Here is a 142,489-nt window from a genome sequence, read left to right as displayed (position 1 = left end):
TTACCATGGTTATGGTAAGTACACCACCGATATGATAATATCAAACAATCAAACATTAAATATCTCTAATATGCCTGTGATGGATTTTGTGTACTGCGAAGTTTTGGTCTCTCAGGCCAGTGGGGAGGAGTGGTTGGATTTTGGTGTGAGGACAGACATCCCTGGCAACTTCATGCAAATGAATATGTTTAGTATTCACTATTTTGACCACTAGCTATGTCTCCCCTCTGTGGTGAAACAGGCAGCTCCATCCTAATACATTTAATGACCACATGAAAGTCTTAAGAGGATGTTTTCTAGCTCCTCCACAAGGCACTATGGCAGGCAACAATTCAACACTGACATCATTTTTCAACCACGAGGCATGTCAGGAGTGCGACGGAAACGCCAAAACAACAAAGGAGATAGATTGCTGCAAATGAGGCAGGTGCATCACAGTTGATGCACATGTCGAAAGAGCCAGAGAGAAGACTAGCTTTACGTTTTAAGGTGACGGAACAGAGGTTGCTTAATGTCAGGAAAGATCAACGCGGCGTGCGAGAGAAGAGTTAAAGAAAAGAAAAGAAAAGGAAAAGCGAGAGAAAATCACAGAGGATGCAAAGAGATGAAAACAAAGGGGGGAAAGCATAATGAGGTATATAAACTTCATTTGGAATATCTCGTTTTCCCTCTGTTTACGACCACATAACAGAACATCAGACACGTTTCACCCTCAGTGGGTAAAAATAGCAAATCATGTCTTTAACATAGCTGCTCTAAGTGTTAAACTCATTATTCAACCTTCTCTACATTCGCTGCATTATGCAATTATCTTCTTTCTTGGACATTTACCAACAATTGTAATATAGATGCTTGCTTGATTATGTGAGAAAAAAAAAAGATTTGTTATCATCACAGCTCGTTCTAAGCTTCACCAGTCACAAGTCGTAAACATTTATGCGCAGCAATGCAGATGTTAAGCTGTGAATAAATATTACCATGTCGATGTCGCTGATCGTCAGACAGGTCCAGATCTAGCATGAGATCATCTTCATCCAGCTCAGAGGAACCCAGATTATTCAGAACATCCTACAGAGAAAACACAAAACCACAAAAACTTATAAAAGTATTTAAAAGCATGCCTTTAAAAGCACATATGAGGAATTGTTTATTCATTTATACTTTAAAATATCTTAAACTGATGCAGATTTTTCACTATATTTTTATTGGAATAGTTTTAATACAATTTTGTCTGCACATTCATTATTTTCAATAGACCCCCAGGGTGGAAACAGTGGTGCAGTGGTCAGCACTGTCACCTCACAGCAAGAAGGTTCTGGGTTTGAGCCCTGGCTTGGGCACAGGATCTTTCTGTGTGGAGTCTGCATGTTCTCCCTGTTCCTGTATGGGTTCTCTCTGGTACTCCAGCTTCCTCCCACAGTCCAAAGACATCAAGAGGGGACGAGGCTGATTGATACTCTAAATTGACCGTAGGCGTGACTGTGAGTGTGAATGGTTGTCTGTCTCTATGTGTTGGCCCTGTGATGGAGTGGTGACCTGTCCAGGGTGAACCTCAGCTAACGCCCGAAGCCAGCTGGGATAGGCTCCAGCCCCCCACAACCTTTAACAGGATAAGTGGTAGAAAATGGACGGATGGATGGATTTTCATCCGAGTATTCCAAATGGCTCAAAACAGAAGGAAAGATTTCATCATTTTAACAAGCAATAACGCAATACTAACAATTTTATCTTTATTAGGTGATGGAATATCTTGCCCACACATTCATAAGCAGTAAAACAGTTTCACAATTAAAAAAGAGAAGCAGCCAATTACTGAGTTATGCGGTTAAGAAGAAAATCATTGTACAAAATAAATGCTCCAACGTATTTGTCTAAATTCCATCCATTTTCTATATAGCTTATGTGTCGCAGGGAGGGATGGGGGGGCTGGAGCCTATCCCAGCTGACATTGGGCAAGAGGCGAGGTTCACCCTGGACGGGTCGCCAGTCCATCACAGGGCCATTAGGAGCAATTAGGGGTTCAGTGTCTTGCTCAAGCACACTTGGACATGGTGAAGGGAGGAAGTGAGGATTGAACCAGCGACCCTGCGGTTGCTAGACGGCCACTCTACCTCTGAGCCATGCCATCCAAACAAAAGTTCCATTACAGTGAAGAGACCGCATATTGAACATGGTGAATAAAACTCTCCAAAAAAAGCATTTCCTTACAAATGTTAACCAATCAAGATAACTAATCAATTCTAATCAAGGCGAACTGGAAACAATCATAAAACAGTAATTAAGTAACAGTAATTGTCCTGTCAGTGTCCCCTAAATTTACTTAGTGCCCATATTTCAAACTCTCTGAAATGTGATATTTAACAATAAGTGAAGATTTTCTCAAGTATAAACATCTCTAAATGAGTCTTAAATTTTAAAAAATACCATCATGTCCAGAATATCATCAGGAGACTACCAGGGTACAGTAAGATGAGGTGCCGTTTGGTTCAGTTAAATTCTAAAAGTCAATACTGCCATCTGATGGTCATCAAAGGGGAGTCCATTGCCCCCCCCAAAAAAAGATGTTTTATTATAAGGTGTGGCAAATAATTCAGTGGACCACTGTATAAATAGCCTTGACTTGGTAAAAAGTGAGATAAAAAGCAGTTTTACACCAATCACTTTCATTTCCAACCTGGGAGAAAGGTGTGAAATGAGTGTGACTGAAATCAGAAAACTAGAAATTCTGTTTCAGTGTGATGCTTTCATATCAGAAGGGGCCCAAAAGGATTTATCAGTGTTGTCATGTGTCATGTTTTTTGAAAATATTTGCAATGGGTTGAAAGCTTTTGCCTGAATTTTTGTGCACTAAAAATAAAACAAAAACCTCATCCCAAAGTGAAACATAAAGAGCCCAATGGTACTATGCACCAGTCTGATTGAGTATCTGCAGAAGCCAGTGGACCCAAAAATCCAATAATCAACTGCGTTCAGCTTTCATCATTGCTGTTTGGACTAAAACATCATGGCCACACTCTGTATCGATCTCTCATCTTGGAACACGACCCTCAATATGTACAACACATGAGAGACAAAGAGGGACTGCTATACAGCTAAATAAACGAATAGATAAAGAAACATATCTGTTAGAGGCACTTGCTGTGTGGTGGGTGGGACTGTGGAGAATCATAGAACTGTTTTTCAGGAGATGTTCACTGCAGTAAACATCAGAAAAATACCAGACTGTATTTCAGGGTAAAGCAATTGAACAAAAAAGCCTCATTTCAGGCATTAAAGCTAATAGCTTGCAATGTACTGGAAAAGGAATGAAGACCAATACCGTGTGATACTACTGCACACAGACTTCATTTGAAGCTAAATTACCCATTTTAATGTGCCCCTCTAACCACAGAAATGCGTTAATATGATTTTACAACCCAGAGATGTCACCTTTTTACCTCGGTTATGTGATCTGAGTGAGTATAATCCTTGAGTTAATAGAGATAATATCAGATTCGGGTCTCATTAAAAGATGGCTCCATTTCTTAAGTGCGGAGCAGAATGACATCCACAACAGGGGTAAGGGAGGAAAAAAAAAAAGAGAGAGATTCTTTCTGTCTTTATAGAACCAAAGGTTTCTGTTCACACAGTGGAAATCACATATGCTGTCGATGAACATTACATTTATCCGGGGCTTTAGGGTAGTAAATGCACTTTAGGACAAGGGAGAGAGATTTTTGGCTTTGCAGGCAGGTATTTTGGCTTCTGGCAATGTGAAGTATACGGACTGACAAATTACTTTCATTCTGTCTGAGCAGACTCTTCACAGCCAGTTGTGTTTACAATGTGCCTGAGGGGATAAAGGATTGAATGTCTTGTCAAATCCCAAATCCAATTCTTGAATGAAAGATACATGAAGGGGAAACTTTTTTTTTGTACCCATACATTCATAACCGGGCATTTGTTATCTACTTCTATCAATACAGTATAATCACTCATCCAAAACCAAAGCAGACATCCTTTTCAAATTCAATAAACAATGCCATTTTAAATCTGAGAGACAAATAAATCTGAATGCTTTCTACTGCTGACTGTCAGTGCATATTTCAATGCAGGATTCCTATCACATATCGTAATGAGTACAATTTTATTAGGGTGTGATGTGACTCAGACTACCGAGGCAGAAAATATAACTGCAGTCATAACTTAGAGCCAGATACCTACATTTCCTACATCCGCAATATGTAGTCTTGACGTGAAAACGATTTCTAAAAGATTAAGTGCTTAACAAGGACATATTGGAAGGCATCTGCATGTCTATAAACCTTTTTCAAATAAGACATTTTGATTACGGTTGTACGACCACTTGCCTTGCTCCCTCAATTTATGCTCACAACCCATCCAATGTCATTTCCTGTCTTGTCTGCTTCTGCCCTACAAAATCCAGTATCAGTACTTTTTCAGGTTTTTCCACAATTAATAAAGAATATCTACCCTTAAAAGAAGTCTAGTGTTGTCTTCAAATGAAAAGAATTATCAGTTATTATTTGGGAAGCTTTCTGAGAGGAAAGGTAGAAAAAAAAACGTGACAGTGTAATGTAGAACTGTATATTTCAGCCATGGAGACATCCAATCAGCAAATACTACATGAGTGTGGTGTCTTGTATCTTTGCCTGGATTAGCGGTGAGATCATATTAATCAGTTCACACTGACATTCAAACACTGTCTAAAAGGACACAGGAGAGGCATTGTGAGCTCCAGAGTATGCCGTCATGTGGTTTATATCGTATTTTCAAAGAGGATTGAAACTTGGAAAACTATTAATTTTCTGTGAAATGGGAGATCCTCCCAGGCTATTTGTAATTTTGGAGTTTCTAAATGTACAATTACCACTATAATTGTAAACTAGAAGTCGAGAGTGAAATTTAAAAAAAGAAATCTGAATCCAAATTGAATAAAGAAAATAAATAAAATCAAAAACCCCTAGAAAAGGTTCCATCATGTTTCAGACCAGAAGAAGTCAATTCAATTCCCTCTTTGTCCTTCAGCTCATTCTATTCTGGTTTATTTACCAATGTAATAGTTTCTTCTACACTGTCAGCGTGCTTTAAAAAAAATAGTACATGTAGAATTTTAAAAACACATTTTCTTCATATAGTAAACACAACCAGCTAGATAATAAGGACACTGAATGATTGCATTCTTCTGGAGGCTGTTTAAATGCATGTGAACATGCTCCTATTCCCATAAAAGACAGAAGGTTTTCTGATCATCTGCAATATCAGACTATGCTTCTTATTTACAGGATACTCTTTGGGATATTTGACTCAATCCAACATGTTTTAGTATGGATGATATCCTACAAAAATTACGTTTTATCAGCAATGAATGGAAGACTCAACTGCTGTTGAGACTGAGTCTGTAAAGTGGTTCACCGTCCAGGAAGGTTTTTGACAACTAGCATTCAGCCGAGATATTGAGGTTTTATTGTAGAGAACCTGCTGAAATGACACGTCCTGGTAACACGCACATTTTAACACAGATATTTTGGCAGAGATCGAACATCTGTCACCAGAATCAAATATCTTATTTGGGGAAAACTATGTTGGGAAGGTTGCGGAGACATACTGAACCAAAAGAAGGAGATTTATGAACAGTTGATCAAAAAAGCGAGAGTCACACTTCGGGATTTCTGTGAAAACATGAAGGATTCTAAACGTGAGAATCGATAGTGAGAGAAGTCTGAACCGTAAGGGGACACCTAATCTCAGAAAAAAGCATGGAGCTGAGGACACTGAATGTGATTCTTTTTGCACTGGCTTCTATATCCCCTATCTGGGCTAAATGAGCATTCAGTGTAGGCCTCCATTAGCACACATTTTTATTGTTTTTCATTTTAGAATCCAACGACTGTCTGATCGTGGCATATATAAACAATGTCTGGGAGAGGAAGTGAGAATCATTATCTGTTGTATAATTAATACAAGTGTCACGTATGGTTATCCAGGCTTTACAAGGAACCCATCAGCCTGGATGATATGAGAACATGAGACACTCTGCAGTGTATCGATGTCTAACAAGCAAGCTGACAGTAATTTTTTGATATGCACAAGAAACAAATCAAAGTAAAAATGATTTGCAGTTGAACATTTTTCCATATAATGCATGTTAATGAACCTGGTGCATGAAGAAACTTGAGTGCATGTTCAAAAGTTGTTCAGCTTGTATTTTAGATAAAAGACAATCTCTGGAGTGTCTTGCATTATTATTTTGTCAACTGGAAGTGAATGCAATCACTGTCAGCCTGCCACCTTATTATCCTGAGAAAGCTGTGAAAAAAACAAATGTGCTGCTAAAATAAATATCTCGCTGCTTCCCCAAGGGTTATCAAAATAACAATAAGAAATTGAATAAGCGCCCCAAAGACTCAGGTAAACACGACCTGCCTTTTCCAAACATGGATATTTTACAGTTTATATCCGTGATTTCAACAAATAAGTGATGTTTGTCATTGCAAACCAATTCTTTACTTATTACCTCCACTAGGGAGGTAATGACACATTGGGCTGTTTTGGGGATGCAGGATTTTGCTGATTTGACCAAAATATTTACAAATGTATTATTTGTATGGAAATAAGTTACTACAAAGTATATTCACATACTTAAAAACACATGGAAAGAGGTTTTTAGGCAGAGTTATATGACACTGAGGATGACCTGCTCATAACCCTGCTGGAGGATAAAGGTGGAGGCTCCTTGGTCAAAAGGCACCAGTTGTGGTTAAGATTACCCAGAGAGGCGGAAGACTCTGGATTTTGTAGCCATGCCTCTTCAATATTTCATTGAGGTTGGGGACAGTGCCTGTGGACTGGCAGACTAGGGTAGTGATACCCATTTTTAGAAAAGGGGGGCCTGAGGTTATGCTCCAATTACAGGGGGAATCACAATGCTCAGCCTCCTTGGGGAAGCTTATGCCAGGATGGGAAGGAGTAAATTAGTTTCCTCCGCCTGGTGGCTGTGCTTAGCCTTGGAGAGAGGTTGAGGAGTTTAGACAACTGGAGGGAAGTTAGAGTAGAGCAGGGGCTTCTTCATTTCGAGATGATTCCATAGAGGTGGTTTGGGCATCTGATTGGGATGCATCCTCATCCTGTGGTGCAGTGAGCAGCCTGTGAGCTCCACATCATAATTGGGAATACACATCCCTTTGTGCCTTGTTACAATGCTACTCTGTCTCTTAGCTTGCTAATCTTACTGGAAAGACATCACACGTTTGTGAGCAGGATGGTCTGAGCAGGAGTTTGAGCAGAAAAGCCTCCAGCTGAGATGGTGATTTGACTATCTCCATCACATTGTGTTGATTCTCCATCTCAAGGTTTCATACAGCCAGAGGCATATTTGCAAGTCACTCTGAAACACCTGGTTATAAAGGTTAGTTTTGCTGTCAGCAAAAGTGGTCAAAAATTGCAACATAATGGTCACACTCTGAAATTCTGTTCAAAAATGAATATATGTAGCTCCAGCATGCACAAGCAAAGATGGGCACAATGTCTCAAACAGCTTCAGCTAACGAACAAAATGTCATTCACAAAAGAATATGAAGCTTTTACCAACAAGGAAACTCGGTGGGGGAGAAGACACAAGTATGACGACACACACAGAGTACATACGGACACAGACTTGCTCAAGGTTACTAACCACTGGTACCCTCTTGTTCATTGTGTTTAAGACGTATTGTCTCCAATGAGTTTTTATTTCATTTATTAAATGCTGGGCAATTTATTACTGCCCTAAAACAGCACAGCACATTAATTGGAGGAAGTGACACACAATAAACTACGAAGTCGCAGAATGAACACGAGTATATCTGTGTGTGTGTGTGTGTGTGTGTGTGTGTGTGTGTGTGTGTGTGTGTGTGTGTGTGTGTCTCTCTCTCTAGGATCAGGGCAGTTAAGCATTGTTCCGTTATATGTTTCCGCTAATCTTGAATGTTTTAACACCTTAATTACAATGGAAACACTCTAACCCAGAGCAATCACAGAGGAGAAACAAGCTCCGCATTTCTTACACGCACCATTAACACCACCTAAAGTATGATTATTGATGACTGAGCATGACCTACACGCTACTGTCATTAATTTTAAAGGAAAAGATGGAGAATCCTGATATTATCTCGAGCCTTAGCACTAACGGACAACTTCGCGCACACATAAATACACATTCAGCCACAGGCTTACCAGACTTCCTAGTTTGGATGATGAGGAGTTGTTCCTGTGTTTCAGCAGACCACATCCCTCCACACCCGGGGCATCTCTGTGGTTTCCATGGATACGAGGACCACCAGCCCCCTCAGATGAGGAGCGCAGACGCCTTTCCAACCGCATCACCTCATGGTAGGGGCTAACACTGCTACACAGAGATGCTGGAGGAAAGAAAAATATATAAAGAAAGAATTAATTTGAGTGAAACGGGTCTTTTTTATTTATTATTAGTAAGCCCTAATAGTGTGTTTTAAACTTAATCCCAAAGCAGCTTTTCATATTCTAGTATTTAAATGAATTCCCTTTATGAAGCCCTTCAGTCATGATTAGTCAAGTTTTGGTCCCAAACTCAATCAAGAATGAATAAATGGTAATGCTCTTCAGTCATACAGGCATACACTGAATGGACAAAGAGAGCGACAAGTTAAAGATGAATTTGAAAACAGACAAACATTTTGTCCTGTTATTGAGTGGACTGAAAGATCCAGGGTACAGTCAAGGTGGACACCACAGGCCACAAGCCAGCCAGTCCAGCAAGGCTGCTGTCACGCACAGACACAAGAAGATAGTGTTGCCCAGGTGGTGCATTAATGATGGGTTATTTCACCACCTGCCACCCATCTGCTATTAATCAGAATGTTAATTTTTTTTTTTTTACGCAAACTTCTGATAAACTGCAGGGCAGATGTAAGTGCATTCCACACACACACACACACACACACACACACACACACACACACACACACACACACATGTGGTCTTAAACAAATACTTCCTAACCATAACATTGATGTCAACCCTTTTCTCCTTGTCTCACCCAATTTAACTGAAAATGTTCTATAAAGAATACAGGCTGATTGGTGAAATAAAAATCACCATAAAACGATATAAAACACAAGCAAATAATAAGGACACATTACTGCATTGTAAGAATACTGTTGCTGCCATCATCACAAAAATATGCCAAAACTAGTATGAGAGGGAAGTGTGTGTCTTCCTGTTTTCCCCAGTTAACCTCCAAAATCAACCTGGGCCAGTGACTCACACTGTACACTGCAGCTGTTATTGTGTGTGGGAGACTTTCATACCTGCATGTGGTTTCCTCAAGTGAGAGGATCTGGGTTCATGGCAGCCACAGAAGCTTCCCCTTTCTTGAAAAGAGAGTGTGTGTCTCGTTCTCCTCTCCGACTGCTCAGGGTTAGAGTGACAACCCTCGCTGCGTACCACACACGCCTCGCTCTCACTTGTGGTCTCTGTGTAGTAACCTGTCTTCCTCTCCTCCACCGCTTCCTTCCTTTCCTTCGCTGATACCCCTCCCCTCGCTGCCTTCCTCTCCTCCTTCCTCTCTTTCCTCTCCTCCAGCGATTGTTCCTGCGGAGGTAGGCAGGGCACAGCTGTCTCTGGCTCTGAGAGGGAAATGGCAGTCTCGTAATCCGTGTTGTTGGCTGTGCTGGTATCAGGGAGTAAAGGTTTTTCAGCATTGGACTGGGCAGGGGTGAAGAAAACCTAAAAAGAATATATTTGATTTAGTGAAAGAACAATTTGTTGTCCTGTCATTTCAAAATATATTAATGAAATAACGAGAAACAGTAAAAGTTTACAGAGACAGTAGATGACTGACAACCTCAGGCAGTAAAACATGCATATTTAGCTGGAATATTTACTCTTAATAGCTGTAGAACATCTTTGTACTTCATAGGTTTCCTTTTCAAGTTCCCTCTTCTATCAGGAAAATAAAAAAGAATAAACTGCTTGAAGAAAGTAAAGTTGTAAGCACAAGGGTGTGAAATGTGAAGGGCAGTTTGCAGACATGCATTGGTTTTTTTATGCCTCAGCTCTTTCAATAAAAGTACTTTTCATGCCCGGTGCTCAATTTTTACGACATATTTCACACATTCCACTCTGTGTTCATAAATATTGCTCCACTGTAGTTTTTGTTCTTGACATCCAAGGGCACCTGCAGTTATACTGCATTGTTGACTTCTGAAGCACCAAAAGCACCAAAGCATCCTGATCCCTTTTTTCTCAATAGATGTATTTACAAGCCAAAAGGTCTACTGTTCAGACCATTCTGCATACTCGTCAAAATGTTCCAACTTCTTTCGAGACAAAGATTATATTTCTATTCAGGGCATTTTATTCCTGCAGTTAAAAAGATTTTGACAGACAATGAGAGGCACTACCTGTGAGGTAGAGACGGCCACACTGAAGCTCTCTGGAGCAGGTGGGAGTTCAGGGGGAGCTAGGTCAGGAGTTAGCCCAGATGCTAAGGCAGGTCCTGGGGCTAAACCAGATCCAGGGCTGGGAGCGGGAAGGGCATCAACCTCAGATACAGAATCTTCTGTGATGGGGATAAATTCTGAAGGGGTGATGGCTGTGGTACGGTCTTCAGATATCATGGGGGACTGGAGTGAGCTCTCACCACCAGTGCAAAGCAGCTCCCCTGTCCATGACCCTGGGGTCAGCCCCCCTGAACCTGGGGTGAGCCCCCCTGACCCTGGGGTGAGCCCTCCTGAACCTGGAGTGAGCCCCCCTGATCCTGGAACTACAGTGCTGGAGCTTGGAGGGTCCAAATTCACTTCTGGAGGTCTGTGGTGGTCGGAGGTCCGAGAGAAGCGGTGGTGAGCTGAGATAGATTTGGGCAGCAGCTGCTTCTTCTGACGTGATGAGCGTTTGTTGTTACTGCTGCCTCCACTGTAATCTTCAAGGATGCCAGAGTCGTCACCTTCATTGGCTCCTGAGCCACTGATGCAGTTGATGAACACATTTCGATTGGTTGTGGAAGAGGAGGATGAAGCTTTGACAAAATCCTCCGTCTGAGACCGTGTGATCTTCTTTTGCTTGTGGCTTCCAAAACCAAATGAGTGCCTTGACTTGGAACGTTCACCACCTTCGCTAAACCCTGCGGACACTGATGTTGTTATTGTCTGCTGACTGTTACCATTTGCATCTGAACTTTGTGTCAGCGGAGGAGTGAGGTTTAAGTTAATAGGCTGGACACGAGGATGACTGTTTCGTTTCCCTGTGAAACTGAGGGATGGAGTGCGAAAAAGGCTTCGACGTTTCCCAGTACTCCCGGAACTGGAGTTGGTGCTGGAGGGTGATGATGTGTGAACACCATTTCCACCTGAAGATGGAGAGGAAGGGAGAGACTCCTGCCTCTTACTGCTGCTGCGCCTAAATATTGGCAGGCGGGAAACAAGTGTGGAACGGCGTGAGCCCGATTCACCCATCTAGAAGCTGCGGCAGTGGGGCAGTCTGAAAAGTAAAGACAAAAAAAAAAAATTAGCCAGAGAAGAAAGAAATTCACATTTCACACACGGGAAGATTTAGATGAAGAACAAGAACATGACCTCACTTCCCCTATCATGATCAACTTCCTCACCTGCCTGCTCATTTCATCTTGACCTCCTTTTTACATCATTTTGCTACACCAGCAAAAGCTTGCATTCCGAAGGGGTAACCTCACAGGAGGAGATGTGAATGAGTCAAAACAAGCTACTGCTACATTGTTACCCATCATATTCCTCTGTGGGTGCGATCTGTGTTTGCTATGCAGGTACTGGAATACCCTGTTACTAACTAGTTTGCATGATGAAAACTGTCTAAAACAGTCCAAAAGGAAAGAAGTATTTTTAAATTGCTACCACACATAATATAACAATTCTCAGCACACTAAAGGGACCTTATTGAGATGCATCTTTTCAGTACATGAAGAACTGAGAACTGTCACATTCATCATTGGGTCATTTTACCCCCTTTAAATCTCCTTTTATCTTGGACACTGCACTAAAAAAGACATCAAAGTTATCTTAAATCACCAAATGGATTTAGTCAGACACAAAACTGATGTTCCAATAATAAGAAGTGCTCAGTAGAGATGCAGAGATAGCTACTTTCTTAGCAAAATCTAATTCCCTTTTTTTCCCCTCCAATCTGTCAATTTCAGTTTTGGTCAATTTGTGTCTTTCTCTCCGAGACAAACAACAGTATTTACAGCATAAACAAACAGCTTATCTCTCACCAACACAGATAAAGTGTGAGGGAAAGGTTGGAGTTTAAAGAAATAAAACAAAAATGGTATAAAAAACAAAAAACAAAACAACAACAAAAAAAAACAAATTGCAGTAAATAAAAATCTTGCAATGAAAACTGCATCAGGTCTGACTACAAATGAGGTGCAATATTTCTACTTTTCTAACACCAACTGGCTGGTAGCTTTAGCTCGTCTACCTTTTCCAGCTTCTCCAAATTAATCATGTTCAGCAGGGAGATGGTACTTTTAGTGTCCGAATAAGTGCTCTAGCTCCAAAGATTGTCATGGTTGTTGCTCTGACACTCATTGTGGACTTACAAAGCTTGCAATTTATAATACACGTGTCTTCATTAGCATGCCGGTGACAATCTCATTAGCATGTGTTGGGGCTGTGGCGCTACTGTAGGTGTTGATGAGTCACTAAGCTGATAGGCCCGTCTTGACAAGTTGTTGCAGGGTAAACACGGGTGTAACTGATCACACTAATTATGGCCCAGTTCTATTATGTGTATCACGGCCATTCCAGTGAGCCAACGTACTTGATGCCGAGCCATAATCAATATTATTAATTACACCTGCTGCTGTGACAATGTCCTCCATCAATCGGTGCATCTCTTGATCTAGCAAATCTGGAAGTCTGTGCATGTGACGACTGCAGGTGAAACTGTCCAGGAAGTTATCAACAAGCCACAGATTACCATTAACATTTATCTGAATTCTTAAGAGATCAGTACGACTCAACGGTCTAATATGAATAATTTGTAATTAGCCAGCCTCATAGTAAAGGTACAAAAAGTAGTGTTTACAATTCACTGTAAGCAAGAGGCTGGCTTAAAAATATTGTGTTGAGACACAGAGTAAATAGTTTGGTTAATACTCACAATTCCAAAATTTTCCACAATTACTAAGCCAAACACTTCCTATGTCGTCCTCATAATGACGAAGTTACTTCTGCGAGAGCTACTGAAGTGTTTGTTTTTGATCTCTGTGTAATAAGATTACATTAACACCCTTTACTGAAGTGGCTTATGAGTGGGTCACCTCCCTCAAAGTAAATTTAATCAAGTTATAAACATAAAGCAATTTCTATGCCCGTACCGGCGCAATGAAATATGTCCATGAATAATGTAAAGGACAGTGTATATAAATAATGTTTACACATTTTAAGTTATCAACATGACAAACACACAAAAACGCTTTTGCTTTTTTGAACTTCGTCCAGGTCAATACACGTAACACACCAGCAACTCTGTCAAAAACAGAACTGTGAGTGTTTCACATCATCTCCCAACCATCTGACCTAGCCATCGCACTTTGACCTTGCACCTTAAGACAAGGTAAACATCTTAATTGATTGAGATTAAAGCAGATTGAGAACACAGGTAAGGTACCTGTCCAGCGAACAGTATCAAAGCCATGGCCTCTTGACGTCAGAGCAGGGAGGTTTTGGGCTTACTTTAAAATGACTCGCTAGTATTGGATGTAATAAGTGAGTACATGCGGACCACATCACATCAAGGGTTCTCAGGCTAATGCATGCTGGAAAGGGGGAAAAAAAGAGTAGTACTGGTCTGAAGGTGCTTACCTCCCTACACTAAAAATGAAACTACCTGTGTAACAGAAGCAAATAACAGAAGCAAAAGTCCATCTCGGTTCCTCTTCCTATTGCCCAGCACTTCAGTAAAAGCTAGCACGAGTGTTCCAAAAGTACAAGCACTATTGATATGTTCAGCCCCAGTGAAAGTCCGTTGAATCATGTGGTAACTACAGCCTACCAGATCCGTCAACACAGCTGCTGCCAGTCTAGTACCAAAAACAGGAACCAGATTTTGTAAAATACTACTACCATATATTTACACCTATATTTCAAATATTCCATAAGTATCCTGTCAAAATGACCTGGTGCCACTCTACAACTGCTGAGGATTTGAAGTCACACCACCCTGTTGAATAATAAAGTGCAGCACAAACACAACGCGATTTACTGTGTTTGTCTGACTTCTACTATTCCAGTGTGGACTTAGGCATAAAAACTGAAAATGTAAGCCTGTTCCAAATGCAAAATATTAATAGCATTCTAAGCCTCACTCTTTTCTGAAAGCCTCAGCAGTTTCATTTCAAGCCACAATCCACTTTCACACATAGAGAATAAAAAGATAAAAGGGATGCAGTTATACTGGTATAAAACACTACACTTATGTGTAATGTATCTGAAATTAATGTACAACAGAATTAGTGTTGCATGATTAATAAAATAGCTATTTATTTAATCTAGTAATATTTGTTATTTTGAAAAAAACCAGCACTGCACAAAGGTTGGTTTTTTTATGCAAGGATGCTGTTGGCCATTTGTGTGAATTTTTTTTTCTTACGATAACCAAAGCAAGAACACTTATGATAAGATTTGTTTAATACATCATAATACTGTATACAATCACAATATTACTTTTTCAGGTTGGCAGCGTTTTTAGGAGTTACAGCTACTGTTGCCTCTGATTGCTTGTTGAGAATGTTTTGCGTTCTTGTCACTTTCTTGCACAGTTTATCTTATCTCGTAATGGAAATTTACCATCATACTTTACTGGAGCACTACTCCATTTTAACAACAGGACGTTGATATATTTTGTTTGCTTACAAAGCATGAGGAATAGTGCTAATGTGTAGTTTTAAGTCAATAGCTCCAGGAATTCAGGGGAGCCCCCTGCTATGCCCGTAATGATAACACCATATGCAAACAGATGAGCTTGAGGTCTTTCTTTCCTAATGTTTTGTTGTTTACTACACACACACACACACACACACACACACACACACACACACACACACACACACACACACAATGCAGCTCAACACAACAGCAGTTCATAAATCTAAACGCTCATGTGTGGATCCAAACTCCCATCCCACTTCAGTTCTGCACTGACTTATTTGTCAGTTTGAAAGAACTAAAGGTGTGTATGGGGTGTGAAGAACTGGGTGTTTCCTATAAAACAGGTTTTAGATGGGATCTTTTTCACAACAGTCGAAGATAATGGTTTGTGGTGTATGGTTTGCATGCTATGTATGAGACCACATTCTGTACTGCCTCATACTGGAAATAACATCAATCACACAAGATTTCTAAGTTCTTCTTAGTAACTCAGGGAACATTGAAGCGGCTCTACTGAGCAAATCCCCTGCCTATGATCTGAAAGGTGTGTATTTATTTCTTTGATAAAATGGACTAAAATGACTCCTGAGTAGCGAATGCAATCCAACATAATCACAAAATTCTCACATAAAACAATGCTCAATGTATATCCTTAAATGTATTCAATGATCTTTACACTTAATTTAATCAAGCAACTCTAACTTGTAATGTCACACACACACATATAGACATTAAATATTCATCAATCTTCCATGTAATCAGTCAGTAAGATCAAAAAACAAATATGAACTGGTGATAAAATCCTCAGCTAATTCACTGTAAGTAGTATTATATTACTACGTATGTGACCAGGCTAAGTTCCTGTCAGCTGTGTAACATTGGGTTGATCGAAAAACACAGACACAACAAACACAAACTACACATACCTCGTCCATTCAGGACAGGGCTTGTGGTCGGGAAAAAAATAATAATTTTGAGTTACAGGAGCCTTTTTTCAACCTCCAGTGAAAGGTAATCCATCACCTCTGGCTCTACAGAAAGCTTTATGCTCAGAATACACGATCACAACATTTTTTTTTTTATTTTGGACGATTCCAAGAAATTTCAGCTGTAACAATTTGAAAATAATTGGGTATCAATTTGGTATTTTGTTTGTTCACATCGAGAGCGAAGTACACCGGAGAACAGCACATGCAAAACACATACAAACACATGCTTGCATACACTTGAAAAATACTCTGCACTACAACACACACAAGGAAGCTCAGAAAAACATTCTACATGCTGCAAATACAACACAAGCAGACACAGAAACGCTATGAATGGCCACAGATTAACAAAAAGAAAGCAAATATTAACACGGCACTTCTGCAGCAGTCTAGCAATGTAACATTGTACTGCCAGTTCCACGCTGTGCCTCTGTGTTTCTATTGGTCGACTGAGCACATCTGCACAATCAGTGTTAGACAAAGCTGAACTCTGATGCTCGAGTCCAAATTTCATGGAGACAGAGCAAATGTTCTCAAAATGTATTTTGCTGAATATCAGTAGGGCCTCATTTTTTTGTTTTTTGGGGTACATTTGCAATCCTAACACCCAAGATGAAGTACATGTGATGATGTCATCATAATTATATCCTCATATATCTTCAGGACATAATCTCAGGAGCTCAGACAGCTCCTTCCACAGCAACAGAAACACATTTATTAACTATTTTCTCCTTGACTGAAAAACTGTCATTTTACTGCTGATAATGTAATACCTGCCAATAATGTAGTAATATCTGATCAGAGTCATGATTAACAACCAGACTGGGAACAACTGGCAACATTTCAAAATGTCTTGAAAACATTCAAAAATCTTTTGACGCTGCATGTGAATCCTGCTGGCAACTACCAGTTCCCACTGCTGCAGTTTGGTCCACAATATCCTCAAACTATTCACTAAAAAAAAACTCCTCAACTATTAGCAAAATAAGTTATTACAGTAAGTAAGTGTAAGTACTATTGCTGATTATTACATTGTTTGCAGTTTATAACATTTTGCAGGTAAAATTGCAGCTCTTAGCAATGTAATAATTTGCCAATAGAGTAATAACATTTCTGAACTGACAATGTAATGTTGTATATCTTTTTTTACATAATGTAAGAATGTGTAACACAATGGCAGGTTATTACCTAAGGGGGTATAAATATAGAGAATACAAAATTTAATAAGTGTAATAATGAAAGAGAATGTATTGGATATATGATATAACTAAATAATAGTAAAATACTATGTTATTCCTCTATTGGCTCATTAATTATTAGCTTACTTACAAAATATTTAAATGCAACAACTGCATTCAATAATATAATGCAATAGTGAACTAATAATTGTATAAGTTTATATATTACGTATTTAGAGTCACATTTCCACCATACCAGGACAAACGAGCCTGAGGAGTGAATATTTGACGTCTACGGCACCAAAACAATAACAATGAATGGGCCTTAGCTGGTACCAGTGACACCACCGCTCTTACAACCGTTTATTAACAGGCCTGGTAGCGGCTTCTCTGTCTCCACTGACCCGTTTTAGTCTGCTGACAGTACCGATACACAGAAGAAATGCACGAAAGCAGCAGGAGCAGAAGCGGGGCACCAACAACTGTCAACCTGAAACGTCAACACGCTTGACAAGCCAGACGACCTTAAACCCAGCTAGCTAACCTCGCCATGTCTAACCACTGCGGGAGAGTAGCCACGCTAATCATGCTACATTGCTAGTGTTATCAATGAAAACGAGCTAACGTTATCGCTCCCTTCAAGCGGCATAGGTCACCGGTGTTGAGGGGGTGATAGGGGGAGGTACTGACCGGCGGCGGTTGAGGAGCCGGGGTGCTAACATCCAGGCGGCGCTAACGTACCTTCAGCGGGTTCCCGGCGTGTCTACCGATGCTGCTCCGCGCAGAAACGGTTGTTTCACCTTCGCTTTGCGCCCACACGCATTATTACAATCGCAATGGGGATCTCGGGGATGATACTGTACTGAGGTAGCACCTTGTGTTACACTGACGCCAGTGTTACACCTCTGTGACGTAGAATCCTCTTTCCTCCTTCCTCTCTTCCGCGTTGCAGCAGGCCGCGAGCGTGCTCAGTGTGACGTCCCTCCTCCTCCACATCATCATCATCATCATCATCATCATCATCCTCATCTCTCCTCCTGCCAGGTGGATGGATGACAGCTCCAGATCATCATTAAACTCATTCGGAGGTGTGCCATCAAAATCTAATCTGTCTGGAGGGTAAAATGGGCTCAGGAGTAGGAGGACTAAAATATTTACTCTGAAGGAGGTCCAGAACATGCTGCAAATACGCATGCAGCCAATACGAGGCAGGCCTTCATTGATGTTTCTGGAGCAATGAAGATATTTATAGTGATTAAACAACTCAACAATTTAGAACTTAAAAACCAACACCTGGAGCAGCTATTTATGTGTAGGTTTTTTCTTTCTATATATACGGTATTGCATGCTTCATTTCCTATTTATTCCTTTCTTTGTTGTAAAGCACTTTGTAACCTGTTTTAAAACGATTATATATTCATGTATACTTTTCATGTTATTTTGATGGTTGCTCTTGTATTATGTAGATTATGTTTAAACATAACTAATGATGTAATCTTGCTTTTGACCAGCCAACATGTAGCATACTTGAGATTTTGACTTCTAACAGAATATTTTCACGTCGTTTTATGGCCCTTTAGAATACTTCTTCCATCAGCTTCAAGAAGAATTCACAAAAATGTGTGTAAACTGTTATGAGATAATGATCTGTCTTTGTTCTTTGTGTCATTTAGTTTTTAAGTTCGAGCATCCCTAATCCTTTAAACCTGACGCTATAACTGACAACTAAAACTGGTCAACGGCAGCTGCTCACACCCTGACACCCTTGCAGTGCTTTATTATCTGTAGCCTGTAATAAAATACATGATGTAATGGGAGCTAATGTCCAAGTGAACTTGAAGAAAGGTTACATATAAAACTCCAGTATATTTGATGTATTTGTAAAATAAAGCTCAAAACTATGTATTATCTTTTGGTTTTTTTTGACAAAGACACTGAAAAGCTCCCAAAACATCAATGCTACATCAGACAGATCCCTTGAAGGAAATAAGACATTAAAAACCACATATCAATTACCCTCAAAGATGACCTCATTACTGCCAAAGTGATGAGCAAACACAAACATTAATACAGAGACCAACTCGTTTTAGAAACACTAGTTTTATTCGATTAGATCCCCACACAGCAAATTAAAATCTTGTGTTTCCAAGAAAAAGAAAAAACCCAACATCTTCACATCTCTACATACAGAAACCCTCTAGCATCACACCACAACCAAACTGTCTGGCAACACGCAGGGACAAATGCACAATCACGAATTTAGAGTTTAGAAACTGAGGAGCGGTTAGAAAATCAAGCAGTGGTTTCAACTGTATCAAGGAGACTTTATTTAAACCACAAACTATCAGCTATAAGCAGTGCAAATAGGCTTAATGTCGGTCTAAACCATTTCCTTCGTTTAGCTTCTTTTTTTTTAACAATATTGCACACAAGCACACACACACACACACACACTTATAATACGCCTGCAGAGCCAAGCATTTGCTGACATGCAGATTTTTAAAGTGCTAGCCTTGATTTAGATTGACAGCCAGCCTGACAAGTATTTGGTTCTAAAGTCATTACTAGACAGCAGGTAAGGGTGATTTTTGTTGTTTTTTCCTTTAATGTAGCTGTAATGTCGAGATGATGTTTCCATATAACCACGTGAAGGTGCTTTGACCTAAAAAACAACCAACCAAAACAAGAGGAATAATCAGCTGTTTGTTTTGTAGTTAAAAAGGAATAGTTTTCAGAATGGAAGTTTAACTGTTAACCTGCCCGTCCAGTTCTTAAATGCATAGATGCGTTTTAAATTTAAACAGTCAATTATGTCGCACAGGAAACAGGATTCAGGTTTGTATCCTCTCAGGTTTGGAGGGGAAATGGCAACATCAGTTAAACTATAAACAATAATTCTTTGAAAGACTGCGGAAACTTCGTCCAGCTATACGCACCTCGATTTTATTATACGTTAGGAACAAAAATACACAATGTGCCCCACATTTGACAGTCTAACACCATTTAAAATGAGTTTTTAAAAAAAAGCAGAGAAATAAGGAGGAAAAGGTTGCCAGTACCATTTTAAAAACACTCTTAACAAAAGGAATCTCACCAAAAGTGATACACACCTCTCTTTCAGGTCCAACACCAAATAATAATATTTAAAAGGTACATTATTCCACAGAAAATAATGTAATCCAGATTAATATGTACATGGGAGTTCAAACTAAACAATTCGAGTGATCAGCTTATTACCTGAAGTGAAAAAAAAGGCAGACATGTTTTCTTTTTACAAATGAAGCTGTAAATCAAACCGCGTATGTTTCTGTGAGGAAAGGTACAGTAGTTAAGGTTTTCCAGGCTGGACAGATAGAGGTAGGTAGCTTTGGAACCTGAGAAAACACACAGATTACCATAACCCTCCAGAAATCTCAACATACATGAATGTATGGACAAACCCATGTGCAGGCACATAAGCAGTAAATCTATACAAAACACTCAATGTGATTTCCCAGTGAACCTTCTGGTGTGCTCTCTTGGACTGAAAACCAGTGAAACTCTTAAATGTGCATCTCCAGTGGACAAACTCAGTCACATACTGGCCTGCTACACTTGCTGCACTGATTGAACTGTAGTTTTGAAATGAAAAATGCAAGGTGTTATAGCACTTTTTGAAAGACCCTGAAAAACTGTGTTTTTTTTGTTGTTGTTGTTGTGTGGTAAAAGGCTGCTTGAGTATTGTGTTGCACTTATGTCAGCACCAGAACCAACAGGCTTTGGCTGTTAGTGATGTAGGATAACAGCAGCAGCTAACTACAAGCATTAGTCTGGAAAGGTTTGTATGAAGTCACATTCAGTGCTGCGTAACAGACGAGCGAGTACACAGTGAGACCTACGCCAGGGTGAAGATTAGTGTAACACTGATCGCTGTTTATATCTACATTTAGTGAAGAAGTAAACTAGACAGTGATCAAATTGTGATAGTGTAAACTTAACATGTGAGGCTTGATTCATCATACTGTGCTAAACAGCTTAAAAGAAGTGTGACAAGAAAGAAAAGTGTTTTCTGTGATTAAGTAAAAAGTGAATAGGTAAATAACGCGCACATTGAATCAGAACAACTGTTTCCCAACACATACAAGTGACTAAAATATGCTCATACAGTATTTATGCTCAGTTTTTCCCACAATGCATGTGCAATGACGCACCAGTATCTGCTTGCCAGAGCAAAATAAGTGAACCATGTCCTTGGAGGGGGAAAAAAAAAGAAAGACAAAAGGCACAAGAGGCGCTAGCTTTAAAAGTAGCTACAAGGCTCTCAGGTCCACCACAACTACAACTAAAACTATTGTGCTACATAGAGTCAAACAAAAAAATCACCCAATTAAGTGAGTTATAACTACTCATATCTATAAACATAATCCAAGCGAAACAGGAAGAATTAAGCTCAGAAGGTGTTTCATATAAAAACAAAGATTTAAAATGGTTAACGTTGTAGCTAAATCAACTACATTAACAGCTGATCGAGGCTGGCCATTAAATCCAAGTCAAATATAATAAAGAGACTTTGGTATGGAGAGAAGACCTTTGAACTCTAGGTGGGTGCTAATATTCATGTGTCATTTTCATCGTACATACCAGCTCTAGCTACACCAGTTGCTAGCAGAGATCACATTTTCACATTTCTGGACTAAAGGCTGTGATCTCGTCTGCCTCATCTGGCTGGTTTGGATTGTTATCACCCTGTCAATAAAACCTGCTCTTCCAAGAACAATGCAGGAGATTCCTTCTCTCCTCAGAATGTCAGCCTCTTGGCGGTGATGAACTCCTCCAGTTGAACCTTGCCGCTGCCCATGAGGCCAAAAGCTGGATACATCGTTCCCGAACAATCCACCTGCCTCTCGTAAAGGCACCTCATGGTGTCGGCATCAAAGAAATATACCCGGCATGCCTCATAATCTAGGCAGATACCCAAGCGTTGCGGCATAGGAAGCACACGGTTTCCAGCGTCACCAGACTGTGCGCTTGCAGAGGAAACGGAAGAGGATGACGAAGCCTTGGGGATGAACAGTTTGCCCATGCCCAGAGTGAGGAGGGTGAAAGGCTGCGAGAGCTCATAGCAGGTGTCCTCACTGCCGCTGTCATGTCCGCTGTCGTGGTCGTACCTGGTCAACAGCACAAAGCAGAGATCTCTAGAATTAATGGACAAAATTGTTAAGTGCTTTGGACTTGGCTTATTAAATTGACTTTTTTTAGTGTGATCCAACAATTAAAAGCCCAAGGCAAATTTATTTTTATAGCCCTGTTCAGAAACAGGCCAATTCAGAATGCTTCACAGGGGCACAGAAATACAACAGAACATTAAGAAGACATTCAATATAAATTAGTGTAATCAATAAAAATCTGGCCTGAAGAAAGATGTCGCTAGTTGAACTAAAACATGCCCACAATTTCCTTCTCAGTAGAAAAAAATAAAGCACAGACATTTAAATGATTGATTAATGCAGTCAGGTGTTAGTTGTGCATACATTATGTAATTCCTTTAGAATTAAAGTGCATTTGACTAAAAATGTGCTTCTTTACATACTTTTACTTGAGCTGATCCAAGCAGAGAGAAAAGTAGGCCTTGTCTGGGAATAAGCTCTTTACCAGTTAAGAAGACAGAGTCTCTTACATCACAGGATTAGGTGTGACTCAACACACTTATCACTCTCCTGAGACTGTGTGAGTCTGTTGCAGTCAGGTATGACAAGGTTAAGATACACACAGTCCCTACAGCTGAGACTCAGCTGCACCACATGCCCTTTGATTATGGACAACGTGTTAAGGGTGGCCCGCTGTTGTAAATGCCGACACGTGCCGTTACCCACCGTGGGCTACTGGTATCTCTTGGATTGTGAAACCATTCAAGCAGCTTCGAGTCTGAGGCCACTCCCACTTTGACCACGTAGGAGTAGGGTTCCACCTTGAAGGCCCAGTAGTGTCTGGAAAACAAACAAAACAAGTCCACTTTTTAAGACACTACTCTAGTTTAAATGACATTATGGAAGCAAAGTTTTATGACTTTACACTGTGAAATGCAGCATAATCTGAGAACCACACCCACCAAGGGAGGGGAATGTGCACGCAACCAAAAGTGAAAATGCAGAAGACTACAATTAATGGCTCCGTCAATCTTAAAACATTTAACCAGATTGTAATGATTATTAGCTGTTAGAATGCTAAGCATTGCTAGGCGACTCTACTGTCGTAGCTTGACTTATTGAATTGTATGACATCTGCATACAGGGTGTCAGACTGACGCACAGTTTTCACATCAACAATAGTCAAGTGGATGTGTCACATCTACGCCTCCAGCACAGGGTTTTCTCTCCTGAAAGGCCGAGTGTCCTTGGGTGTTTTGAAAGGTGCAAACATAAATAAAAATTCTATTATCAGCATTTCTGTTGGGCAGCTTATAAAAACTGTCCTGAGTTCTTTAACTATGTTGGTAGTTCATCCCACCACATAGCAGCTTTGAGGGATTTTCTGGTTCTTCAAGGCTTCTCATTATGAGTTTCATCAGCTAGCTAAGTAATACAATGCTGTTTACTCACCACAATGTGAATGGGACATAAATGCACTCTGTCAGATTCCATTTATTCCATTAATCATCGTGAAAATTCATTTAATAGAGACAAAGAAGCAGAAGATGCATCTGAATGAATAACATTTGATTATTGGAGCAATCAGATAAGATAAGTTCCATCTTTGCTTGCTCTAGACTGGGAGATCTTAATTTCAACTGCCTGCCATCATAAGCATAACTTGTTTGTGGCCTACCTTCCCTGAGAGATGCCCGTGTCCCCTATGATGTAATCCAGTCCGATGTAGCTGCCCGTCTGCACACGATCTGCAGCAAGGAGGAAGGCCATGCCTGCTACACTCTCCACGGTGTCCCGGCGTTTGTTCAGAATGAGGCGCTCTGTGCTGAAGCCACATTTGTCGCTAAACAGGAAGTTAAAAGCTGTGTGTGAAGAGAGAGGAGCAAAGTGAGCCAGAAGTTAGATGATGAAACTAATTTAAATAGTTAAGAGGGAGAAGAAAAACAAGTGTAAGAAAAGAAGGATTGTATGTGTAAGCACATAAATCATGACAGTCAAAGTGGCTCGGTAAAATGGGTTTTGAACTGTAAGTGATGAAAACGTACACATGAGGGCGCTATTATACAGCGCCTTCAAATACTCAACATTTACCCTATGGGGCACTACAGCTTATGTGCATTTGTATTCCTCATCTGGAGACAATTAAATGTTTTTTTCTATAAATAGTTTATGGGTCATTATTGCCATATTCTGGGACACATAAATCGACATGATTATGCTGGTTCATTCAACCATCTCATGCAATCTGGGGAAGACCACTTAATATGCATGTTTAAGAGGAGACCCAACAACTAGGGCATGATAATGTTATGAGTTTAAGTCTGCCTGCAGGGACAACAGGGCTGTAACAGTGCGCTGTCATGTTGCAGTTGAATGCACTGAAGCTGATGGTCATTAGCCAAAATACAAATCCAAACTGATCCAAAAGTAGCATATAAAGTGTTACAAAGAAGGACTTAATGGCTTGATAATTCTGCATTACTGGGTAAACACAAGCTAGTATTTCTCCAATACTAGAATTTGAATTTACACATATGTATTCACTGGTTTCAGACTGATTCAATAAATCATCTCAGTAGCAGTAGTTGTAGTTGGCTGAAAGTTATGACTGGTCTTAACAGAAAATACTAGTTTCATCAATACTGCTAATGACATGCTTTGATATTGTGTATTACCTCTACATTCCATAAAAGAAGCATAACATGAATCATTGACGTGGCATGCAACTGACTAATGAAAACCATCTTCAATATCACATTTTATCAAGTAGTCAACTTCATAAAAACAGCAGCGTTTTACGCGAATGCTGATTTTACAACAATGTCTCAACTACCTAACTTTCTTGACAATGGGTTCATTAGCCAGGAAAACAGGACTCATTATGTATGCGTGTTCAACAGGCTGTGAGGGACCTAATGCCGTTCTCCCGACAAACAATGAAGGCTGGCAAAAGTCCAAGTCCTCACATGTTGTAACGTCTTTATTGTCAGTAAGAGAGTCTGGCTGCAAAATGACTAGCAGTGTGTGTATGTGTGTGTTTGTCCTCTGCGTTTGACCCTGGCATGAAATTCCACCTCATTACTGATGGACAGTGAATCCGCTCCCTTCGACCTACACGAACCACAGAGCACAGGAATGTGGATGTTCCAATCACAACACGAATGATGAGCTTTGCACACAAATCAAAGCTCAGTCACAACAGAATGATGTGTCATGTTCGCATGTGCAACGGACTAGTTTGATGCTTGCCATGGTGGTGAAAAGTGCTCTGGAAATTAGGGAATTGCTCCAGAAAAATCTCCTTGTAATCCTCAGTAAAGCAGTCTGGAGCACTGAGAATATGAAACTGTCAAGCAGAATATGAATCAAAGTGAGGTCCCTGACTGGGCGGATAAGACATGAATCCAAGTTTAGCAGATGGTGGAGATGATGATGGTTTCTAATGAATTCCACCTTGCGTCTGTCAGGCCGGTTTACAATGCCAGCAGCAGATGTCAATAGAGCTTTCTTTTCCAAGAATTCACGACATACAACATCCCTATACCCCCCCCCCCCCACACACACACACACACACACCTTCAGTCATCTGAAACACAAAGACCATCACTACATCAAACTAAAACACCACTCTGCTTCACTAACTATTGTACACACTGAATCAGAAAGTAGAATATAAACACTGGTGCAGCTGTCATCTGGTGATCTTCCTGAAATCCAACAATTCAAAATACTTCCATTCACCATGGTGAGAAGTAAAGGGGATAGAACAGCTTAGCCACTGCTCTGGTTGAAATCTGCCAAAATAACAGAGGTTGGGAGGTTAAGCTTGTACATAATGACATTTTGTGGATTAATTAATGCACTTAGCGTCAACTGCAATAACACAGCTCAGATCTTTTAAGTGGCTGAAGGAAAAAATGCAGTCATGAGCAATTCCACTTTTTTATAATCAACAGTTGGAATCAAGAACTTGGTAAGCACCCCTTTCCTTTCACATTTACCAAGGCCACCCACCCACACACCCACACAAAACAAGGTCTCTCAGATTTACCGGGTGCAGGTGGTGTATGGAAGGTGACCTCAGGGCTGTAGGGGCTGAACATGGAATTCCGGCAGCTTCTGACCCTGAAGGCATACAAGCTGTCAGGGTCCAGATCACACACCACAGTGCTAGGACCAAACACCCTGTCTGTGGCCCTCCACACCCCGCTGTCCTCTCCGTCTTCCTGGGATGCGGATTGGCTTGGTTGACCGAGTCTATAGAGACAGAGCATCTTGTCAGTTAATCTAAACAAGCATTAGTCTTGCATTGTCAGGTTGGGTTGTTGTTTTTTTTGCACCTTTACCTGCGGTACTCAAGAATGTGGTGGTCAGTGGGAAGGTGGTCATCAGACAGCCTCCAGCAGATTGTGGCCTCATTATAGACTCTGCTTTGGGAGAGGTCAATCATAGGAGGATCTGGGACTAGGGAGGAAGATAATCAAGGGCAGTTACGACCAGTTAGAATTAACTTTTTTATCAATTCAGTCAGACAGTGAGGAAGTAAGCCAACAACATGGGCCAGAGAGTCCGAACAAGACAAGAAAATACATGTGGTGATACGCAAGATGTCACAGATCTGATGGTTAATCTACCACCAGCAAAGCTCCAGTAAAATCTTTTTGTGTCTTAATCATGCGAAGTGCTGTACTTCAGCTCAATAACAGAAGAAGCCATGTAAGAGTGGCCAGGAACAGGACTATCCAGGAACAGGACTATCCACCTTGGACAGTGGACTGTCTTGCATAATGAAGATGGTTAAGAGGCTTTCACATCCAGACTAACTGCCAGGAAATGAACTCTGTAAAAGCACCCACCACCACCACTCTCCCACTTAACTCCTTCAATTTCTGTTTAACATGGCTACTTCTGATCCCTTCAGTCCACTTGCCCCTCCTTCATTTCACTTTTGCACCCTTTTCTCTCTTCCCATTGGGGAAGCATCGACACGCCACACTTTAGTTTCATCTGTACACGGCCCACTTCCATCCCTCCTTTAATCCACAGCAACCACTTTGCGATGATTCTTCCTAACATTTACATTTCTCACAAACTAAAGCTCTTTTTTCTCCTCAAGAAGCAGAATCACATTACTCCAAACCATGTAGGTCACCATCTTGCTCTGAAAACATCAAAGTGTGTTCTTCCCCCCAGCCTCTCATTTAGAAAGTGTCTGTTCCTCACTCCTCTTTATACTCTCTCTATCCTTCGACCTTCCCAATCCCTCTCCTAAATCAGTTTCCCCCTTTATACAGATTCCCCTCATCGCTCAGTGTCACTGCTGCCACGGAGCTTTCTGATCCTCCAAAGTCACTTGGTTAATCCTATACTGCTCTTCGAAGTCTCCCAGACAAGCTCACATTCATGAGCTTTCGTCCCCTTTTGACCATTTAATGAACCATGAATTTTCATGTGTTAATTGGTAGCATCCATCCATCCATCTACTAGTCATAACTGGAGAGGAACAACAGATATTGCATTGCAGTTTTATCCCTTCAAAAAGACACATCTTAATGTGATGCATGGACTCAAATTTGTGTTTTACCTAATTAAATGTAGCCTAATTAATACTGTTTTCCATTTTTTGTTTGTACCAAATTTAAAGAGATTCCCTCAAGTTGTTTTTGAGATATTACGTTAAGGAGAATGGAACAAGTCTGGGACAAAGTCAGAGATGGTGGGCTTCCCTTTAAAGTTTTGAATGAGAGGCCCCACCTTAAATTAGTGTTGTTTCTGAATGCATATATAGGCTCTTTATTATGTTTTGCACAACTTCAGAGTACACCAACTCCATGAAAATTGTCTGTCTTGAGTCAATGGTTAGTTTCAGACTCTTGGAAAGTGGAAGAAAGTAATGGTCTGTATAATCCTGCCAAAACGACTTCTATCTTTAACCAAATTACATTCATTTCAGCTGTATGATGGCATTCTTATAGCTTAAATTATATTCTTTCACCTCTATTCTTCGAGCCCCCCTGTGGAGGCCCACCTCACACTTTGAAAAACTCTGATCTAGACGTTACTCATTCCTTCCCTCTAAATGCCTCCAACACCTTGCCTTGTCTCATTTAAGATTGTAACCCAGAAAAATGCAGTATTCAAGGCAACTGAGATCACAAACAGGCATACCAACAGCTACATAAACAAAACAGACTTCATATTTTCACCTGTTTGCAACAGATGGACCAACAGGCAAAGATGAAATGGGGCAGGCAGCCATCCAACACAGCAGGCAGCACGTCCCCAGCGTTCAGAGTCTCAGAGAAAAACAACACTATTGATCACATACGGCCGAGGCCGCTGCCAGACTGACAGGACTACGGCCAAGTCGCACTGCAGGGAGCAGCTTTGTCTCGCTTCAGTCCTCATTCCTCTACTGCCTCGACAAGTGTTACGAGACTCAACCCGTCATTTCTTTTACTCGTCAGTATTTAGGAGAGGAAATGTATTGAATTGAACTTGACTTTAAGTGAAAACAATAAAGAGACACACTGTTCTCATTCCAAGATTCTGTGGAAACTCTGATTTGAAATGGACCACAAATCGACATTTGCACTGGACAAAAAGGTCTTTCACTGTCCTGAGAGGCAAAGCATGGGCTCAAAACCCTGTAAGGCCAGAACCAGGTTAGTAGGCACAAATATGCCATTACTCAAGAGATGACTCCCAAACTTCAAAACCCAATATTATTTGTCAATATGCAACAATAAAATGGCTAGGATTAATATTCAGGAGTTGACATTTGAGATTATGAATAATAGGGTTAAAATACTTCATGAAACAACGAACTTGTAAGATGGCTTAGGGGCCCTATCCAGGGATACTGCAGTCACTCTTCACTGCTGCATCAAATTACCACAGTATATTATGGCCCCAGCAGCTTCTTTTCTCCCTTTGAGCTCAGCCTAAAAGCACCATTAAATCTCTGTGACAACATGGATAAAAGATGCTCTTCATTTTATCCGCCACCCAAATGCTGCACTTTCTCCAAAGGATCCAGCAGTGATATGTTTGATAACTGTTGTTGTCCTCTTCAAAAGCTATAGTATCCGAAAATGTTTTTCCTTTTTGTTTAGATGGCCAGCCAGTTTGTTACCTTTACTCACATTTCAGTATTACATTTCCTCATATTTCAGAGTGTTTGCTAAGTCTTCTAAATGTTTTGTACAATATGCTGTAGCGGGGTTTTGGTTGCATTTCATGAGTAATCCCATGTGTTACTTTTTTTTTTTTTTTTTAATGTATTTTCTGCCCTAATAAACTCATGTGCCCAGCTTGGTAATTGGAGACAAGTGTTTACCATCTGTAAATAGAACAGTTGTTCCCAATTTGTAGTCCTGTTCCCCACTGAATCATTCAAACTCCTGCTATGTAGCTCCTTTACCACTATACCACCACCAGCGGCTAAGCTAACAACACAAACATTAATGGCAGCTCTGTCAGACACTGTAGGAGAAGCCCTTGTGTAACGCATCCTCGGACAGCGTCTGCTGCTCTAATAAGCACGAGGAGAGATTGTTTCAACCATTTCTCCATATTTAAGCAGGATTGGCAACATAATACCATTTTCTTAGTATGTGTTTTTGTTTTACCTCCAGCCACCAAGTCAGTAATTCGATGTTTTACAATCAAAAATCAAGATTAAAAGATCATCCAAATTGAGATAGAAAAATAAAATCAATGAAAAATGAAAATCAGAGCCATATCTAAAAGCACAACAGTGCCTCTAAAAATAATATGGATGTCTTGGTCAAAATTTAAAAATCAACAATACTGTCCCTTTAATAGTTTGTCTTAGTAGGTCTCTGACCAGCTCTTGACTGTATATGCAAGTGTTAAAAAGTGTGTAAAATAATGATTAAAGATGTAAAAGTTTTAAATAATTGTGATACTGTTTTGAAGACAAACTGCCAAGTTCTACCTTTAAATATTGTTTTTTTTCTTGAACAAAGTATTCTGATAAAGGAACGGGGCTGAAATCAGTCAGAGAGAACATGTTCTAGTTCTGGTGGCTGGCAGCATCCAAGCTAAATCTCACATTACTGATTTGAAACATGCTAACAGAATAGCTTAGCAGTGTAGAAACAAAAGCCCACAGCTTCTAACTTATGTCCCCCTCAGCTTTGTCTGTCACTAACGGCCTGTCAGGCAGCTGTCAGCTGTTCAGTTGCATCCACTTGAGCGATAACGGCTCTGAGCCAGAGACCTCAGCTGTGTTCGCCATGTCAGCAATGTTCAATTTTTTTTTTGAAATGCAAACATCTGGAAGCACAGCTGATACTCAAGACTACAGTTTTTACTTGAAACTGACCAGTGTGCCATTCTTAAGAGGTTGCTCTTACTTTTTAATATACCCTTCAACACCAGTCAGCTGACATAAGCCATGACTACACCTGACCTGTCACCATCTGCAACAATCACACACGTTGTAAATGCCTTTGTCTGCCTTGTGTCCAAACTGACAACAAGGCCTTGGCCAAATGTCTGAAACTGTCACTCAATGGAAAAAGGTCTGTGTAGAGCTCTCATATCCATGTCAGGGCTCTAACAGTCCTGTAATTATGTAACTAGGGCAGGAATGCAAGTGTGGAGGAGGCAGTGTAAATATACTCTGCAAATATTAATCTAAATATGCCAAACTGGACTAAATCAGAATATTTCGTGGGTCATGATTTGTCAAATTTGGAAGTTCCTCATGTTTAGCAAGTTTGAGGAGACAAAATTCCCTCAAAAGAATGGAATGGAAACCACAGACCTTTGGAGTCCCTCGGAGATGTGCATTTGGGCTTCATATCTTTGTTGCCTAAATAATTGTTTTTAAGAATGACACAATCTGATGAATCTCTTTGCAGACAATGAAAACCTTTTTGAATTTTCCTGAGGACACTGACATCTTCGAAATTATCTCCATAGCTTTGGCAACTTGTGAGTTTTATGGTTGCTAAAATTAAATCCAGACACAAAAAAAAAATTACACACTGGGATGTTAAAATAAATCAATGATGTGCACACAAATTTGGCAGGTAGAAAAGTTGACATTCAACTGGTTAAACATAGGATAGTTTGTGCATTTAAAAATCTGATATGCAGTTATCAGCAAAACTACTGATTCTAAACAAGTACTTTGTATTGTGGTATTGTACTGCTTGGGGTTGGAGTCTCTTGAGTTGGACTTCAAACATTTTAATACATTTAAATGAATAATTTGCTCGTAAGAATATAAAAATACATCTTAAATAAACAGGTATTACATATTTTAGCATGATAACATACATAGACAACCACGTGACAACGACCAAGCAGAGTTTTGACAAAATTTTGCAAAGGTTGCTGCAATCCTATTGCTTTAAGATCCTTGTTCAAACATGCTGACACGTAAAGCACCGATGACACCTCTCATCACTTCCTTATCTAGACATGTTTGGAACCTGACAATTGTCAGCAGTTTTGATCTTTGCTCCACTGATCATTGTCTTCTTACTGATTTGTTTCGTACTGTATTTTAGACACGCCATCTACTTTTATCAAGGAATGAAATAGATTCTGCTCTGAGATTCTGGAAATAAATGCAAGGCTGAGATTGAAATTTTAAGATAGAGCTAATTTGGTGAAATGCAGATTAAATGTTACAACACCGAGCACAGACATTCCCTGTTGGTGGACCGTCAGTATGCTATAACTATGCTACCCCCCCCCCCCGAGAACAATGCTTCTTACTCATCAAATTTGAATAAGCAAACAAAGCTAAAATGTGCATCTTTTCTAAAGCAGAGAAACCACTGATCTGTCCGTCAAAGACCAAGCCTTTATAGCAGGCCAGAAAAAAAATCCTCAGCTAAACTGGATGAACGAGCGCAGAACCAGATATGCTCGCAAGGGCTCTCTGAGGACAGATGACCTTTGACCTCTTAGAACAGCCCAGTTCACGGGGCTGTGCATGTGATGGTTGGATGATGACAAACAGCTTATTCTGACAATCCTGTCAAACAGACTTGACTTCTTTTTCTTCACTTGCTTTCTGAGAGTTGTCACACAAGTGTTGACGCAGTATACAATGTAGACTGTGTCAAAACTTTTCATGAGATGAAGTTCACGTATACACAATATACATGAACTTCAATGTCAGAGGCAGAGAACTTATTTCATGCCATGACTGAGTGGCCGCTTTATTCAGTCAGATTTTCATTGCAGCCTGTTTGTTCACACATGTATCTTCAACAAACAGTTCTGTTCATCGGCCAGCATCTACACGACATAAATTCCACGTACCTCCACCAAAGCACATCTCTTTGAGTAGAGCCTCTTCTCTGGATGTGTCCAGTACGAACTCATCAAAGCAGGGGTCAGCAGAAGGGTGGAAAGTCCTGAGGGACTCCGTCGCCTTCTGGATTCTAAAATTACACATGCATGAAAAAGACATAATTTAAGAATGCCACACTGAAAATGTGTTTCCTCAATTATGCGTTTCTTTAATTATAGTCAATCATATTTCTGGTCTGTCGATATAGGGTTAACGAATTTGTGTCTGTAGTTAATGTTTCTTTCTTTTTCTTGAAAAAGGGGCTTAAATATCCAGACTGAGTCAACAGATGAAACTCTCCCGGCTACAGTATCATGCTCAAGAGTGAAAAGGTTCCCCAATTAACCAAAGTTGTTAATGGAGATCAATTAGCCTGCTTAGAGCAGGAGATCCTTCCACACACTACTGCTCAAGCAATTCCTTAAATGCCCTTCACTACCCTCTGTACATGGATGGAGCTTTGCCTGTTTTCCCAGCTGACACACTCCAGTCACCCAAACACTATCAGACTGAGGCTCTCAACACTGGAATAAACAAACCAAATTGTGACATCCATTCAGAACCAGGAAGCTACGTAAATGTCACAACTTAAATGAATCATGACCGACTTCCATAAGGAGCTTGTGAAATAATTACATGCAACTTGTTGTGAACTTTCATCAGGTGATCTATGAATCAGCTGCTTCATTATGCACAGTGGGCTGTAAATAACCATAACAGTCACGCCCCAGCTTCTTGTTTTTGGGTTCAAAACAACATGTCGTTCTGATGCTGAACATTTGCCATTATTAAATCAATGACGTTACTGATCTCTCCTTACTAATTTTAGACCTCAAATGACAATGACTTCACCTCCGCAGATCAGATGAATAAATCTGAATTTTGTAGTAATTTTTGCATTGGCCAAGAGCCGCTAAGAATAGGTTTCTAGTGTGACAAACACTTTTTTAATCTTCAAAAGGAAATTAATGATTCCATCAATAATAAACTGATGTACCTGACATGCAGCTGCTTCGCGGTCTGAACAAAGCAGGACTGATCGGTCTCTTTCAGCACCTCCTGAGCGTAGCCCACCAGACCACTGTTCTCCAGCATGCCCTGGTACTCCTCAACCTGCAAATATTATAAAAAAGAATTTAAATTGAGCATTTTTGTTATTTACATAATTAAAACAGAAGGTAAACTGAACAGAATTTTCAAAAACAACAAAGCAGAATGGGAAAGGAAATACAAATGATGTTCAGTTCCTTCAATGCACAAATATACCTGGGTTTTAAGTTGGTCAAGGCGTCGGTTGCGAGACTGCTCAATTGATCGTAACATCTCTGATTTCCTCTCCTGCAGGGTCTCAAACAAGCGCTCAAAATGCTCGTTAGCTTGACGCTCTGCTAGCTGGCCATTTTCCTACAACAATAAAAGACTCGTTAATTTTTGGCAAAAGAAATTTATACATTCTTCCCTGGAGTCAGAGGTGTCATCTACAGAGAGGTCAGAGTCCTGAGTCAACAACATCATCAGAGATGTGTTCATTGGCATTGTTTCCCAACCTAACAGAAAAAAAACAATGAGAGCGCAGGAGCAGTTTTTCTTGTACAAACACAATTAAGCAACATTATGACATTCATCTCATTAAAAAGTTTGCTTGCCAAAGGCAGTTGTCCTCCTTGAAACCCCACCTAGTCAGGTTTTGCATCAAGATAAAAGAGGAGCAACCTCAGAGGCTGACAACCAAACACGTGGGATGGAAACCAGTTGGCAAATACTTAGTTTCATTGTTTGTGTGTTTAAAATACTGTTTGTTTCTACGTATAAGGAAGCTCATTAAGCAAATGGCTCTTCCACCTTAACAGACTGGCAAGTTATATAAAGATGCCTTTACCTCAAGAAACGTCAAGCTGAGGCATTAATAGACTGCCTCACATCATTAAATAGTTTAAGATATGCTGATTCATTTGATGATGTTCTTCTTGGGGTGATTTTTGTGGATGGCACAGCAGCTTGGTATCAGGATGGAAGAAGCAATCCTAATTGAAACTGAAGAGGTCAAAAAGATCTCCCAGACGGTTGCTGGTTGTCAAAGCTCTTACCTCAGTCTGACTGATGAGTTCTTCAAGTTCAGTAATCTGAGTCCTGACCTGGTCCTCTTTGCTGATGAGGTAATGGATACTTTTGGCCAGCTTCTCCTGAGAGGAGAGACGATGATCAGCCACAAAGACATCGTAAAGTCTACAACAATACAGCTGCTCTTGACTGCTCAATGTACAACTACTGCTGCTTTCAGCTGTCTCCATCAACACAGCAACAAAAGACATAAATCGATGATGCCGTGTAGTAGCGCAAGATCATGTTAGTTGTGCTGACTGTTAAACAACCTTTGTCAATGCATCTGAAGCGTTTCACGAATCATGTTATTTAATTCATGTTTATTCATAGAATTTCCATCAAATGAAATGAAAAAAAAACAATTAACTTATGACACATCGCAATAACTAATCAAGAACAGACACACTTACAAAGTCCCAACTAAAACCTGCCTCACTGACTCCAACGTCTCCTTATGTGAAAAGATGTGCGGTCACAGAACCTGCTTCAGATGTGCAGGACATCAAGATACGTTGGTATATTGGTGCAGCGTTTAGCACACAATGAAGACAATTCATCGCCCGTCACAGCAACTGAAACCTAAACTACTTCCTGGCTAACAAAAGGACCATATGATACGCCCTTCAATTTCAGAATACAATGCACACAAAATCAAGGGTAGCAAATGGTTTCATTAAATATTGAAAATAGAACAGACGATTGAATTTCACACAGATTCAGCTTCAACTTGCCAAGCAACCCGTCTTCAGCCGTGTTCAACCCCAAACGATCCAATTACTGTTTGAGGATAATAAGAGTTAACTGAAATATATCAAAGGTTTGTGTTGTCAAGTGAAGCCCGAGCAACCAACACCATCTCCTGATATTTGTTTCTACACAAGCTAAAATAAACATTCAAACTGGTTGGAATTAATTCCACTAATCAACCAAACGAATGCATAATCACAAGGCCAATTAGTTTTCACTCAGTTTGGCAGCCGAGAATCAGGCTACCAAATAAAGAGGTTGGTATTCATTGCTGGGTGCATGTCAGTACAGATGCAGGTCAGACATTAATAATACATGAGAGAAATTCAGGCTGCAGTCAGAGGAGGATCCAACAACAGACCAGCTCTGATCCCTCTGAAGAGAAAGATACTACTCCTCCCCAGTCTTTTACTTCTCATTTCAGGCCATCAAAAGACGTTATATGAACCGGACGTCTGAGAAAATATTTCTCTCTGTGTTGGTTTGTTTTTTTGTTTTTAAAACAGAAAGATCTACAGAACCCAAAGTTGTAATGTTTGTATAAATCAAATATTTTGTCATAATGATGCCATTTTAATCAGCAGTCTGTGCACTCAGGTGCTTCAATACTCGAGTGATTTAAAGCTCCAGGTCGTTGACTTCATTTTGAGCCTTTGTTAGCAGGGTCACTGTGCGCAAGCTCATTTTAATCCTCATTCTCATAAGTCAGTGTTGTATAATATTCCCAATACTCCCACCACACACACACACAAAAGCAAAGCAAAAAAATAAATACAAGTTTTTCATTGACAATTCCCAATCCTCCCAGCAAGGCAAAAAGCACAGTTAAAAATGTCTAAACGTGGTACCTTGAGGATCTTGTAGGCACTGCTCATGGAGGTGACCTTGTGGTTGGCATGGGAACCTCCCAGTTTGCAGAGGTGGCACACGGGTCGTTTGCAGACTTCACAGTACATGTTCACCTTTTCCATCTCGTGCTCAGGACACATGAGGACCTGCCATATTTTCCAGATCAAGCCAGAGTTACAATAATACCAAAATACTCAAACATGCCCCATGTTTTTTTGTTTTGGTGATGACCTTCATGACGTAATTCACTGCTTTAATATTTATTCTCACAGAGGCAAAGACAGACGAAACAGAGAATTTAGTGGAAAACCCACATGATCAAAAAAATAGCTGAAGCGAAACAGGAAGATGACCTACAATTAAAAAAAAAAAAAAAAAAAAAAAAGCATCTCTCAGATTCTCAGACAGTTTCTCTCAAGTGTATTTAAGGTCAAACTTAATTCAGCCTATTTTTTTTTTTTTTTTTACTGTAAAGACCTGAGACGGCTTGTAAAGAGCAGCTCAGCACACTGACATGGACTGAAAAAAACGATTTCAATTTCGAAAAGTTCAAATGGAAATATAACCACTGATAATACAGTAATTACCATTCTGACAAAGAATTAAGTAAGTTTCTGAACAATTCAAAGCCACGTGTCCAATATGACACTTTAGAAGAATCATAGTGGAACCTTCAATTATAAAATAATATAATTAGTTCACAACAGCTGAGACATTCCTAGCAGAGATGCTTAAGTTTAAGTCATCTGATTTCACATCAAACCTTTACAACAAACTGACTGACCCACCAGTGACTAATCTGGACACACTCTGGCTCCTTCAGGCTTATACCCAAAGAGATGTTTACAGTCCAACAGAAAAAGCTTCTTTTATTTCCAAAAACAAAAGTAGTAAAGAAGAGCACAAACAGGACTTGCCTTTGGCCTGAAGTTGGTGGTGGGGCCAACATACTCGTGCTGGGCTTTTGGAGTGCCCCAGGGGTGGTGCAGCTTGAAGCACTCGTTACAGTAGCTGGCCTTGCAGTCCATGCAGCTCTTTGTAGCCTCCTGCTGCTGCGGAGGTTTACAGATGTTGCACATGATGGCAACAGCAGCACGTGCCGCCTGGCGGTACCGCTCCACGATGCTCTCAAGTGTAAAGTTACGGAAGAGCATGCTGATACCACGCTCGCCGAGGTCAATGTCGTGCTGGCAGCCTGGGCAGGGGATGGTGGTGACCCGGGGAGTCACCGATCCTCTGCGCCATCCTGGGGAGGAGATGGAGCCTGGAGGCGGTTGAGGGAGACATTATGAAGTTAGAAAAGGTCGTGTGTCGGACAGATTCACAGCCTTGGGTCACCCAGTTTCAAACTGCATCTGAGGCCCTACTTGTGAAGGAAAGGGTGACTTAACACCAAATTACACTGCAGGAATAGTTTCCAAGTGAATCAAAGAGGGGTAACTGTGTAGCCCCACTTGTGTTCGACAGATTCTGGGCTGAGCAGCATTACATCATTTTGACTGACTTGCCAAGTATGGTCATCAGACAACAATGTCTTTATGGATCCGTCACAAATAGGGTCTCAGCATGTCTCCTCCCTTAATGCTTTACTTCCACAATGACCACTTCTCCTTAAATACATGGATGTATGCAGCAAAATCACAGTTCAGGCAATTATTTTATTTATATTATATTATATATATATATACATATATATATATAAAAATAAATAAAAATCAAACAGTCTAGGGGGAGTTAACATCCAAGAGGACTGTGGCTGATTGTGGGAGAGACGCATGGATAAGATAGGATTCCCTCGACCTTGTGACGAATGCTCATTCTTTACCAGAAATGCATTTTCTAATGCAAGTCATTCGACATTAATTACACGACTGAGCAGCATCGCAGTAAGTGCTGACACTGATCTGGACCGAGGCAATAATCTAATTTTCACATAACGATAAAAAAACAACATGACAAAACAGAAGCACATCACTTTAACATCAAACACTGTAACTGAATTACACAGCTATACAAAAACACTTAAATCTATCACTTGTCCAGTTCAGCGCATCAACACTTAAGTTCAAACATGATTCCTCTTAAAGCAACGCTGCTTTCAAGAGCTTTGACAGGATTCTGCTTGTTACTGATGCAGAAGCATCATAACAAGTCAGGGACGAGGTGGGAACACAGGAAATTTACACAAGGTCACGACAAAGATGCAAGCAGCGGGAACTGCAGCACACAGATCAGCACACACGCATTCACGCAACTAAAGCCAGCAGACTGAAGCCACAACACGGCACAATCATTGACAGAAATATTGCTTCACGTTTTTGGGGGACAGGTGAAGTGAGGAGTGCTGGATTTATCTCATTTTGCAAGCCAGTATTTCCACTTCGTTTCCGAGGACCTGAAAATTAAATCAAACACTCCTCAGGTAAGCAAAATATGGGAAAACAACTTCCAAACAATACTTCATTTTTTTTTTTTTTTTTAAAGTGCAGCAAAGGGAGAAGCAGCGACAGAACAGCAGACATATAATCTGGGTGATGTGTGTTGACTTGTGCATGCCCTGTCACTGAGTGATATGAACACAACTGAAGACGGTGGTGACAGTACAGGACAGTCGACTAGCGAAAAGGCCAGATCTGACTGATCTGACTATAAACTGAACGAGTGGGACTTTTATCGACTCAACAGCAATCTCTCCTACACTCATACGACAAATGTGAAATTAACACCGTGGTGTGGTATTGTGAGGAACTGAGTATGACGATGGCGATGAAGATGGCGTGGTCTTGTTGGGAAAATTGGATGGAAAGACAAGATGCTGACTCTGCAGAGGTAGTGCGAGTAAGCACATACGTTTGAGGTCCTGTCTCAAAAATCACACTTGAAGACTTGCGTCCCTCTTTTTTGTAGCTCCTCAGTGAGGTGGGCAAACACGACAGGTGTCCCAATCCTCCCTACGCACCCTTGAAGCACCTTTCTTGCATGTTTGCATTTAAAAAAAAAAAAAAAAACACATGGCTGAGGGAAACCACTAAAATCCATGTATTGTACCATGTCTTACAACTAACCAATCAGAAGACTGACTGGTCGCAAATCAACAATGGAATCTGCAGTCGATATGAAATGATCCCTTTGTGAGGTTTCAGAAAAACCTTTGTAGGTTTGCTAAATCAATGTTGGACCGAATCCTGACAAAACATGCAATTTACACCTGAAACCCTTTCCCCAGCGTAACTGATGATAGTCTGGACACTGACGCATTTCAGCAGACCAACACTGCCTATACTGACAGCTCATGGCTCGTCTTGCGTGTGCGGAAGTGATGTACTAGGCAGTTCTGCTCATTATTTTACTACCTTGAGCACTTTCATCTCGAAAGTCCACATATCTTCCACGTCACACAATTACGCACTTAGGTGAGAACCTCGGGGCTAAGTGTGAATTTTGGAACAGGACTTGTTATCGTGTGTGTATGTATGTGTGTGTCATGTTGGGACACATTGACCAGCATTTGGTCTGGACAGGCAGGTGGAGACGCCTGCAGCAAAGTGTGTGAGAGTGAGTGTGTTTGTGCGTGTAGGGCAAATCTGCTGAGGGAGGCGAAGGCAGAAACTGACGAGTCATTGCAGAGGTGCAATGCAACAAAAGGGGCTTGGATCTCTAAATAAGTCTGTTGACACACAGTTTGATTTAAGACCCGATAGAACATTTAATCTTTCAGTCAATCTTTAAAATGTTTATGGAATCTTGCCTGGACATGTCAATCACTAAATCTCGATTATCCATTTTCCCTTTTATTTGGTGCTCAAACAAGAATTGTCATTTTGATGAAGATCCAGGACGTGAGATGTGTATCAAATTTAAAAAGGTTTCATATCACTTATCTTTTGCTGCTTATTTTTAACCAAAGGGGTTTTCAATATTCCCTATTTAGCGATTTGACATATGTATAAAGTAGCTATTTTAGATGAAATTGTCAAACAGAATCACGTTTTATAGCTTAAAAATATCCACTGAGCTTTCAAATACCTGCCTCATCTGACAAACAAAGGTAGTTTTCAGTCTTGTTTTGGTTGGCCCGCAATATAACAATCAATAATTCCAAAAATGATTAGCTCTTGGCTGGTTATTAGTGTGCTAATGTGTTTCTCAAATCCCGGTGATTATCAAGTCAAGCATGAATATTAGCCTTAAGTCACAGAGATATCCATCAGAGAAGTACTAGCTAAGAATCTCAGCAAGCCTGAACACAGCATAGGTTTCCACTCAGAGTGTGCTTGACTCAGAACAGAGCGCTACAGTTCCTCATCTGCTTTATTTTCCACCATGTTTTAATCTACCAAAATGAATGCCAGTGACACTGCCGCTTCAGGGACATGTGAACATTCCAGTTGCCGACGGCTCCTAGGAAACATCCTCACTCCTTTCATAGCCATTATTGCCTCGGCTCTCTGAAGTTCCTCGTCGACCTTGCCGTGGTCATCTCTGCGTCTTCACTTGCTGCTGCTACTCTTGTCTGCTGACTCAGCCACTTGTAGCTTTTCTCTGTTCCTCTTCCCTTTTAACGCTGCTTGTTAATACTTTTCTGACCACCTTCACTCATTCAAACTTTCAACATGTTGTTTTGCCTGCAAGTCTTGCGGTAATGTTTGCATGCTTTTCTTTTCAAGACCTTACACAACATTAGTGTAAGTGTTTATCGATCATTATTTTTCTAAATTCTTAATGAACAGCAGGACAAAAGGCAAGTCAATACATAAGAAGCTAACAGTCTTAGCTTTTTTGCTTTCATCTCATGTTTCTTCTACAACAGCTGAGAAATAAAACCATTTTTGCAATTCTATTAGTTTCCATTTATAAGTTTTAAGAGTTAATCTTTAACAGCTGGATTCATTTTAGGCTCAGTGGACATTTTTAAGTGGCCTTTTGAGCTCCGTGGCTGTAACCTAGCAACTAAAGACTGTTGCATTTTCTACATAAATGCCAAGTGACTGCTGTTACCGTCTCCTAAGTAAATCTTATTTATAATCGGTGGTGTGTTTGTATGATGGTGTTGACAAGGCTAAAAAGTAGAGCCAAAATGGGGTTTGAGGAGGGGTTCTAGTAATACCGTACTCACTACTACAGCTACTCAAAACACGGAGGCCACGTCTACCTCGACTTCCAAACGACCTTCGCAGTGTGGCTGCAAGCAATGAACAAAGAAGTGAGGTGAGACCAACAAGTAAAATGAAACAATACATAATGTGAAGTGCTGTAAACATCATGACACTGGAGAAAGAAAAACCCAATGCACAAGTGAACTGAAGAAAAACTTGTTAAAAAAGGAAAAAAACAAAAAACAAAACCTTGTAATGCAGATCCAAGTGTAATACAGAACTGAATGATTAAAATATGCATGGCATGAACACAACGTCTCAATCCCAGGACAAATTCATGCATCTTTAAACAGAATGTGAATAGAAAATATCCCATCAGTACAAACAGTGCATCAGGATCCTTTTATGCTGTCCTGACAGAGTTGAATGAGGACATAGATGTCACTAACCCCTAGATCCTAAACATGAAGCGAAGCCAGCAGCTGTTTAGCTTAGTTTGGTGAAAGCTTGGATGTTGGGCCAACCTCCACTTTATCCATTTGCGAAAAAATAAAATCCAGCTGACATGCAACTTTTTAGCACTGGAAAAAATAAGCATGGCTCAAAAACTATGACTTGTGGTCTATGAGGGCAGTTTAACACAGTGCCACTTGTTGCCTGGCACCTTTAATATTTGTCGCTCATAGATCCAACATAATACTTAAATAGTCTGGATGTCTTTAGCTATGATCATATAAAAAGTAAAGATACTGAGGTGTTTCAGGGACTGTGGCATGAAAAACAAAGTCTTTTAAAAAAAAATCATTCCACAAAATTTGCTGCGAGCTCTTCTTTAGGTGAACCTGATGCTTCACTTTTTTTTTTTTTTTTTTACAGAACCATGTGAGAGGTTGCGCATACAAACTGTCTGGAAAAGAACCACCTGTCTATCACCATCACCATCTATCATGTGGTCGAAACCACCGTGGGTTAGACAAGTAATTTGATGCCTCAAAAGATGGCTTCTAGCGTCATCTTTTGATGTCAGGATCTCATAAAACCAGCAGCCTTGTAACATAAGTCTCAAATAATGACAGATGTACAGTTGGTTTTCACTACTGTTGATAAAATGTGCCATTATAAGTCACTTTGGACAAAAGAATGTCTCCTAAATTACATTTTGAGCCCATGATCACATCTCCAGTTGGAGTGAATAGACCTAAGACCCCCTGTTAGTGTCCAACACGTTCTTCCCGACAGCATTTTTTCAGCTAAGCTAAGCTAATCAGGAGCTGCTCATCATCAAAACTTGTCAAGCGGTATCTGTTGACCATACCATGAATGCATCAGCAACTGAAAAGATGGAGTTTAAAAAAAACACAATGAAGTTTTCTCCACCTTCATCCCTCCCAACGTAGTGGAAGAGTCCCAGCTGCACACTGATAAATATAGCCGTCTTTTCTTTTCCTCCCTCCCACTAATCCCTCATTCATTCCTTACAGGCAGGTTGCGTCACCATGACGACCAATGATCTGATCTCCCAGTGTGGAAGGCAGACTGTAGGATTGGTCTGTTTGGTCTATTGCAGAGGTAATGAGCTCATAATAGTTGAGGTAAATATTCCTTACATGGGGAGATTTGCTGTTTTGTAATCAGCTGATTAAATGTAAGTAACACACCAAGAACTTTACTCAATAATCCACTGGAGAATTCCAGTTGTATATGACCTGTAAATACTTCATAGCAACTGAGTGAAGTGAACCTGCAGATTCTTAGTGTGAGATGACGGTCTAATACACACACACACACACACACACACACACACACACACACACACACACAAAAACACCTTTATTACATGTCAGTCAGTTCATGACGAGTCTGTATGAGAATATACAGCAAAAGAGGAGTTTTCCTGGAGCATAAAATGGCTTTCAGTGGGCAGGGAGATTTGGTTATTCAAAGGTAGGATTTGGTTATTCCCTGCATAAACAGATGCAGCCCAGCCAGTGAAGAATAAACTCATTCAGGGAGTCTGAATGAGGGAGTCTGTGTTCCTCAAAAGTTTTCACCTCACGGTGCCCCTGGGCTCTTTTGGATCTGGTACTCTGTGCTGCTCTGGAGTCATTTGTCATTCCTTGTCCCCTTGGAAACTAGCAGTGTAGGACCTTATCTAAAATACATTTGCAGTCTATTTTTACTCCATTGTCTGACCTGCAAGGAAATATGTCCAAAATCCAAATTGACATATACTAGACTAAACTGTCTTCAGTTACTCAACAATTACGTCCTGGTAGGTAGGAGTTCTGTTACATGTTGCCGAGGGCACCTTCACACCTACATCATTTGGTCTGGACTTTATAGTTCGATATTCATTAAAAAAAAATGTTACAACTGTGAATCTCCCCTGGACTCAGCTCTCCTATGTTGAGTCTTTCACATTAAACAGGTTTCCATTATAAGCAGACGTCCAGGTGGGCATCTGTCCTCCGACTTTTGTTATCTTCACTCTTTACAGTGTCATCGTCGTCGTCTTCGGTCTCCATTTGGTTTGTTCAGTCCCTAAATTAACTCATGTGGTCAGCGGTCCCCTCTCCAAACCTCTGCCTGCTGCAGTGTTTATATTTCATGGTTTTCACTGGCCTGTTAGCAAGTTTTACAGTAACATTTCAGTCCATGTAGTCAGCTCAATTCACCTAACGGTTTTTGCAGAAACTCACAGATCCTTGCCCTGTTCAAATGACATTTCACTGGTAAATCAGAAGAGTAAAGATTTTACAGCTTTCAATTAGTGAAAATAAATAAATAAATAAATTACCAGTTGTCATCAGTACGGACAGTTTGCGTCTTTTAAAGCAAAGTGGACAATTGTTCAAATGAGGCGACATCTTTGAGCGAGTGGCATGAAGCCCAGAGCTTTGAGAGGGCAGAAAGGCAGCCTTGTGTCCCTCTCCGCTGTTTTTGAGGCTTAGACATTGGCCTGACCAAGCTGAGCCATGTGTTGGACTGAGAACTTAAAATTTGTTGTGACAAGTTAATCATGCAACCTGCAGATTTCCCTCATGCTCCGACAAAAAGCAGCTGCGCTGCTATGTGCACATACGACTACACACGCACTACTGGTTTGGTTTTTTTGTGTGTGTTGATAATGGTATTTTCTATCATTTCCAAATGAATACATGATCCCTGGCATAATTGCAGGGGATGTTTGATGCCCCTGGGACATCAGAAGAAGACAGTCAGGAGAATCTGGGCTTGAGGGAGCTTGTCGACACAAAGACAAACACTATAGCTCATCAAGATTCTGCTGACATTAATGCAGCCTTAGAAAAAAGCAGACCAGATTAGAGGAAGATGCGATGACTGACAATGTCGGCTGAATGGGGAAATTATTCAATCATTTTTTGAAGTTTGTTCTTGTTTATCTAGGACCCGGGGGGGGGGGGGGGGTCTGCACCCAGAAATCCAACAATAATGCCCTGCCCTTTTTTTAATTCTTATTTGCCCTCTACTCAGTTTGTATCGGTGCATGAAATCGTCTCTCCAGTGGTAAAATACCCTTTTAGTGAGCACAGCGTATGGCCTTTTGTTTGCATACAAAGACGTCCTTTCTTTTTAAGTCATTTTCTATAGAGGGGAATTGCAGCCACTGAAACCCGTTGAATGCAGCAGAAGTAAACCTCAGTATAATGTAGCAGGTAGCTGACTGGACTAACAGGAACTCCACATAACTCCAGCTGTACTTGAATTTCCTGCACTATGACCAGATGATCCTCGGCTTCCATCAGCTCGCATAACAGTTCACATAATCAGGCTGACCTGCCCACCGGCGCCACAACAACAGCACTGTTCTTATTAATGCCTCGACACGCTGGACAACATGCACCTATGATCAAAGTCTTCCCCCAAAGAACACAGATAAATAAGTTTAGCTCCTTACCCCGAGACCCACCTGATCGCACAAGCCGGTCCAGCCTCTCCATGGAGGGCGAGGGCACCCTGGACCGGGGGCTGCCCGGCAGCGAACACTCAGAGCCAGCATCGAAGGAGTCCTCGGGGTACTGCACCAACAGCTCTCTGACACACTTGTGGCAGACACTGTGCTGGCAGGGCAGGATCAGCGGGTGGGTGAAGAGCTCCTTACAGATGGGGCAGATCAGCTCCCTCTCAATGTTTTTGATCGGAACCTGCGGACGGAGAGACCATCGCTGAGATCTGATGGAGGAGCTCATGATTTCAATAGCAAAATCAGAGGCGTGTCACTGAGGAGGTCCAAAGAGATGCAGTCACTCCTTACTTTAACCATGTGGTCCTTCTTGTAGCCATGGTAACAAAGGCTGTGCCACCTTAAGGAAATCATTATCCTTGACAAAAATCTTTTGTGGTATGTCTCAGCAACACAGTTTTTTCCAATTCTGATACTTAGCAAATTCTGATTCTTGATCACAAATGTCTCTGATACTCCATCTTGTTCTATTATTCCAGTACGCACACATAATTTATAAATTACGTTCCAGGAATTTCCCAGTTAGCTCATTTATCTGACAGCCATGGAAGGAAATGATTTATTATTCTTTGCGTCTCTTAAACAGTTAAGTCCACACAGGAAGTTGTGTTGTTCTTCCACTCGCAACTTCTGTTTTCGAGCGGCGGGGGAGAACTGATTGATATCTAACTTTAGTCGGACAGACACATCTCGAGGCTGTCGTTTGACTGTCAAAGCAGACGACGCAGTAAAGTTCATTTTCCTCTGTATGTATTTGGTCATGTTTTACAACCTGATCCAGGTCATATAACCGCGATGACATCATAAGGGATGCAAAAACGGACTATAAAAAAAATATATTATGTACAAGCAAAACACTGTCAAATTTACAAACAAATTTACATACGTGAACCACATTTTCATTTACAAGAGAAAAAAAAAGTAGGTAGATTGTGTATCAGATTGTTTGTTGGCTCCACCCTCACTGAAAATGTGCAGAGAAAAGCACAGGCACGAGTTAAACGCAGTTGTTTATATGCTTCATTAATTTCTTCACGGCAGCTCAGAGTGAGTTTCGATGCGTTTTGCCACTTTAAAAAGTCATAAAACAAACTGAAATGAAACTACGGCCAAAAATGACTCAGTATTGGCCGATACTAAAGTTCAGGTATCAGAATCATCACCTGGAAGGAGCAGTGTGTATCAGAACAAACAAATTGTGCTTATTTTGCTTGCATGAACCACTTTTGTTTTTTGTGAACCATTACCAAAGGTTGGCATGACTCAGGACAAAAGGATTAGACCAAGAATAGAGAAATAGTGACCAATCTGAAATGTTTCAGTGCTTGGAGGAACAGGAAACAGGAGTTATTGGGTGCAACTAAAAAGATGCAATGCTGCACTTGAAGCTGTGGGGGAAAAAAACAACACATTTTGCTGTGTCACTGAGGTGGGATGTGTAGCTCAGTCCATTCAGACTGAAAGGCCATTTAACCTGTGCATCAAATGTTGGAATTAAAAGATATTGGCAGTCCACTGTGACAGCCACTGTCCAGTCTCTTTACCATTTCTGATACATTACATAAGACGGGATTAAAAGGCGGCTAAATATAGACAAACACAGTCCAACAGCTCACGTTTTTACGTTTAAAGACAGATTAAGCTGCTGACCGACAACTGTTTCACTACTGACATCAGATGAGTCCGCACTCCTCCGCTTTAACCCTCTAATTAAGGTTCAAACCCCGCACACGTGTGAAAGGACAATACCCAGAAGGAAGTAAAAGAGGAGCGCAAACACCTCCAGGCTTCTTCATTGTTCCATAAAACACTGAAGTAGTCATGAATGAACTGCAGTTTACAGTCTTCGCGAAGTTCTCAGCACCGAGGAGACGCCGCCGGCCGGCCGGCTGTTAAACAATGACGAGTCAAACAAAGTTTAATCATCCTCCAAACACCATCATCTCTCCCCTCACGCACTTACCGCAACCGCGCCGCTGCTGCGCCGCATCTCCACAGACATGACGAAGGAAGGAGTGCAGTCGAAAATACTTAGCCGGCGTTTTTTTTTTTGCGTATCGTTGGTGCTAAAAACAAGCAGTCGGACGCCAGCGGGAGATGCCGACAACGCCGGCGGAGTGAATTTAAATAGAGTGACGCCGCGAAGGAGAAGCAGCCAATTCAGGGAGGGCTGCGGAAGGCAGGGGGAGGAGAGAGATAGAGCGAGAGAGAGAGAGAGAGAGAGAGAGAGAAGGAGGGGGGTTCCCATAGGAACTACTAGCGCTCCTTGTAAACTTTAATTAACTCTTCAATCCGTTCTACCCTCCACAGGGGGTCTATATATTACTACGATCAACCAGTCACAGTGACAGTGAAAGATATCAGAGGTAGACCAATGAGGGTGCAGCAGGGATGGCATGTTTTTGTAGGCCAACCAGGAAGTTAGCATCACCATGAGGAAAAGCCACAGAGATTTTTAAATATTGGATTTTTGGAAATACACACTGCGTCAATCTGAAGTCTATGACGTTTATATTTTAATTTGCAAGATAACCTTAACAAATGAGCACCCCTTCCATGTTAGCCTTACATAGCTAAAACTGCGCTAGCCAAACCACATCAAGGTCAGCGTCGCCTTTAACATCTTTTTACTGATGTTTTAGCTTGACATAACCACTTGTTAGCAACCAAGGCTTTTTTTTCAAAAAACATTTGAACATTTATTATAAACTGGTGTTAATTAAACCGATGGTCCCACAAACCAGTGTTTCTCAATTAAGTGTATGTGCAGCAGTAGACCCACACTAGGATATTTCTTCAAGAAGTAAAATTACAGAAGCTTCAAGTTACATTTGAGCCCAGAATACATTGATAAAATAAACATTTAGACTTAATGTCTGTCGATAAACATCTTCTTACTGAAACTAAAAAGAAATTAAGTCATGATAACACATCCATTCAATCACATATTTCATCATCTTAACAACCTTTCCACACATTCCATGTTAATTCAGTACAAACCATTTAAAAGATAATAATGGCTCACAACAAGCAATCGCTGCTTTGAGCGGTATATACTGTGTATACTTAAAAAGTGTGGTTTTTAAAGACATAAAAGTATGTTATGTCATTGAATAAAACAATTAACATCTCAACCAAGAGTTTGGTAAATTAGCATTCCAAATGCTAACTTATTTATCGTTTTTCAAACTCATCATAAACTGCCGCCATTATATTGTCAGTTCCATTTCGGGCTATATGAATCGGAGGATAGAATTCAGAAAATAGTAAAATCTTACTCAAACAGATGCAATAAGAGTTGAATATTACAATGCCCATGGATGGAGGATGTATGTACCTCTTGTGCTTTACTGCACCAAAGTGCAACTTTTTAGGGAGAAGCCTGTAGATACCCTTGTCTCCTCTGCATTAGGGACTGAGACCCATAGAAACCACCTGCCTGGTAGTTAGCTTAGCGCAATGACTGATGGTAAATGAGAAGTGTCAGCGTGCCTCTGTTAGAATTCATCAAATTTCCTCCAAAATGTCTCCTGCAAAACCGTTTTCATCTGTATTTATATAACAAGAGCTGTGATGAATCGCGTGCTCTCTAGAACCTCTGCCAGGGTTTGTTTTCTTTTACTTCATCCCCAGTCTACATCTGGAAGTCCTTGTCTTCCTGATGACTACATTTTGCATCCTACGAGGGATAATGATTGCACTTTATTTGTGTTTTTTTGCTTACTGCACTTTATTTCACAGCTCCCGTGGAGATGCTCCACCTGTATCTCCTTGTTGTTTGCAACGATGGTTCTAAATGGTGACAACAATAAGTGAACTATGAACTATGAAGAGCTGTGTATAACAAGCGAAATGAAATAAGACATCTTAATTTTAGAATCAGATAAATAACTGGAACCGCTTTCCTGACAAAAAAAAAAATGCTGGCTGCAGTGATTTCATGCAGCGACTCAAAAGTTCCATTGTAACTTCAACCAAAAAACAAAGCATTTGTTGAGGACAAGAGGAGGGACTGCTACAACCGATCATCGCCAACTTTGTAAGACAGCGTGGAGATTACAACCTCAGGACAAACAAAAATCTTAATCGTTATCTTGTTGATGACTTTTCACAAAGGAATGCTAACACTTACATTTCACTAACAATGTTTGTGCTAAGCTAATAAGTGGTCAGCCAATCTGTGGTGGTATCTAATTATTTTTATCCTGCTCAAGCTCCCAAGAGGGACTAGTGAAGGTCAGTGTAGGGTTTGTGACGACTAATGTTTTGTGCAGTGCTTTATGCACTGATTAATTGACTCAAAAAGGAAATCATAAAAGATGAAAATGAGAAAGTTGTCTCTTTTTTAATTGAAATATTTCTATACGATTCCTTCTAGCTCACACACATCTTCAAGCCCATGCAAGGGCGGTACCATGTTGGCTACGTACATCAGTGCACAGTCTATCATTATCACTCATCACAGTACAGCTGAGGCTGATGGGAAGGTGAGTAGTTTAGTACGCTAATGTTTGACCTCATGGTACAGGGGATCAGCAAACAGTTTCAAATTCAAACAAATGCCAGTGAAAACAATTCTTTCTCAGCTGGTAATGTGATCATCTCCTCAGCGGAGGTGATAAAACTAATCATATGAAACAGTTAGTGATCTGTAACGTCATGTAAGCTACAACTTGTGGTCTCATTACAGGCCACAGTAATGTGCAGAGGATTTACGATGCACTAATTGCTGCTGTGGCTACTGGGGGAAAGACTTAAATTTCATTTGATAGTTAATTGCAAGCAGGTCAGCGTAACATCTAATAACTTTCGAGTGTTTTGCAGCAGGTTGCAACAGACATTTCTTTAAGCAATTAAGTGGAGCTGAAACATCGGAATTCATCCAATGAACAAAGTGCACAGTCACTGAAGCCGTTCCTGCAGGCCACGTCAGCACTCTGCTGACTTAGTCACTTCTGCAGATCCATAAATCGAACACTTCCTCCAGCGTTTTATTGGCAGCCGACGCTACAGATGGCTGAGTTCAAAAGGGACCTCGCAACACAAGGAGCTAGTCTTACTGGACTCATCCATGTCTACATTTCACTTATCTACTTCCTGCCATATTTTGGTGAAATGCTTTTAACAGAAGTGGGTGCAAGCTGTATAAGACCCGAGGGACCTATGAGAACCAGCAGGAACACCCTGATGGATGACTGCAATCCATCCCGCTTTGGAGACTTTAGATCCTTTTTTTTTATTATTTTGTTTTAGGAAAAAGGGCACCTTAAAAATCATCAATATATTCTGTATTTTCTGTAGAAAACCCAGTAAGAATACAAAAAATATTCCAAAAAGGAGATTAAATAGCATTTTACATGACCACTGAATGGTTCAGAGCTGTGGCCATGAATTATTATCAGTGCATTTCACACTGCGCTCACTGTGTGCCAAAAATAGGATGTTTTATATATAACATGCATCACAAAGGGAACCAGCAAAGTCTCACAAAGGACCATTTACATTGTTGGCATTATAATTTTGCTGTCAAACCTGAAGATTCTGAGATTTTTCTGACATGTACTTTTGTCAGACAGGCTGGTTTAATGTGAAAAGCCCTCAGACGTCTGTAGCTACAGGGAGTTCATTCTTTGTCTCTTTATTCATCATAAAATACACACACACACACACACACGAGCTGAGAGTCTGTGAGGAGGGAGGAGGATAGTGGTTTCACCACCCCTCCCTAACCAGACACATGGACACCTCAGTAACCCGGTGCCCTGGCAGCTGCTGCCAAGTGTCCCATATTGACAAGAGTCTGAGCGCTCCCAGCAGCTCTAACTAGCTACCAACACACAGCTACTGAACACGAATAAAACCCTTTATCTTCACCATTTTCTATGAATTAAAGAGAAGCACTGAAGCAACAAAGACGGGGCATTATTGGATAGAAAACAATGGTATTCAATTTGTAGGAGAAGCTACAGTATTATCACCTAAAATCAAAAAAATTCCATAAATACATCCGAGTAATGACAGTTAATCAGTGTTCGATAGCTGAAAGGCCTGAAATGATGTTACAGGAATAGAATTGAATAGAGGGTGTGGTTCTATCAGCTGCTCAATTAGTAGGAGAGAGTTCATAGTATTTCACATCATATTAAACTATAATAGAATATCAAAGTTTGAACTGGCATATCAGAATGTGTTATCTATGCATCCTTAATAGAGTTGAAATGAATATATTACAAGACTGCTCAATTAATGGAAGAGACCAAAGGATTTTATGGTTAGAAAAAAAGCAGATTAAAATATCATATCATATCATATCATATAAAAGGGTGGGAAATGTAGTTAAAATCAAATGTCCCTATAATTTTGATGAAAAAAATCATATATAAATAAATATACATACATATTTATAGACTGTAGACAGCAGACTATATAATCTGCTGAGTTCAGAAAATTACATCGTTGTGCTATATAACGATATATCGAAATCTAACACCATATCGACTCTAATTCTAATATCAGTGTATATCAATATATCACCACGTACTGTCATATCATATATAAGGAGTCATTTCAGTGTTAATTCAGGTTTATGAAACTGAATGAAGCGGAACAGCAATGGTGATGACAATAGAGACAAACACCTGTGCTACAGTAGAGGAGATGGATCTAAGCCGCTCAGCATCCCTCAACCCCCTGACAGACACGCAGGCCGGTCGCCGGGCCTGACGGCACACACGCCGCCGCTGTCAAGACCCGGGAGAACCGTAAATCAACCGGATGACTCACCTCGCCCCGCTCGATCCGTTCCACGATGCTGGCGAACTCCGTCATATCCTCCGAGTCCGACATGGCTTCAGATGATGCTTGAAGACGCGAATATTCAAAATGCAGGAAAACACTAACAGCAGCTGCGGCTTAGATAAGCATGATGAAACGCCTCACAGGGGAGGTGAGATAACGTCCTCCTCCGACCACATCACCATCCTCTCTCTCTCTCTCTCTCTCTCTCTCTCTCTCTCTCTCTCTCTCTCTCTCTCCGCATGTGTTTGCAGGCTACAGTGCATGCGCCGGCTGCAAGAAGCCAAATTTATTAGAGTTTGCTTCATGTTGGAGGGAAACCCCGCCCTCGCCTCCTGACGACTGTACCATCTCCATCCTTCATCCTTCAGCATTGGCGACGTCTCCGCTTACACAGCCCTTTGTGTCCTCTTGCTCTGTCATCCATCAAGCCCCAATGAATTACTTCCGTTTTTACCATCAATCACTAGAAGTAATCATCATAATCTGTCTGGGGATTAAAGAGTGGAGAGGAGGGTGTGGACGGGGCGGGGGGGGGGGGTCTTAAATCAGTCGAGTTGGGCATTTATGCGTGGTTTACGGCGCCTTCCTGCGTGTATATTCTGCTAAATAAAGGCTGATTTCTGCTCATTGCGACCTAAATGTGATGGCAGCTCTTAAAATGAGCCTTCCTCTGGGAGAAGTTGCCCCATGTATCAGCTGACAGGGGTGCAGCTATGACCCTGGGCTCTAACAAGCATTTAATATTATGCAATACATTGAGTCAGTTATAGCACCCCCCACCGCATCCCCTGTGAGTTCAGGCCAGATCAAGTCTGTGCTTTAATTTTTCTGGCAATGCCACTTGTTCCGTGTCACCAGATGGCTTCGTGGCTTCATGCAGGCCTACTTCAACCCACTGAGCTCGTGGAGGAGGACAAGCAGAGTTAACGGTGCATGACAAACCTAATAACCCATCTACTAACTAACCAGCTCTCAGCACAGATGATCAACGCTGACTGACTTTAACGGGATGTTTCCATGCTGAGATCAGGGGATGGGACTCAAGTGGCACAGATCCATGACGAGACAGCAGCGTGTATATTGTTATATTTCCAGAACCACATCATGGATCTAAGGCTGCACGGTGGTGTAGTGGTTAGCACTGTGGCCTCACTTCAAGAAGGTTCCAGGTTCAAGTCCCGGCTCCAGCCCGCAATCTTTCTGTGTGAGTCTGCATGTTCTCCCTGTTACTGTCTGGGTTCTCTCTGGTACTCCAGCTTCCTCCCATCGTCCAAAGACATCAAGAGGGGATGAGGCTGATTGATACTCTAAATTGACCGTAGGTGTGACTGTGAGTGTGAATGGTTGTCTGTCTCTATGTGTTGGCCCAGTGATGGACTGGTGACCTGTCCAGGGTGAACCCCGCCTCTCGTCCGTAGATGCTGGGATAGGGTCCAGCCCCCCCCCCCCATGACCCTTACTAGTAAGGAATAAGCGGAAGACGATGATGGATAATGGATCTAAATACAAACAAGCGTACTCAATACTCAGAGTTGTAAGGGTTAACAGTACCACTTGATTTTAACTGTAGGCTTTATACATTTTGGACATTTGCATACTATTGCTTTTCAGGCCAGTAGCTCTATGTCTGAGCAAAGCACCAAATATCAAGCTGTTGACATAAGAGACACTACACTTTGAAGCTTGAGTGATTTGGTGACTTTGAGAAGGATAAAGTCAGGGGATCATCATAGTTATCTGGGCATCGTTCACGTCTGTATACAGTTTTGTGACGTGAGCATCATTAGGCGCATCAGGAATGATCAGGGGGTGGCACGGTGGTGCAGTGGTCAACACTGTTGCCTCACAGCAAGAAGGGTTTTGTGTTCAACCCCCAGCTGGAGTGCAGGATCTTTCTGTGTGGAGTCTGCATGTTCTCCCTGTTCCTGTGTGGGTTCTCTCTGGTACTCCGGCTTCCTCCCACAGTCCAAAGACATCAAGAGGGGACGAGGCTGATTGATACTCTAAATTGACCGTAGGTGTGACTGTGAGTGTGAATGGTTGTCTGTCTCCATGTGTTGGCCCTGTGATGGACTGGTGACCCATCCAGGGTGAACCCTGCCTCTCGCCCAAAGGCAGCTGGGATAGGCTCCAGCCCCCTGCAACCCTTAACAGGATAAGCGGTAGAAAATGGATGGATGGAATGATCAGGGATCATCTATAGAATGTAGACAAGTTAGCCACTAGTGTACTATGCTTGAGATATGATAGGGTCTGGCCATGAAGGTCTTTGTAAGAGTGAAGACGGATTTTAAATTCTATTCTGGACATTGTAGAGAAGCTACTAACGGTGAAACGTGATCTCTTTCACAAGTTCTTGTTGACAGAAGCGCAGCAGCAGACTGGGCAGCTGCAGAGACTTAATGGAGCAGTGTGATTTTTGGGAAATGGAATCATCTAGTCTGGAAATCACAAATGAATGGACTGGGTTTTCTACAAATTATGCAGTGTTACACAGGGGTTGATGGGGTTTGAGTCTCCACAGTTTCCAGCTAACTGCTGACTGGCATTTACATGGAAGCTAACGATTTCGCCTCCAGTTATTGTAACAACTGTTACTAAAATGCCCTCTAATACTTCGTACACTTCACAAAGGTTTCAACTTCTCCATGGATAGCTGAACACATAGTTCGCATAATAAAACGCTAGAGGTTCCACATCCATTACAGCTATACTAGGAGCACAACAATCAGTTCATCCACAACAGGAACACGTACCCAAAGGCAACATATGATAACGTGTACATCGAATTTAGGTAGCTGATTGGTTTTGTAGACGTAATAAAGCATCATCTGCAAAACAGTCAAAGTTTAGGGGAGTGTTCCTTCATAATAATGGAAGATAAAATAAAGTGAATAATATCTATCCAAGCACAGAGCCTTGTGGAACTCCCTGACTACCTTTTGCATGCAAAGAAAGTTTCATTGTTGCTTATAATCTCAAACCAACCGGAGAAATGAGACTTGAAGCGGTATATATATATATATATATATATATATATATATATATATATATATATATATACATATATATATATGTTTTTCAGGTAGATGTTCAGGTCAAATGGAATAATGGTCAGAATGTCAAAGGCCAAATTAAGATTTCACTAGACAAGAAAAGAGAAGAGCGGTCAAATACGATAGTGGGTTTGAAACATAAACTAATGCTGAATCAGTGCAATGATGCACTCCTGACTGAAAATCCTACAATAAACAAATATTACACAAGAGACGCCTGCATCACGACTTCGAAAAAGAGATTTGATTGCAGCTAAATCTGCAAAATGCTATTTACTTAATCAACATTCTAAATGTTTAAGGTTATTTATGATTATGCTATTCATCATAGGTTTGTGTCTGCTGACACTGTCTAATGTGAGACCCGCTTCAAAATGACATGACTTCTAATGGGTTTTATGGAATAATTACTTTTTTTTTTCACCTTCAGATTCTCCTCAGCTCCTTTCAAGATGCCAAGAAGTAAAACGTCCTCAGTTGTCTGCCAGTAGCAAGACAAACAACAGCCAGAGAGTTGTTTGCACCTGGCAATATAAACGTTCCTATTAATGGTTTATAACTTAGCTATTGACCGATCGAAAGTAATTTAGACAATATTTTGGCGTAGTGGTCTATTTAAGCTCTAAAGGTCGTAATAGGCCTTTTCCGTCCACTCTTGGGGCAAAGACGACTCCCAGTGCTCTGTGGAAATGACACTCGACTGACCTATGAAAAGCCACAGGCCCTCCCACTTGACTGAATAATCAATAAAACAAATTGACTAGTGTGTTTTACTAAGTAGGATTGATTCAAGGTTAAATTTAGCTGTTGTATGACCACATGTTTGACCACCCTAAGGTCTGTGGGTCATTAAAAAGAATCATTCATATCACAAGAGAGAAATCGTTAACACGTAGCGCCATGAGAGGCAGCCAAAGCAACACGATAGACTCTGATCTTACTTGAGGATTCGGATTTTAGAACCACGTCTCTCTCCCAGCCTCCTCTATACTTGTAGAACGTAGTGTTACATGTGTCATAAAGGAGGTGTAAGGTCTGTGTTGAACAGGAGACGATGTAACCGCACCCTTACTACAGCTGCAGCTGGCTGTCAAGGGATCGTCTCTTGACAATTAAAATCTGGGTTGGGCTGTATTCCGCTGACGGAGATCCATTTCAGACTTTCTTTTTTTTTTTAAACAATGAAAAAGCTGCTTGAAATTTTAGAACCATTAGCAGTCAGACTGGATATGTATGTGCCAAATTTGTTTTAATCGTATAAGTCTGTAATGTGGGGCTCTAGTGTTTGCATGTCCTGAATCTGACTAAACTCCCCCCTCAAGGCTTTTAATTATGTCTTAGTCACTGACCCAGTGCAGAATAGACTACAAATCCTCCCCAGACTGTGTTACTCTGAGGTACAACTCATCCACGCTGCAGGAAAATGAAAAGCAGTGGAGGCAAATTAGTCGTCACCTTTGAAGTTAAAAATAGAGCGACAAATTTGAGTCATGTGACCACATAATGTGGGCTGTTGGGAGGCAAATGAGGCGTTGGTGTCTCATAGAGATTAGTGCTTCATATTGGACAGAAAAAAAAGACCATTCTCTCTTAATGGAAATGTGAAGTGTTCTCAATCACGTGACTTTCATTGGCTTCATCACAGAGAAAAGGGGACAAGCTTTTCTGACCTTGTCAGAGGCATCATTATGTTTTCTTGACCAACAGCTTAATCAGTGACAAAATAAAGGGCTTTCTTCAATAGATTTTGGATGCTTCCTGATTTATTATTTAAGGAACACGCCCACTTTTGGGGAAATACTTATTTTCCCTCCTCCCTATCGCCAAACATAAAGACGGACACCTTTCTCTTATCTGTGTGTTCATCAGCAAGTTGAGACCCACTGAAACTGGCTTGCTGCCAGTTAGCTGGTACAGGATAGGCAGGTTAGCATAACTCCTTTTTGCCTGTTTTGTTTTGTTGTGTTAGACAAACTTGTAGATTACATTATATTGAATTTTTTTTTGAATGAACTAAAACTATGCAAAAAAAAAAAGTTATATTAATGCTGGTCATTTTGGAGAAAAGTGTATTTGATTACTGTTGACAGTGGTATGCTAATTCACCATTACTGATTGTGCTATGCTAACAAGCAGTCAGGTGGTCTCTACTCCACTATGCAGACACAGCCTCAAGCCCCTCCTCATAGATCATCCTTGTTCACATTGTTAGCACGTCGCTAAGAAAAAAATGCTGACGTAGCACAAACAAGTGGACCAGAAGTGCCAAGTATATGTTCATGCACTCGAAGGATGATCAAGGATGATGGGCTTAAAAATCCCACAGCGTTTAAAATTGTATTATTTTCATTGCCTTTTTGCTTTTGAGGACAGGCAAAGGTTCCTGACGAGAACCAAGCTAGTAATAGAAACGAGAATGTGGTACGCAGCACAAGACAGTCTAATACCAAATATAAAATCCTAACATGTCAAAAAAATACTCATACAAAGCGAGAAAAACCAAAAAGAGTTGGATCATTAAGTGTTTATTTACTATCCATACAGTATTCAAAGCCAAGCTAGAGCCAACATCCTAAAATTCAAAGCTGAAAGACTAGAATCCATCACATTTGCATCTTCAGTCCCTCTAAGCACCTCACTCATGTAGCTGTAAACATTTTTCATCTTGAGCACTTGCACAATAGAAGTCACATATTTATTTATAGACATTTACATATTTATCTACACTCAATATTTCTACAAAGCATAGAAAAAATAATTTCCGTCGCATGTATTGATACATTATTTATCATTAACATTATGTATATTAGTTGCTGATAGCACTAGGGTTCATGATCGACCACGTTGAAAAATGTTGGCTGCATCTCAGAGCAAATTCCTCTCAAATCTCTGGACCGTTGGACCACAGCCTCCGTGGCGGCGTCTTTTAAGCCCAAAGCCACAGTTTGCGCTTTTATGTAGTGGGGCTGAGAGCAGTAAATGCAGTGTAACATGGCAAAAAAAAGAGGCCTCATCTGCAGTTAAGTGGCAGATCCAGCCATTCAATATGTCGAGTAAGCATTTATGGGTTCTGACTCGTTGAATTCTTCCCCTCCCTTTTCTAGAAACACATTAGCGATTACACTTACAGGAACAAAACCATATTCTACCGTCAGCTTGTCTAATTCCGTTGAAAGACGGAAGGAGGAGAAGGGTTTTTGACTGGGTGTTGTTTGTTGTTACAGGTCTAGGACACTGCTCTTCCTCCATCCTTTCCCTTCTTCAGCGCATCTCTGGAAAACTTTGCTACACTCAATTCAAGCAAGCTGCACAAAAAGGAAGAAGGGAGCATTGAATGAGCAATGCTACATGAGGCACATTTCAGAGTCAAGTTTTAAGTGAGTGGTCTGGGCCACGTGACTTACAGCCTATGCATGTTCGCTAAGGACAGACGCTCAGCCGGATGGAGGTTGAAAACGGGCAGGAGAACAAGCATTCAGGGAGATCACTCAATTTGAATTGATCTGACTCCATAACGGCGCAGCAGCGGCTTGGATGGCCAGGACCACTCAGACTTATGGAACAGTTAAATCAATGGCTACATAACCAGAAAAAAAAATCTAAATCTAATATTCTGCTGATTAGATACAACTTTAGTCCATCACATTATGTGCCAGAGACTTGATCCAGCACCTAAAACGAAAGCGACAGTCACTGAACATTAAATGTTTTTCGATGAAAAAAACAAAACCAGCACAAATAATCTCAGTCTTGTATCATGAAATAACCCCTTAATCTGGGGCATGTTATTATAGTTCTTACATCAAAAGAAGGCTGTGTATCATAGAGAAGGGTTGAGCGGCGCTGTGAATGCAGCCCGACAGTTTACCTTTAATAATAGATATGTCGAATTATTTATTTATCCCCCTCTCCTCCTCCTCTGTTCTCTCCATCCCTCTGTCTGCCTGCTCTGGTTTCTAATTTTGAAAAAAAGGACAACTGGGCCAGAGAGGAGTCAAGGTCACGTACACCAATGAGGACGATATTCTTTATAACCTGGCAGACAGAAGCAGTCCACTCCCACAGGTTGCGCATCACAGACCCGCCGCTGTAGTTACAGCTCGCACCCTGCTGTGCCATTGTCCCCTACTCACTTGTCATCTGAGGAAGTGAGGGGCGGTGAGGGGCGGTGAGGGGTGAGTTGGGGCTTGTCAGTGAAGCTGGACATGTTGCCCTCTGGGATTCAAAACACCGACGTTGAGCAGGATGTATGAGCTGCACTTTGAAATGTTAAAAAACGGTGAGAAGAACCTCCAGTGACGGAGGATCTCAATGATAAGAGCAGAATATCAGAAAAAACAAAACAAAAACAAAACCTTCCTGTATTTCCACTCTGCCTCCATTTTGCTCTGAAAACACAGCAGTCAAATAGATCTGTTTTAATGCTACTGTCTGCTACTGACTTCACACTCGCCTCCTAGGGATCATGGAAACTGGTGAAGGAGGGTTTCTCCGTCCAGCTCCAAGCCCAGGAATCATGTTGAAATAGATCTGCGTCTAAAATGGAAAGTTACTGCCTTCCAGGGAACAACGATTTTCCTCTTCTTACCATCTTCCCTCTAGAGGTTTCTTTCTTTTTTTTTTTTCCTGTTAGCCTCAGGAAAAATGTGAACAATAAAGAAGAAGAGGCCTGTGGCCAAGTTTAGATTTCATCTTTTTTTTCCTCCTTCTTTTCCTACAAGGTTTTATTGCGAAAGATCTTCAACAACCTGGAGGTGGCTGTTGCTTCGCCCGACAGTGCATTACCATTTAAATCTCTCTTCATCAGTAAACAAACCCAGCAGAGGGGGCAAGCAGAGGGAGCTCAGGAGAGTAAACCTGCCACGTTGGAATCACCTCTGGGACCAGAGGCTTTGAGGAGGTTCAAGAGGAAGGTGAGGGTGGGGAGGATGTCTGGAGGGCAGACAACAAACAATACCACATATATCCTTTTGGGAGGATTGAAGTCTTTTGGTTTTGTTTTGTATTTTTGTCTGAGAAAGAAGAATTTTCTTTTTTTTTTATGTAAAGAAGATTTGTTTTATGAGTTGTCCCAAATATTCCCACTGGTCCAATACTGCTTTTTCCTTTAAAAAAACAACAACAAAACAAACCAAAAAAAAAAAAACCTAACAAGATATCAGCGTAGTTGCAAAGAAATTCAAAAAAACAAAACAAAACAAAAAAATGACAACATAATGTAAGTGTGTCCTTGTTCCTCAAAGAGAGAAAAGGTCAGCAGAGTTCATCCTTGGCTGAGGTTCGTCTACACCGGAGGAGTTTCAGTTCCACCGTGATCGCGTCTGATACTTGTGTTTCAATCAAAGCAGCCGTCTACACAGCCAACGTAGCAGCTCACGTTTCACTCAAGTGTTACCTGTTCCTTGTGTGAAACAGGAAAGTGCAGATAAAACCCTTCGGGTCTATTTTCTTCTGTTCTTATTCCTACACTCAATGCTGTACCTCATAAAGCGGTAACCCTGCTGCTACTCTGCTGTGAAGCCTGTCGAGATGCTGTATAGGGAGCAGGAAACTTCCTAATCTAAAAAATTAAACGTTTCAAAATTTAGGCATCTGGAATGTCTTCAAGTCTCCAGTGACTCAGTTCTGGCACATTAGTTTTATTCCCCCCCCCCCCCCCAAAAAAAAAAAGACCCCAAAATGCACATTTGAATTTACAACTGTCAACTAATAAAAAGGCAGCAAACCAAGTGTAGCTTCAATTGCTTAACAGAGAAGTCACTTTAAATGGACTCAAATTTAGGAGTTACTGGTGTGTAACCGGAGTCTTCAAAATCTCCTGATTCCTGAATGAGGAGGCCACTTCAATGAGTGCAAGTCCAGTTGCCTCTGACATGACGCCTAACGAGAGATTCCTGATTACCGCAGCTGTTCAGAGGCAGAGGTGAGGACTGTGGTGCGGCGGTCAGTGCTGTCGACTGCAGCTGCCAGTATTCTCCCTCCACGTCTGCTGCAGGTGCTGCAGGTGCTGAAAGGCTCTCTGGGTGATGTTAAGAGCTGGGTGGACCTTCCTCAAACTGGGCTCCCCAATCAGCGACAGACCACACAGCCCTAAGTAGGCATGGAGAGGGTCTGGCAGAAAGGAAAATAGAGCGAGAAGGAGTCAGTGACGGGGGTGGGGGGCAGGGAAGTAGGTCAGTGATGGTAAATGTTTCAGAGCAGAAGCATCTGTTTGTGACACGGACTGAAGCATCAGAGTTAAGACCATGGGCGTGCTCGTCACCTCTCACTCCATTACTGAATCAATAAAACAATAATAAGATTTCACATATGCAGGAGTGTTAGCCGTGTTGTGCCGCTCCTTTAAGTCGATATAAATAATTCATATAGGGTAGCGCCCCCCCCATCCCCCGTCCCAGGAAAAGGCTGCACAGGCCGGTAAGTGGAGCAGTAATCTAATTATAATGAAATGACAGCTGATTAGAGGTCGGCATCAGAATCAATCACAGCACCATTAGATGCTTCAGGCAGGATTCTTAGTGCCGCGCGCACACACACACACACGCACACACACACACACACACAGAAGATGTGTGAATTCATTCATCATTTAGCTGACACATCCAAGGTGACAACTCAAAAAATTTATTTTTCCCCCCAAAGTGATGTTCCCAAACCAAAAGCTACGACTTTTACAAATGATACGATGAAGAGAAAAGCAGCAAATTCTCTTCTTTTACCGTATATTTACGATGCTTCTCAATCTGGATGTGGTATCGAACGAGAAACACATTGTTTTTGGGGACTGTTGCGCTTCTAATCAGGCAGCGGCGCTCGTAATAGTGCGCTGTGGAACTCAGGTACGTTGTATAAAGTGACAAAGTGGAGTGGCATCGAGCCATTGTGCCTTGGTTCTGCGTACACGTGCAAAGCGTCATGACGGGGGAATCGTTTGATGGCGCTATTGCGGAAAACTCTATAAAAGTGGAAGAAGAAGTCAAATGACAGCACTGAGATCCCACTTGGAAATGGGATTCAGCCATCTCTTCTTCCATGAACGCTGAGATGGCACAGAGGTGTTGAAGAGCAGCTGTGTGGAACAGGCTGAGTCAAACGTTCAAAGGCTTCTATTCTTTGGGGGTGAATGGGGTTTACATCAGCCTGACAAATACCTTTGTGGTAAATTATCCTTCCCCTCCTATCTTCTCAGACAGCTGTGTACCACTGCAACAAGCTCTCTGCTATCCGCAGCGTAGCTGAAAGATAACCCTTTCTTTTCCTAAAACTCTCTTTTGTTCAGGAATATTTACAACTTTTTTTTTTGGTCACACAGCTCCTGTTGTGGCTCACCATTTCTGTCTTCCTCGTTGTGTTTCGGTAACGTGAGGAGCTTCGTCTCCTGTGTCCTCGGGCTCGCTAGCAACAATCGCCTGATAAATTATGCATTATAAAAAGGACAAGTGTGTACGCCATTGGACGTTTAGGGTTACAAGAGGTGGGTAACTCCACCTTCCACCTCTGTGCAGAAACTGGCCAACACCTTGGTTATAACAACAGAGGAGCAGCAATCCCAACATGTCCACCCAAGTCCCTTTGGGTTCTGTTTCAATTAGTTTCTACCACAAGGACGATCAAAAAGAACATTCTATTTCACTGCACTGTAGTTGTCTGTGCAGCAGAAAGAGCGTCTGCAGGTACACAAAAATACCGCTGGCAGTGTTCTGTTCTTGGCTCCTTTTTAGAGACGTTTTATTTCACGACTCCAAACCCGTCCTGCTCAAGTGTTCGTGTAATAGCCTCCTTGATCTAATCACTTACCTGGATGGCTGTCGGGCCACTTGGCGAAGCCCCCCACTAAGCGATCTTGTGTGGACAGGATGAAGCTGCGATTCTTGTCAAAGTCTGTGTACTGGAACACATCTAAGAGCTAGACGGAACAAGACAGAAATGATACCAGGACATGAGCACAGAGTCACTGATGCTCCATTTGCATGGGCGACAATAAATGTTCATTTCAAAATGATGTAACAGTAAATGCCATTTTACTTCTACATGCGATACATCCACTGGAACGCTTCCGAAGGCGATCTTAAACGAAGCGGCGTAGTAGATGATGGTCATGAGGGACCCTATCCTTTAATATTTTATTTTGATGTAAATATTCATCTTTATTGTAGCCAAGAGGCATTTAGTGTCAGATTAGGTAAACAGCTTTTCTAGTAAGTTTAAAACCTACAACTCAACAGGTTTTGAATGTTAGGGTGGGTTGAGATGGATTATGGTCCGGATTAAATGAAAGTTTAACCTCACTTGATTTGTATTCCCCATGTGCAACGTTCCTGAGGCCTGGGACTACTCGTCGTTACTACTGGTGGATTTAACTCTCTGATTTACTTTCAAACCCCAAGATATCATAATTATGGCGTTAAGATGATGTTGATCGCATCTCTGCAAGCTATTTCACAAAGATGAGTGGTCAGTGCTGTCGCCTCACAGCAAGAAGGTTCCAGGTTCCAGTCCTGGCTTGGGCGCAGGGTCTTTCTTTGTGGAGTCTGCATGTTCTCCCTGTTCCTGTGTGGGTTCTCTCTGGTACTCCAGCTTCCTCCCACAGTCCAAAGACATCAAGAGGGGACGAGGCTGATTGATACTCTAAATTGACCGTAGGTGTGACTGTGAGTGTGAATGGTTGTCTGTCTCTATGTGTTGGTCCTGTGATGGACTGGTGACCTGTCCAGGGTGAACCCCACCTCTCGCCTGAAAGCTGCTGGGATAGGCTCCAGCCCCCCCCCCCCCGCGACCCTCAACAGGATAAGAGGAAGAAAATGGATGGATGGATGGAGTTACTGTAATCAATTCAACTCCAAACACTCAATATTCTCTGAGCACAGACAACATCAAAGCTAAGCGTTTGCCATATACAAATATTTTGTTTGTACTCATTTGCACCTCTGGCCCAGTTTTGACCCAGAAATTTGCAGTTTTGCTGCATTGAGTTGATTGTGCCTGATCCCTGGATTACTCATAGCCATTCACCTCATTGTTTTCTGGATCACACGCGGCTGTATGTTCCTCAGGCAAAGTTATGACCCACATGCAGATAAATACAAATTATATAACAAAAATGTCAAGTTTTTATTTTTTTTCCAAAAAATATAAACTCTAATGCGGTGTCATTCCCTGGAGACGACCAGATAATAATACTTTAATACACTAGACATGTTACTGCATGCAGGAAGAGTTTATGTGTACTTTTTAATACCTCTAATGTAGCTCCCACCCAAAAGGAGTAGCATGTGTCTACAGGTTTGTTGGGACGCCCGTGGAAGCCGCTCTGCTGCCTCATGATGCACCAGCGCCGAATCCTATCCAGCTCCCGCTGACTCAGGGCCTCCTCCAGTCGGCCCATCAGACACAGAGAGGCTATGGCACAGTACGTCCAGCCACCTGCACATGGGACGAACGCACACCGGTGACGTGGATAGTTTTTGTTTTTTTTCAGTTTAATTCAATGAAACTTAAGTTTTCTGTCATAAAAGAGGAAAAATTCTGACGTGGTTCATTCGTGTTTGAACGCCACACATCTGGATGATTACAGGGCCGATCCCGCGTGTGAGTGTGGGAGGGGCTGTTTCCTGTCATTTATGTGATGACAGGCTTCAACTCTTTCTTTCTACCTTCGAATATTATTACATACATAAAAGTTACAGCAGTGGTATGCATGAATAACTCACATACTCAAGAGCATTTTACATCGCGGAGGAAAGACGATTCTACGGACTTCTGATAAAAGGAAGGATTTTAGTGTTTGTGTGTGTGTTTGTGTGTGTGTGTGTGTGTGTGTGTGTGGGGGGGGGGGGGGGTGTAAATCTGACCATGTATCCCAACCGCGGTTAAACAAACGTGTAGCTCAGATCTGACACTAATCACTCTAAAAGTCAACGAGGAACAAATTTAAATACACTTGAAATGCAATGAAATCTGACTGAAACCAAAGGACCCCCCCAAACAGCATTTAGGACTCTCATGATATCAAAGCTCTCGTTCTTTCATCATTTATGCTCTGACATCACATCAGCTGCTGGTTGCTCAGTTTGGATCGGTTTCTCTCATCTGCAATGCGATGGGAAAAACGAATGCTGGAACTTTTCTAACGTAAACTCAACTTCAGCTCATCGCTGTAGTGCCTTGTTCGCTGCTGTTGAGGCACCTCCGTCACCTACTTCCATCAAAATTGGTGGACTGCCAGCTGCTTTTGTCACTTGTTAATATGGTTTTTTGGTTCAAACTACACTTGCATTTGCGTCCAGCGACCACAGGTGTTGCCACGTCAACCGAGACAGACCTCTAAATGATAAGCATCCCAACGATTTTAGCGAACAAGACTCCTTTCACCTAATTTGCGCAGTGTAATTATAAAGGAAACCTATAATTGGTGGAATTTTCCATATTTTTTTAATTGAAAAGAAGCATTCGGTCTCCGGAAGGCAAAAAGAGCCTAAAGCTGAAGAAAAAGTCTGGCACCACAGAGGAGGTTTGTCTCAAAAACACTGTGTGAGTCTGCACACGTCCAAATCAGCGTGTGGGAGGTCTTGATACTGAACGAGCGCACACACACACACACACACACACACTTCAAGGGTGGATGGGTAATGGGCATCTACTGTATATGTGTACTGATGTGTAATCAGCCTTCAGACAAAGTTGGCTGCTTCGCACGAGTGAGCCGAGTCTCACTGAAACGTGTAATCACACAGATTTAGTTCATCACAAGAGGGGGAAAATACCTAAATGCTCTTAACAGCAGATCACAGGAAATACCTACCTTTCTGGAACAATAATATAATCCAAGCAGTGTTTTCAAACCTGGGGTGTGTGTGTGTGTGTGTGTGTAGGATGGGAACCGTTGTGTCAGAATAATAAGTTTTAATTTGAGTGGGGAAGGGATTAATGAGGACAACACATCTACAGAAATGGATATTAATAACTAATCCTTTAAACCCGTTACTCCCACCAGCCACTTTCATGGCCTTTACACTGCCAACGCACCCACAGACGCTTTGAATTTTGTCTCTTTTCATACTCGCATTTGTGTTTCTGTTACTAAAATAAATCATAAAAAGCGACAGGAAACGTTTGTACTCACCATGTGACTCCCGCCCAGCTCCCTGACCAAACCCATTGTCATACGACTGTGTGGAGAACAAAGAAAAGAAAACAAAACAAAAAACACTCAATGACACGAATTAATTTATCAAGCAATAAGGTCGAATTAGTCCTGAACGCTAAGAGCCACAGGGAGCCGCGTTTGCTGATTGCACATTAAACTACTACCAAAAAATAAATAATTCCGTTCTTATCTATTTTTAAATGGTTAACATTTATGGAACAAAGCAGCTGAAAATAACTGACAATGTGGGATAACGACATTCTTTTAGCTTGTTTTCGGGATGAATTGGGATTTAAACGCTAACACGGTTACACAATTGGACATCGTGATAAAAGACCGTTGAGTTAAAGGCCAAACTTCGAAAGAAGTTTGACGTATTTAAGGATCCAGGCGATCCGGTGATTCGGATACAAGGTGACGACAGAAGCTGCATTCTTTCCGGCTCCTTTTGTGAGTGTTTAAAATTTGTGCGTACAGCAAACCCTGATAAAAAAAAACAAAAAACAAAAAAAACACTTAAAATTCAAATAAATTTCTAAATATCCCAGAAAACAAAAACTTCTCAGAGTGGAAAAGTTGGTGCATCAACACAAGATAAATGCAGAAGAAGGAGATTCAGTGAATAAATTATGATCATCCAAGAGCACGTGGCTGTATATTATTCCTATTAACTCTTCATTTCAATTGTGGGTACATAAACTGGTTCAAGGTTTCACAGTTATATTATGTCACGTTACTGCCCCCTCTTCTTCTACCGTGGTAGATGGGAGAATGAGTGCGCCTCCTACTGCTCGTCCTGATGAACAAACACCTAATACTGGTCTACAGTCCTGGATAGAAATGTGCATTAATTCACATTTTATTATACTGAATGTCTTAAAAAAATTCTGTTGAAAATTTGTGATGCATTTGGATGAAAACCTCACTAGAGATAACTGGCATGGAGACAACGCTGCATTGGCAGGTCTGACTGACAAAACCCAACATCAAATTATTCTTAAGTAGCAGTTGAGTGCCACATCAACCCCCCCCCCCCCCCCCCCAATTCTCCACGCTCAAACTGCAGACAATGAAGCGCTGCCCCCACCCCCTTCTTTTATTATAAATGAAGTATTTCTAGGCAGAGCGCCACTGTTTGGAGGTGGGTGGCCTCATTCAAGTGTTCAAATACTGCTTTGACTGGTGCAGAGTGAATAGAGGTCCAGTCCAGAACCGGTGTTAACATGGGTGCTCTGATCACACGTGAACAGGTGTGACGCTTCCCAACCGAAGGTGGTCAGAGCCACAGCCGGCCACATTCTCGTAGGAGGGATATCTACCTCGTCTAGCTCTGTGGAGGATGGCAAATAAACGTATCTTCCTCAATGATGGCCGGTTTTGAACGTGGCCAGAGCTTAACGCGGTTCTGTGGGTTTCAGTGTTGCATGGATTTGTGGTGCCACAGTGAAATCCCTACCTCCCCACAGTTCAGCCATCACCACATTCTAGGTGATTTAGATCTACTCACCAAACTTCCTCTGATGTACTCGATTGCTTTCTGGACGTCCATTCCTGACCAGTCATCCAGCATGTAACAGATACTGGCTGCACAGTAGATAAACCGGATGTCGTTTTCACTTCCTTCTGGCACTGCGTAGAAACTGGAAGTGGGATGATACACACACACACACACACACACACACACACACACACACACACACACACACACACACAGCACACACACACGCACACAAAATAAGAAAAAGCCAGGAAAGTTACATCTACAGTTCGAAATAAGCTGAATAAATATATTTGAAATGCATTTCAAGTCAGTTGCATTTCAAAGTGTTTCATCATATTTCTGTCTGGACATGATGTCACCTGCCAAACATGACTGACTAAATGACTTGAGTCCGTATGAATGTGTAGCACCAAACGTTCGTTAATGTCAGTTCTCATTAACACTGCTCATCTTCACAAGACCTCAGGTATGTTTTGAGTCAGAGTGAAAGTGCCGGTGGAAATCAGAGTGTAAGAGCAAATATGTGAGCGTGTGTGTGTGTGTGTGTGTACGTACTGACCTGCCGTCCTCCAGTTGCAGGGCTCGTAGACCAGCCAGGCAGGCCTGTTTGTTGACCCGGCTCAGGTCATCTCCCAGGATTAACAGTGAGCACAGGCCCGTGTAAGTCATGGCTACATGACCACTATCGTACGGATGGATGACCCCTGGACCCTGGACAATACATCAACATGAGAGGTTATTAATAAAACTGCAAGCTAATGGTAAAAACAAGGACATTCTTGTAGATATAACCTGAAATACCATCTATGTTTCCCATACAGGACACAGTGCTTTGTCAAACATGAGCTAGATACAGTCAAGGATGTGGAGGGAAGGTACCTTGGTGCTGTAGGGAATTCCAATATGTGACGATCCTCGAAACCCACAACGACTGAGGTTGGATTCTGGGAGCATGGGAGGACATTGTGTAACTGATAAAAACTGAGAGGAATTGGAGCAAGACAGTAATACTCAGTTTTACTAGGATATAAACAAGTTCCCATTCTGCACTGACCTTCACCAGTGCAGCAAAGATGCACCAGGACGTGAACCTACTCACTACAATACAAGGTGTACTGCTGCCACCTACAGGCCATAAACAGTAAACATCATCTAGCAGGATTGCTGCCAATAAAATATTATATTTACAGCAGGTGCACAAACTTTAACATCTGACAATTACAGCATGTTTGTATCAACATTTTGATGGTGTACAAGATCCTTATGATTTCTGAGTGACAGGCTTACAGACATCGATAATGTTGCGCTACAGATGTTCAGCTCTCTCCCCCGGGAGGTTGTACTTGTGTTCATTAAGAATAAAAAGTCTGCAATATTTATGCATTTTAAGGTCATTAAATTGGAATAAAACTGTCATCTTTGTAATACTTACCTAAATCATGCCCAGAGTGAAGCAACATAAAAGGAATCATGGACAAAAAAAAAAAAAGAAGAAGTCTTGAACAGTTGCAAACTACATGTCATGTAGTTTGAACTTATCCGGGACTTCATTCAACACCTTCGCACTCTCACGGAAAGAAAAACACACCAATCTACTCATATTAACAGTTTAAACTTTGTGCTAGACCCACTTCCATATTGATGACACATCTAAAATGCCTACAGGGCTGTATTTTCATGTCTAATGTGCCAGACACCGAACATATGGCAGCAGCAAAAATGAGCCTAATCAAGCACAATCCTGTCGTGATTTCTGTTGATGTCTTGAATAATTAACTAACTGGGCATCTAAACAGATGGCATGGACTGGCTTGTTAGTGAAAGAAAAAAAAAACAAAACAAGTCATTAAATATTTAATCATTTCGCTGATGCAAAGAGGTGAAGTGTGATCAGGTGAGGGAAGGACAGCACCCGGCGGCCAATGTCTCTTGCAAAATTCAGAAAGAATGAAAAATGTTCCCAGGCTTTGAAGTTTGATTATTCTAACTTTGCAACTCTGACGACACTTTGCTGAAACGAAGTCTCATGGAGCTTCTCAACTTCACAGTAAACCTGAGATGCTCTGAGCCAGCGATGACTGACAGGCCCCGCTCCCCCCACCCCCCAGCCCCCCACCCCAGTGACACCACAGACAGGAATGTATTTACCTCCTCAACTGTGATGCTGAAACACTTTTATTGAACCTTTTTCAGAGGAAACAACACATTCTCACTGCTTATTCATTGATGCACTAAAAATTTGTTTTGCTGAAAACGTGAAACGTGTCTTGTCATGGAGAGCTCGGGTCACTTGACCATTTCAAGTGTCTCTCTACTAAAGATGGATTTTCCCATGAGAGGGTTCTGTCAGTGCTGGATGGTTTTCTAAGACAAAAAAATTATAGCAATTCTGTGAGCTTTGTACAGGTGAGGTGTTTCCTGTTTCACCCCTCCGCCAAGTGCCAAATGTTAGCTGCAGGCTCATCAGCTGGAAGCAGACGTTCATCTATGTTTTGCCAACTATAACAGTCCATTTCTCGCAAAGGCACATTGGCGTGATTGAAGTCATCTTCCCACTGCCCCATGTGGCTGCTTTACAAGGGTGCTCCAACTATTGCCCTTCCTCCAACCAGAAGCTGACTTTCTCTGCCTCCTCTCCTCGCCTCCTAGCTCCCTCACAGTATTCCGTTTGTTTGACCCCATCATGCTAGCACTGGTCTGGACTCGTGATTTGCTGACAAACCTCCAGAGGGTAAACCCTGGGTTTCAAGACAGCCTCTTTGCTCTCTGCTACCAGCTCTGAGTACCTGAATTGTTACCTTTCAAGACTGCCGTCACACCCTCCTTCAGGGGATGGTGAGCTCTCTACGTATTTAACAACGATAGTTGGACTTTGACAGTCCCACTAATGGATTCACAGGAATGATGGTGAAGCTATGACAGGCTTACAATCTATCTATTTCCTCTATTGAGTTCAATGTGTGCAGAAGATTGTAACATGACTACAGAGACAAGAATCAGATGAGTGTGGTTGATCTGCAACCAGCATCTATAAACCATTCAATACACCTACACTGTAGATATGTAGCATAAAATATTATGAGAGCACCTGTTCTATGAATCCCTGTTTGTCAGAAGTTTAATTCAACCTAGTAAGATTGCAGCAGCTATCAGATAGATAGATAGATAGATAGACTGATAGATAGATAGATAGATAGATAGATAGATAGATATGGACTTACGATCTTCTGCTGGTAGAACCTGTAACGAATAGATCCACTCGATCATGACGTCTCTATCTATAACATCCAGGGCATCAAGTACATCCAGACCAGACAAGGCAAAAAATATGATAGTCAACCTGGAAAGAAGGCACAGAGCAACGTTAAAAGAACCATAACATCCCCCGGCAATTGTTTCTGAAATAAGGCTAGCTAGCTAATAGACTGTGTAGATACTTGGGGGATTCGTCTGATTAGTTTACTTTGCCTCAAGTTAGAATACAAACCAAAAAAATATCCCTGAAAATAAACCCTACTAAAGTACACCAAATAACTGCCAGTGACATAGTAGTACTGTAACAAGTTAGTTTCGTGTTGTACCACAGCCTGTCTGTCATAACTTCACTGCAGTTAGCTAATATTAGCCAACACGCTATGCTAAATAGCACTGCCCTCCATTCAAAGCGGTAGGCAAGTTAAGCCGCAGCTAGCTTAGGTTGCTGGTCAATTTGTTGAATAAAACGAATAAACCAAAGCAATACTTTTTATTCCAGTGACCTCACCTGGTTGTCTCCAGAGAGGCGTATCTCTCGGGTAACACTTGTAGCGTTCTCTGGAAGAATCGTACATGTCGATCTCTTAAAAAGTCTATTTGCTCAAATTCTTCAAACTGGCTCTCCTCTTCCGCCATCTTTGCATCCGCACCTATGAGGAATCTTTTCCGGTACGGATGTTTTTCAAAATAAAAGCTGTAACGTAAGTATTGTACAGCGACTTAAATGTAGGTACTGGTGAAAATGATCCGATTACTTAGTATTAAATGTTTTTGAATCATGGAACGTTACTGTGGGGTTTATGAGAGCTACCTGATAATACTGATGATCAGCCCCTCACCATCAAGCAAACACTGCTTACACTTCTTCCAATTTTCTTCTTCCATTTTCTGATACATTTTTCCTGCAAAGACCTTTTATTTTAAATATATATTTATTAAAAGTGACTAAGAGCATCCTTAACAGTGTACACTTATTCTATCTTTTCATAAACACGAGTATAACCGAATACAGTCCTTCAGGGATCCAAATTATAGCTTTCTCAAATTTTCTCAACACCTCTCTCAAATATGTTCATTAAAACCGATCATTATAATACTTGAGTCGAGAGGGTTCGGAGCACGGCAGGTGTAATATATTGCATTCGTTTTACCTCTCAAAAAGCTGACAGGTGAATTTTGGTTCCCAAGAATGAAGTAAAGTAAGCAAAACTGGAATGGCTTTAGACAGAATGATGCATACTTTATTTAAAACAACAATTCCATTATAGATTTGGTTGTACAAAGCATACAGGTAGTTGAGGAAGAAGTAAACAGTTGTTGTACTTCAGTAAAAATAGGAATCCCAAGCAAAAGTAAAAGTCTGTATTCAAAAACCTACTCATGTAAAAGTAGAAAGTATTTGATACTGAGTTTGCTTAAGTGTCAAAAGTAAACGAACACATCCTCCATGATGTTTGTGAGTTACAGTCCTTAATAAAATCCCACAAATGCAAATACGCAAGATAACTTGACATTGTACTTAAGACTACTTGGTTAAAAATTCTTGGTTACTTGTAAAAATCTGTGTTTGGTATTGATTTTAATTGATGTCTGAGAACATCATTGGAGGCAGCACGGTGGTGCAGTGGTTGGCCCTGTCGTCTCACAGCAAGAAGGTTCCGGGTTCAAGTCCCAGGATCGAGGCACAGGATCTTTCTGTGTGGAGTCCGCATGTTCTCCCTGTGCCTGTGTGGGTTCTCTCTGGTACTCCAGCTTCCTCTCACAGTCTTCTAAGGAGTTGTTGCTCATCACAGGCCTTGTCTCCAACTGGGTACAGCTCTGCAACACAAAGAAGAGTCATGTAAAATAGAAAATGGTTACACAAACAAGTCCTTCATAGATGAAGTTAAAGGGGCTAATGACTGTAGACCTGTGAAACATCTGCAGCACAGGTCCTCCTCCAGAGGGTCCAACATTCTTCATGCGCTCCTCCCATCCCTTTGTGGGGCGGGTAAGCCTGGATGGGTCTCTGCTGATGTGACCATCCACCTGCATGAACAACAAATTAAAATCAACCTGAAACCACAAAGCTGTTTGAAATGTTTGTAGCAAGGGCCTGTTCTTCAGAGCTCCTTACTTTCTCCTTTATCTTAGCAGATATTCTCTCCTGCCTCTCTTCTTCCTCCTTTTCCTTCAGCTGTTTCCCCTCAAGCTTTGCCAGCACCCTGTGGAGATCCTGCAGAGAGGCATAAACTGTCAGAACGAACGTGTACATGAGCCTCAGTTTTACAGTCCATATCTGTGTCTACAAACATTAACCTTTTTTTTAATGTGAGAAATTCACAGATGGCAAACACTCCTATCACATTCACTGAGATAGTTCCCACTGTGTTTGGGGCCAAGGAGAGACAAATGACTTTTCTGCTTTAAGTGTGGTCGCTTCCAGTACTTGCAGATTTCAGAACTACTGAGGAAGGCGCTGGTGTCCCCGTTTCTCTCTCTCTCTCTCTCAGGCAACTATATGACTGGTCGATACTTGTCACCTTGGCAACAGACAAGATGGATGAGAAGCTCGTCCTTGCTGTGTCTGTCATCCCAAACATTACGTTACATCTTGTAGAAACTATCACAATAAAGACAGTGAAGCCAGCTCGTGAGAGCAGAGAAGCCAGAAACTGCATGTTAATGGCATCAACTGACTGCTCTGGTGATGCTGGCTGACTCAGAACAGGCAGGAAACCACAAACGCCACACAGAAACAAGCAGGTCAAAACCACAAAGCTTTAATGGTGAACTTAAAAGACAGGAATCAGGATTCAGAATAACTACAATGCTGGAAAGGTTAGTGAAGTGAGGGGGAATGAATGTGGTTAAGAATAGCGTCTATCGACAGAGAGTGATGAGAATCAGCTAATTAGTGAAGGCTGGGGTGACTACAAGGCAGGTTGGAGTGGCAGGGTCTGAAATGACAAAAGGATGAGGTTGTCAGGAGCGGGAAGTAAATTAATGACTGAAGAAACAGAAATGAGGGAGGGTTCATGACAGGACTGATGTCTCAGATGGAGTCAATCAGAATTGAACATACCAGAGAGGTGAAGAGTAGCACAGACAACCAGACTCATGTTTCGTACCCTTTCACTGAGTCGTTTGATGCCCTTCGCAGCCCTCTTCCTCCTCTCATCCATCTCCCTCTCTTCTTCCTCTCTTCTTCCCCTTTTCCATTCCTCCTCCTCTTCTCTCTTCAATCGTAGCTGCTCCTCAACACTCAGCTTCACTATAAGCTGACGACGACGCTCTTCCTGATAAAACACATTATCATTTGTTTCTTGAAAATACTGCGAGTGGAATAAGATTTCTCATCATTTTCTTGTGCATACTGATGTATTATCTTCCCAATGGGAACCATTAGTAGAGCTTCATCACACACGCTTACGCTCAAATGTACCTTCTCTCTTTTGCTCTTTCGTTTCTCCTCAGCAAGCTGCTGCTCTGCCTCCTGCTCCTCTCTCCTTCTCTTTGCTTCCTTCCATTCCTCCAGTTGCTGTACCGCCACCCTCTTCTCCTCCTCAGCCCTAGAAGATAATATACCACAAGCTATTTGACGAATTAATCATGTTGGATGGTTGTCAGAGCTGCTGGGATCTTATGAGTGTGAACATTTATTCCACTGCTTTATCCCTGGAATTACTGTCTTCTCAAGTTACTTACTTGAGCTGCTGGGCCTGGTTTCTGGCTTCTTTCTTGCTCCTCTCTGCCTGCTCTGCCTCCTCCTGCCTCTGTATCTTGGTTTGGTGTTCTAGTTCCTTGCTGGTTTTCCATCTTTGGATAGCCTGGGGAGGAAAACATCTTCCTGTGATATCACTCCCACTAGAAGGCTTCATGACACTGGCTTGACAGTTGCTCTGGGTCATCTGCTGTCTCTAAACCCTGCTTTTGCACCTTCAACATCTCCTCATTCCCTGAGCTGATATCTGACTTTCATAATTCTTTCTGAGTGTACAAAGAGCTAAGTTTACAAAGAACAAACTTAAGAAAAAGAAAAAAAACTGTGATGACTTTAAGCTCACTACTGGGAGCCCAGTCAAATCACAGTCAAGGTTAAACTCAACTGTGTGGAGGAGGCTAACTGTTTCAATGTGATTCTCACAAACTTTCAAGGATTCAGGCCACGCCAGAAAGACTGAGCACACAGGGAGAGGTTCATGGCTGTTTCCATATCTTTAGCCAGGGTCACCTACCTCTCTCTTCCTGTCCTGGAGATAGGTCAGCTCCAGGTGCCACTCCTCATGTCTCTGTATCTCCTCCAGCGTTTTACAAGGGAGATACAGTTTGGCCTCTTTCCTGTAGGCCGGTTGTCCGCTGTACTTTGTCCAAACCTGGGGCAGATGAGAGAAGTTCAGGTAAGGACATTGTTGCAATAGGTGCTCACTCATGATAGCACCTGGTGCAACTATTTGAACCTACTCACTAGTGCTACATGGTAGTGATGGACTGGGAGGCTTATAGTATATTTGTGTGTTTTTCACTCAAATCCAAGTTTTTGAGGATTAATGAGCATAAAACTGGATTAAGAATACTGGACAATGCATTTGAGAGTTTGAAAGCAGATATTTTTGAGCAGTTTTGCTGGTCTTTTCTTGCTGTAGCTGTTGTTAGCAGAGAAGTTGAGCGAACTATTTTTGGGTGAAGCATTGCTTTAAGTGTCCAAATGATAAGAAGGACTGCCTCAGAGTTGCATCCTTTTCTCTCAGTGATGGGAGATGCGAAGTGATGACGTACTGATGCAAGATAAAAGTGGCAAGAGAAACAAGAAGTGTCATTAGATAGACTCTGTTTATGTAATATTTTTTCTCCTTACGTGCCCTTAAAGTGATGTTAAATATTGCCTCATTCAACCATTCACACACTGTGATAAAGGAGGATGAGACGTGCCTCAGGAGCATGAAAAGTTCAGTATTTTTGCTATTTTTGTTGTCTAAGTAGAACAACTACACTACAGTATTTTACCCTGAGAAAGGTTTGGTGGTCAAACTGGTCCCAGCCACCACAAGTTCCCCCTGTCTTCTGAAGGTAAGACTCCACTGCTCTGACCTCTGCTGGGAGGTCTCTGTCCAGGGTTTTGATCTTTTGTGAAGGATGATAAGTGAAGTCAGAGGATCCTTTTTTATTTGTTTTAACAACTCCAGAGAAAACATAGAGAATGAAGGAGGTTAGAAGACACAGACCTTAACCGTGGGGGCTGCGGGGGGTTTAAACTCTGAATTCACAGCAAGGTTCCAGTTTTCAATCTTCTTCCCATAAGCGGCGATCTCTTGTCTGCAGATTCTCTCCTCCTTCAAAAGCCCCTCAAAGCTAAGAGACACAGAGAAACACATTCAAAAATATCTTCATTATATTATGCATATTCATTGCCCAAAACAAGGCATTGCTATAATTACAGTGCACTGAGTTCCTACGTTTTCTGTGTCAAATGTAGACTACATTGTCTAGTAGATGATTTTACCTTGTGCACTGCTCCTCCTTCAGGGCACTGATGGCAACTTCAACCTCTGACATTATTACCTGCAGCCTTTCAATCACTGAAAAAGACAAAAATAAAGAAAAACACTGAGCCCTAATGACACTGCAACCCCTGCAGAAACCAGAAGCACAAATATCAATATCAGAGATGACAATAACAACCTAAACAAGAATACTGAAATTGTCCAGGCAGGTAACTTTTCTCCACACAAAATAAACAGTATGGACTGAGGGGAAAAATATCAATAAAAAATACAGTTTATATTGCTGTTTGATAATAAAGCGATGCAAAATATCCTTTTACTCTATGTGGCTGTTAAACTGATGCTACTTACACTCAGGAGTTGGTTTCACATCAATCAGCAGCCTCTGAAACTTTCTCACCCCATTCTGAATCTTCTCCAGTTGCTTTTTAATTTTCGCCTCTGAAGAAAGAAAAAGGCCCAGAATCACAGTGAAAATGTATTGATGTCAAGATTGGAACTTTAGTTTTAGAAGAATATACACTGTAAGCATGTGGTAATTATACAGCAGTGAGGCCCATTCACCCTGTCATACTCAAATGTAAGAGGGAAATACTGGCAACTAAAATGCAAATAAAAACCAACTCTCTGCATGTCTTTCTTCTCCCAGGATTCTCTCGTACTCCTCCAGTCCTCCAGACACATCTGTCCAGCCATGTTTTCTGCACTGAACACTCAGCGTCCTCTCTTTTTCCAATTTTTCAATTCTGTGATGAGTTTGAGGAGAAATAACAGGGTTGGAGCAACTGACATTTTGATTTGAAACATGAGTAGGCATTTTGTGATTGGCCACATTTGACAGGAGCCTGAGGTTGTGGACAGCTTGTCCGTCTTTATGTCATGGTCTTATGTGAAGTAAAAAAATCTGTGTGTATGCCATTTAAAAATGCTTAGACATTTTGTGAGGTCGCATCAACACATGGCCCTGCTCCTCCAGTGAACCAGTTAAAAATCAAGGGGTTAAACTTACTGCTTCCGGGTCCTCTCAGCCTCCCTGAGAAACAGTGCAGCTTCCTGTCGGGCCTGTTTCTCATCCACATAGTCCCTGCTGATGGGGGAAGAGGATGTGCATGCCCGCCTGATGCCGTCTCCCTCCCTCTGCCCAAAAGACAAAACCGAATCATAGAGTACTTCATCGTTGCATTTGGTAGGTTCACGTTTCGTTCATGGTGCCTCACGGGTCAATTTAAAGATGCATACAGACTTATATTAGTGATGAAGTCTCACATAAAACACATATAAAGTAACTGAGAGGATAGAAAAGCTGGGAAGACCTTCAATTTGTGCTCCGAATTAAACATATTAATTTAATCTGAAAAAAATAATTATTTCATTAATAAACAAAAACAAAAAAAGAAACGAAAGAAGTAAGGCGTCCATAGTCGGACAAATATTAATAAGGCTATATCCGTGAACAAACCACCAGAAAAAAAAAGAAAGCAATTACGGTACTCATGAGTCTGATAAATGACTGTTAACTTCAAGATAAGCTGACATTGGCTAACAAGCTCGTGGAGCTCGTTAACAACATCCCTAGCACTCCTCTCAAAATCTAAATGTTTCAAATAATCCCAAAAATATAATTTCTATTCGATTATGACTGTTTTTGATTGAAATGTAGTTATAAAAAAAGAGAGAGAGAGAGTAAAAGAGCGCCGTAATAGTTACCGAGCAAAGTTTTTCACTGCAACCAGTGGTTGCTAGGGAGGCCATGTTTGAGTGAAATTGTAAACAAAATAACTTTATTTAAAAGGGCCTGGCTTGACAGTGATCCTTTTTCGATTAAACCAGCAGAGGACGCTGTTTGTACAATATGCACATAACCTGAGGACAGGGCAGGACAATTGACTGCACAACTGCTGTAATCGGGGTAAGAAACCGTAACCATGACAACAGTCTTACCTTAACCAGGTTGATTAACCTTAACCTTGAGTAACCAGCTGTTGTTAGTTAAATTGTGTTTAAATTTGAGTGTGTAGACATCAAAAATGCTCTATGTGGTACAATAGATCGAAGCAGGATTGTTAAAATCACAAGGTCATGACCCGACCACCACAAATTTACTCTCATACTCTTCACCTGCAAACTGTAAAATTGTCTTGTCAGTAAAAAAAATTTCCCCATCATAAAGGTCAAAATGCAATTATTAACTCAATCTCCATGTGCTCTCATTTACAATGCTGGCATATAATTAACAACATCTCTGCATACTTGTGTAAAAATCAGCCTACATATATATATATAAGGTAATATACTCTCCCACTAGGTTGCCAACCACAAGTGTCCATAAGAACCCTACAAGCAGGGTAATGAGACGGAGAAGATTGTGTCCTCAGAATAACAACCTGAGAGTTTCCGTTCTGCAGTATAGCAAATAACATATGGGAATTGAAGTCTCTGTCTCATCATTATATAAGTCTCAACATTTTCATCCAAATATCATTATATCTACTTAGTTCACAAACTGAATATTAGTAACAGAAGCTCATAAAACAGACAGTTACGGCTGCCTCGGGCTTTGATGGTTTGATATCATCAGAATAACAAGTGGATGCTCTTCAAAACTCATAAAAGACATTTTTGATGTAAAAGCACAAACTTCCAGAGGTACAGAAAACACAGTGTTACCTACAGGGCTGGGTTATTCCTGTAGCAGCCGTTTAATGATGGCCAGCAGCTATAATTATGACAAGAAGTGGCAGAGTGATGGTGAGAGAGAGAGAGAGAGAGAGAGAGAGAGCAAGTATAAATAGACATCTGAATCCATTATTGAGTGCAGATATTGGGGATAGTCTCTCTCATGGGTGCTAAGGCAGAGTTGACGCTCCACCATAAATAGCAGCCGCTCTCCTTAATGACAAGTTTTACAATTTCCTGTCTTCTCCTGCAGCCGAGGGACTCACTTGACTTGATAAGTGGAATAATTAGATGAAGCCTCATCTGGCTGGCATAACAGGTCAGACAAACATGCCGAAATATTTCCACATTAGAACTTACACCCGCTCTGATTACAGTATTACTGGGAAATATCTATATATATTTATGATTGAAGTTGGGGAAGGTGGGTCTCACTTAAACTGTTCTGCTCAGCAGCTTACTCTAATATAGAAGGTTAGAATTTAGTCATGGATTATATTTTTTTATTTTATGCTCTTCAAAGTCAGTAAAGCTTTCAACCATAACGGGAAAACACCTTGTTCCTTCTCGCCAGCATGACACTCTGGAGAGAACAAGCAAGGCATCATTCAGTTAAGATGGTCAGGAGAGGCGGGAAAGACTGAGGCACAAATAATTTATAGGCATTAAGCAGAGTTTTGAGGGAGTTTTTTGCTCTTCTTTCTGGCAGTTTTTTTTACTTTTACCCACCACATTCTAACACAAATATCTGTGTTCTCTAATGTTTTTGATCATTTCAATGCATTGGAGGATATATTTTTTTAATCAATACATTTATTTTTTGCATCATTGCATGCCTTTCAAATGTTAAGATTGATTTTCACACTGAAGAATTTTTTTTCACGGCTTTTTTCCATTCCATTCTTTTTGTTCATTTCACATCCTCAATGTTTTCCCTTTATTTGAGGGTTTTAGTCAGTACCTCTTTTATACCCAAGTATCTGTGTCTCTCAAGTAGTTTATGTATGTAGCAGCACCTCTGATGGCACCACTTAGGTTGTTTTGGCCTCACTCTCCCACAGTTTCCTCATTAAGACCAGGGAAACTGACCTCTTGCACGAGAAACAGTTTACCATGAACCTTTAACTGACACCAAATTTTACATGTCCCAGGAATTAGCTTTCATATGAAAACCTGAGTTGAATGAATGTGTCTTTGATACACCGATCCACCAAAACAAAAAACAAAACAAAACAAAAAAATTACAAGCAAATAGGAAAGTAAACTAGGAAGAGATGACCTTTGACCTCTTCTCGGGAGCTAATAGACTGTTTGGACGTGTTATGAGATGTGATCTGTGTAAACAGAGAACTCAGTTTTGCATTCAAAGATACTGGAACGCAGAGCAGTTCTTTGAATTAGAGGTGCTCATTTATGACACCTGACTCTATGTTTATTTGTGTGTGTGTATGTGTGTGTGTGTGTGTGTGTGTGTGTGTGTGTGTGGTGGGAGTTTACTCCAGCTGTTCAGGTAAGTGTGTTTATTCGTCTGATTCTGCAGCTGCCAGCTTGTCAATATATGAGTGTTTTCCAGCTGACATGCCATTTTTCACAAGGGTTAATTATGTTGACAAAAACATATGCACATGAAAACTTTCACTTGTGCTTACTTCACTCACCTTTGGGGGCATTTACATAGAGTCACATTTATTTCATGCAGACTTACCAGGCCCACGACTTACTTTACCCAAACCACTGACCTGACTTTGGGACACGGCTTTTGTTGGAACCTGCACATGCCATCTCCAATTAACTGTCTGGCTGTGTTGTCACAGTACCTTAGGTCACTACCAGTCTCTCTCTCACACACACACACACACACACACACACACACACACACACACACACACACACACACACACACACACACACACACACACACACACACACACACCCTGACACCTGACAAGTGTTGTAATTGTATATGGCTCTAAAACCCAATATGATCCGGCTGCTTCCTGCACATGTGCGCCATGCTACACTCGGCTACTAGCCAGCGTTTGCACATGCATTCATGTGTGTGAGCATCAGTCAAATACTTGAGTTGTGTGGCGTAAGAAGTTTGTGGAGGCACGGGGAAAGTGATCGCTCTGATTGCTATTCCTGCTGTGCCTCAGACCCGCTGATGTGACGTCAGGACACCAGCGTTTCTCTTGAACGCAACTTTTAACTGAGCACATCTACTGAAACTTCTAGAACATTCAGCGCCTCCAGAACAGAGGTGTTTTTAAATCACCTTTTTTCTGTGTAAAAGGTTTTATAACTTCGTTATTTACTGAACAGTTTCACTTTTCCTTTTAAACTGATAAAAAAAAAAAAATTCGCACTTTGTTAATAATTGCATGTGTGTTCAAATGGGTTTTAATGCAACATTTATTTTTTCCATACTAATAAACTATCTGGAGCCCAAGTTGCTGGCTTAAAGACTGGATCTGGCCGCTTCCAGGAAGCCAAGTCTGAACTGGGAGAAGGCATCAGTGAGCTAAATCTAGAAGCTGCTGCTGCTGCTCTGGTCAGATGATATCTATTTGGTTGATTGGATCAGTGAGGCTATACATTCTGCTTATCTAAGAAAACCCTCTTATATCTGCTGCTATTAGCCCCTCAGCAGTGTGGTTTTACTGACATTATCAACCAGGCTCTTACCCAGAGTGCCTCTCATATATTTGGAGTGACATATGGCCTCGCCTCACCTACACACTCCAAATGGGGAATATACTGTCCTCAACCGACCAGAGCGCCAGCGTAAGAGACAGCTCTATTCCACTGTACAGTCCTGCTCAGTGACTGACACCCAAGAATCCTAAAGCCAAAATAACTTGTTTTGTTTATCCAGAGTTCATATGCCAACATCGTCTTGCTGAACAAAACATACGTCTCATCAGTTTTTCTACAATGATTCAAAATTCAAAATCATTGAATGAATCCATATCAACTGTAAACTGAAAGTTGTCTATAATTGGTAACTTGTTGAATAGTTTTGATTTGAAAACAAAATAGAATGAAAATCAGACTCACCTCTGATTAGCTGCCAGTGTTCACGAGACCTAATTAGCCACTCACAGAGTTTAAGTTCAAGTTAATTATTTCTATTTGCCACATGCGTATTTCTTTTTTTGTTTGTTGTTTTGTGCAAGTAATGTGGGCATTTATCTGGATAGACGTGAGATGTGAAACTGAAACACATTTTAATTTGTTAAAAGTGTGAACAGTCCCATAGAAACCATTATGAGCTAACACAGGTGATTAAACAATTTGCTCTTGTAGCTGCGTGGTGCAGCCAGAATTGCACACTATTAAATTTGTTTTTTTCAAAGACAGAAGTACTTTATTTTCATTTATTCACACACAATCAATAAATCGCAGTCTGTCCCCTAAAATGATGGGGTGATGGCAGACGCTTGGATTCTTCTATATGAGGTCATTTATGTCCGTGGGCAGCTCCTCAACGGTGGTGCTGTAGAAACTCTCAATGTCCTTCAGGGCTCGTCTGCAGTCATTGGTCACAAGGGTGATGGCAGCTCCTCTTCTTCCAAACCGACCTCCTCGACCAATCCTGTGGAGGTAGATCTCCTTCTTTGTAGGGAGGTCATAGTTTATGACCAGAGACACTTGCTGTACATCAATGCCTCTGGCCAGAATGTCCGTTGTGATCAGGACCCTGCTGGATCCTGAGCGGAACTCCCTCATAATCACGTCCCTCTGGCTCTGGTCCATCTCTGCATGCAGTGCAGAGACGGTGAACCCTCTTGACTCCATCTGCTGAGTCAGCCACTCGACTTTCCTGCGAGTGTTTGTAAAGATGATTGCCTGGGTTATAGTCAGGGATGTATAAAGGTCCATGAGGGTGTCCAGCTTCCATTCTTCCTTTGTGACATCGACATAAAACTGGCGGATGCCCTCCAGGGTCAGCTCCTCTGTCTTCACCAGGATCCTGACAGGATCCCGCATGAACTTTTTGGTAACTGCCAGCACGTCAGATGGCATTGTGGCAGAGAAGAGCACCACCTGTGCTCTGCTTGGCAGGACTTGGAAGATGTCATAGATTTGTTCCTTAAAGCCTCGGCTGAGCATTTCGTCAGCCTCGTCCATGATGAACATGTTGATGCTCCTGGAACAAAGATGTCTGCGGTTGAACATATCCAAGACTCGACCGGGGGTCCCCACAACAATCTGAGGGTCTTCGTTCCTCAGCCTCTGGGCCTCGCGATGGATGCTGGTGCCTCCAGTGCAAGCATAGCAGGTGACTCCCATGTAGTCACCCAGAGCCAGCACCACTCGCTGGATTTGTTGAGCCAGCTCCCTGGTGGGGGCCACAATCAGAGCCTGAGTGGCCCTGTGCCTCAGGTTGATCTTCTGTAGGATTGAAATTGCAAATGCAGCAGTTTTGCCAGTGCCAGACTGGGACTGGGCAATCACATCATAACCCTTGATACAGGGTATGATAGCTTTCTGCTGTATCATAGACGGCTTTTCCAAACCGTAACCATAAATTCCCCGGAGCAGAGCCTCACGCAGGTTCATGTTATCGAAACTGTCCACTGTGTGGTTCCAGTTGCTCTCAAGGACTGGACCATCGTCTCCTCTCACCTCTCTCTTGGGTCTGACTTTAATCTGTGACACTCAGATGATTGGAGTATGGATGGGATAGCAGGGTGACTCTTACTGAAATCAGGATTATTAAACACCTCCTCCTATCGCCATTTGTGCTTGATTTTATTAGGAATGGTATTGGTTCATTGATAAAGCTACCGGACTGAGGCTCAGGAGAGGATAGGAAGAGACAACAGGGACAGGATAGGGAAGACAAGAGGGGGGGGGGGCGGAAACACAACAACAATAGCAGAAAAACAAACAAACAACAGGAACAACAATAACAACAGAGGGAAAAAAAAGAAAAACCACTGGTTGCAGAATTTCCTGTGCAAGGTTACCATTTGGTTTAATATAATTTTTCAAATAAATGTCTGAATGTGTGATTGTGGATCAGTTGTGCACCGCATGTGTGTATGTGTGTGTGTATGTATGTGTGTGTATGTGTGTGTATGTCTCTGTGTGTGTATGCGTGTGTGTATGTGTGTATATGTCTCTGTGTGTGTGTGTGTGTGTATGTGTGTGCTACAGTTTGTCTTGGATGCTGTGGGTAGCTGACTGTAGCTGATGTGGGGGACCAGGACATCGTGCTCCTAGTCCAGGATAGCAGGCAGGTCAGGACCAAGCCACCAGGGCACCCAGAAACCCCCAGAACACGGGGGGAGACCAGCGCAGATCCCAGGCACCAGGGCCCAGGGCCCCGGACCCCCAAACTGGGTGGAAGCCGCGACTCAGCCCAAGAACCCCCAAACCCCCAATCCCACAGGGTGCCACCATGATAGGGGAAGCCGCCCCCACACCCCCCACACCCCCCACACCATCCCGCACAGGCGAGACCCAAAGCAGCCCCCGGAGGCTGTAACCCGGGCCCTCCGGCTCAGCGAGCCACTGGACACCCAAGGGAGCCAGCGTCCATAGCCACCCGCACTGGGCCCAGGGCCACAAAGCCCAGCTCCCCCCATCGAAACGACTTGATGGATTTAATTATCGGGGACCAGATTTGTTCGAACTCTGACGATCGACTTTCCTCCCAAGCAGACATTCTCTCCATGGAAATGTGGTCTAATAAAAGGTTTCTATATTGAGTAATGCTTAGGTTATTCTTGGATTTCCAATTAATCAGGATGGCCTTTTTTGCGATTTGGCCTTTTTTGCGATGTGGCCTGTGCCACATGCATATTTGTACGTGCAGAACTGCAGTAGAATGAAGGTGCAGGAACCTTTGACAAATAACAAGAATGAAATAAATTTCTAAAAATGTATAAAAACAAGAAGACTCTTAAAGGATTTTAGTGCATTTCCTTTTCACCACTCAGGTGAAGGAAAGAGAGCATCAGAAATTTAAAAAAACGTAACAACTTTCTTTGATCGGGCCTTGAAATCCCTGCATCAGCAACCATGAAACTGTTGAGATCTTCCCAGAATGTTGAGCTAAACCCCTCAAACATTCTTGGATCGTGGAGGAATCACCAGGCAAGACATCTACAGAGCTGCAAGCTGACCAGGAGAAATCCCAAGAGTGGGGCCCGTATCACACATCTCACACTAAAGCATATGGGCGCAGGTCCAGGAGGACACCGCTATATAAAGAAAGGTACAAAAGGCCAAGACTAATATTTGCAGACGGGCCACCACGATTCTGAGCTCACATTGTTTTACTTTAAAAATGAAAGTAGGTAAAATACTGTGAGAAACAGGGCTGTAACTCTTCCTCAAAACAACAACAAAAAAAAAAATGAAGCTGCAAAAAAATGTGCAAAAAGAAACACCGCAGACAATACCAGCAGACTACCAGCTAAGATGCTTCTAGATCGCTACAAGAAATGTTTCGAATCGGTCCAGGTTGTCCATGTCATGCACGTATAGTATATTCAACATTAAAGTTGACTTTGAAAAAAGAAGACAGAAATCAATGTTGGGTTCAAAGTCCATGCTTTACCTTGGAAACAGCAGTTTAGTGAACAGTCTCACCACGATGTCCTTTCAAACAGCCGGGGTGGAGGTTCCCACACGGTCCTCTGCAGCAGGTGGAGCCTGTCCAGTTTACAGTCGCAGTTTTTTTTAGTTACATGAAGCAGTGTTGAAGATCCAGATGCAGATTTCATCACACGATCAAAAAGATGTTTTGAACTTTACTTTTTGCCATTCTTGGCTTATTCTGTGTAATCATACATCATAGAATTCAGATGAAGCAATATTCCTCAATGTTGATACAATCTGGACGATATTTGTCCACAAGGAGACTCACGAATACACACAGCGCATACATGCATTGTTTTGTTTTGTTTTTTTAAATAGTAAACATATCTTTAACTCCATGTCTGAGTCGTTTCTTTTTCATCACATCTCAGTTTAACTCCTACTGGCGCAGGACTGAGATTGATAATCTCAGCAGAGAATAACCGTGAATAGCAGTCTGAGCTCCCGCGGACATTAAAATAACACAAATCAGTTTTACGAGTCAGAGAAGAGGAAGTGGTGGCTGCCAGCGAGAGTGGATACGTTCACTGCCAACTGTGCCCCAGATGGGTGAACATTTTATCAAGTGTGTGTGTATCAGGACCACATTCAACCTGGATACAGTCTGCAGTGTTTCGATAATACTTACATTACGGAGAGATCCCAAATTTAACAGTGCAAGAGTGAGTGGGGACATTCAAAATGAAGTGGTAACTGAATAGGGTTCAGAGTGGCCCTGAAGAGAAAAAAATATATGTTGTAGGTGCTAAAAATACAATTTGTTCCCTCCATTTAATTGACATGTGATCATGAGACCTTTTGCTGTGATACTTTTTTTTTTTTTTTGTGTGTAAATAAGCTATAACTTATGACCGAAAATTAATTAAACGATGGCCACAAGTTATATCACAAGAAAAAAAAAATGTTTTTCTCCCTATGGCCACTTCAGGGTTCCCTAGACAACATCTGGGTAAGAAAAAGTACTTATATAAGCCCAGATATCATGATATGATATCAGGATTAATGTTGCCAGTTTAACATCCACATGTGCGTCTGTTAAAACTCTCATATACAACTGCAACAGTGATATTAGCGTCAAGTGATTTAGAAATACGTTAAGAGGAAGGAAAAACAAAATTCAAAATAATTTTCTAATTTGAGGAGACTCTTCCCAAGTTACAGTCCCTTAAACTCAGGTGCGACAGCAGTGCCATGTGAGTGTTTGTCATCCCAGAATAACTCTGTAGTAATCACATCCTCGCTGGATTCTAGGCGGCATAAATCATAGTGCCAGAGGAGAGTCAATGAGCGCTCACGTGGATACTGGTTTTGTGTGTGTGTGTGTGTGTGTGTGTGTGTGTGTGTGTGTGTGTGTGTGTGTGTGCGTGCGTTCGTTTGTGTAGTTAGCCAATTACAGAGACATTAAAATAAATTTTAAACCAATTCATTGGCATAGCGTTTGCGTCTCAGGACAATAGTTGTTTTTTGGGTGGGTGGTTACTGTTGGGTGAAGGGAGAAAAGTTTCACACTTAGAGAAGCGACAACAGCTGATGAATAGATGAAGAGCAAACAAAATCAAGGTGGCTAGTATGCTTGTGCACAAAATGGGGGGGGGGGGCTTCATGTAACGTCTAAGATATGAGAAAGCAGAGGGACAAAAGAGTTTTTAAAATTATTTAAAAAAAAAGTTTTTCTTTTATGCACTCACATGGGAAACTAAGAAGATTAAATGTGTCATTTATGCATTTAATTCTGTTATTTCTTAACGCTGCTTGATTGTGTTTGTTCATTTAGGCTTCTATTTTTTTCTGTTTTAGATATGATTTAAAACTCCATTTAAGTTCCCAATAAGGTTCTTAGAACATTTTCTTTTCTCAAAAAAAAACTGCATACGCCATGATTGTAATATTTTCTAAGCACAAATAGATAAAAGTTTAAAAAAAAGTAAAAAAAATAATAATAATAAAGCAGAGGAGGGGAGAGACCTGATCTCCAAACTGAAAAATGTATGTGAATAGCAAGAACAACATATTCTCCATAGAAAAAAAGAATAGTTATGACAGAATGTCTATGTATGAACCCCAAAGTGAGGCTGTAATGTGTGAGAGGAACGAGAGGGAGAGAGAGACAGACAGAAAGAGAGAGAGAGAGAGAGAGAGAGGGAGTGATAAAGTTACAGAGATGACCTGCAGGTGCTAAGAGCCTGGTTGATTGCTGACGTTCCATCCAGGGTTCACTGAGTGCTCAGGAACATTCGAGTGTGCGTGTGTGTGTGTGTGTGTGTGTGTGTATGTGTGTGTGTGTGTCAACTTCTCCTGTTTTATAAGGAAGGGGAGAGCGCTGCTATTTTGAATTTAATCCCATCTCATGGCTGCACTTTTGAACTCCATGAGAAGTTTGCATCTTTCTCTGCTTCTGTTTTCTGGAGAAGCCTGCGCGACGACACTCGTTATGCCGTCAGGAATTCCGAGGTGCCTCCACATCACTCGCAGACTCTTTTATTGGCAGGAATTTTGATGAGCAAGCTGAGGATTTTACTTTCATTCTCTGGTGACGGCAGATCAGATCTTGTTCGTTCCCGTCCCTCAGTCGTTACGTTCTCTGTGTCCACTGTGATAGCAACAGTAAACAAATACAAACAAACACACACACATTCCAGACAATGCTCAACTCGCTTATTATAATTTAGTAAGCCATCCTATCAGCCCCCTTCCCCCCACCACCCACCCAGGATACCACGTCAAACACTAAATTTGGGTTTAGAAGGCCTGATATCATGGCAAGACCAGCAGCTTGTTGCCCTGATGCATGTTTATTCTCGGCAAATGTGGCAACACAAATCCGTCTGTGTTTGATCTCAGAGTCTAATAACTATGACCACACCTCAAATGTTCATTTACACAATTATCATGATTACCTCTGCCAAGGAGTTCATGTTTTTGCTGGCAGTTCTCTGTGGGACTATAAACCATACAGCTGATTTTCACCGAGGGCGGTGGCGGGGCAGAGTCCAGGCCGAGGAAGGGTGGCAACAATGAGTGCAAATGAGATGAATTCGTCACACTTTGATGCACGGCTCCTTATCAGTCGACCAGATCCATCTCAGATTTGGTCAGAAACACTTTTAGAACTTGGTGATGGGTTGCAGTCAATACTGTGAGTTTTTGTTACATGGTGTTACCACAGAGGGGTGGACAATTTTAATATTTCACTGTTTACCAGGAATCCACGTGGCCTGATCTTTTGCAAAAATTTCACATGATGTCAGTCATTGCACCACCTCATGTTTAGAAGTAAAACCTGATGTAACAAACATCTGATTTACATCCAAATTACTTCACGTGCGCAACAGCAAAATAATATGGAGAAGTATTTGTTCTCTAGTGCCTTTTAGTGGAAGCAGGAAGTGCTATTAGCACCACAGTGCAGCACGAGTTTGTTTTTAAGAAAAACCCAAATATTATCAGGATGGACGACCATCTCACACAACCCCCAGACGTGCGCTTGATGTCGATGTTTGCCATGGTGTTATAGCTTCCTCATGCTGTCTTTATAGCTCTCCTTGTATGTGCATTTGGAGAAGGATGTAAAACTGACACAAGGATGGAGAGAGAGAGCGAGAGAGAGAGAGAATGAGAGAGAGAGGTATCAGCTGTATCAGTGTGATCATGAGTAATAGACACCAGCACCAGACTGGATCATCCTCCAGACACTGGATCTGTCCTGTCCAACTCCGCCAGCACAGGACAAGAGCAAAGGCGTTATTCTTTGTCTGAATTATCAACTGCTGATAGGTGTCAGGACACAGAGCGTGTGTGTGACACAGTGTGTGTGTGTGTGTGTGTGTGTGTGTGTGTGTGTGTGTGCGCGCGCGCACGCTCACGTGGATTTTCTCACATCAAGCCTCTCGGTACTGGAGGCATGACTATGGCAAGCCTTTTAAAAATTCAGTCCAACTACATTCCTGTCTGTAATTACGTTTTAGATATCCATCTTCGCATTTCCCTTCTTATTGTGTTCTCACTTGTCAGAACAGTAATTAAAGAATACTAAAGGAATCAAATTATATCTGCAATTCATCTCCAGTGAATTAAATGTTTCAAAAGCTTGCTGTATACGTTTGATGCCGTCGTTCCGGCCGTGACTGCTCCTTTATCTGCAACACTTCACACCCACAAACTCAGAAGTGTGTTGCATTGCTGGGGAATGTACAGTACGGGGAGATTAGTTAGAAATGGAGGTACCTCGCGGAAATCATGGATTCTCAAAAGAGCGTGGGCAGACCTGATGACTCAGTGTTGCTTTGTGGCAGATGGTTTGGCATTGGCAATGAATGTGGGCACAGCCAAACATTTCAGCAAGTGGAGCTGCTATTGTGCAGGGTGAATTTTGAGTAAAAAAAATGAGACGAGAAGCAGGTCTTTCGTGGTTGTATAAAATGCATTCCCTCTTTGCTTGAAAGCATTATGTTGTAAAGAGGATTTAAATATGTTTCATTCACTGTAGAAAAAAGAGAAGAAGCAAAGATAAGAATGTGGCTGGAAAATATATATTTTATTTTCTCTTACATGTTACATCCCCTGACCTCACCCAGCAAACTCATAGTAATGTAGTGGTAACATATTTAGCAAATATCCTAAATGGTCATTTTGCCTGCCAAATTTTATTGCAATTCAACATTAATGATACATTTTACACACAAAACCCAATCGGTATGCATACGCCAAAGGCAGGTTGAATAGAATAATTTACCACCGCATTCAACCTGCAGTTGGATACTCTAAATTGGCCGTAGGTGTGACTGTGAGTGTGAATAGTTGTCCCTGTGATGGACTGGTGACCAGTCCAGGGTGAACCCCGCCCCTCGCCCAAAGACTGTTGGGATAGGCTTCCCCCCCCCATGACCCTTAACAGGATAAGTGGTAGAAAATGGATGGATGGATGGATGGATGGATGGATTCAACCTGCAGTTCTACAATCAAGGGGACTGGGACATGGATGAAAATTGATGTGAATGATGTCATCAAAAGAATACACAGGTGATAAAGTTAGATCAAGTTTCCATAAATGTTATTTCTTAAGTTCCAACCTTCACTCGTCATAAATGAGCAGCGCCTGGTTTCTGGATGGTGAAGTAACAAATTCCTGTTTGTGACGCGTCCTCTGGATGTTCAGAGTCGCATCTGCCATCTGTCTCTGATTTATCACAGCTTTGCGATGCCCCCCTAACAGGTTTGCATGTGGCTGGAGGCCATCAACATCAGCTGGTTACCTCAGATGCACCAGGCAGCTGAGGAGCGAGAGAATAAGTCCTAGCAACAGATTAATTATCTCCTGAGTGGAGACGTCAGAGCTACAACTACGGGAGCAAAGCAATGTGGAGGAAAAACACGGGCAGTGAAATTGTTACGTGTAAACAGATCATTAGATTTAGTGAAGTACACCCAACAAAGTGTATTATTGTATGAAATGAATCAGGACTTACAGTAAGATAGAATCACGACAATATTGCAAAATGAAGTCAACTAAATTAACTTAAGTCTTTCAGTGAAAGGAGTATAATAGCAACAATATGAAGCATCCCGTGATTCGTTCAGCCCCCCCCCCCACCGCCATTTCCTGTCTTCATTGAATAAAAGCAGAAGGTTATAGAACCCTACATCAAAGTTAGTGTGTTTAGTGTGCAGAGAAGAGTTGAATTTGTGTGTTTGTTGTTATAATCACTGTCATGCCAGTAAATTCTCTTTCTATTTATATGGATCTGTTATTTTAACAGCTGACATAAAGTGGAAAACCTTGGTGCTGGTGCGCTTTACAATCTGCGCACACACACACACACACACACACACACACTCACACACGGGCATGCACACGTACAATTACTGCTTATTGTGTGGCTGTTAAGGATGAGTTAGCTATTGTGTGTGAATATGGATCTGCGTGTGTGCACTTTTGTATATGTGTGTGTGTGTGTGTGTGTGTGTGTGTGTGTGTGTGTGTGTGTGTGTGTAAGTGTGTGAGAGACAGAAAAGGAAACAGAGAGAGAGCAGGGTAGGGCAGATGGAGGCCCCAGAGTCCAGTCCAGACCAGTATCAGATTCAGACCACACTGATCCACATGTTAATACCCTGCATATCTATTTTAGCTGCAGGACGGCAGCGGCAGCTTATGTAATCGGTCACGTTTTCCAAGCGCCACTCTTTCCGTCACCACCTTCTTATTTTACATTCAGCAGGTGTGCAGATCATCTGTGGCAATTCTCTGTCAGTATATCTAAGTAAACAAGAAAGCAAAGTGCAGAGGGCAGATAGATCTCCATTTCAATTCTCTTCGATGGGTTTAGCCCTGCAGAGGTGAAAGCATTCACAGATTTTGGGGTAGTGTGTGTGTGTGTGTGTGTGGGGGGGGGGGCGGGGGGCACCCTGCACCCTCACTTGTAGTGAAAGGGTCTTTGAACTGTGTTGAACATCAAACACTCACTAACTGGATCTGGTTCCTAAAATTAAGAGGAAATGTCATTTGTTAGCAATTGGCTGAGCGAGATGTCTTGAGCACCAAATCAACTTAAAGGTTGAAGGAGGCCTCTGTTAGAGTCCAGAACAGAGGAAGTAAGAGATACCTGCATGTGAAGTTGTTCCTCTCCTGCCATGTTATTTTTGTTTTCTACGTGACAGGGAAACACAACTCACACACCAGTTTTAGGTGGCTACACGCTCTCCAGAGGCTTGAATTGAATTTAGTTTATCCCTGACAGCTGTGGTTGCTGTGCGATGGTTAACTTGCGATGAGCCGAAAGACGTTTGCCGTAATCTGATGTGGAATTTTTCAATGAAGAACAATGTGATTGAAATAGCAATATTTTAAGAACTTTTATCGGGAAGGAAAATATATGTAAATGACCTGCCATTGTTTTCTAAAGCCATCAGTGTTGGTTTTATCCCCTAGAAGTCCTTGGTATAAATGTCAGTATTGCAGCCATGAACTGTCACATTATGTACTTCCAATAAACTGAAAAAAATCTTCTCTGCACTTTGAGTTTGAAGATACTAGAGTTGTAGGAACTGTACCCCTACATTTTTCGGTCTTTAAGATGTGGTGGGAAAATGAGCGCAGTGTAGATCTGAAAGAGATTTGAGCCAGTTGTTTTAAACACTCATCCCTCAAATCCAGCCGCAAAAAAGCAAACATTTTTAGAGCAGACAGCCGTCACTCCTGCTGCCGTGGCGACTACGAACAGAGAGAAGAGGAGAAAAGATAAAGAATGGGGGGGTGGTAGCTTGGCAAATTCTACAGACATTGACAAAAAGAGATAAAAGTAGATGCAGGTTATCAACAAAGTAATTCTAACTGTAAAAAAAAGCTAATTTGTTCTTCATAATTTTGAACCTGTTACTGCCTTTGGGATTCTGGCATTGTTCTACTGGTTTGAGTGGCACATGTAGACAGACAGAGGGAGAGGAACGGTGTCTGGTGTATTCAGAGACGGTGAAGCAGGCTTAATGTAGGGCAGCCTTCCAACTGGGCATTATTCAGCCCTAAATATAGATGGAACAGAAGTAGACTGACAGAACTGCCAAAAGGCCATGAAAATAAGTCATAACGTGCAGCCTCGTGCACAGAGGCGGATGACTCCGGCGGACGAAACACACAAACATTTAACTCTAACTCAAATGGAAAACTACAATTATTATGATATGAAATAAACTTTTGGTTACAAACTTTTAGAACATCCATGTTGAAATATTCCTGAAAATATTCCAGGGAAATCAGTATTTCAGAGAAGTATCCAAATAAAATCTTGACCTACTAGTGAAATTCTCACATGAAATGTAACATTTTGCAGTGAAAATATTCCAGGAAAACAAGAGGTTTTCTGAAGGAGCTCCTTCAAATATTCCAGGTTATAATTTTCCAGTGACATTTGAAGGGAAATCTGGAAATAATCCCTTTAAATATTCAAATGGTGAACTGATACAGAATGAAATATTCCAGTGAAATATTGTAGTGAAGTAAGTAAAATATTTCCTTGAAACAGTGGCATTTTCCTGTGATATCTGAAAATTATTTTATGAAATATTTCCATAAAATGCTGCAAAATTCAAGTGAATATCATAAAACACCAATTTCCACTGTAGAGAAATGGAAAGAATGTGTACAAACAGCTCCATACATTAAACCTTTGTGATGTGGATGAGCCACAGCATTGAACCAAATGAGCTGAAGCAGAAGTAGATATGTAGAGGGAATCTTACTATATGTTATATGTATATATATTATGAATAAATGAAAAGGTGCTGAGGAAGTGACGCTTTGCTGGTTTCCTTGCATCACACAGCATGGAAGCATGAAGAGCAACAGATTCTCCTTTCAAATCAGAGACGGCACCATCAGAAAAATGGCAGCAGTTGCTGTTGACTGTCAAATCTGAAATATTTGGCTCTGACAGACGGCGGTTTGTTCACCGGAGGACTGAGGAGCGCATGTGTGAGTGTGAGGTGAAACATGGTGGATTTTCCCTGCAGATTCTTGTCAAAAGGCAGTAGCCTGATTTATCAGAAGCGACACAAGAGCTGTGTTCAGCGATAAATGGAGTCCAGCAACAGTCTGCCCAAACCCCAAAGAGCTCCGGTCTCAAGATCTTCCTGTCAGTCTGAGCCACAAGTCTGAGTTGTCAAGAGAACTGTGATGGAGCAACATGGATGCCAAGCTAAAGTGTGCTCAGGTGTACCAGAGAGAGCGGAGGTTGTTTTAACACCGGCTCTTGATCCAACAGAGCAGTTACACAGAGTGACTCATTCTGGGTGGAAGAGAATTCGTCTGTTGCTGAAACACTCACTTACAGTAAATGCTGGGACCTCCTGGGTAACCCTCTCGCTCACTGCACCCCTACACAGCTGCGCACGATGCTAAAGCCCAAAGAGCAACTTTTATAAAAACAGTCTCCTTGAACATACACCCTCCTCTCAGACCCCCTCCTTTGTCTCTGCTTTCACCCCTTATTATAGCACCACCAGGGTCGACACAGATCTGAGTGCACTCTTCACCTTTGGTGCCAATTTAAGTGGAGCACCACATGAACAGTCACTTGCAGCTGTGACAAGCCTCAACTTGTTCCGGACCCAGAAACACAAATACCTCACAAATACTCAGAATGTCAACATTCCCCACTGGAGGAAATCTAGGTTATCTGAGGTTAACACAACAGAGATTGGAAAGAACGTTTTGATTGATTTGCTTCACTGATCAAAAAAAAAAGAAAAAGAAAAAAAACAACAACCACCCAGCAGTCACTCCTGAGTGCAAACTGAAGTTTAAAAAAAGAGTTGTGCAAATAAATAATCCCGTGCCCTCATTCAGATCTCAATTTGTGCGCTATTTTTAGCAAGTAATCCTGGGTGTGGTCATAATAAAGCAAGCACAGTACAATGACACGCCTCAAGGATGGCCCTGTCAATGAAGCCACGCAAACTCAAAAACACTGTGAGACTTCTTTACAACCGTTTCTTTGTCTCTCCTTTCCAGATCCCAACTAGAGTTGCAGTCTTGTTTCTGTTATGCAACAGCAACAGTAACAGTTAGTGGTGAGTTGAAGACACTTAGTGAAGAAGTGCCTGCAGAGCAGACTCCTGTAACAGACACGATCAAAAAATATCCACCCAAACCTGCTATCTCACACACACGCACGCACGCATGCGCACACACACGTACTGTACTTATAGTGAGGGTGACTCATTAAGCCACCCCCCTCTTCACCTCACCAGAGATCCCTGCCGTGACGCATCAGAGAACATCCAGGATAGGTGTGACATTCTGGGTCTGACTGCCTCTGTATGTGGAGGAAACAGGTGGTGAGATCCCTGGAAAGAAGGCGAAGTTGCACAAACTCGAGAAGTCAAACTTCATCCTCCAAGTAAGAAAGAGAAAGTTGGTCCCTTGATTCTCTGCCTGGAACCTTCATTTAGGAGCTTCTGAGCTGTGCAGTTTTTGGAATTAGTGGCAGCAGGAAGGAATCAAAGTTAGCTAGCATTTAGAATGAAGGAACATGAGACCTAGTGCAATGGTGTGGTGCATTGGTGTCATTCTAATAGATTTTGGGGGGAAAACACTGGAGCTGCTTGGATGCATCAGGTTTAACATGATACTTGTTGGAAGGACGACATCATTGATGTTTGAATCTTTTGATTAGATTTGTTGAGAAAAATAGAAAACAGAAGCTATCGTGAGTCATGGTTTAACCATTCCCTCTTCTCTGTAACTGGATTTCACAGATCACGTATCAGCTACAGCTCTGGGGAGTTCTGGGCTCCGCTGGAAGAATGTCTTGTTCCTTCTCACGTGATAAAAATGGCAAAAAGAGTCTCAGTTCTCTGTATTACACCCACTGTTGTTTTACTGCTCCAAGCAACAAGAATTGAACAAACAACCAGTAAATCATCATATTTTTGTTTGGGACCTTTCCTGGAACTACTGGATGCACATGAGCAGCCCCTTCTGCGATGTCAAAGGTTTCTCTGGTCACATTCCGGCCTAAAGGGAAAAGGGGTCCTCCGTGGACGCGCTCCCAGCTCAAGTATCTGGAATGAGTCGTGCGCTAAGTGACTCAGCTGTAAATGAAGCAGCATAGATTGAAAATGTTGCGGAAATACAAAGCAAATATGACTATTAAACAGATAAAAGCAGCAAAACCTGATTACTTTTACCTATAAACGCAACATATTTCTCATCTATGAAAAATTATCTGGCTAAAATTCCCAATTTTTTTCCCCACATAGGACTTTTACAGACCTATGAGGAAGAAGAAGGGAAAAAAATACACCTTCAGACAAGTGAACAAGTGCAACATGGGTTTATTGTCAAACAGGTTATTAAGACATGAACTTGATTAATGCCATTATCAAATCTTAAACTCCGCGGTAGTAAAGTGCAGATTCAAATCAAGTTGCCCTGGGAGTCGTCATACATTTTCAATGTCTGGTTTTAGAACGGTCGGGTTAAATAAACAGTGATATGAAATCTTAAAAATTATGAAAAGCCCTTTTTTTTTCTCAACCCACACATCTAAAGCTAATGTGCAAACAAGATAATCCACAAAGCTGTACTATTCTGTAAGTCGAGGCGCCCTACCGCTCAAGTGTGTCCAGTTTTCAACCAACTGGACAATGATGGTAGCAGGAACTGAGCGGAGCAATCCCAGCTGTGGTCTAGTTTGGGGTCTCATGAAAAGTTCTCTGCAGTGATTGGTTGATATGCTGCCGCTGCACAAGCACAGTGGGACAAATGTTGGACACCTAACCAGAATTTTTTTTTTTTTTGATCTTGATTATTAAAGAACAATGGAGTTTAAATGGATTTGGCCATGTATGAATGTGAAGAGGTCATATCTGTGTACAAGCCTGCACCCTCAGATAGTTTTGGCTGCCGTGGCTTCTAGTGGTGTTATGGAATCTCCACGAGTGCCACTCCATCAAACACTTGTCCTCAATAATCTGTGTAAGCTCCACAAAAAAAAAGAAAAAGAAAAAGAAAAAAAAAAGCACACACGCTCGCATTTTCTCTCTCACACACACACACACACACAGTTCATTCACTCTTCTTACAACAATCAGTACAATGGATTTTCACCCCCCCACCCCACCCATCCAACCCCCCATGAGTGTAGGGGGGGGGGGGGGGTGAGGGTTACTGTAGGAAACGGCAGCAATGAGGTAAACACAAAAACTCATGAGATATTGCACAGACAAGTGCCGGCACAGAATAAAACAGTCTCTTTCCAACAGCCTAGCCTGTGCATAGGAAGAATAAAGCACTTATGGTGTTTGCAGACGTTAAACCCCCTCACGTAAAGCTTTGTTAAGTGGGAACGAAAAACGAATAGAATCCTCACCACTTGGCAGATATCCAGATTTGCATGATGACTATGTGTATTGTAAAAGTACAAAAAAAAAAAGTAATAAAACAAAAAGGGAGAAAATGTCCATGACCGTTGGCAACAGTGATGGGACAACATTAAAAAAAACAAACAAACCTGAAGTCCCAGCATGTGTAGTTGTGGCTGAGTTGAAGCCAGCATGGAGAAAAATCTCTCAAGTTTCATTCAATAAATAGCATGGTGGAATATGCAAGAATTTTTTTTTTTTCGTAAAGCAAAAATACGTAAACCCTTTGCTCACTTCATCCAAAGACACAACCATTTGTCCATGTTGCAATTGTCTCAGATTACAATCCCACAGATGCGGCCGTCTGTCATAACTGTGGCTCTGGGAAAGAAGAACCAGAGGAAGAAGGTGGCCACTCGTTCCTCTGTAGAATCCATTTTATTTTCACACCATCCTGCTTGAACCAGGAAATTAGTCACGTTCATACTCCTCAAAATATTTCAATTTGCAAATGCAGTTCTTTGTCTTTTAGCCCCTTGTGGGCCAAGCACTGAACTATTGCCCCACCCACCCTCATCATCTTCACAGTCATTATCTGTGGAGCAAGACGAAGGCCTCTAGTTTTTCGGGGATGTTTCCCCGATAGTGGAGGCTGTGCTTGACGATGGCTCTGGCGGCGAGGCACTGCAGCGTGGTGTGGTTTATGGGCTGGATGACATTCCTGGCCAGCTCCTTCTCATCCAGGAGGTCGCAGGCAGTTTGCTGGAAGGCGTTGGTGCTATCAAAGTGGGTCCCCCATGAGATCAGCAGGTTCATGATGTCAGAGTGACCGTTGGATGCGGCTATATGAAGGGGGCTGGTGGGTGGAGGCAGACAGTTGTTACACCAAAGACCAGCCTGACACATCTGACATCTAACAGCGATATAATAAACCTGGACAGTGAAAGGAAATTAAGATGTCAAGTAGAACACAAACGGACCTGTTGTCATCTTCATCACGGCTGTTAACATCTGCCCCGCACTCCAGAAGGATGGAAGTGACTGTGATGGAGGGGAACTTGCAGACAGGATAGCGGCCCACACAGGTGGTGTTGCGGTCGACAGCCAGGTGTAGGGGACTGTAGCCGTTCTTACCGCACGGCTGGAGCTTCAGGAATCTGCAGAGAAGAGATGGAAGAACTGCTTTACTGTCCAGTGAGTTATGAACACGACCATGATGGAACTTCCAGTTTGATAAGGATTGGACTATGACTCGTGTACTAAGTGGGACGGTGAGTCAGTCTTTGTCATAGCTGTTTTGTACAGGTTGAATACACTGAAAAGTTGTACAAACACCTCTTAAATTAAAAAAAAAAAAAAAAAAAGTTTCTGGTACCATCATTTTATAAGTTCACATTACTGAAGCAAATCCTTTAGGTAGAAACCTTAAATAAAAACACCAAATGGCTTCCTCTACATGGCCTCTTTTTACATTCATAGATTAGTGAGACACCCTCCCCCCATTTTTTGAAATACATCTTCCAAGCTATAGATTGACTTTTGTATCTTCATTGAGTAATCAAGCAATAATACACATTTGCAGTAAGTTTGAGAGTAAAACTATCATCACTGCAATTTGAACATTGTTTAAAGTATAAGAAACATGTGAATTAAAAGAATATATGAATTTAAATCCAAAAGGTCTATTTGCAAATCTTAAAGTTTTGGTTGCTGCTTGCCTGAACAGAGTCTTGGGGACTAAATTTTAAGTGAAAGACACCTCTTATAGGCTGGCCAGTACATATCTGTTAGAAGTCCCGCCCACAAGAATTCTTTCAACAGCAAAAACGATGTTGAATTTGAAAAACAAAACTTGCAAAATGTTCAATCTGCAACGAAAAGCAGTTTAGGATTAGCATCATTAGTTTTGCAGTCTTGTTTGGCTCTCATACATTTCGTAATTACAAAATAAAGTACAGGTGGACTGACTGCATTTTTTCCTTGGCCGAATCCGATTGCCCTTTTTTTTTTTGGTGGGACAGTAATGGGAGAACTTCTTTATATTGTGTGTGTCGTCCCCCCCCCCCCATGTTTGTTTCTGCCACCAGAAGCCTTTCTTTTTTTGAAAATTGACTGGATGTGCTATGCCATTTATGTGGAGATTTCCTGTCTGGCTCGATATCCTCCATGCAGATTCACACGCCTTCCGTAAAATAAATAAATAAAATAGACACACCACTAATCCCAGTTGAGCTGCCACTGTGGCAAGTAACCGGTTAGGAATTTGAAACACGTGACACTGACCAGCCAGTCATCGGTCAGGCCGGTAACACTGAAACCAGCTGATTCTGGTCCCTGACCAGGCAATCAGTGCATCCCTACAATTAAGATACAAAAGTAACTCCATAATTCATTGCCTCAACACATTATTGGACAGCTCTAGTCTCTACCCTCACAGGACGCACCGGTAGATGGTTTCCTTCTTGAAATGGTCCTGCTCTGTGGTACACGGCACCTTCTCCAAAAGACAGATGAGGTGCAGGATGATTGACAGTGCCTTGCTGAGCTGAGCCGGGTCAGGAGGCATTGGTCCATTTTGTCTCACTGCACGCTCAATTTCCAAGACGCTTTTGGAAAGGATCCCCATTAAGTCCTCAAATGACACAGATGTCCCCAGGAGGCCCTTGGCTCTGTCCTGCAGCATGAAGGAGAAGAGCTCAGCAAATGACAGCAGACTAGAGGCTGTCATGGGGCTGAGGGGGTCCAGGTTGGTCTGTTGCATGTCCAGCGCGTACTTCCACAGATTTATACAGCGCTCAAAGTTCCCGGAGTCGGCATACACAGCACCACGGTAACGGATATAATAAGATGTGTCTGGATGCTGTGGGCCAAGGATTCTTTCACGGATGAGCAGAGCCTGCATGCGCATCTCATCTGGGTCGGATATAAGGCTGTCCAGCTCTTCCCCGTTGGTCACCTGGGAAGTGGATAGTAGGGTTACTGCCAGGCTTTCCAAGAACAAACAAACCTGACAATGGACGGCAGCAGCTTGTATGATTTATTCCTTTTTGACTTATTCATTCGTGCATGAAATGCTGGTAAATAAGTAATGTATAGCTGTGTGTGTTTTATTCCAATTCCAAGATATTAGAAGCCATATTGAATCAATTTGGTAAAATGAAAACTCACCTCTCTGGCATAGTCATATGCCATGATCAGCTGCTTCGGTTCTGGTTTATGGACAATGTTGTTACTGTCCATGTACCTGAGGTCCATGGCTCTCTTCCAGTATTTCAAAGCTCCAAGCAGGTCTCTTTTTTTGTCCACGAATGTGGCCCCCAAGAGCTCCAGGGCATCAATACGTTCCTTGTGACTTGTCTTAAAAAGTAAGAAAAGTGTCCACAAAAAGATCTTGCGATAGCATCACATACACATTTAGGACACTGTAGGTGACAGAGACCCTCACCTGTTGGTGCGTTGTCAGGTAGTCTACTATGTTAGTGTGGCCTGTGACGCTTGCAGACAGCAAGGGGGTCATGCCGTAGCCATCCTGCTCCATGGATGCTCCGTACTGTAGCAGCATACGCATGATCTCCAGGCTGCCTGACTCCGCACAGTCATGGAGTGCTGTGTTACCTAAGAACAGAGGACATGTATAGAAGCATAAGCTACAAATACGGTCATTCATACTGATCACTAAGACAATGAGTTCAGGGTGTGTTCCCATGATGCAGTGTGTAGTTTGTGGTCATTTTGATAAAGACTTCTTAATGTTACTTTGAATTATAACATCTCATCTCTTCACAACCTGCAGTTTCTGCTACAGATACAGCTAACATTTCACAACCAGGCAATATGAAGGACACAATCTGTAGAGATAATTTCACTGAAGCGTGCATGCATGTGCTGTCACAGGCGGAGGCAGTTGTGGCTTTTGCAGCAAACAGCCACTGGAAAACCCCTACTGAATTGCACTGCCTGGTGTACACAGAGATGGCAACATTCACTAGGCTCTGTGACACTGTCCAAAATAGCCTATAAAACTAGAACAACTCAATTAAAAACAACTTTTTTTTTTTTTGGATATAGATATGACAGTTACTAATGGGAGTAATCACCCTGCACACAGGATTTCACAAGGAGTATGAGTATATTCAGAATGGCAATTACTAGCTGATGCACCATTACTGCAGATAGTGGATCATCATCTGCTCCACATACACTAAACACTCACAAGAAATGTCATGTTCACTGCATGCAACGGCAATTCCTTACCACTCTCAAGTAGAAAAATCACAGGAAATGCTAGTTTTAGCTAGTTCTGCTACGATTTCATGGATTAACCTGCGAAATTAAAAAGGTTTCTGGTTGGGCTGCCAGCTAATATGCTGTATATCTGTTCTTGTGTTATGTGAAAATTTGGCAATGATGTTTCGGTGTCATAACGTGTTCTGACCCTGCAGTGCTTTTGATGGGTGTGTCACATCATAGGTGAAACCTGGTGAGGCAGAGGTGACACACAATGGTGCTGTAAGCAACCATCAGTAGATTCTGTAACACAAGTAATAACTTGCCTTAACAACAATGTGCAAAACAACATTCTCAGTGTCCATACTGGCACCCAAGAAGACAGTGAATGTAAGTAAGGGGATGCAAACAAGATTATGTCCAATGAAATTTCATTTGGCTAACATAAAATTGATATTACATAAACAGACATAGTTAGTTGGATCATTTTTATTGTACACAAGCCTCCCCCACACTTCTATTCAAGATGCTATGGCTTTGATTGCTCCCTAAAGAGTATGGGTGTGGCTACTTCTGGACACCATCATACAATCCAACATCTTTTTTGCCATGAATTCTGCCTAAAGTCTTATCGAATAACTGCTGTGCAACCCACTTCATCCCCCAAAAACATCTGTGCTGGTGAAGCTGTTCCACATCCTTTAAATAAGAAGCTCCTTACATTAATTGTAAATGCAAACTTGGTTCAAGGAAAGACATCAAGCAAATCCACTTTTGGCCAGTGGGCACTGCAAATTAAAGCCAATAGAAATCTGCTCAAGTTCATCTTTAAACTTGTCTGTCAGACATGACATTTATGATATTGATTCTTGGAAGATTGGGTGTGTGCACCGTAAAGAAAGTAGTTGGACAGTTATCAGGCAGTCTATATGAATAAGGCTTCTGAATGATCCACTCTGCTGCAGTGGAGACCGAAGGCCATTTTAATGCTCAGAGAGCGGGAAACAGAGAGAGTAGTTTTCCTAAAAACAGTGAGTCTGGAAATGAGAACTAGATTGAGAAGAGTCTGTCTGTTCCATAGAGAGACATGAGCCCTTGGTGTAAACAAATAGTGTGTCTTTTCCACTAACCTTGCCATATGAGAGTACTTGTAACCATAGTGACTTTACACAGGAAGAAATAGGTGAAGCCTCAAAATACCCTGATGACATGAACATTCACTAGCAATCATAAAAACAAAACAAAATCAATTGTGTGGATTAACATCGCACTAATTCAAAGCAGAAACAAATCACTTAAATTAAACAGTCACCATCAAAACAAGTTAATCCAGAAACTGAGCAATCCCTTTCAAAACCTGAGATTAGCCTGAATACTACTTATGGGCCTTTAAACTGAATTTAAGCAACCTTAATCCAAAGTGAGGGGAACATCACCCACAGGTAAACAGAAGTAACAAGAGGAAATTCTTGAGGGGTGGTTCGACTGGGGAGAGATGGGGGCAACCCCAGCTTTGGAACATCATCTGCTATTGTGGCATTGTGGAAATGTGCCACTTCCAGATCTATTATTCAACATCTACCAACTCCTTCCTGTTTGGATCAATTGTTATGAGAAAGGCAGTTTGAGCCACAGAGCTGATAAGAGTGCTTTCCACCATCATTACATATTAACTTAATATCTTCAAACTGGTGCTGAGGATGAACAGAACACTGGCCAAAGTAAGAACACAGGCATGTGAGCAAACCCAAGGATGAGCTACAACTGAGTGGTTCTAAACTGCTGACTACATGGGCATATTTGCACAATGATACCTGCTCCCAAACTTGGAAAAAAATAATTATGTTGATATTAACTGATTAATTGCAATTATGATATAATGGAAATATTCATTTATACATGGTTGCTGTGTGCTGTGATATGTTGCAATTAATTCTGATTAATTATACAGCTCTAATCCAAGAGAATATCATTTCAGACTAGCACACCCACAAAGTTAATGCTGAGACATTTCAGTTTTTCTATTGTGAACACTAATTCTACTCTGTTGAGTCATGCTTAGGTGAACTCACGCAAATTCTTCAAATGTTACGTCATCTTATGTTCGTTCCAACTGGTTATACTTGGGCTTCCATACAGTATCTAATGTATCTGTGCTTTATGGGCTCAGCATTAATTCTCTTGTTTTTTAATTTACCTGTTTGGTGATTTGTAAAACGCGGGTATGTGCACATGTATTACATCGTTGTCTCATCCGTAATGAGAGAGTTTAAGTAGAGCTCTGAAGCGACTTAGAGCGAAAAGCTACACCGATCAAGGACTCTCCTATGTCAGGGACAGAGATCTTGTAAATAAAAGACCACCGCTGTTGGGTTGCTCTTGTAGCCATGTGTGAGTGCACCACCCACCTTTTACACTTTTCCTGTTGACATCTGCGCCTTTCTCCAACAGGTACTGCGCTATTTCTTTGTGTCCCTTATAGCAGGAGATCATGAGACACGTGTGTCCGTGTCTATTGGCCACCTCCAGGTCAGCCTTGTGCTCCACTAGGTATTTTACAATGTCCAGGTGACCATCGAAGCAAGCAGCCCGTAAGGGGGTTGAGTTGGTTAGGGTCGTGCTGTTGACAGAGGCTCCGTGACCCAGCAAGGACTGGACCACCTTTAGGTGGCCCGCTGCCGAAGCGGCCCAGAGGGGTGGCGCTCCTTCAATGGTTTCTCCGTCAAAATTCACAGACCCACCAACCTCGACAGGTGCACAACAGCACTCCAGCAAGTACTCCACCAGATCCAAGTGACCGTACCGGGAGGCCATCAGCAACGGGGTGGCCCCGTTAGTCTTCTCGCCCATCAACTTAGTCACCTCGTGTCCATCTTTGTTCTCCAACAGTTTCTGGAGCAGCCTGAGCTTTCCATCTCTCGCTGCGTTAAATACTGCCGTCTTTAAATCCATGTCTGATTGTTCTTTCGGTAAGAGGCGAAACGTGAACACACTCGTGGGGAAGCCGATGAACGCTGCTGTAGACAGGTGGAACTCCGGACCCCTTTGTTTACAGCAAGACTTTAGCTAACGACGAATCAGCTAACTAGCGTTTAAGCTATCTTTCCAGTACAGGAAAAATTGTGTCTTTTTCACTTCCGCTTGTAAAAATCGCTATTACCTGTCAGTTAGGTTACTCTCTTAACTCTACAAACGACTACAAAGTTTGAGACGACCCTTGGTCCGGCAACACATAAGTATGTTAGCAAGGCAGCTAGCCAACTTCCTCGTACAGTTTAGCTAACTAACTAGCTTCGCTTAGCTGAATTAGTTTACACCTCTTTGATTCTTCAAACGATACTTATTCGCTGACATTTCTTCTCCACCTATAAGCTCTCCCCCACTATGTCTTCCTCCGCGGCTTGTCATCGTTCCCACACATACTCCTGAGAGGGTAATAATATTTGCTTCCCAAGGGCCGATAACTATAAAAAAAAAAAAATCCACCCCCACCCCTGGCGCGCTACCTCAGCCTGGGATAACTCGACGTTCCGTTCCCGGCTCGTCCGAATAAGCAGACGGTCTAAGGGATAATCCAGCCGTTCTTCTTTCCCTCACACGTTAAGAGACAAACATTACCCCAAAAAGAGCGAATACTAGCCGTCCATGTAGCTGCACAGCAGGCTGGCACGACAATGTCAGCGCAGGGGAAGGTAAATAGGGAAGACTATCCACCCACGGCTCTACCGGATGATCACGACTCAGTTTCTGTCAAATAGCGCAGCCAACGCAGTCTCTTTTCTCAACAGGAGCTGATGATTGACGCGCTGAGAGCCAATCACAGAGCTGGTTGACTGTGACGTAGACAACAGTAAACAAAACAAATCAACTACGCTGCTTTTCTCTGACTGGAACTTTTCTTTCTAAGAAAGAGCAACCACGGCACAAGAGACCGACCTTATACGATACTGAATCTGCCCTCTTTGTATCCGATGAATTAAATAAGTATGTTTTGAATGTGGACGAGGAGCTGGTTGTGATTGCCTTGATTTTATCACTACCTACAGGACAAAAGAAGTATGACCACAGGATGTATCCAGGAATCCCTCTCACAATTTATTAGTAACGATAAATTCATACTAAGATATTTCAACAGAAAATTTATTGTCATCCCAATAACTTAACACACCCCCAGAACTCAATTTGTGTCCAAAAATATTGTGAGTACATACTCAAATCTAAAGCAAAAAAGTTCAACAAAGCACCACCTACCAGAACTGACAACAAACACTGAGTGAGGGGAAAAGGGTCAGACAAGAGGGACAGTTAGAGCAGGATTAATTAATCGCATTGCTGATAAAGCTTTTAGAATTTTTTCTGACCTTACACAGTGAAATCAGAAATTACATATCAGTTCTGACCACATTACACATAACCTCTAATATGGACAATGTAAAAAAAAAACAAAAAACCCAAAAACAAACAAACCAGGGCTTATGTTGTGTTATGTTATGTATGTAAGTGTATGATTTTGACATTTCTTACAGCACTACAATTTTTACCCTGATGATGAGTAGAGACATACAATTTGCAGTCCAAAATGGTCTTTTCTCTTCCTTTTTGAGAAGCTGTTGTTGGAGTGAACAATAATAGGATGAGCCTAGTCATTTTAACTACAACTCAAACGGATCAAACAACAGCAAATGTACAACAGCGCTGCATTTAAAAAAAACATTATCAGCCCAGAGGATAAATATGTGTTACACAACATTGCAATTTAACCCGTGGAAGTAAATGTGCTTGATTTCCTTTCACCACACAATGTGTCATTGCATCAAAACACAAAATTGAGTATTTCCAAATTTAAACTTCCACATCCAATCAAACAGGTGTATTAGAGAAGCCCCTACCCGTAACTTCAACATGTTTGGATAATGTAGTTGGCATTATCAAACTGAACCACACCTTTAATCCGATGTGTATTTCAAGTTGATTAAATCTAAAAGGCAAACACAGATGATCTTTCTTATCCTTTCAAATTGTGTCAACAGCTGCAATAGAAAAATACAACTCCCATCTTAGTTCAGTCTTTCAAGTCATTTGCAATTAGCTGTAGAAGTGTTTGTGCCAGTAATAGGTTTAAGGATGGCTTCCTCTCTGCACATATTCCACACATGAAGCTGGTAAGACATCTACCTCGTCTCACTCAGTACAATAAAAGAGAAATAACAAAAAAAATGCAACAGATCTTTCATAACAGTTTGTGCCCATTAAGGGGAAAACACCACCTTGCCTGCAGTGACCCAAATCTCTGGAGAGAAGGAAAAAGTTTCCTTACAGGCTTACATTTATTACATTAAGTCACAATGTCCTTGTTTATTTCAGTGCACAGTTTGGGCTGAAATATGGATATCAGATCAGAAACAGAAGGTTTGTGTGTGTGTGTGGGGGGGGGGGGGGGGTAAGAACTCGCCAAAAGAGGGACACCTTTAAAATGAGAACATATTTAGAAATTAATTCAAACATTTAAAAGCGCTTGAGGTTTGCTTAAACTACATGGCCAACTGCTTGAACAGCATCTGGTGCAGGTAGTTAGAAACACACAATCAAGCCTTTCTTCCGGTCATTTCTTTTACCTCAAATACATAACCTCTTTGCTCAAGTCTCATTTACATAAAGTCGCTAGAAACAGCAGTGTTGAAGGAGAATGATGTCAGATTGTATGACCTGGCAGTTTGATATGATCCCATCTCTGATCAGCACTGCTGTTCTAATCTACTCTATGCACATGATCCAGGCATGGATAAAGAAAGTGATGAATCCGATCACAAGGTGGAGGCCGTTACGATCCAACACGTGTTGTCGTAGTTTTCTTATCAGAGAAGAAGCTTCTTAGCAGGACCACCTGACTAATGCTGACCACCAGAAGGATAATGGCCTCTCCGATGGACCAGAACGCCACACGGGTGTTGAGGTCCTCTGCCCGACTGCGCCCTTGGGCCTCACGAAGGCGGAAGTGTGTCTGGTAGTCAATGACAGACTTCAGGGCCTCGTGGATGGACACGCAGGCTGATTCCATCTGGATAGGATCATAAACAGAAAACAAGATCAAAGAGGGATATTTCAGTTGTAGCTGGGAATTAAAGCAGTCGTACAACAAAATATTAAAGGTCAGTTTCACTTGGGTTAAAAAAAGAATTAGTAACATGTACAAGAATGAATGAAAGTTGTGATTTGATGTTATGTGTTCAATTTTGGACTCAATGTTTTGGAATTAAGTGTCCAACCAGTTTGTGACTTTGGTTCAGGCCGTCTACTACCTCTACTAGCCAAAGGATTGCTGGTTGAATTTCCCTTGCAGACTTTGTAAATTCCTAACAGAAAGCTCTGCCAAGACATTTCTGTTTAATTCTATCAAAAACATATAACTGCAGGTATTAACGCAAACCTATAAGTAAATGTTTGGTGCTGATAGATCAGTGCTTGAGACTGTCTGTGGCAAATAATGTCCTGAGTCCTACTTGGTTAATTCTCTACCAGTGCCATTTTTGGGGTATAAATATGTTTATGCTTACACATCTGATAATAATATGCGACTTCTTAACAGCACACTCACCTGGGTGAGAGCAGTGACTCTGTTCTCATTGGGGAAGAGCGGGGGGTCATCACCAACTTGGAAGTCAAAGTAAACGGTCTTGTGAGTGAATGTTGAGAATTCATTACTGAAGCAGAACTTGTAGGTGCCATTCGTGGCTGCAGTGAAGGTGAAGCTGTCATACTGCTTCTTTGTCTCCTTATATAGTGTAGTGCCATCTGGGTTCTCTAAACGACAGTCCACATCATAATGGCCACCTGTCACCACCTGGGAAAAAATAATGGCAGAGGGATTTAGTAAATATACTGATGAAGCATAGTGTCTAAGAAACATTTGAAAACTTGTGTTTTTGTCATACATAAATGTAGAATTATGTAGAACATAGGTTGCTGCAGAATGAGATTTTACTGGTGCAATAACCTTCACAGTAAAGGTAACAATTGGGTTGCATTTCACAACTATAAATAAATGAGGCCATTATAAAAACACTTATGTTCCATAAAAATCAAGTCCAAAAACATGAAAATTGATACATACAGCACTGATACAAAAGAATTCAACACTGTCATAAGCATGCCAAGTGTACAAGGTATTGCATCAACATTAAGGTAATGATTGATTGATTGATTGCGAGTTTGGTTGATTAATCATTAATCTGCAACCAGTCTTTCAAGCTTGATACTGCCCTTAGGAAGGGACTGACTGGACTTCTTATTGAAAATGACGATTTCTTATCAGGACGAAAAAGTGAGACGCTGGAAACTCCACCCCACCCTATTCGGGTGGGTACTTGAAAAACAGATGTAACTTCACATACCTGAAACTCTAGCGTACACTTTGTGCCGATGATAATGTCTTCGTAGAAACACTGCTTGGCGTTGTCCGGCAGCTCAAAAGTTAGCTCGGAGCCCAGCACCCACCCACAGAGCAGCTGGGCCCACAGCACCTGCACCATCACCCGAAAGGATACGTACATCCTGAAGACCGAGAGCCAAACGCCTCAAAGAAAAAAGAAGGGGTGGACCTGCTGAACGTAACATGATAAGAGATTAAATTCAAGTCAATAATTAATGAGCTAGAAGTAGAAAAATTATGGCAACGTAAACCCGGACACTGACATTAGCGACAAATTGTTAGCTTAATGCTAACTTAGCTGGGTGTCTGGCCTTTATGTTATCGGGGCAGGAAAATATTTGGAACTAATAATTTTTCTAATAGCTGTGTATTCGTGTAATAAGGATGTATTCGTTGCCAATGTAGTTAAACTGAATTGAAACGTTGTATTTTTTTAATTACTTTATCTCAGTCGGCATTAGCTACTCACCCAAAATGCTTACCCGGATGTGGATGGATAAATTCTAACAAACGCAAAACAAGCGTAATACCTCATTGGCTGTCATTTCTTAAATCCCACCTCCTTCACCTGCGCATTGGTGGACAAAGAAGAGGAGGCAGGCTTGTGCATCACATGGGCGACATAGTTGTAAAGCGTATGTCTCTACGTTGATACTTCTGAACGACGTGGCCGCCCACACATACACGTATGTACGACTGGCAAACCGGCCAAACCGCACCTGATATTTATTGCATGTAACCACAGTGAAAAGAACCTAAACCTCAAGTAGGACTGGATGTCGTCGAAAGAACACTTCCATACGCCCTTATTTAAAATTTGCAGTTGTGTTATGTAGTTTTGTTGAGTAGCAGCATCCTCTGCTGACACATGGTGGTCAAACAAAAGACAGCTGTGCACATTTAACGTGTTCAATAATAGGTTTTTGCTATGTAACTGCAGCTGCTTGTGTAACTCAAGTTCCATCTCACAGAATTAGGCCTATCTGAGACTCCACAAATGCTTCCAGTAGGCCCATGCACTGAGATGGATCTCTTTAAGTCTTCTTGAAGACAAGCGTTCAATTGTGAAAGCAGAAAAATAAACACCTTTTCACAAAGCTCTGACCCAATTGGAATGGACCTAATTCAAAAAGGAAAGGACGTAACTGAGACCTGAACATGACATGGAAGAACACCTGCTCATAGATGGCACCCTGCCACTAATCCGCCTGCTGTGTAATTAAGCTACCAAATGCAGGATGTCACTGTTGCAACCCCCCCCTCCCCCCGGCTTGATTTACATTTGAAATCAAATGTTTTCAATAGGCATTCTATAATATTTTCTTGATAACTTAAAGTGTTCAGATTAAGCCTTGATAGCGATTACTTTCAGCACACATGCTCTCAATTGCAAAACTAATCTGTCGGCATTTAGTCCAAATTACCGTCTTTCTTTAGTGTGTAGGCATGGCAATTTGGCAACTTTGCAATTTAGCATGAAACACAGTCGAGTCTGATGGACACAGTCAAAAATTTTGATAACATTGCAATATGGCCTGCTGCAATGTCCACATTGCAAATCACAGGAGGTGCATTTTTTCTAAAAAGCTAAATTGTTGGTCAAGGTGATATTCTAAATTAAAGCTACAATGCAAACATTGTTCTCCATCATCTAGCAGTGACAGTTATTACAACCACTAATGAGAAATGATCTCTGGAAATTAGATTTTTTCACCATTACGATTTAATTCTTTTAGTCTGATAACCTTATATGTCTGGGGGGGTCAAATGATAAGGTTATTTATCCACAAGTTAGTAGAGGGCTGACCAGAAGTAACCATCTTGGCTGGCATAACTCTGTCGTACTGCCCAAAGTGCCTGCTGTATATATACTGGCAGCCTGAGATTGTCACCACAGGTAAAAAATTCTGTATCTTAATTGTAAAGGATGTTCATTTATATGAAAATATGATAGACTGCAACTTTAAGTTTAGGTAATAACTTTTTTGTTTGATTGGTACAGTTCCAACAAACATCACTTATCATTCAAAATGTTTATAATTGAGTTGTGAATAATTTCAGATGAATGAAAATCTGTCTGATATTGTGAATAATTTTCAGTCACAATATCATTTAAAAAAAATCTCAATTATATACTTTTTTAATCAGAAACAGTTGGAGTTTTAGGGAGAAGATATCGGAAAGTTAGTCAACAATTTTAACTTGATGGCAGAGTTACAGAAAATGTCTTGATAAAGCTAAACTGTTTAATGTCACAGTCTAATTGTTGGACTCGTCTGAGGAAAAATCACTACAGCCAGTATGACTCATGAAAATGAGCAAAAAATTAAGTGCCAATCCATCCTTTAGATGTAGAGATATTTCACTGAATCATGGACACATTTGACCTTTGCCATGAAAAGTCAGGGAAGTCAACTCAGAAGAATTTCTCAACTGTTCACTGTTCAAGCCTTCAATTACTTTTTATTGTCAGAGGTGTTGTATATTATAATCTTTTAGGTTGGTCTCAGTCTCAATGAATATTTTAATACTTGAAATTAGAACCCATATTTTTCCCCCTGGCAAAAAGAAAACTGTAATCTTCCTAATAACTGTTGCAATTCTCTTACAGCATTTTTTCTGCCCCCACAATACTCCTCAAGTTTCTCTTCTCTTTTTTTCCTCTGCCAGGTCTCTGTGGCTGAGAGGAGGTCCTGTGCCTTTGACGACACTAAAAGCTGCTCAGTGTCCTCTTGGATCCATATATTCTCAATTATGTTTTCCACTCACACATCACTGCATTTCATTGTGAAAATGCCCATCATATCTTGTCATTTGTTTTTGTTGTTGTATTCAAAACTCATGTCCTGTTTTAACCATCTGTTTTGTTCTTTTCCCATCTGCTAAAACAGGGGGAGAAGAATTTGATGTAAACCCATCTGAAACAAACGCCTATTCTCCTCGGCAGAGGGAATAAACCACTATTCTGGCAATAGACACAACACAGAGCACCTATCATTTTCCTAGATGATAACTTAGACTTTGGAAGGTGAGAAGTGTAAGCAAGAGAGGATGTAAGGACATAGAACAAAGGACTAGAAAATTGACCAGCACCATCAACAGTACTTGTTGGTGTCCCTTGGTTATTACTGGAATTATTTGACTGTAGTCATGAATTTAAGTCTATTAGACTACCTGTAGTTTGTGGTAATATTAATGTATGTAATATATGTGGACGAATGTCAAAGTTGAGGCTCAAGAGTACATCTGCGCATTAATGTGAATGTGTGTAGGAAAGTATGAAGAGTTTTGCAAACTTACGGAGTTAGTGTAGAGACGTATGTGTAATAAACAACAATATGCAGACACATGATCTGAATTATTCATAATGTCTGAGCCGTATACTGTAGAGGATATGAGCCTATTAATCACGAGTCTCTAACTCTTTGCGGATGCGCGGTATAAGCGTCGACATGACATCTGCGAACACACGTTTGACCCGAAAACAAACTCTCGCGCGAACCACCCAGACGAGATTACAGAGTAGGGAGGGCTGCATGAGAGAGCTGGCAAAACAAAAGCCACACATTTCAACCAACAGGCGCTGGTCGCTTTTTTATTTTTTGTACACCAAAATAATTTGAATTAATCATCCGTATCGATTCACATTTTCGGCATCATTCTAAAACTTCTGAACCATGCCTAGTAGTACGTCTTTGCTCGAGGCCGACGAGGGAGAGTCCGAAGTCCCGCCGCCTTTAGTGCACGCTTTCGCCGGTATGGGCCTCGAAGAGCACCTCGGCTCCCAGAGCCAGACCTCCGAACAAGGAGATGAGAGCCTCCCCTTCCATCATCACCAGCTCATCCCGGGTTCTCACTTCAACCTCATCGGTACGGTTCTAGACTTGAAGCCCCTGCCGCTGCATCGACCGCCCTCGGGAGATGAAGGGAATCTTACGGCAGCGCCCGAGGACGAGGAGCCAGAAGTTGTAGCCTCCTCCGGCTGCACAGGTAGCTCGCTGCTAGCGCAGGCCCATCGCCACCAACACCTCCCGTCTGGGATGGAGCAAGTCGAGACGGTGTTGCTGTATAATGGAGACGATCGGGATGATGCTGGAGTCGGCGGCGGCACCCTACCACCAGCGGGGGGCATGGCGCTGCTATCCTCCGGTGTATACGGGGAGTCGGGCTATGAGGCCGAGGCTTCGCTTTTGGCTCGGCGAAAGAGTGTCAACACGACCGAGTGCGTGGCCGTGCCGAGCTCGGAGCACGTCGCGGAGATCGTGGGCAGGCAGGGTGAGTTTTTATTCTCGCTCGGAGGATGTTCGGACGGATTGAATAGTTGATAAATAACATTAGCCGGCATTAACTTGGTGGGAAAATTGTGCAAACAATGGTAACGAACAAAATGGTACACACGGGACTGAAAATGGGTCAAACAGTGTGACTCTTACTAACCCACTGCTTTATTATCCTGGAATGAAATTACTACGCACTTATCTTGAAAACTAATAGCATTATCTTAAATTTCAAGTTTTATTCCATGGGAGACCTTACATTACCTCATTGTTACCACCAACTCTAGCCATATAACACCATTCCAATTTTCTACATTTTTATTAGTGTTCGTTTGACGCGTTATTTGAGCGGCTGTCTATAACTTAAGTGTAAATGTGTAATGTTGTCCATCAACGCACTTTGCATCATGATTTATAAAAGTTAGCGTTAGCTGAACTCTAGCTAGCTTTAGCACCCCTCCTAACTGGGTCAGCGCCACCCCAGCCCACCACCCTCAACAAAAGTTTCTACCACAAGTTTATCCATCGGCATTTGCTTTTACATTTTCTTCTGTACTGATAGTGTTAAGTGTGTGCTTGACTGACAGTGGACCTTCAGGCGACTCGGTGTGGTGTCGCGCTGAACCTGGCTTGGCTTTGTCTCGGAGGAGAACATGAACAGCAGCGTTGGTCACCATTGCTTTGCCACATCAGCTGCATTTATATTTTGCTCCGTGACATAACGCAGACCTCCGAGTTAATCTAAACTCGTTTCTCATACAGCCAGCGAATTTATCTGCTGTATTCCTCCTGAACTATGTCCTACACATCTTAATGTTAAGGTTTGGGGCTTGTTTTAAAGACGAGTTTGATCTCAGTTGGGGGAGGGTGCAGTGTTAAGGACAACAACAGGAAATGGCTGGTAATGATGTTGGACTCAACCACAGCTGAAAGGAATATTTAATTTATAAGCTATGCAACTCTTAAAGGGCATTAGTAACTGGAAACTTAGGGTCACGTACATCATCTATTACTATTAAGATCTGGTAATTATAATCATTGAGGTTTGATTCCATATGTAGTTGTCATAATGTTAAATCTTTCAACTTTAAGGAATCACAGCTTTGTTAATAGTTTTAACAGAACCTCAGGGTTGCTATGGTCAGGAAAACCCTTGAGAGTCATGGAATGTCAGAAAATGAAATATTTCCATGCCCTGGACCCTGTTTTTTCCTTAGATAAATGAAGTCAGAACAATAATTTTGTAATATTTGCTTCTCAAATACCTTAATATTATGTGTTCAAATGAGAAAATTTCTTTTGGTTGTTATTTATTGACATGCTCATTTTATATCAAATCATATAGCTTGCTATTAACTAGTTAATTGCACACTGGTAAATCCGAACTTGGATGACTGTACGTCTTTCATCTTAACCCAGACATTTCTGAGAACGTGTTGTCATGGAAGTGAATTGTTAAAAAATATGTGTGAACCTTGGCCGTTGTAATTTAAATTAAGTGTATGAAGGGGGTCATATGTTGTACAAGAATGCAAAGCAATATGGAACACGTGTGATTTGTGGCCCTAATAAATTAAGTTGACTTAGCTTTTCATCTTCAACTTGCCTCCGACAGGCTGTAAGATTAAGGCGCTCCGAGCCAAGACCAACACTTACATTAAGACACCAGTTAGAGGCGAGCAGCCCGTCTTTGTTGTTACGGGACGCAAGGAAGATGTGGCTATGGCCAAGAGGGAGATCCTGTCTGCGGCTGAGCACTTCTCCCTCATCAGAGCATCTCGGAATAAAGCAGGCTCTCTTGCCACCGTGTCCGGCCCAGGGATCCCCGCTTTACCTGGACAGACCACCATTCAGGTACTGAGTCAGAGATCTCGATTGATAGGAGACTGTCACATGTCATATCTTAGCATTGTAATCTTATCATGTTTGGTCTAAACCTGCTTCTAAAGATGATTCATTAATGTTATGTAATTAACCCGGGTCTTTTCAATCCCCCAGGTGCGAGTGCCGTATCGTGTTGTCGGACTGGTTGTGGGTCCTAAAGGTGGGTTTTGAATTCATTCTGTTATTGCATGAGGTTCAGTTCAGGTAAACTTATTGTTTGTCATCTCTGCACACCACTTGTTTGCAAGAGTGATTCTGCTCTGACCGAGAAGGAACCAAATACATTTTGGTGGCACATCTGTGTAACATAAAATTTTTCTTTTTTTCTTCTTTCTTTCTTTTTTAACAACGGCCTTAGCTGAGGTTTGCCCTCCCTGAGTGCACCTCAAGTGTTCAGAGTGAGCGTTTTGAGTCATGATCAACAAGGCAGAGATGCAACTGTAAGAGTCTCGCCTCCTCGTCAGGCTGAACAAAGTTCTGTTAAAGTCAGGTTCTCTCACTAAGCGAAAAGAAGCTTTTTTGAAATTGTTTCTTCAGTTATGGTTTATAAATGTCTTTGTGTCTCTATTTTCACATGCTAATATAGGAGCTGGAAAGAGTAACAAGGTCATTTTCGTCATAATTTTGAACTCCCAACAATGCAAGTCATGTTTTGACTTAAAGGAACGTGATATAGTTGGGCTGCACAGTTAATCAGCATTTCATCACATCATAATATGTTCCATTGCCATTCTCAAATTTCAGGAAGGTGCAATTTTTAGTGAAAGGCTAATTGTGTGTCAAAATATAATTTTAAATTACATCTTGTGATTGCGGTGCTGCAGAAATTTCCTGCTTACAAATCATTTAGACTTAAAGAAAAGAAATCTTTATATTATGCAGTAAAAAATAAAAGTCCCATCATAATCATTTCAATGACACAAAGGATGGGATCATAACATCAGTATAATCAAATAAAATAGAAGCAACTAGATATTTTTTCAAAATTTTGCTGCTTCATCAAAAAGGTTTTTCATTGCTTTCAACTTTAAGTATACAATTTTTATAATATTTGACAGTGCGTATGTCTTTATACCTTATACCTGACTAATCAGCCACGTCCGCTGTAGAAGTAACCGATACTATTATTCTACTTTTTTTTCCTTTTACAAACATTATGGCAATTGTGAAAGATCCGAGGCATTTCTTAGCACACACGTCTTTTTCTCTCAGCTTCAGAATGAGTTTTAATATTCTCAGGTTCACCGTGTTTTGCGTTTTCCTCACAGAGCCATTAACTTCTTGCTCTGTTGACATTACCACCTGGGTGTCAGAAAGCCCTGGGGTTGATTTGCAAATTGCACTGCAGTGGTTCTCAACCATGTGTCATTTGAGCAGGAGAGGGTGATGTAACAAGACAAAATGACAACACATTTGAAAATGGTGGCTCCACATTCACGAGGCAAGAGTTTGAATATTGAATATTTCCTGATTGAACAGTGAAATGACACGTGTCTGTTAGGGCTTATTTGTGAGGCATTCACACGCAGGCACTCCAGGATTTTCTGTGCTTCCATTGTTTCTGTGGTTGCCCTTGAGCCTTGTGTCAAATGTTAGACGTACAAAATAGTATTGTACTGAAATGTGAAAAAGTTCAAACCCGCAGGGGTTTTATGTGCTCTCCTTTAGCCAACTGTATTTATTGCTCATGATTTCTTTCCATTTCCATGTTAGATTCTACTGAAAACATATGCTGTTCCTGTGACTGTGCACTCTTTTAGTTTTGCCTTTTTTGGTTATTTTTTCAGGTTGACACAATCGGGTCAAGTTGTGGTTGCAGCTGCTGTTTAAAATGTTGGAACGTATTTAATATCAGATTTGATCACATTGGATCAGTCACCAGGCCAGTGTGTGTGTGTGTGTGTGTGTGATTTTTTTTTTTATTTTATTTTTTTTAAATTTCCAACCAGTTATGCTCCGTGAATCATATGATCTTCTCTCACTTTCCACTGGATTGAATGAGGATTAGGGCTGGGCAATATGGGGGAAAAAAGGAATATCACTATATTCAGAAGCCCTCTTGAAATGTACCATGTCAGTCGTATGTATTGCAAATTAAATTTGAAGCTGTAGTTTGGAACATTATGTCATAAACTCTGCTGTAGCCCTCTCTGTTGTTACAAAACATCCCACAACCCTGGTGAATTTTCATTTCACCTCCATTTGTGAAAGTCTGATGCAATGCACAACTAGAGCACTTGGTCATATTCGTTAGCAGAGGGCTAACGGGAATGTAGCCATAGATATAACTTGTATAACGCCGTGAAAAGCCAAGAGGTTTAGTGGGCAGCGATGAACTTAATGAGAATTTTGAGAACTCATTGTGCTTGACTGTGTTCATTTGGATGAAAACACGACACGCTCCCCTCATACAAATTGCGAGAAAGTTTTCAAAATTTTATGCATTTTGGAAGTTTTCGTCCACAACGATGCAGTGCTGGGAGGTTGTATTTTATGATGTGTGAAACTAATGATGCTTCATACTCATTTCTCTCATGTAACCAAACAGTTTAAGAATTCCTACGAATACTGTTTGAGTGAAAGGGTGTGGTCTGGTTATGTCTTTCAGGGGCCACCATCAAACGCATTCAGCAACAGACCCACACCTACATTGTGACACCGAGTCGCGACAAAGAGCCAGTGTTCGAGGTCACAGGGATGCCAGAGAATGTGGACCGAGCCAGAGAGGAGATAGAGGCCCACATTGCTCTTCGCACTGGAACCTGCGGTGGCATCGAGGCTCCGGGCGTAGATAACAATGACTTTCAGTTCAACGGGACAGATGTCAGCTTTGAGAACTCTGCAACATCCGTGGGGCTGGGTGAGGCAGGGTGGCTTCATGCGGGTGTATCAACACTGAGTGGTGGTGGCCTACTGCCAGTGAGCATCAACGGTACTCAGCGAATCAATAGCAATATTAACAGTGGTGTCAGGATGTCTTCCAACTACCGCAACGACAGTTCCAGCTCCCTTGGCAGTGGCTCCAGCTCGACTGATTCCTTCTACGGCAGTGGGAATGGGAACAGGATGTCCGATTTTAGCCCGACCTGCCCGTTTAATGCCAACTCTAACAACAACAACAATAACAACAACAGCAACAGCAACAGCGGCGGTACAAGCTTCTGGTTTGGCGAGAGCCTTCCTCCTGTGGGATCGGAGGAACTGGTGGGCCTGGGAGGTGGAGGCTCCTCCTCAGGATTTGACCCCTTGACCATCTCCACTGCCCAAGCCTCGCGTCCCTCTGCACAACCCATCTGGAGCCCCTTCGTGGACCACCAAACCCTTCAGAGCTTTGAAGCTCGTCAGATTCAGGTAGGTTCAGGTCAGTGTTAAAACTGTGGCGAAAAAGTCCTCAGCTGATTCTGCCCAGACAAATAGAACTTGCTTAGCAGAGATGTTTGGCATAATAATGCTGTTCCTTAAATCACTCATCTAAAAAAGGAGAAGAAACTGATCTTTATCAGGTTTTATGGTTGCTTGGAAGCAGCTTTGGAAGCAGAATGGTTCTGGTCAGTGTGGTGACTCCTGGAACCTGGGCGATGATTGCTGCCAGGTTTTCTTTGTTGATTTTTCATCATTTTCAAGATTTTCCCTCACATTCCCACAGCCCATTTTTCAGAATGCTTGATTTTGTCAACAATCCAAAAACCCCTTTGTTAAATTTCTGATTATATAAACGAGGAAAAAGGCAAATAAGAGGAACCATTTTCTGGTTCATTTTTGATCGCGCTCTGTAATTGCAGTGAAATGTCAGTACATTTAGTCATCACCACCTTCACTCTCATCTCCAGACCAGTCAGCCTGGGACGCCTCGCCTCTCCCCAACCTTCTCTGGGACAGAAGCCCTGGAGCACCCTCAGGCCCAGCGTGTTCACCGAGGGCCTTTTGGCTCAGCAGGGGCCCTCGACGCCCACAGGCTCCCCTCCTACTGCTCAGCCTTCTCCTCCTCCAGTGAAAGCACCGCCTCCTCTTCCTCCCCTCCCGAGTCCTCTCTCTCCTATCGACCTGGCCTGGGATCTGCAGGGAGAGGCCAGGAGATGTGTATCCACTGCATGGATAGCCAGGTGATCGCCGCCTTGGTTCCGTGTGGCCATAACCTCTTCTGTCTTGATTGTGCCACCCAGATATGCCAGAGCCCAGATGCTGTGTGTCCCGTGTGTCTGTCCCCAGTTACACAGGCCATTCAGCTCCGCAACATGTGACTGAGATGAATTTACCTTGATGGCTGACGAGGGATCAGCCTTCCCAACACTTCCAATTCGTATAGTGTGTAGGGAAATTACAAACCTGACCCTAATTCAGTGTCTAGGTGCATCCTCACCTCGGGTTTAATTGACAGAGGTGAGGACGAATGGCTGAGTAAAGAATGCTCTCTATTTAAGGCATGAGTTAAGGTCTACGACCTGTTCATGTGCCTGCTATTGTGAAGTCTTCTTCCGAGATTGATTGATCAATGGGAGGGTTGGAAACCCTCGATGTAGCAATGGGTGGGGTGGGCTTTTGTTTTTGTTTTCTCCCTGAAATGGTTACTTATCAGTTTCTACCTATCTATAGTTCTTATATTTTTAAAACATTAAATTCCGTTGGCTCTAGTCAACTTTTTTTTTCTGTCTAAAAAAGTTTGCTGCTACAGATTTAATATGCTGAAATTGCAGCCCCTGCCCCCATTTGCCTCATTTATTGCGCTCACAGCAGGAAAAGAGGAAAAAAGTAGGAAGGAGGATGTGAGCATGTTTACATATAGTGAGACCACATATGAATATGTATAAATGAAAAGTATTATCGTGATAACCGGAAGATGGAATGCACATACAGATGGGTGACTCATAAAAGGAAAAAAACCCCACGCTTCAGTGAGTCTTGGCGTGGATTCTACACATCTTGAAGTCTTCTGGAGGGATAAAACTCTGTTGTTCCAAAATATATTTTGAGTTTTGATCATGGTAGTGGGTGAGCGTCCTGTCTGAACCTCCCACTGGTGACCAGTTGGGTTGAGATCTGCGACTGTGAAGGTCGTCGTGTCTGAGTCACACCCGCTTGTGTTCTTCAAAACACTCAGTCAGATTTGTGAGTCAAAGGGTCTAAATTTTAGGTGTATTCAGGTTTTATTTATTTTATTTTTCTGGGGGGATTTTTTTTTTCTACATCCCCCAAGGAAGTAAGGTGATCACAGGCGTTGATTTGTCTGAATCATAAAGTTAAAGATTAAATTATTTTAGATGATAGAGTTAAATGAAGGGTCAATCGATTAGATTTGGAACATGATCACGCTACTTCCTGCGGAGGTATGTGGACTCCCGGTGCCCCCTAGTTTTCCTTAGTCACCCATCTATATGTACACGTGCTACATTATCACTGGGAAGTTCTACTCTTTCCCAGATGAGATATCGTCATTATTATCAGGCTTGTTCAGTGTCTATGTGCTACTTTATAGAGCATATGATGTTTACATGGATCCAAAACACCTGCTACATGCATGCAAACACCCCCATTGCCCTCCAGAATGGGTCGAACACATAACTTCAAAGTCGTCACACTCTGATGGTGTCTTCCTCTTACCTCAGTGGCGCCACTTTTCCCTCTCCCTACCGATTATAACCCTAGTCAGCAAAAACATAAAGAAGCTCCTTTTTCTGTTGAAACAAATTCGGATGTTACCCCACGATGGTTTCCATTTCTGCCCGAGAAAACTGTTTACGATAAACTTGTGCCTAAATCTGTTCTGGATAACGATAAGAAACAACTGGTCGAGTGAACACAGTGTCACTCTGTCTTAAAAACTAACTTGTGGCCTTTTATTTTTGGAAAGCCTACAAATCCAGAACTTGGCTCAGAAAAACACAAGCTGACAAGTCTTAATGTTGGAAGTTCGATCTCTAAAAACGCATCTCGGTGGAACAAAGGCTATATCACAGGGATGTTTGGGTCTTTTTTTTAAAGTATATACCGTCTGATTTATCTTTTTGGCACCTAACACTCCCCATGATTTTATTCCTTCTATTTGTTTTGACATTTTGGTTTTTCCTACCTTGGTTGCATTGTTTGGTAAAACCACAGGTATGCACAGGTCAGACCTTTTTGGGAACATTCCTCCTCCCCTGTACAGCAGTCACTTTTATAGATGACATATAACGATTACATCACTTGGGATCTGCGAGTTACTCTACTGCGAAAACTGCTGTAATGCGGAGCAGCTCTCTCGGTACTGCACAGTCGGGACGCCGACTTTTTCAGCCTTCTCAGCAGTATTCTTTTCTCTCACTTGAATGTTCTTTCACTCACACTGCTCCACCGTGTGGCTGTCGCATTTTATGTCCTTGTTGGTTTGCAGTCTGCAAAAAAAAAAAAAAAAGATTTAATCTGGTGCAAAATTAAAGACAAGAGCCACCTGTTGCTTCATTCTGTCTGGTCTACCAGGCCTATGCAAATATCTCAGTCGCGAAACAGCTCGAGGAAGCACTAAACATGTTAAACTCCTCGAATTCTAATTGAAAAGCTCAAACTAAGCTGGGCTTCAACCTTTTAAACATCACTTCTTTTTCTTTTTCGTTTTTTTAAATCTGCATTCTGCCACCTTTCAATCAGGGTTCTAATCTGCATCGATGCACTGATGAGACGTTATATGGTACACAACTTTGCTTCTCCTGTTTCATCAGTTGTCCCCTTTAAAGCACAGCCTCCTCTGTATCTGATCACACTAACAACTACTTGGGACTCAAAAAATCTCAACATTCTCTTCACTCCTTTCTCTGCTTGAAAAGTGAAGAAAAGGTACGATGTGGTGGAAATCATCTCAAATTTTAGCTTTAAACACCAGTGTCCCTAGCCTTGTTTTACAGGATTGTTTATGGACATTCAAGGGGAAGCAGCTGGAAATTCCTTCACCTTGGACTGTGCAAGACACTACAAAGGGTTAATACTGATGCTTTATTGCATGGACATTGGACCACAGTCTCTCCAGAAGTCCAGCCACAAATAATCTCTTTTCATGCTTATCCCTGTTACTTAACCATTGTTCATGGATTTTTTTTTTCTTTCTTGAAAAGAAGGAGCCAAACAAGCTCCATAAGTGCAAAAAAAAAAACAACCCTCATCTGCTTCTTTCCCCCTTTTTGGATTTTCTATCCGTCCTTCTTGTTTTAGTTTTCAGTCTCGGAAGGGTCGATATCTTTTTTTTTTTTTTTTTGGTCTCAGAGGGAATGCAATACACTATTGGCCCTCAGTTTATTGAATCTGACATTTTTGTGTATGTATTATTTTATATTATAATTTTACTGTTAATGACTGATAAATATACAGAACGTATTTTTTATTTTGTTACATTTCATATATATACAAAAATATATCTATATTAAAATGTTTACAATAAGATTTTAATTTTTTATTTTTTTCTGAGTGATTAAAGTGAATGAAGAGCTGGAAACAGAAATGTTGCAGGAGGGAGTCAGTGCTATCTGCTTGTAGTCTAGTTATTAGTTTACAGTATTGATGATGATAATAGTATTGATAGCTGCCGTTAAACTTAGTGGAAATGGAATGTGCATCACAAGCATGTCTGCTAATGTACCGCCATTGTAAAGCGTCACTCTGCAACTGTAAAAAGGCCAAGGATTCAAGCTGCCTGTTATGTCTGTACGCCACCAAATTAAGAAAGGTATACTGTAAAATGTATTAGATTATCTCTATATAAATACATATATTGTTAAGCTGTACCAAGTTTCAAAGTATTTGCTAATTTTACTACACTTTTGTTATGTATATGTAGGGGAGTCTCATGGCATATAAATTCTTCAAATTAAGTCAGGAGTTTTAAAGCAGACTATATTTTATAATGGCCTTTTAAGTTATTGCGGCCAAAGCACTGATATTATATATTTGCTGTAAAGAGAATTTAAGAGTTTTATTTTTCTGATATTAAAGTTACTTAATAAAGACGGTTTCATTTAAAGCCACGTCGAGCCTCCTGTGATTCATTCGTCGTGTCAGATGCTCTGTGGTTTCACTCATCTTCATTCTCCGTGCGGCTTGTTTGACCAAACGCGCAACATGAGATGAATTCCTCCCTACGTTTGTCACGATCTCAGTTCTAAGTACCGTGCTTGCATGAGCTAGCAAGAATGTCTCACAAATGTATTTGCGATTTGAAAAGGATGTGGTAATGTGTTAAAAATGATGCTGCGACCCTTCGCCGTCTGCCTGGGGAGAAGGAAAAGTCGTTGATTCTGGGTTCCACTCACTTCAAGAAACGTCCCCGCTGCTCAGTTACTACAGCGTCCATTTATGGATTCCCATTTAAAGACTCAGGACGAGAGGATGTAAAGTCATCTTAAAATTACTGCTTGGATGGATTTGATTCTACATGCATTATTAATAGCAGAACCAGAACAGACCTTTTGTGGCGTAAAGTGTTGATTATTCACACATTCACTCCTCAGAAATCGTATCCACATTCAAACAGCAACACAAGATTTCGAATCAATTTGGTTGCAGCAGCTGTGCGTAAACTAGGTCAAGTGTTGGAGATCACGACAGTGGTGGGAATTCTCTGGGTGAGCCAGTTCACTTGGCTCAGCTCAACAAAAAGATCTATTAACATCCAAAGATCTGCTTCTTTTGTGACTTTATCTTATCTTTTCCAGTTGTTCTATCTTTTGATCTGTATTCTCTTTGTTTTTGTACTGATTTACAAAGGTTTCAAAAACAACTCCTCTCAGCCAGGAGCTGGATTCTGTGGACCGGCTCACAACCAACACACCAGTGCAGATTAGGGGCGAGGTCATTTGCCATCTGATGGAGTCTCAAGTCATTTTAACTTGTTGCAATTCAGTAAAACGTTGTTGCACGATTGTAAAATCTTTTTTCCCCACACCTACGCCTCATTCAAGAAATGGTCTGCCACACAAATTTATTCTGATACAACATAGGACTTTGTCATCCTTCAAATTTAGTCTCACGGGAAAGAAAACCTGTCCATTGGGAACCTCAAACTCTTTGAGGCTCTTTTTACAGTAAATGTGCGATTCTGTGAGACTGCATTGAGGGTTAAACATATCCTGGTGTGAGTAAGAACACTCCAAATGCTTTGATAAGACTGACTTCCATCCACAGAAGTCAATGACTGACATGCTACACCTCCAGTGTTCGTATTGGTACGTTGATTTTGGTAACTTTATGATTCCACTGACTCACTCTTCTTTCATCCTGGAAACATCAGCCTTTGAATTCTAAGTTTTTCCGTTTAAAACTTGAAAATTTGAGGAAAAAAGGAAAAGTCACTCGGCGGAGAATTCCAGGCCATTTTTAATTATAGACTCTCACATAAGAAATACAGGTAAAATCTGCAACCTGTCATAGTAAACACCAGCGCGTCTGAGCTGTGTCTTTAGGCTCCTATAAGAACTGCAAAAAAAATTAAATTTATTTATATATATATATATATATATATATATATAATTAAATTTTATATATATATCTATAATTAAATTTTATATATATATATAAAAAAATTATATATATATATATATAAAAATTAAATTTATATATATATATATATATAATAAATCCACATTCAAGCAAAACCATTTTCTATCTTGGCAAATTCAGCTTCTCACTTTAACTCAATGAATCCATATTTTTTTTAACAATGCTGCGGGGTGAACCAACACAACACTCAATTGGATGAGCAGACAAAAAAAGATTTGTGCTCCAGTTTTTATGTGATCATTTTACATTTTATCTGTAACCAGCATTATTATACTATTATATACATGCATACATGTACATACATGCGTGTGTATATATATATATATACACACACACACAGTATATATATATTTGGGGGGGAAGTAATCACCTGTTTCGGGATATATAAAGTTGGTGAAAGGAAAAAACAAACTATAAAACAGTATCACAGGCTGTTATGAAAAGAAGTAGTACAGGCAATGTTGTTTGGTCATAAAGGGGGAAAAAAAAAGAAAATTGTATTCCTCGTAAATGTGTGACATCTGTAAGAGTGTGACAGAATGCATCACGGACAGCTCGGGACAGATGATTATTTCCATAGCTCAAACAAATTCTTCTGTCTCCGCAACTGTGTGAGAGAATATCAAACTTATCATTTCAGTTTTGATGCTGACAACTGATGCTTTCTATGTTCATGTAAAAACTGCATTTTGGCAGCTGAGTTGTCATCGCCTTCTGCGAGAGCTTAAGCGCTGAAGGGATGAGCTAATATTTGCATAATTTATTATCAGTTATGACAGCGTGGCATCCCTCTGCAGACATTTATACTGGTTTTATAAACCAGTAACATACCAGTGAGAGGTAGCTCCTGATTTTCATTGTCCTTGATTAGTTCAGTGTCCCTGACTGAAGCAGGGAAAGGGCATAGAAAAAGGGGTCAAGTTCCCATTAAAATTCATGCAAACATCAACACGCATTAAAAAAAAAGTTATTTACATGTATTAATAAAAGAAAGAGACCGCAAATGAAAGGTTAGACTCACCAAAACACACCTTAAAGATGTAAAAAGTTGTAGAATAAAGGAGCGGAACCTGCTTTTGAAAAAGCTTTCTTGGTGTTAAAACACATCACAAAGTTGCTTCTGCTCACAGTTCTACAATTTATTCACTCTCTTTATCGCAGACCTCAGAATTAAGATAATCAAATAAAAAAAATACAAGAAAAAGTAAAGTGCTAAAAAATATGAAGTAAAAAACACAAAAAGGCAAGAAAATAAAAATATTACTGAGGAACTCTTAGAGAGACCTGAATGAAGTACTATTGAAGACGGTGGGTTGCAAGTCATATAATATTAGAGTGCAATGATTGTCGTATGGTGTGGAGCGATGCTTCAGCAAGATTAGAATGAAGAGTTATTGTACATTTATTCGCGTTAAAATCAAATTTAACAAGCCTTTTCTTTGGTTTGCCTCAAGACCAAAGAAAATAATTCAACCCTTTTGATCAAATCTCCAACATCTAAAATAAACTGTGTTTGATTTCATATGTAAATCTTGGTGCTCAGGGTTAAAATGAAATGAGGTTCTTCACTAGAGTGGCAGCATAACCCAAAACAAACAAACCAAAAAAAACCTGAAACAGTCAAGAGGTGAATTAGTGAGTTAGAACAGATGAATCACCACTGGCTCACACTGATGAACCTGTGCTCCATGTTGGTTAATACACAAGTGAAAAACTGATTTGACATCCAAACCCGTAATCAAACCATACCTGCCCTAGAAATGTCCTTTGATTGCTTTTCGTTCTGATGGATGCTGCAGCTCTAAAAGCCTGAATGTCTACTAGGACCCCCCCCCATGATGAAGTGCTCCTGCTTGTTTATTCAGCCAGGTGTAGAACAGTCTCCAACAACAGATTGAATGAAAACTGACCCAATAAACAAGCGACCGCACAACAGTGCCAAAAGATCTGTGAGCAGTGTTGCATTCCGCAGCCGTGCAGCACTCAGGAGTCCCGGTGCCGGTCAGTAGTTGATGGCTGTGGACGCTAAATGGTCCGAGTGCATTCCAGTTTGATGTGCAGGTCATCAAGTGCATGTTGCGGTAGAGCTGGAATTCTAATGACAAACCAAAGCCCTCTATCAAAAATACAACTTCAGATATCTATGATAGTTAGCTTTGGCTCTTCTGAGTGTCACTCCTGTTAAAAAAAAAACTAAAGTAAAGGCCAAAGTGCACTAAGGTGCTGCAAACACACCTGAAAGCATGTCGTCGTGGAGACGAGCTTCAGTTCACTCCACCAAAACACTGAGGGAGAGTTTTCATTTCCACTGTATGTTGCAGTGTGGTGCTGCTTGAGCAGCTCAGTCCAGAGGTTGGGGGTCTGCTATCGGCATCGTGTGCAGGACCTCGTCCAGCAGCTGGAGAGCTCTGTGAAGGTGGATCTCGATCCAGCAAGGTGTCTCTTTGATGCTCTGGCGGGGGTAGTCAGGCCCCCAACCTTTAACGAAACTCATCCTGAGAATACACAGCCTCCGGAGGTCGTCCACCCCGATACCGGCTGCAGCAGACAGACCTGTGAGAAGAGGCTCAGTCAGCAGGTAGCATTTTCATTCCAACTGTAGATTAAAGATGCACCACTGCACTTTTTTTCAGTTCTGATCTAAATATGACACATGCTTTCAGCACCAGAGATATCTTTTGTGGATTATTTTCATGGCTGTCGTTTCATTCAAGGTTATATCATGAGGCTGTAATGATCACACAGCACTTCCTGAAAAAATTCCAAAGAATAAAACACAAATGCATTAAATCGAAATATATTCCACGGCATTTGGATCGGTGAAGTTTGTCATGGAACTTTACAATGGGTTCTCAGCCAGTGTGAGCTATGGCACAGAATCTGAACCAGCACCTGCTTCTGATATTCCCATTCTCATATCATTCTATAGGGTAAACCATATGACTCACGCATCTCCTTTGACGGGTAACAACTTATCAGCAAAAACACTGATTATGAGTTTTTATGGCAAAACTGGAAGTTCTCATTACATTTCAAAATGTAACTATTTTCCTCAGATTTCCCACAGCTCTTATTTCTTACTGATAGCAGGGGCGATCCCTCCGACAGACCCGGGTCCGGGTATGTTTCCTGCCACGGCGGCAGCCTGAGCTGCTGCTGCTGCCTGAGCTGTAGCAGCCTGCTGCTGCATCTGTCTGTGGCACTGACGCAGGTCGAACACCTGACAGGAGAGGAGAGTTTAGACACTGGTCATTCAGCAGCTGTTCAGGGGGACACCACTGCAGGCTCCCTCCAACTGAGGATGTAACGGTCTGATTAGCTTGACTGAAAAATGTTCGAGGAAAGGATGTGAAAATGGAGGTATGAGACACACACACACACACACACACACTACACACACACACACACACACAGGTCTGTGAAAAGACACACACTTGTGAGTCGAGTGACGTCAGTAGCTGAGGTCACAACAGTGATGCCCTTACCTTGATGTAAGCACTGGGGTAGATCTTATGAACAGCATCTCCGGGGGCTCGGCCTGCCTCTCTGTCCAGGTAGTAACTCTGAACAAACACGGCATGGTCACTGAGGCATCGCACCCACACGTCACCCTCACCTTTACACTCCAGCTGGACCCCTTTTCCAATGTGCAGCCTGAAAAGGACAGGAAAGAAGACTATAGGGAACTGAGCCAACAGGTCAAAGGGAAAGATGGAGGGAAAGCTGAAGGAGGAGAGGAGGTGGGGGGGACGTGATAGAGGGTAGCCTACAAAATCTTCATGGTTCACAAAGGTCGAAGAAATTTTGGTGGTATTTCTCCAATTGAATCTATGCTATTGCGTATGCACCTGATGATCAAAGAATAAGAGAATAATTTTGTTTCCATTCATCTCATATCATAGTTCAGGTTCCTGCTCAAGATTCAATCATTGCTCCTCCTACACTAAAGGATTTCTTTCCTTTTTAGATATCAATGATATCAAACATGCTTTACATTTACAAAATACATTAATTAACTTTTGTAAGGTTTAATGTCATCGTTTAACATTTGCTCATTCCAGATTCTTTAATATAAGGATTTGCTGCCATGTACCATCAGAAAATGAGTTTGGGGGTTTGGGGCTTTTGGATGGACTGAAGAAATAATCTCAACGCATTATAAGAGTCTGAGACACTGTGTGGGTCCTTGCTAACCTACCGTGCTCGCTCTATAGCCTCAGTGCGGTGAACATTACTGAGCTGGCCCAGACAAAACCGGTCTCCTCCTGAAGGGTCGACGTAGCCGTCCACTGTCACGATGGGACACGAGGAGGGCACCTTAAACGTCTCCCCAACTTGAACGTCCATCTCAAAATAGGCGATGGAGCACCAGTAGTCAGGTGCTGAAACAGAGGGAGGAGGATGTATTCACCTTACATTCCACGACTGATATGAGTCTTTTGGTTAGAAGCATCACATTACATTTGTCAAAGAATGATAATAAGATAATAGACACTTTAATGAGATCGACTCCTTCAGCACTCAAAATTTGTTCTTAAGCTATAAAATTAAAACAAAAGTGAGTGTCGGCTTACAAGCTATCAAACATAGCTTTTTTTAACTTGGAATGTTTAAGTAATTTTGCGATAATACTACAAAAGTCTAAAATAAGATTGGAGTACTCAAATCAATAAAAATCAAACAATCAAATATTGTCAAGATTCATTTCAGGTTCATCGATGGTATACAGTATATATATGAGAGTATTTTTACCTGGATGGTTGGATATGGGGGGTTGAAAGGGGATCTCATGAACTGGCCCTGAGAGGAGAGAGAGAGAGAGTAACATCAGGTATTGCAGTAACGAGAAACACATAGCTGCAGTAATAGTGTGTACTCACAGTAGTGCGTTGGGTGTGGCATCGGAGGGTGGTGCTGTAGATGGCCGTTGGTATGGTGTGACATGTTGGGGGTGAAGCTGCTGTTCCTGGACCAGGTTGAGCTGGCACCTGAGGGGCCAAAAACAGATGGACTGGCGTCACAGCAGATGACCTCAAAGCTAACGGAAAATCAATATGTAAGCTAACGTTCGAATCTAAGCCCCGCCTACCGTATTTATAATAAATACAATCCCTCTCCTAACTAGGGGCACATGAGCACACCTGAATGTGTCCACTCTCAGCTAATTCTGTCGAAATTTCTCCACAAAGAGACAGTAAGATGAATAAATTAAACTCAAGAAGACTATCAGGCGAGTCTGTAAACTGTATCTTACTGCCTGATCCTGCAGCAATGGCAGGGAAGGAAGATGACGAGGCAGAGGTGGACGCCTCAGCCGGGGGGAGCAGGTTCGGCGTCGCAAACGGCTCAGAAGGGGTCGGCCTGCTGCCGGATGGGGGATGCTGGATGGTCTGGATGGAGTGTCCTCCTTCAATAGAGGACAGACTCTGCTGCCCGTCAAAGTCATACTCGTCCTTCACCATCAGTGCTGAGCTGGGACCAGAACCGGTCAGTGTCAGTCCTGATAGGTCTGTGGATCCAAGGAGGAAGAAAACAACCAGCTGGATCATGATTCTGACATTTTCACATGCTAATTTTAATATTCTGTTACATACTCATCCAGACTGGGTCAGAGGAGTCTATGACTAACAGCATCAAGAGTAAAAATATGCGGTGTAAATCCATTTAGACTTCACAGGATGACACCAGGGTTTTGCACATTAGTGCAATTTAAATATAAACTGTGTACTGTTGACAACTTTCTGAGGCTGAGGTAAAACAAACTTCCTTTATTTAAAGTATCCTCTATTTTTTCTTGCAGAAAATCAAATATAATGACACAAAAATGTTGAGTTTCCAACAGTGTGTAAAGTATCCAACACACACTTGGAAGTTGTCCTGCCTCTTACTCACCGATGCCAGGAGACACCACTCTTTCATAGTGATAGGGGTTGACGCACACACTGTCACATTTGAGGTCGAAGGCAAACTGACAGTACTTGACGTGCTTTAGTTCATTCTTGTGCAGGTCTGGCCATCGCCACAGCCTGGCATAGATGACATGAGGGAACCCTTTACGTCCAGCCACCTGGGGGCAACAAAAGTTTAACTGTACAGAAAAACGGTCAGATAAATCACCCAAATCAGTGTCCTAACAGTTGAAGACTGATACGCCAGTGTTGACTGTGGATGAACGTGTGCAAATGACAAAACTGATGGAACTGTTACAGAGGTTCTGATTGACTTTTGAATTCTTTTTGTTGTAGGCGTTGGTTTTCCTGTCCCCTGTTGAGTGTTATGATTGATCAGAAATACAGTCCACTGTCTGCATACTTTCAACAACCAGAAAAGACAAGGGGAAAAAAAATCAGATTAACAGACAAAACAAAGGCACATTGAAATTGTATTTAAGGAATTTTGCCCTGTACGATGCCATAAACAGAGACTCTAATCAAGCTAGCACAAAGGACTGGAAAAGCAGTGTGTAATGGATGTTCAGATTATGTCCTCCTACCTGCAGTCGTCCATCAAGTGTCCTCTGAATGGTCACGCACTTGCTGGGATGGGCCCCGTTTGTGGTGATCGCCGTGATGAGAGAGTCAAGCTCATCTTTCTTCTCCTTCAGCTTTTTCACCAAACTCTCAATGGCCCGCTTGGCGAAAGTCTCGCTCTCGCCACCTTGCCTGTGACACATGAGGCTGTGCACAATGCTCAGGCATGCATCGTTGCTGGTGGGTGTGTTGGTGATGGACATGTCAGCTTGTTTCAGAGAAGGACTTCAAGGGTTTAGTATTGATCCAGGCCTGTGTGGCTTGCTCACAGTACGAAATATATCATTGGAAAGGCAGTGTAGAGGATTGAAGGGTACTCCAGGCAGATAAGCGAACACGAAGCATCTGAAAGAAGAGAGGTTTTAGGTCTCTTTCGAGAGATGTCCATGAGCATCATGGAGCATCAGCATTATACAAAGCTTCAAAGACATTAGTAAAAATCTGGAAAATCAATACAGAGTGGCCAAGAAATTTCGTCAAATTTAAACAAAAAAAATCTTTAATTTTGTATAAAACAAACAATATAAGCTGTCATAACAATTTAATATTTGGTTGTGAGAATGATATTATTCACAAGAAATTCAGCTTGCTTACTCTGCAGTATTCCTCCAACCTGCACATTTTTAAAACACGACATTTACCTGCGGCTGCAATCTCTGCATGTCAGTTACCACTTAGCTAATACAGAACAAACCATTACGTTAATGTATAACATTTACTTTATAAATAAGGTATTAGCTGCATAAATCTAAAAGTAACGGGCTAACTACCTCGCGACAAAACACAGTAGAAATGTATACAGTTGCAGCTGAGTTGAGGAAACCAGGAACAGTTTCTTCTTAAATAAAAATAAACTTCATGTTGTACTCCATGACGTTTACTACCGGCGCCAGGCTGGCTGCTGGCGTTCGTCCTAGCTACAAGAAGTTACAACAGACGGGCAGTGCTACACGGAAGCGAGAGCTTATTCCATGCAAAATAATTGTTTACAGCGTTCAATTTGCGAGAGTTTAAAGAATCCAGGGAATGTAGCAGATTAACTACCTTGCTAAACCGATGAAATTGAGGAAAGTACCGTTATTAATATAACCTTTCAAGACACTTTAACAGAGGTTTTATTTTGTAGACCACCCGGAAGTAGAGCTTTCCATTACATTCACTTAACTAGCTCCCCAGATACTAAAACATCAGCTAGCACCATGAATGTTAATGGCAAACAAGCTAAAGTAGCATGCTAGTTGCAAGTAGGCGTGTTCAATAAGACACTGTCCGCTGAAGATTTCTCGACCACTTTATTTGATACCCAGCAACAAAACATACAAATTCAACTGAATTGGTAAGTTATTGCGTTGCAATTAAAATTAACATACAAAAGCTGTGTAAACAGCTAACATTCAGATACCTGGCGTTAGCTGGTGTTTCAGCTCGCAGGAGAGTCCTGCCTCGACTCAGTGAAGATCCAGATCCGAGCGCCTCCAGGATTATCCGCATAAAGTTCATTTGTTCTTATAAAAAAACCCACGGTGAATAAGTTCAGGTCCATAAATTCTATCCTTACATTCTCAAACTGTTGCGCAGATGAAGCAAAAGTCAAATCACAGATTTCGTGTTGGGTCCCGACCCACTTCACTTACTTCTTCTTCTTCGTGTTTTTCTACGGTGGTCGGCAATCAGCGAATTTGGCTCATTTCTGCCATCTTTTGCTGAGGAGTGTAACCACAGTTTTATACAAGACTGGATTTCATACTCCCTGAAGACTTTGGTCTTTTTTTCTCCATTTTTTGAATCAAGTCTTTTGAGGTAGGTTAAAAAAAAAATTCTTTAAATAAGATAAATGGTAACATGAACATTTAAAGGCTGCAACTGATATTGGGCCTCTTCAAAAAGTGAATAATTTAAAACACCTAATTGAAATGAATGAAATAAGATGGACAAAATGATGCCTTGATGGTTTTGGCAATATAGCTGTTGCCTCAATTCTTCTTATATTATTTAAATTTTACTTGAAGCCATTTTTTGAGCTGCACTTGTTTATGTCTCCCTCCGGTTAGATTGGTTGCTGTGACGACTTCGTTACCGCAGTGGAACTCTTTGCCCTCGATGATGTAAAACTAAAAAGACTGGAAAACATTTGTTCATTCCTAACTGCAATTGAGATATCACTAGACCCTGTTGATATCTTGCTAGATAGATAGATAGATAGATAGATAGATAGATAGATAGATAGACAGATAGATAGATAGATAGATTAAATCTCTTCAGCTGAAATTGAAAGTTTGGTAAAAGCTTGGACTGCTGTTGATGTGGCTGTCTTTTTGCCATTCTTCATTTCATTTTGCATGCTGCTGCTCTACCTCGATGAGAATATGAGAGCGTTCTCACACATGCATTTCAATTAATTTCCAGAGGACATAAAGCTAAACTTTTATAGGTTTTCAAACTTAAATGTCATTCCGGATGTCATGGAACTACCTTTTGTCCCTGTAGGTACAGCAAGCGGAACTCCAAGTGTCTCAGAGGAAGAAACCTGGTACACACGTACACACACACACACACACACACACACACACACACACACACACACACACACACACACAAACACACACACAAACATGCACACACACACACACACACACACACACACACACACACACACACGCAGAGGAGAGATGTAATACATTCCCTAGCCCCTCACCCTAACCATAACCATCTCAACTGACTGCCTGACCCTAACCTTGACCCTAACCCTAACCAGAACCTGATTTAACCTCGACCCTAAAACCAAGTTTTGACCTTCAAACATCCCTTTAAAGATGTGAGGACCAGCTAAAAATGTCCTCACTCTGTTGGTTAAATGCATATTCTAGTCCTTAATATGTAGAAAGTACACACACACACACACACACACACACACACACACACACACACAGATGAAACGCCCCACCGGTTATGTGAATATCACCAGCTGACAGGCTGCAGAATGATGATTAATTACCAGCTTTGGCAGCTAATGTTCCTGACATGCTTTTATAATTTGACTTTAATTGTTTATCATCTCTCTCTTTGCTCCCCTGTTTCATATCTCTCTCTTCTTAATTTTCTTCAGTGTTTTAGTGTAACTCTCCTAATCGATTTAGATGTGGCCTCATTGCTTTTGTCACAGCATCACACGGCATGAAGATGGACACCGAAGTCCCAGAGCTCATGGACAGTCAGTATCCTCCTCAGTGTTGTTTGATGATTGCATGAATTAAATGCAAGAGGAAAATAGAAATACTCACTACGTGGGTTTTACAAAGTACAAAATGCTACAGATATAGTATATTTCTCGCTACCGACCAGCAGAGGGCAGTAAGCACCTTCATAGGAACTATGAGCACCTAAGAATGAGGTCAGTATTTGATACATTCAAATTCCTCAACGTGGCAAAGGAATAATTAACCCAAGCTGAAAACATTTTTAATGTTTTGTTCTACAGCATTAAATATAATCATTAAATTTTGCACTTGTGAATTTCTATGCAGATATATGCCTTAAAAGTAGTGGTTGCTAATTAGAGAGGTTGTTGACGTGGAAGTTGTGCGTCTGTGATATAGCCTAGTGTTAGATTGGTATCACATTTAATTCATCTATCTAAAGCCAATGAAAATAAATGAGCAACAACCTGACAACCTTCTCTTTGGTAAGACACATAACTGTTGGAAAGACTACCATAATAAAGGTTGATACAAGGAGCATCACCACCCCCCACCTCTTCTCCTCAGGTGGATCTGTCTGTGTAACATCTGAAGCAGAAAAGAAATGAAATCACAGCAGGTAAGAATACCTCTTAAAAAAACAAGAAAGTAGAGTTGGGAATGGTAGAAACAGAATGAAAGAAACATCATCATCAGAAAGAAACACCATCCCAGTCGAAGGCGGCCTGTGTTTGTGTGTTAATGAGGGTATGGGTCTTGACGCTGTACATGCATCAACAGAGTCACCAACATAAACACAACCGGACAAGCCAGAGACGAGCGAAGTGATGTGATGTGACTGTCTCGCTCCATCAGACCCTGAAAATACTGGATGAAGTGACAGCAGATCCGGGTCACTCACTTACAACCTCCTCGCCACTCATCCTCCCCCTCCTTTTTTCTATTTCCTCCCTTCTTAACTCTTCCCGCATTGTGACTGTGAGCATGCTAGCATACCAGTGGGACCACGACAGAGCCACCAGCATGACACCTGGTCTCGCTGAACAATGTTTTCTCTGAAAGCATACTCGCCATTGTGTTGTGTGACGGTCACAACACCTCATTTGTCATTCCTCCATGTTTTCATTCGAAATTCATAATCACAACTTCCTGAACCCCTCAGCCTTTCTTCAGAAGCCTTCGCATCACAAGTGGAGGATGTATTAAATCTGAAAACTTTCCACTTCAGTGGGATTCAGAAAATTGTCTACCCAGCGGGAATGCAGATGGAGGGAAGAGTAGATGGAAATGGAAAGATGGAGAGAGGGGTAAAAAGAACAGAGCGTAGGTATTTGGGAGATGGATGGATTGGTGGTGGTGCATGAGGGAGACAGAGGGGATGGAGGAACGGATGGAGAGAGGAGGAGATGGCAGTGTGGGAGAGGAGATTGGTGAGCTGTCTGTTTGAAGATAAATCAGAGAGGCAGTGCAGTGAGGAGGTATATATCCATAAACACACATAGACAAACATGTGTGTGTGTGTGTGTGTGTGTGTGTGTGTGTGTGTGTGTGTGTGTGTGTGTTCTCATGCTTGAACTCACACACATGCAAACACACAGTCAGTTGCACACACTCTGCCCTCGGCGAGGTGGTAAAAGGCCATGGCTGATTGGGTGCTGCGGGCCGATTTCGCCGCGAGTAGCAGAGCAGTGCATGTTGGGATGTTTGGATACAAATGCATTCATCCATGAAGACATGAGGTAGGTCACCCTCTCCTCTCTGTTATCCCTCCTTTTTAACATGTCCTCCTCCCTCCCTTCCTTCATCATGATTTACTCATATCCCTCCGTGTCTCTTCACCTTCTTCACAGTAAGTGTGGTCTCTCTTTACCCCGTTTGCACTCTGTTGTCTGGTGTGATTTATTTCCATCAGTCTTCGATCTCTTTCTTTATCTTTTTCTTGCTTATCTCTCCCTCCATCTTTCTCTGCCTGCAGCCTGTTTATGACACACACACTCTCTCTCACACACACTCACACATGCACACACACATCTCTGCAGTGTAGTGTGCTAACAGAATAATTAGTCGTGCTTGATGTCTCTGACAGTTCTAATCCTTCTAAATGGCCACCACATGCCTCCCCTCATCAGCCCACAGCTACACACGCGCACACACACACACACACAACATAAACCAACCACGCATTTGCTAACGCATACACAAAAATACACGCATCCATCTTGTATGTTAAATATTTCATGGCCCCCAAATAACTAGAGGGTGTAAGTCACATCGTCAATTACCTTATACCGTGAAATAGACGCCGTAAAAATGTTTGTAGTGGTGAAAGTGGTATTTTTTATAGCAGCCATTTGAAATGATAACGTTTTAGGTGATGCTACATTAGCCCCAACAATAAAAATAACAATATTTATTTTGTCTGACAAATTTACATTTGTATTTAATTTTTAAAGGCCTATTTGAGAAGGTTTTTTTGTTTGCACGATCGGAAATTAATGTTATGTGTGTGCAGGATGTAGCTCCCCTCATTTACAGGAGGAAGCAGCAGAGTAGGACATGAACGATGGTTAAGCAGCAACGTGAATGATTGGCAGCAAAAGCAGAATAATTTGAGGAGAAACTGGTATGGCTTGTTGCTGTGAGATTAACAGTAACCTAAGCATGTCGCTATGTTTAGTGGATCTTCAGCTAAACATCCTTCAGCCACACTGCTTTGCATCGTCACATCTTTGGAGGATGTACAATGATTATGTACAATGATTTAGCCAGATGGACACTAAAGAGGCAAAGAAGTAAATGAACACATTAAAGGGGACTGTGAAGAAGATGATGTCATTTACATCTCCTCCTCTCTTTCCTCTCTGTCCTCCAATATGTGTTATACATAAATCAAACTCATATGTGTTACTAACTCGTCTTCTTCTCCGGAGCCTTCGGGCTCCCCACCTCCCAGATTCCAGGTGCTGCTGGAGGAGGCTGCAGACCTGAAGAGGCTCAAGCTGCCACCCGTAGCACCACCTGCTCACGTCCCCGTCTGTTCATCAGTCTCTTCCCTTTCTCTCTCTCTTTATCTCCCCCTCTTTCCTTCTGCATATCTGTCTTCCTCCATTATCTGTCTTTGTCTCTGCCCTGCTCTCCTGCTCTCTCTCCCCCCAACTGGTCAAAGCAGAAGGCCGTCCCCATTGAGCCTGGGTCTGCTCGACGTTCCTGCCTGTTAAAGGAAGGTTTTCATCGCCGCTGTTGCCTGATGTGCTGCTGATGGAGGATTGTTGGGTGTAAATTCATTGAAGGAGTGTGGTTCTAGACCTGCTTTATTTGTAAAGTGTCATGAGAGAACTTTTGTTATGATTTGACGCTAAACAAATAAAATTGACTTGGCTTGACTTGATATATATCCTTTGGTACAACACTTGTAGTAGTTGTAATTAATATTACAGCATATATAAATTATACAGTAATCATAGAATCACTCTTACATATAAAAGAAAATTATTCATGAGTTAGTTTTTTCAGTTTGTTCATTCAATTTCTCTTATTCATTTGTTTTTTTTGTGTTCGAGTATTACAATTGTCCTTACGTAGTTATATCTATAGACCTCTAAATAAGTGTGTGTGTGTGTGTGTGTGTGTGTGTTCTACCCAGAGGAATGACGACAAGACTCATTACAAAGCTACTCAGAGTCAACATGGAATAAATACAAACAGGTAGCTGTGTTCTCTGTTTCGCTCCATTAGACACACACACAAGCACACACACACACACACACATGCGCATGCACATTTCCATCACTAGATCACACATTGCTCTGACTTGAACCTTGTAGTAACCTTAAACCAAGTGTTCACCCAAAAATGTAATAATTATCTTAATCATGATCTGCTTTTGTCTCCAAAAGGATGTCAAATACCAAGACAGCGAGAACAGATACATGTCCCCACAACATGAGGAATACCCTTAACACACAGACACACACACAAATGTCGGGGGGTTCAGAGCTTTGTACTGCTCCTGTGTGAGATTTCTCCTGAGTATAGATCAGTACAAGAGAAGCACTGGTGAGAAACAGAGAGAAAACATGAGAAGGAGGAGAGAGCAAAAGAGGGAGTGGGACTGGGGGATTTCTCAAGAGAGAGAACTGGAGACAACTGAAAAGGAGAAGCTGCAGGAGCGGGGAGGATGTGGGGGTGGGGGGTGGTGGTTCGCAGGTATGACGAAGGAGGTTGAATGAGGACGAATGAAAAGGAAATGCGAGCGTGGAAAAAACGTTAAAGGCAAATCTAGTAAGTTAAAGGAACAAAGGTTAGAAACATTTTCATTTCACAGAGAGATTTGACATCAGTCTTGCTATAAATGCAGAGGTACTTATCTGCTGGCTGCTAATACCACCAGAGACCGGAGGCTTTGGAAATACAAAAATGCCGCTAAAGGGCCATCAACAGCAATAACGGTGTAAGCTTCCACACAGATGAACGATAACACTCTGTTTATGATGATGTCATTGGCAGCTCACACAAAAAAAGATATTCATTATTTCGTGCTGGTTTATAAGAGACGGGAAAAGAAAGATAAAGGGATGTAATAATAACAGATAGCAAGCCAAGACTGGAGTTGTCTTCTTTTGAAGGCAGTCGAGACAAAATCATATCCTAGTGTGACACTGTTGGTGCAAAAGAGTGCTAACAGGTTAAATTAAATATTTTATGCGTATCAGCCTGAATATTGTGCACAAGTGATATGAGCAGGTCATCTAAAAAGCGTTTCCTGCCACTGAACAAAATATTGAACTGTATGATAAAACAGAATGACTCCTTTGCTTTTGTTATACATTCTTTCTCACCACGAGCATCAACCTAATCGCGCTTACAGCCTCATTCGTTCTGTGAATGAACATAAAAACATTGATTTTCCACTGTCAGCACTGGATTCAGTCTTACAGCTGATGCAGAGGGTGTGTGTGATGATACAAGTCAGAAAATACAAGGAATAAGATGGAGTTCAGGCCACGTTTGATTGGCTGTTAGGGTTATAAAACTCTGTGATTGTCTCACCTTTGAATGTGTTGGCTATTTTCAGACAACGTAATTCCATTCAGACTGTCCTGCACACTTACAAAGCCATATGACACGATCCAAACAAATTCTTATTTCTGGATCTTGCACCAAATGTGGCACACATTAATATCTGAGGGGACTCAGTCCTTAATGCATATTGATATAAACGTTTGTTTGCTTGTTAAAAGTGTTCTATAAACAGTAGCTGTATGAAGCTGAGTGGCAGCTACTTCATTTTTAATTCAGTCTTCTTATTTATGATTCATTTATCTTCAGATTCTCCCTGTAAAAACTGAAGGGCTATGCTTTTTCTGCTCAAACATTATGTGTGTTTCATAAATGTATAAAAACAAAAATCTACCTATTTCCAAAAATTCCTTTTTTTGATGCTGTCTGTTTGTCAGCAGGATTAATCAAGAACGATTAAGCAGATTTTCGCAAAAAAACAAAAAAAAACAACAACAAAAAAACAAGACTTTAGGAAGAGCCAGATTTGATTTGGGGGCTGAGACATGAAAAACTGCATTCTCAGGCCATGGAAGGCTGCCTAAATAAGATAATTGCTCCTTTCATATTGAATTCCCAATAATGACAATACTGGTCAAGGAGCAATTTTCTATGTTTTATATTTGTTTGTCTTAAGAAAACCATGTGCTTTTCCCAAGTACTCATCCCTTGCAATCCTTGATGTGTGTCTATGTGTGTGTGACCATTAACCTCACACATGTGTAAAGTGAACGTGTGACCACACACACCGTGAGCCCCGCAGAGTCAGAGAGCTCGCAGAGATCAAATGCTTGTCCCATCATATGGTTTGAATTAGGGTCAGTCTTCATGTTTCATCATAAAACTTCAATAAAGCAACACACGTGCGCGTGCACACACACACACACACACACACACACACACACACACACACACATGTATGTCAGGGTGTTTGTTTTAAGTGAGCAATGTTTGTTATGATGTGTGTCACATGATCGTGGTGTTTTCTCAGTGTGTGTGTGTGTCTGTATATATAGATTGGTATGATGCTGTGGTTACGTGTGTTGTGGTAAGAGTGTGTGTGTGTGTGTGTGTGTGTGTGTGTGTGTGTGTGTGTGTGTGTGTGTGTGTGTGTGTGTCTGTGTGTGTCTGTGTGTGTCTGTGTCTGTGTCTGTGTGTCTGTGTCTGTATATGCGCGGTTGTGGTACAGAACATTTTTTCCTAAACCACTGACCCATAAGCTATGAGAGGTTGTGGGCTAATGGGCCCACCCACAATCAGGAAACGCACACACAGACACATACACACACCTGCATTAACATACACATTGTTTGATGTAGTTATGGAGACCTCATAATGAGACATTCCGTTTGTCATGGACAAATGGAATCATCTCCTCTTTTTGCTTCTTGGGCAGCTGTGCTTTATTGTTTAAGCAGATATATTTGGAAATGAAGTAAGCACTAAAATCCAAGTTTCCTATCAGGAAGGCACATGTTTAACTATAAACATGTGCACAGCTGACAAGATGCTTCTTCCCTTCACTGACATACGCTGCTGAATTCAGTTTAAGTCCTTGATTTTGGATACATTTTGATATCTTGCTTACACAGTTAGTTGGTTATATGTCATTAAAGGGATGGCTGCAGGTGGTGCAGTGGTCAGCACTGTGGCCTCACAGCAAGAAGGTTCCGGGTTCGAGTCCCGGCTCGGGCACAGGATCTGTCTGTGTGGAGTCTCCATGTTCTCCCCGTGCCTGCGTGGGTTCTCTCCAGGTACTCCGGCTTCTTCCCACAGTCCAAAAACATGCAATTTGGGGACTAGGCTGATTGAATACTCTAAATTGACCGTAGGTATGACTGTGAGTGTGAATGGTTGTTCGTCTCTCTATCTTGGCCCTGCGATGGACTGGCGACCTCTCCAGGGTGAACCCCGCCTCTCACCCATTGATGCTGGGATAGGCTCCAGCCCCCCCGCGACCCTTAATGTGTAGGAATAAGCGGAAGATGATGATGGATGGATGGATGGCTCAGGGGTAGAGTAGTCGTCTAGCAACTGAAGGGTCGCTGGTTCAATCCTCACTTCCCCCGGTGACCATGCCCAAGTGTCTTTAAGGAAGATACTGAACCCCTAATTGCTCTTGATGGCCCTGTAAAGGACTGGCGAACCTGTCAAGGGTGAACCCTGCCTCTCACGCCATGTCAGCTGGGACATGCCTCCAGCATCCGGCGACGCTTAACAGATAAGCGGCGTAGAAAATGGATGGATGGTTGTTGTGGATTCAGTTTCAGTTCAGAGTTTAATAGTGTAATACCTTTGGGGTAGAAACAATTGGTTGGGGCTCCACAATATACACAGAAGCAATTAAAGCGTGTTGGTAACATGCGTCACTTCTTGTCATCTCAGCAATAAATTCAAGTTTTGAGTGTTCAATAATTATTCAGCCTGTGTTGAGTTTGAGAAACAAGCTGGAGCAAATAAAAGAGAAACACTGCCACTGTCCGTGCTGCTTTAAGTACAGCTCTGAAAGCTGGTCTACACACCCAGGACGCAACTCTGGTGCTGTTTGGACAAAACGTTTTTTCTTGTGCGATGAACATGACACACGAGGAAAAGGAACAGAAGACAAAGACAATTTCTGAAACTCAGGTTTAAAAAAATACAGCA

General features: G+C 41.6%; 8 protein-coding genes, 2 long non-coding RNA genes and 1 pseudogene across 32 annotated transcripts in view; 3 read left to right on the top strand and 8 right to left on the bottom strand.

Annotated features, from left to right (window-relative positions):
• Positions 1–18,031, bottom strand: part of ccser1 (coiled-coil serine-rich protein 1) — a 112,383-nt gene extending 94,352 nt beyond the window's left edge. The window contains exons 1-5 of the mRNA XM_086206351.1: positions 17,833–18,031; positions 10,422–11,496; positions 9,327–9,744; positions 8,215–8,399; positions 978–1,068 (exon numbers count right to left, since the gene is read on the bottom strand). Coding sequence (XP_086062477.1) covers positions 978–1,068; positions 8,215–8,399; positions 9,327–9,744; positions 10,422–11,471 — 1,744 coding nt within the window. The 5' untranslated portion in view covers positions 11,472–11,496; positions 17,833–18,031. The remainder of the gene's footprint in view (positions 1–977; positions 1,069–8,214; positions 8,400–9,326; positions 9,745–10,421; positions 11,497–17,832) is intronic.
• Positions 18,032–20,012: 1,981 nt separating this feature from the next.
• Positions 20,013–52,315, bottom strand: trim36 (tripartite motif containing 36). 8 transcript variants are annotated; one of them, XM_086206350.1, is made up of 15 exons: positions 52,120–52,315; positions 45,283–45,517; positions 41,372–41,437; positions 38,570–38,650; positions 37,173–37,519; positions 36,255–36,401; positions 34,644–34,739; positions 33,823–33,960; positions 33,554–33,669; positions 32,526–32,647; positions 26,564–26,681; positions 26,269–26,474; positions 23,896–24,079; positions 22,944–23,057; positions 20,013–22,238 (listed from the first exon to the last, which is right to left on the bottom strand). In XM_086206350.1, exons 1-15 carry the CDS (start codon positions 52,180–52,182, stop codon positions 21,869–21,871), a joined length of 2,403 nt encoding a protein of 800 aa, XP_086062476.1. In that variant the 5' UTR covers positions 52,183–52,315; the 3' UTR covers positions 20,013–21,868. The 8 variants fall into 8 exon arrangements, with proteins under 8 accessions (XP_086062476.1, XP_086062469.1, XP_086062470.1 ...); XM_086206343.1 differs by lacking the exon at positions 41,372–41,437; XM_086206344.1 differs by lacking the exon at positions 38,570–38,650 and having other exon boundaries at positions 52,120–52,314.
• Positions 52,316–60,851: 8,536 nt separating this feature from the next.
• pggt1b (protein geranylgeranyltransferase type I, beta subunit) lies at positions 60,852–71,745 on the bottom strand. The gene is made up of 9 exons (XM_086206342.1): positions 71,601–71,745; positions 71,059–71,177; positions 68,717–68,781; positions 68,397–68,548; positions 67,844–67,976; positions 66,313–66,358; positions 64,429–64,613; positions 62,988–63,096; positions 60,852–61,301 (listed from the first exon to the last, which is right to left on the bottom strand). The coding sequence occupies exons 1-9, from the start codon at positions 71,726–71,728 to the stop codon at positions 61,135–61,137; spliced, it is 1,104 nt and encodes a 367-aa protein (XP_086062468.1). The 5' UTR covers positions 71,729–71,745; the 3' UTR covers positions 60,852–61,134.
• Positions 71,746–72,313: 568 nt separating this feature from the next.
• On the bottom strand, positions 72,314–78,380 carry ccdc112 (coiled-coil domain containing 112). Of its 6 annotated transcripts, none has more exons than XM_086206337.1 (14): positions 78,283–78,380; positions 77,585–77,712; positions 77,200–77,321; positions 76,927–77,016; positions 76,575–76,650; positions 76,297–76,423; positions 76,079–76,195; positions 75,310–75,447; positions 74,780–74,901; positions 74,517–74,643; positions 74,203–74,370; positions 73,209–73,307; positions 73,002–73,120; positions 72,314–72,910 (listed from the first exon to the last, which is right to left on the bottom strand). In XM_086206337.1, the coding sequence occupies exons 1-14, from the start codon at positions 78,325–78,327 to the stop codon at positions 72,880–72,882; spliced, it is 1,509 nt and encodes a 502-aa protein (XP_086062463.1). In that variant the 5' UTR covers positions 78,328–78,380; the 3' UTR covers positions 72,314–72,879. The 6 variants fall into 6 exon arrangements, 5 of the variants coding, with proteins under 5 accessions (XP_086062463.1, XP_086062464.1, XP_086062465.1 ...); XM_086206338.1 differs by lacking the exon at positions 78,283–78,380 and adding an exon at positions 77,889–78,122; XR_015116472.1 differs by lacking the exons at positions 72,314–72,910; positions 73,002–73,120 and adding an exon at positions 73,391–74,031 and having other exon boundaries at positions 73,237–73,307; positions 74,157–74,370.
• LOC147260000 (uncharacterized) lies at positions 77,624–97,376 on the top strand. Its single transcript, XR_015116473.1, has 6 exons — positions 77,624–77,761; positions 78,406–78,484; positions 94,179–94,327; positions 95,366–95,424; positions 95,605–95,753; positions 96,112–97,376. It is a non-coding gene; the product is annotated as an uncharacterized LOC147260000 (long non-coding RNA).
• LOC147260001 (eukaryotic initiation factor 4A-I pseudogene) lies at positions 82,702–83,780 on the bottom strand (annotated as a pseudogene).
• fem1c (fem-1 homolog c) lies at positions 96,682–105,754 on the bottom strand. Its single transcript, XM_086206336.1, has 6 exons — positions 104,355–105,754; positions 101,165–101,334; positions 100,888–101,076; positions 100,164–100,675; positions 98,700–98,876; positions 96,682–98,575 (listed from the first exon to the last, which is right to left on the bottom strand). The coding sequence occupies exons 1-6, from the start codon at positions 104,896–104,898 to the stop codon at positions 98,311–98,313; spliced, it is 1,857 nt and encodes a 618-aa protein (XP_086062462.1). The 5' UTR covers positions 104,899–105,754; the 3' UTR covers positions 96,682–98,310.
• A 417-nt stretch (positions 105,755–106,171) lies between these two features.
• On the bottom strand, positions 106,172–112,697 carry tmed7 (transmembrane p24 trafficking protein 7). Of its 6 annotated transcripts, none has more exons than XM_086206335.1 (4): positions 112,676–112,697; positions 109,338–109,544; positions 108,542–108,787; positions 106,172–108,004 (listed from the first exon to the last, which is right to left on the bottom strand). In XM_086206335.1, exons 2-4 carry the CDS (start codon positions 109,494–109,496, stop codon positions 107,768–107,770), a joined length of 642 nt encoding a protein of 213 aa, XP_086062461.1. In that variant the 5' UTR covers positions 109,497–109,544; positions 112,676–112,697; the 3' UTR covers positions 106,172–107,767. The 6 variants fall into 6 exon arrangements, with proteins under 6 accessions (XP_086062461.1, XP_086062456.1, XP_086062457.1 ...); XM_086206330.1 differs by lacking the exon at positions 112,676–112,697 and adding an exon at positions 109,845–109,964 and having other exon boundaries at positions 109,338–109,547; XM_086206331.1 differs by lacking the exon at positions 112,676–112,697 and adding an exon at positions 109,845–109,903.
• Positions 109,195–120,298, top strand: LOC147259997 (RNA-binding protein MEX3B-like). 4 transcript variants are annotated; one of them, XM_086206327.1, is made up of 6 exons: positions 109,195–109,302; positions 112,046–113,650; positions 115,268–115,506; positions 115,651–115,696; positions 118,145–118,887; positions 119,367–120,298. In XM_086206327.1, the coding sequence occupies exons 2-6, from the start codon at positions 113,053–113,055 to the stop codon at positions 119,775–119,777; spliced, it is 2,037 nt and encodes a 678-aa protein (XP_086062453.1). In that variant the 5' UTR covers positions 109,195–109,302; positions 112,046–113,052; the 3' UTR covers positions 119,778–120,298. The 4 variants fall into 4 exon arrangements, with proteins under 4 accessions (XP_086062453.1, XP_086062452.1, XP_086062455.1 ...); XM_086206326.1 differs by having other exon boundaries at positions 109,207–110,061; XM_086206329.1 differs by having other exon boundaries at positions 109,207–110,061; positions 118,145–118,897; positions 119,367–119,678.
• Positions 120,299–127,286: 6,988 nt separating this feature from the next.
• On the bottom strand, positions 127,287–133,264 carry LOC147259996 (SMAD family member 4-like). Its single transcript, XM_086206325.1, has 10 exons — positions 132,991–133,264; positions 131,552–131,933; positions 130,951–131,125; positions 130,313–130,567; positions 129,939–130,046; positions 129,811–129,858; positions 129,257–129,440; positions 128,544–128,712; positions 128,140–128,278; positions 127,287–127,611 (listed from the first exon to the last, which is right to left on the bottom strand). The coding sequence occupies exons 2-10, from the start codon at positions 131,789–131,791 to the stop codon at positions 127,400–127,402; spliced, it is 1,530 nt and encodes a 509-aa protein (XP_086062451.1). The 5' UTR covers positions 131,792–131,933; positions 132,991–133,264; the 3' UTR covers positions 127,287–127,399.
• LOC147259995 (uncharacterized) lies at positions 132,753–138,112 on the top strand. 3 transcript variants are annotated; one of them, XR_015116469.1, is made up of 6 exons: positions 132,753–132,924; positions 133,263–133,388; positions 134,076–134,118; positions 134,695–134,799; positions 135,353–135,404; positions 135,566–138,112. It is a non-coding gene; the product is annotated as an uncharacterized LOC147259995 (long non-coding RNA). The 3 variants fall into 3 exon arrangements; XR_015116467.1 differs by having other exon boundaries at positions 134,752–138,112; XR_015116468.1 differs by having other exon boundaries at positions 134,695–138,112.
• Positions 138,113–142,489: the final 4,377 nt, after the last annotated feature.

This window comes from Aulostomus chinensis, chromosome 6, assembly GCF_037954235.1.
Source record: "Aulostomus chinensis isolate RoL2024-O1b breed Wild chromosome 6, RoL_Achi_v1.0, whole genome shotgun sequence".
Taxonomy (NCBI): domain Eukaryota; kingdom Metazoa; phylum Chordata; class Actinopteri; order Syngnathiformes; family Aulostomidae; genus Aulostomus; species Aulostomus chinensis.
Note: the sequence above shows the minus strand (reverse complement) of the source record. Positions and strands in the feature narration are given on the sequence as shown.

What these genes read in the sequence shown, in the direction of transcription:
- trim36 (XM_086206350.1), bottom strand. Translation starts at nt 52,182, where the DNA reads ATGTCGGACTCGGAGGATATGACGGAGTTCGCCAGCATCGTGGAACGG. An exon ending in CCACCAACTTCAGGCCAAAG is followed by an intron (nt 36,402 to 37,172) that starts GCAAGTCCTGTT and finishes AAAATATGGCAG; the next exon opens with GTCCTCATGTGTCCTGAGCA. An exon ending in AGAGATACCAGTAGCCCACG is followed by an intron (nt 22,239 to 22,943) that starts GTGGGTAACGGC and finishes GCTGTTGACCAG; the next exon opens with GTACGACCACGACAGCGGAC.
- pggt1b (XM_086206342.1), bottom strand. Translation starts at nt 71,728, where the DNA reads ATGGCGGAAGAGGAGAGCCAGTTTGAAGAATTTGAGCAAATAGACTTT. An exon ending in GCCTCTCTGGAGACAACCAG is followed by an intron (nt 71,178 to 71,600) that starts GTGAGGTCACTG and finishes CCTTCTTTCCAG; the next exon opens with GTTGACTATCATATTTTTTG. An exon ending in GGGTGGGAGCTACATTAGAG is followed by an intron (nt 63,097 to 64,428) that starts GTATTAAAAAGT and finishes TGTTCCGTCTAG; the next exon opens with CTCTTAGATGTGTTCCAGTA.
- ccdc112 (XM_086206337.1), bottom strand. Translation starts at nt 78,327, where the DNA reads ATGGCCTCCCTAGCAACCACTGGTTGCAGTGAAAAACTTTGCTCG. An exon ending in GCAGTGAAAAACTTTGCTCG is followed by an intron (nt 77,713 to 78,282) that starts GTAACTATTACG and finishes TCTTTTGGGCAG; the next exon opens with AGGGAGGGAGACGGCATCAG. An exon ending in GAAAGAGCAAAAGAGAGAAG is followed by an intron (nt 74,371 to 74,516) that starts GTACATTTGAGC and finishes GTGTTTTATCAG; the next exon opens with GAAGAGCGTCGTCGTCAGCT.
- fem1c (XM_086206336.1), bottom strand. Translation starts at nt 104,898, where the DNA reads ATGGATTTAAAGACGGCAGTATTTAACGCAGCGAGAGATGGAAAGCTC. An exon ending in ACCTGACAACGCACCAACAG is followed by an intron (nt 101,077 to 101,164) that starts GTGAGGGTCTCT and finishes TTACTTTTTAAG; the next exon opens with ACAAGTCACAAGGAACGTAT. An exon ending in AAGAAGGAAACCATCTACCG is followed by an intron (nt 98,877 to 100,163) that starts GTGCGTCCTGTG and finishes TCTTCTCTGCAG; the next exon opens with ATTCCTGAAGCTCCAGCCGT.
- tmed7 (XM_086206335.1), bottom strand. Translation starts at nt 109,496, where the DNA reads ATGTACGTATCCTTTCGGGTGATGGTGCAGGTGCTGTGGGCCCAGCTG. An exon ending in AGTGTACGCTAGAGTTTCAG is followed by an intron (nt 108,788 to 109,337) that starts GTATGTGAAGTT and finishes ATTTTTTCCCAG; the next exon opens with GTGGTGACAGGTGGCCATTA. An exon ending in GAGTCACTGCTCTCACCCAG is followed by an intron (nt 108,005 to 108,541) that starts GTGAGTGTGCTG and finishes GATCCTATCCAG; the next exon opens with ATGGAATCAGCCTGCGTGTC.
- LOC147259997 (XM_086206327.1), top strand. Translation starts at nt 113,053, where the DNA reads ATGCCTAGTAGTACGTCTTTGCTCGAGGCCGACGAGGGAGAGTCCGAA. An exon ending in CTGGACAGACCACCATTCAG is followed by an intron (nt 115,507 to 115,650) that starts GTACTGAGTCAG and finishes TCAATCCCCCAG; the next exon opens with GTGCGAGTGCCGTATCGTGT. An exon ending in TTGAAGCTCGTCAGATTCAG is followed by an intron (nt 118,888 to 119,366) that starts GTAGGTTCAGGT and finishes TCTCATCTCCAG; the next exon opens with ACCAGTCAGCCTGGGACGCC.
- LOC147259996 (XM_086206325.1), bottom strand. Translation starts at nt 131,791, where the DNA reads ATGTCCATCACCAACACACCCACCAGCAACGATGCATGCCTGAGCATT. An exon ending in AGTGGTGTCTCCTGGCATCG is followed by an intron (nt 130,568 to 130,950) that starts GTGAGTAAGAGG and finishes TTGGATCCACAG; the next exon opens with ACCTATCAGGACTGACACTG. An exon ending in CATTGCTGCAGGATCAGGCA is followed by an intron (nt 130,047 to 130,312) that starts GTAAGATACAGT and finishes TTGGCCCCTCAG; the next exon opens with GTGCCAGCTCAACCTGGTCC.